We start from the raw sequence: 144,179 nt of genomic DNA, 5'->3' as shown, positions 1-144,179 counted from the left end.
TCATGACTCTGTATCACATTTTGGTGTTTCTCACAATATTTCAAACTTTCTCATTATTATTATATCTTATGGTGATCTCTGATCAATGATCTTTGATGTTATTATTGTAAACATTCTGTGGTGCCACAAAGAGTGCCCTAAAATTAGTTGCGTCTAAAATTAGACCAATTAATAACCCTATGATGGCTTCTAACTGTTTAGGTGAAGAGTTATTTTCTCTCACTTTAAATCAAAACTAGAGGTGATTAAGCTTGGTGAAGAAGATATGTTGAAAGCTGAGCTAGTCTAGAAGTTAGGCCTCTTGTGCCAAACTGTTAGCCAACTTGTGAATGCAAAGGAAAAGTTCTGAAGAAAAGAAAAGTGCTACTTCAGTGAACACACAAACGATAAGAAAGCAAAAGAGCCTTATTGCTGACATGGAGAAAGTTTTAGTGGTCTGGATAGATCAAACCAGCCACAACATTCACATAAGCCACAGCTTAACCCAGAGCAAGGCCCTAACTCTCCTCAATTCTATGAAGGTTGAGAGAGGTGAGGAAGCTGCAGAAGAAAAGTTGGAAGTTAGCAGAGGTTGGTTCATGAGGTTTATGGAAAGAAGCTGTCTCCATAACACAAAAGTGCAAGGTGAATTAGTAAGTGCTGATGGAGAAGCTGCAGCAAGTTACCCAGAAGATCTAGCTAAGATCATTGATAGAAGTGGCTACACTAAACAATAGATTTTCAATGTAGACAAACAGCCTTCTATTGGAAGAAGATGCCATCTAGGACTTTCACAGCTGGACAGGAGAAGTCAATGCCTGGTTTCAAAGCTTTAAAGTACAGGTTGACTATATTGTTAGGGGCTAATGCAGCTGGTGACTTTAAGTTGAAGTCCAATGCTCATTTATCATTCTGAAAATCCTAGGTCCCTTAAGAATTATACAAAATCTACTTTTTCTGTGCTCTGTAAACAACAAAGCCTGGATGACAGCATATTTGTTTACAGTGTGGTTTACTGAGTATTTTAAGTCCATGGTTGAGACCTACTGGCAAGAAAAAAAGATTCCTTTCAAAATATTGCTGCCCATTGACAATGCACACAGTAACTCAAGAGCTCCAGTGGAGATATATACAAGGAGATGAATATTATTTTCATGCTTGCTAACACAACATACATTCTGCAGCCAATGGATCAAGAGGTAATTTCTTTTTTTTTTTTTTTTTAGCTTTTAAACCAAAATTTATTCTCAAACTAATTTTTAGATGATATCCTAAAACCCTTCTTTCATTCCTTTTTTTTCTTTTTATTTTCTATGCTATCCCTCCCCCCTCCCCCCACCCCACCACAGTCCCCAGAGTGTGATATTCCCCTTCCTGTGTCCATGTGATCTCATTGTTCAATTCCCACCTATGAGTGAGAATATGCGGTGTTTGGTTTTTTGTTCTTGCGATAGTTTACTGAGAATGATGATTTCCAATTTCATCCATGTCCCTACAAAGGACATGAACTCATCACTTTTTATGGCTGCATAGTATTCCATGGTGTATATGTGCCACATTTTCTTAATCCAGTCTATCATTGTTGGACATTTGGGTGGGTTCCAAGTCTTTGCTATTGTGAATAATGCTGCAATAAACATATGTGTGCATGTGTCTTTATAGCAGCATGATTTATAGTCCTTTGGGTATATACCCAGTAATGGGATGGCTGGGTCAAATGGTATTTCTAGTTCTAGATCCCTGAGGAAATGCCACACTGACTTCCACAATGGTTGAACTAGTTTACAGTCCCACCAACAGTGTAAAAGTGTTCCTATTTCTCCACATCCTCTCCAGCACCTGTTGCTTCCTGACTTTTTAATGATTGCCATTCTAACTGGTGTGAGATGGTATCTCACAGTGGTTTTGATTTGCATTTCCCTGATGGCCAGTGATGATGAACATTTTTTCATGTGTTTTTTGGCTGCATAAATGTCTTCTTTTCAGAAGTGTCTGTTCATGTCCTTTGCCCACTTTTTGATGGGGTTGTTCGTTTTTTTCTTGTAAATTTGTTTGAGTTCATTGTAGATTCTGGATATTAGCCCTTTGTCAGATGAGTAGGTTGCGAAAATTTTCTCCCATTTTGTAGGTTGCCTGTTCACTCTGATGGTAGTTTCTTTTGCTGTGCAGAAGCTCTTTAGTTTAATTAGATCCCATTTGTCAATTTTGTCTTTTGTTGCCATTGCTTTTGGTGTTTTGGACATGAAGTCCTTGCCCGTGCCTATGTCCTGAATGGCGTTGCCTAGGTTTTCTTCTAGGGTTTTTATGGTTTTAGGTCTAACGTTTAAATCTTTAATCCATCTTGAATTGATTTTTGTATAAGGTGTAAGGAAGGGATCCAGTTTCAGCTTTCTACATATGGCTAGCCAGTTTTCCCAGCACCATTTATTAAATAGGGAATCCTTTCCCCATTGCTTGTTTTTCTCAGGTTTGTCAAAGATCAGATAGTTGTAGATATGCGGCGTTATTTCTGAGGGCTCTGTTCTGTTCCATTGATCTATATCTCTGTTTTGGTACCAGTACTATGCTGTTTTGGTTACTGTAGCCTTGTAGTAGAGTTTGAAGTCAGGTAGTGTGATGCCTCCAGCTTTGTTCTTTTGGCTTAGGATTGACTTGGTGATGCGGGCTCTTTTTTGGTTCCATATAAACTTTAAAGTAGTTTTTTCCAATTCTGTGAAGAAAGTCATTGGTAGCTTTATGGGGATGGCATTGAATCTGCAAATTACCTTGGGCAGTATGGCCATTTTCACGATATTGATTCTTCCTACCCATGAGCATGGAATGTTCTTCCATTTGTTTGTATCCTCTTTTATTTCCTTGAGCAGTGGTTTGTAGTTCTCCTTGAAGAGGTTCTTCACATCCCTTGTAAGTTGGATTCCTAGGTATTTTATTCTCTTTGAAGCAATTGTGAATGAGAGTTCACTCATGATTTGGCTCTCTGTTTGTCTGTTGTTGGTGTATAAGAATGCTTGTGATTTTTGTACATTGATTTTGTATCCTGAGACTTTGCTGAAGTTGCTTATCAGCTTAAGGAGATTTTGGGCTGAGACGATGGGGTTTTCTAGATATACAATCATGTCGTCTGCAAACAGGGACAATTTGACTTCCTCTTTTCCTAATTGAATACCCTTTATTTCCTTCTCCTGCCTAATTGCCCTGGCCAGAACTTCCAACACTATGTTGAATAGGAGTGGTGAGAGAGGGCATCCCTGTCTTGTGCCCGTTTTCAAAGGGAATGCTTCCAGTTTTTGCCCACTGAGTATGATGTTGGCTGTGGGTTTGTCATAGATAGCTCTTATTATTTTGAAATACGTCCCATCAATACCTAATTTATTGAGAGTTTTTAGCATGAAGGGTTGTTGAATTTTGTCAAAGGCCTTTTCTGCATCTATTGAGATAATCATGTGATTTTTGTCTTTGGCTCTGTTTATATGCTGGATTACATTTATTGATTTGCGTATATTGAACCAGCCTTGCATCCCAGGGATGAAGCCCACTTGATCATGGTGGATAAGCTTTTTGATGTGCTGCTGGATTCGGTTTGCCAGTATTTTATTGAGGATTTTTGCATCAATGTTCATCAAGGATATTGGTCTAAGGCAGAAATAAAGATGTTCTTTGAAACCAACGAGAACAAAGACACAACATACCAGAATCTCTGGGACGCATTCAAAGCAGTGTGTAGAGGGAAATTTATAGCACTAAATGCCCACAAGAGAAAGCAGGAAAGATCCAAAATTGACACCCTAACATCACAATTAAAAGAACTAGAAAAGCAAGAGCAAACACATTCAAAAGCTAGCAGAAGGCAAGAAATAACTAAAATCAGAGCAGAACTGAAGGAAATAGAGACACAAAAAACCCTTCAAAAAATCAGTGAAACCAGGAGCTGGTTTTTTGAAAGGATCAACAAAATTGATAGACCGCTAGCAAGACTAATAAAGAATAAAAGAGAGAAGAATCAAATAGACACAATAAAAAATGATAAAGGGGATATCACCACCGATCCCACAGAAATACAAACTACCATCAGAGAATACTACAAACACCTCTACGCAAATAAACTAGAAAATCTAGAAGAAATGGATAAATTCCTCAACACATACACTCTCCCAAGACTAAACCAGGAAGAAGTTGAATCTCTGAATAGACCAATAACAGGAGCTGAAATTGTGGCAATAATCAATAATTTACCAACCAAAAAGAGTCCAGGACCAGATGTATTCACAGCTGAATACTACCAGAGGTACAAAGAGGAACTGGTACCATTCCCTCTGAAACTATTCCAATCAATAGAAAAAGAGGGAATCCTCCCTAACTCATTTTATGAGGCCAGCATCATTCTGATACCAAAGCCGGGCAGAGACACAACCAAAAAAAGAGAATTCAAGAGGTAATTTCTACTTTTAAGTCTTATTATTTAAAAAATACATTGTGTAAGGCTATAGCAGACATCAACAGTGATTTCTCTGATGTATTTGGGCAAAGCCAAATGAAATCCTTTTGGAAAGGGTTCACTATTCTTTGTATTTTATTTATTCATTTTTCTTTCCAACTTTTATTTTATATTCAAGGGGTCAGTTTGCAGGTTTGTTGCATGTGCAAATTGTGTGTTGTGGAGGTTTGTTGTACAGATAATTTTGTTATCCAGATAATCAGCATAATACCTAATGTTCGATAGGTAGTTTTTCAATCCTCACCCTCCTCCCACCTTTCACCCTCAAGTAGGCCCTGGTGTCTATTGTTCCCTTCTTTGTTTTCATGTGTACTCAATGTTTAGTTCCCACTTATAAGTTTGAACATGTGGTATTGGTTTTCTGTCCCTGCATTAGTTCACTTACAATAATAGCCTCCAGATCCATCGATGTTGCTGCAAAGGACATGATCTTATTCTTTTTTTATGTCTGTGTAATATTCCGTGGTGTACATGTACCACATTTTCTTTAACCAATCCATTGTTCGTGGGCACCTAGGTTGATTCCAAGTCTTTGCTATTGTGATAACGCTGCTATGAACATACACATCTGTGTCTTTGTGGTAGAATGATTTATATTCCTTTGGTATATACCCAGTAACAGGATTTCTGGGTCAAATGGTAGTTCTGTTTTATTTTCTGTGAGAACCTCCAGACTGCTTTCCACACCGACTGAACTTATTTATATTCCAACCAGCAATGTATAATCATTCCCTTTTCTCTGCAACCTTATCAACCTCTGTTATTTTTGACTTTTTACTAGCAGCCATTCTGAGTGGTGTGAGATTGTATCTTATTGTGGTTTTGATTTACATTTCTCTTAACGATCAATGATATTGAACATTTTTTCATATGCTTGTTGGCTATGTGTATGTTTTCTTTTGAGAACTATCTGTTCATGTTCTTTGCCCATTTTTAAATGGGGTTGTTTTATGCTTGTTGATTTGCTTAAGTTCCTTATAGATTCTGGATATTAGACCTTTGTCAGATGCATAGTTTTCAAACATTTTCTCCCATTCTGTATGTTGTCTGTTTATTCTGCTGATAGTTTCTTTCAGTATGCAAAAGTTGTTTGTTTAATTAGGTCCCACACTTTAATTTTTGCTTTTGTGGCAATTGATTTTGGAGTCTTTGTCATAAAGTCTTTGCTAGGACCAATATCCAGAATGGTATTTCTTAGTTTTCTTCTAGGGTTTTTATAATTTTATGTTTACATTTAAATATTTAATAGATGTTGAGTTGATTTTTTGTATATGGTGAAAGGAACAGGTCCAGCTTCAATCTTCTGCATATGGCTGGCTAGTTATTGCAGCATGATTTATTGAATAGAGGGTCCTTTCCCCATTGCTTGTTATTACCAGCTTTGTCAAAGATCAGATGGTTGTAGGTGTATGGCTTTACTTCTGGGTTCTCTAACCTGTTCCATCAGTCTATGTGTCTGTTTTTGTACCAGTACCATACTGTAGCTTTGTGATATAGTTTGAAATTGTGTAATGTGATGTCTCCAGCTTTGTTCTTTTTGGTTAGGGTTGCTTGGCTATTCAGGCACTTTTTTGGCTCCATAGGAGTTTTGGTAATTTTTTCCTAATTCTGTGAAGAATGTCATTGGTAGTTTGATAGAAATCGCAATGAATCTGTAAATTGCTTTGGGTAGTATGGCTATTGTAACAATATTGATTCTCCCTGTCTATTAACATAGAATGTTTTTCCATTTGTTTATGTCATCTCTGATTTCTTTGAGCAGTGTTTTGTAATTCTCATTGTAGACATCTTTCACCTCCTTGGTTAGCTGCATTTTTAGGTATTTTGTTCTTTTTATAGCTATTGTGAATAAGCTTGTGCTCTTGATTTGGCTCCCAACTTGGATGTTTTTGGTGTAAAGAAATACTACTTGTTTTTGTACATTAATTTTGTATCCTGAACCTTGCTGTAGTTGTTTATCAGGCCTAGGAGCCTTTGGGTAGAGACTATGGGGATTTTTAGGTATAGAATCATATTGCTTGCAATATGATTTAGCTTCCTCTCTTCCTTTTTGGATGATGTCTTTTATTTCTTTCTCTTGCCTGATTGCTCTGGCTAGGACTTCCAGTACTACGTTAAATAGGAGTGGTAAGAGTGGTCATCCTTGTCTTGCTCCAGTTCTCAAGCAGAATGCTTCAAGCTTTTTCCCATTCAGTATGATGTTGACTGTGAATTTGTCATAGATGCCTTATATTAGTTTGAGGTATGTTCCTTTGATGCCTAGTTTGTAGAGGGGTTGTAACAAGATGGGATGTTGAATTTTATCAAAAGCCTTTTCTGCATCTATTGAGATGATCATGTGGTTTTTGTCTTTATTTATGTCTATATGATGAATCATGTTTATTGATTTGCATATATTGAACCAACCTTGCATTCCAGGGATAAAGCCTGCCTGATTGTGCTGGATTGGCTTTTGGATGTGATGCTGGATTTGGTTTGTCAGTATTTTGCTGAGGATTTTTGCATCTATGTTCATCAGGGATACCGGCCTGAAGCTTGCTTTTTTGATTGTGTCTCTGCCAGGTTTTGGTATTAAGATGATGTTGGCCTCATAGAATGAATTAGGGAGGATTCCCTCCTCCTTGATTTTCAGAATAGTTTCAGTAGGAGTGATACCAGCTCTTCTTTATACGTGTGGTAGAATTTGGCTGTAAATCCATCTGGTCTAGGGCTTTTTCTGGTTGGTAGGTTTGTTATTACTGATACAATTTCAGAGCTTATTACTGGTCTGTTGAGGATTTAATTTTTTTTTTTTTTTTGTGGATAGAGGTCTTCATAACAGTCTCAAAAGGTTTTTTTTCCCCCCATTTCTGTGGGGTCAATGGTAATGTAACTATTGCCATTTCTGATTGTGTTTATTTGGATTGTCTCTCTTTTTTCTTTATTAATTTAGCTAGTGGTCTATTAATCTTATTTATTCTCTCAAAAAACCGTTATTTATTGACATTTTGTATGTTTTTACTTATCTCCATTTCATTCAGTTCATCTCTCATTTTGGTTTTTTCTTTTCTTCTGGGAGCTTTGGGGTTGGTTTAGTCTTGTTTTTCTTGTTCCTCTAGGTATGATATTAGGTTGTTAATTTGAGATCTTTTTAACTTTTTGATATGGACAGTTAGTGCTATTAACTTCCCTCTTAAGACTGCTTTAACTATGTCTCAGAGATTCTGGTATGTTTTATTTTTGTGTTCATTAGAATTTATTTACTGATTTCTGCCTTAATTTCATTGTTTATCCAAAAGTCATTCAGTTAAGATTGTTTAATTTTCATTTAATTGTATGGTTTTGAGAGATCTTCTTGGCATTGATTTCTATTTTTATTGCACTGTAGTCTGAGTGTGGTCTGGCTGGTATATATATTTTTAATTTGTTGAGAATTGCTTTATTGCTGATTTTTTGGTCAATTTTAGAATATGTGCCATGTGCAGAACAGAATAATGTATATTCTGTTTTTGTCAGGTGAACTATTCTATAGATGTCTGTTAGGGTCATTTGGTCAAGTGTTGAGTCTAGGTCCTGAAATTATTTGTTAGTGTTCTGCCTTGATGATCTGTCCAATACATCAATGGGGTGTTGAAGTCTTCTGCTATTATTGTGTGGTTATCTGAGTTTCTTCATAAATCTCTAAGAATGTGTTTGATGAACCTGGGTGCTCCAGTGTTGGGTGCATATATATTTAGGATAGTTACGTCTTCTTGTTGAATTGAACTCTGTATCATTATATAATGCTCTTCTTTTTTTTTGATAGTTGTTGGTTTAAAGTGTGTTTTGTCTAAAATAAGAATAGCAACCCCTGCTTTTTCTTGTTTTCCATTTGATTGATACATCTTTCTCCATCCCTTTACTTTGATCCTATGTTTGTTCTTGCATGTGAGATTGGTCTTTCAAAGACAGCATACTGTTGGATTTTGTTTCTTTATTCAACTTGCCACTCTGTGCCTTTTAAGTGGGGGGTGTTTTGCCCATTTATATTCAAGGTTAATGTTGGTATTTGTGGATTTGATCCTGTCATCATGTTGTTGGTTGTTATGTAGATTTGATTGTGTAGTTGCTTTGTAGTGTCAGTGGTTTATGTACTTAAGTGTACATAAACTGGTAATGATCTTTTGTTTCCATAGTTCACACTCTCTTAAGGAACTCCTGAAAGTCAGGTATGGTAATAATGAATCCCATTAGCATTTGCTTGTCTGAAAAGGATTTCATCTCTTCTTTGCTTATGAATCTTACGGAGTTGGCTGGATATGAAATTCTTAGTTGGAATTTCTTTTCTTTAAGAGTGCTAAATATAGGCCCCCAATCTCTTCTGGCTTGTAGGGTTTCTGTTGAAAGGTCTGCTGTTAACCTGATGTGGTTCCATTTGTAGTGACCTGCCCTTTTACTCTAGCTGCCTTAAATAAATTTTTCTTTCTCTTTGGTCTTGGAGAATCTGATTACTGTGTGTATTGGGGATAGTCATCTTGTGTAGTATCTCACAGGGGTTTTCTGAGTTTCCTCAATTTGAATGTCAACCTGTCTAGCAAGGTTGGGGAAATTTTCATGGACTTTATCCTCAAATATATTTTCCAAGTTGCTTGCTCTCTCTCCCTCTCTTTCAGGGATGCCATGAGTCTTAGTTTTGGTCTCTTTACACAATCCCATATTTTCCAGGAGGTTTTGTTCATTTACTTAAATTTTCTTTATTTCTGTCTGACTGAGTTAATTTGAAGAAGTGGTCTTTGAGTTTTGAGTTTCTTTCCTCAGCTTGGGTCTGTTCTGCTGTTAATACTTCCAATTGTGTTATGAAATTCTTGTAGTAAGCTTTTAACCTCTATCAGCTCAGTTTGATTCTTTTTTTCAAATGGCTATTTCATCTTTATCTCTTGAATCATTTTACTGAATTCCTTGGAACGGGTTTCAACTTTCTCCTGAATCTCAATGATCTTTGTTGCCATCCAGGTTCTGAATTCTGTGTCTTTGATTTCAGTCATTTCATTCTGGTTAAGAACCATTGCTGGGCAGCTTGTGTAGTCGTTTGGAGATAAGGAGACATTCTGGCTTTTAGTGTTGCCAGAGTTCTTGCATTGGTTATTTCTGAGCTGTGTGGGCTGATATTCCTTTAAGTGTGCTGTAATTTGAATACAGTCAGTTGGCTTTGTTTCTGTATATTTTCAGAGGACCAAGGCTTTGTGTGGGGTCTTTATTTATGGTTGAATTCTTGTCTCTGGTTTCACAAGGGGGCATATTTGCTAAGTATTTTTGGGGTGGAAGTTGGGCTAAGAAGAGGAGCCACATGGTTGAGTAAGAGCTTATCTATTGGCCATTATGGTTATTGGCCATTAGCATTGGCTTTAAACACAATGGCCAATAGATAAGCTATTACTCAGCCTTGTGGCTCCTCTGTATTTCCTCATGTTTGCTGTCATGCTTCCTCTCAGTGCTCTGAGAGTGTGGGCTTCTCTCTCATTTGAGTGTTGGTCACAGATCTCATCTTGTCACTATTGGGCTGTGCACCACCACCCTGGGGTGAGCTCAGGCTTTTGTTCCCTCACCATCTTTGAGGCAACAGGGAAGGGACCTTGGCAGTGGTAATGACAAGGGGCCTTTCACTTGTCTTTTGTGGCTCTACACCAAAGAAATACAGAACCACTGCTAATTGGAATGATCTGCTGGGGGTGGGGTGGCTGTGTTGCTGGCCCAAACTGAGGGGCCCTGCCTGATGAAGAGCAGGGGGCACGGGAGAGCTCACAGGAAGACAGCCTGGCCTCTTCTTTGCAGAACAGTTTCAGCATGCTGGAGGTTCAAGTAAAGCACTCAGGCTGTTTGTTTCTTCCACAGCCTGGTGGTGGCAAAGACTGGGACTGCTGCAGTGGCAATGGCTGAGGGGCTGTCAATTGCCTCTGGGAACCACACTCCAGAAAATCACAGAGCTGCTGCCAATGGGAATGGGGGTTTAGCTGGGGATGGAGTGGCTGTGCTGCAGGCTGAGCTGGGGGGCCCTGCCTGGTGAAGAGCAGTGGGTGAGGGCTCACAAGGAAGACAGAATGGGCTCCTCTCCATATGTGGCATGCTGGAATGTCAAAAAAATGATCAGGATCTTCATTCCTTCCTTAGCTTGAAGGCACCAAAAGGATATTGATGTGGCAATGGCAGATAGCTGGTGGGTTGTCTTTGGGATTTCCTCCCCAGAGAAATGCAGAGCTGCCACTGACAGAAGTGATCAGGAGGGGCAAGGCAGCTGTCCTGCAGGCCCAGGTCGAGAGGCCCTGCCCAATGAAGAGTAGCAGGGACAGGGACCCAAATGGAAAAGTCTGGCCATTTTTCTGTAAGGCAGCTGGGGTGTGCTGGAAGCCCACGATAGTTCTTGGGCTCTTTGCTCCCTCCTCAGCTTGAAGGCAGAAGGTGTGGGGGGCCACAGCAGTGGCAAAAGCTGCAGGCCTGCCAATTACCTCTGGGAGCTCCATTCCAGAGAAATGCAGAGCTGAGACTGGCCAAAGTGCTCAGGCAGGACTCGGGTGGCTATTCTGGGGTCTCAGGCCAGTGGGCTTTGCCTGATGAGTATAGGAGAGGTGAAGCCTGCAGTCCATCTGTCCCTTGATGCCATGGATGGGGTCTCTATTCTGGGGGCATGTGAGGGATCCTGACCTCCTTTGTTGATGGTGTTATGCCAGCTGATGCCGGGATGCTCAGGAGTCTAAAGCTCTTAGAGTTGTGTGTGGATCTGAGCGGTAGCTCTGCCCAGACTCCATGCAGCTCTCCAGGTCAGTCTGGAGGTCCCTAGGGCAGGGAGTCAAGGGGGATCTCCTGTGCCTGGGATTGCAAGGGTCCTTGGCAGAAGTTTGGGTCCCTGGAGACTCTTGCTCACTCATCACTTCCCTGCGGTGGAGAGTTTCCCTTGGCTCCACACCAATCCTGGGTGGGTAGCTGTTCTGTCTCACTCCTCTCTGCTCTCTGTGGGTCATATTGCTTTCTTGATAAATCCCAATGTGCCCTTCTAGGTGATCCATTTGAAGAGCTAGTATTTACTTGCCACTCTATCTCCACTCTGTGAGAGCAGTACACACTAGCTGTTTCTAGTCAGCCCTCTTGGCACCTCCCATAATCCAGAATTCGCCATCCTTGATCCACTAAGGAGATTTGTAATTCACAGAAGGAGGTCAAAATACTAACATTAAGAAGAATTTGGAAGAGGTTGATTCCAACCCTCATGGATGACATGGAGGTGTTCAAAACTTTGGTGAAGGAACGAACTGCTTATGTGGTGAAAATAGCAAGAGAACTAGAAATAGAAGTAGAGCCTGAAGATGTGACCAAATTGCTGCAGTCTCATGATAGAACCTGAAGAAATGAGGAGTTGCTGCTTATGGATGAGCAAAGAAAGAGGTTTCTTGAAATGAAATCTACTCCTGGTGAAGGTGCTGTGAGCATTCTTGAAATGACAACAAAGAATTTAGAAGATGCCATAAACTTAGTTGATAAAGCAGTAGCAAGGTTTGAGAGGACTGGTTCTAATTTTGAAGCTTCTACTCTGGGTAAAATGCTATCAAATGACACTCCATGCAATAGAGAAATCTTTTGTGAAGAGTCAGTTCATGTGGAAAACTTCATTGTTGTCCTATTTCAAGAACTTGACATAGGTACTCCTACCTTCAGCAACCACCACCCTGATGAGTTGGCAGCCATCAACATCAAGGCAAGACTCTCTACCAGCAAAAAGATTATAAGACACTGAAGGCCTGGTGGTGCAGTCATAGGTCACTGTAGCCTGGACCTCTTGGGCTCAAGTGATCCTTCTGCCTAAGCCTCCCAAGTAGCTGGGACTGCAGACATATACTACCACACCTGGATAGTTTGTTTGTTTTCTTTAGAGATGGGGTCTTACTATGTTACTCAGGCTGGTCTTGAACTCCTGGCCTCAGTCTTTCAAGTAGCTGGGATTACAAATGGGAGCCACCACACTCAGCTTAAACATTACCTTTATATGCACTGGGAAACCAAAAAATGTGTGTCTTCCTTTATTGGGATATTCACTTTATTGCTGTGGTCTGGAGCCGAACCCACTATATCCCTGAGTTATGCCTTATATATATAACCTGTGAAGAAGTCCTTCTCAGATATTACAACATATATACAAAACATAAAGCTGGGTTTAAAAAATGGAGCTACAAAGGGTCATATTTCAGTCTAGTCATTCAGAAGATATTCAATTGAAAAAATAATTAATTTGTTATATTAGCCATGACACACTAACACATTCACAGAGATTTCATTCTAGAGGAGACAGAGAGTAAATAATAATTACAATCAATCAATCATATAGCATGTTAGAAGGTAATAAGTACTACGGAAAAAGAGGAAAGGGAGTATAGGCAAGGGTGAGTGAAGGTCCCTCATCTGTGCAAGGGTGCTGGAGAAGAACGTGGGGGACACTTTACATTGTAACTACAATGGTGAGAGTAGACCTCATTGAGAAGGTGAGACTAGACCAAAGACATGAAGTTGGTAAAGGAGTTAGCTAAGTAGATACCTGTGGGAAAACTTTCCAGGCTGAGAGAACCACAGTACAAATGCACTGAAGCAGGAGTCGGCCTGGTGTGTTTAAGGAAAGAATAACAGATGACTAGAGTGAGAGGAAGACAAGAAGGGAAATTAGATAAGTAACTGCAGGCTGATTATGTAGGCCATTGTAAAGTCTGGAAGTGGAAGTCATCTTATAGATTTACTAGAAGTTATTTCCCAGATGATAATAAACATCTGGTCAATTCAATTCAATTAACTTTCAACTGAAGAAAATTATTAGCAGGGCAAACTAGAGTATAATTGTAGACATAGAGACTTCTCTTATATTAGTTTCAGAACACTAAATGGTTTGGAAGAACGAAATCAACCAATAGATTGATTCTATGTGTGAGACAAAAACTTCTGAGTATAAATACTTAAAGAATCCACTTAAAGCTAACTAAAATTCATCTGATATCACCTTCTGCTATTTTATAAATGTTTGATTATTTTAAAGTCAAACTTTCATAATTTTGTTGAAATAGTTTCTTCTTAAATTTCTTTATTCTTTTAGCATATAGCTTTGAATCACAGAACTCACGCTGGTACTGTCTTTATCTGGATTTAATGTCATTGAAACTGGCAGATTCTGTGTGTGAGTCAGGGGTATCATAAATAAATGACCAAATTTCAGTTGAATGGATCAGCTACAGGCCTGCATGGCAGAATAGCCTGGAATGACTGCTTTGAGCAGATGTCCTGGCAAGTTGTAGGCACAGCAACACAATGACTGCCAGCGTAGTCCTGGCTTAGCAGTTCATTTTATATCCAAGCACCTTCAGCCTTTCAGCAGCAGCAAGGTTTACCCATATGTTTTCCATTCCGCACCCTAGATGTGGTTAAATTCTAAAATCACCTGCAGATGTGGTGTGATTCTGAGCTCAACTTCTCTTTCTTCTCTCCATGTTATATTTGGATTATGTTTACCATGCCAATTCTATCATAAGTTTCTTGACCACTTAAATCTTGGCCATATAACATGATGGAAAACTCACTCCAGAAACAGTCTAGAATCATTGCATTCAGAATTTTGTTCAAGCTGAACAAATAAATATTTGTCAAATAAATGACTAAGCTAATGTTATGGGAGTGTCCATAGCACTGGGAGTGTCTGCCCTTGCCCTCCCCAGCTACTTTTCATTTTAAGTTTTCGTAGATTCCTGAGTCTGTTCTGATATTAGATGGCAGTACATCAGCATTCTAGACCATGAGCCAAAGGGAACTGGAGCAGACTTGGTTTATAGGGTATCTGGAATGAGTTCTAGACACCCGCATGTTTGGTGAGATGAATCTTCTACTAATCCCACTACATCCATCCACTCTGTACAAATGGGCTTCTCTTTTGGTTTCTTATTCTCTGCTCCAGTTCCTTGTGTGACTGAAATGCTATTTCATTTGGCTGGTGCCCTGATGACTTGAATGGTGTATGGGAGGGCCAATTTCACTTAGCCCAAGGGATAGGATTAAGCTACTGTATAAGTCAGGGGTTTCCAGAGAAACATAACCAATAGGACACACACACACACACACACACACAATATCTATATTGGCAGGGGAGAGATATATTTATTTGAAGGAACTGGCTTATGCTATTGTGGGGCTGGAAATTCCAAAATTTGCAGTGCAAGCTGGGAGGCTGGAGTCCCAGGGAAAAACTGATGTTGCAGTTCAAGTTCAAAGGCCATCTACTGGCACAATTTCCTCTTCCTAGGGGTAGGTCAGTTTTCTGTTCTTTTCAGGCCTTCAACTACTTGGATGAGGGCCACCCACGTTATGGAGGGCAATCTGCTTACTCAAAGTCTGCTGATTTAAGCATAAGTCTCATCCAAAATATCCTTCACAGAAACATTCAGAATAATGTTTGAGCAACTATCTGGGCACTGTGGCAAATCATGTTGACATATAAAATTAACTATCACAGTGGTGGAGTCAGAGAGGACCTGTGCATTCTGGGCCTGAGTTAGCCAATGGATCAGTAACTGGTAAACAGGAATATATGTATATATATGCCATAATTATTTTCTTCTTGTTACTCTAAAAGCTTTGTGTAGTTTTTCCCAGTTCAGGTGTGCATAGGGCGTTCTGTCTGTCTGATAATTAAAGCATTCAGATGAAATGCTACATATCTCAGGGACAGTGACTAATAACAATGATTTAAGTTACAGGATCTCAAGCAAAGGCTGAAAGTCAGGGGATAAAGTCAGAGATGTTTTATTACTACCAACCATTCTCTCCCACCTTCTCTCATGGGATTCTCAATCCAGAACAAAAATGGTTAGGCTAAGTCCAGGCTCCTTATAATTTTATGTACCATCTCACTGCTGTTTTGTATTGCTTAGAATTCATCAATGCACTAAAAATGGTTGGGCAAAGCATTCTATCAGATTTGCCTGGTTGTTCAAAATGTCTACTGCATATCCACTAAAACAGATGCATGCATTCATTAAAAACATTTAATTGATGTCCCTGTCATTAAGTAATTGATTGCAGAAAGAGTGAGATTAGAACAAATATCCATGATGCAACATAAAGAGGGATAACTTAAAAAATAGAAAATTATTTCTTTAGTAGTTAAGAGAAATAGACAGCATTCCAGCTTGGAACAAAATAGGAAGAGGGACATTTGGGGAGGGTTTGATAGAGGAGACGGTGGTTGAATGGGCTTTAAAATAGGGGCAGGATTTGGATAAAGAGAGTGGAGGGAAGGGCATTTAGGAAAGGGGAAATAATGGGAGCACAGGTACTGAGGTAAAAAATTAAGCATGGAGTGTATTTGGAAGACAGCGGGTCAAAGTGTAGGTCAAGTGGGGAAAAAAAGTAGAAAACAGCACTAGACTGCGGAGGTCTTGCTAGTTTGACTACAGAGACTGGATTTTTTCTTGATGATTAACTGGAAACTACTGAAAGATTTTAAGCTTAGATTTATATTTTGGGAAGACTAATCCTACAATAGTGTGTAGTATTCTTTAAAGTTGGAAGAAAGAGAAGTAAAGCCTTGTCTTAAGATTCTTTCCAGTGGAACTGAAAAGAAGTAAATAGATGCAAGAAATTCTGTAGAGCTAGAATCAACTGGACTTGGGAACAAAGTATGAAATAATTTACATAGTAGAAAGAATATATAATGCTTAATTTTATGTGTCAACTTCAGCAATATTTTTGGATGAGATTAACATTTAAATTGGTGAACTTGGCCAGGTATGTTGGCTCATGCCTATAATTCCAGCACTTTGGGAGGCCAAAGTGGGAGGATTACCCGAGGTCAGGAGTTTGAGACCAGCGTGGCCAATATGGTGAAACCTCGTCTCTACAAAAAAATACAAAAATTAGCTGGGCATGGTGGTGCACACCTGTAGGCCCAGCTACTTGGGAGGCTGAGATGGGAGGATTGCTTGAAACCAGGCGACAGAAGCTGCAGTTAGCTGAGATGGCGCCACTGTACTCCAGCCTGGGCAACAGAGTGATACCCTGTCTCAGTAAATAAATAAATAAGTAAATAAGTAAATAAATAAATAAGTAAATAAGTAAATAAATAAATAAACAAACTTTGGTAAAGCAGGTTGCCCTCCATCATGTGGGTGGGCCTTATCCAATCAGCTGGGGGCCTGAATGGAACAAAAGGGCCAGCATCCCACAGCAAGGGGGATTCTCCAGAAGACTGACTTTCCATTGGAACTGGAACACGACCTGGGTGTCTACCTGCTGGTCATTGGACTGGAATTGCACCATTGGCTCTTCTCCAGCCTGCTGGGTCACACTTGCAGATTTTGGACTTGCTACATTCCAAAACTGCAGAAGCCAATTACTTATAACAAACTCCTCTCTCTCTATATATATATGTGTGTGTGTGTGTGTGTGTGTGTGTGTGTGTGTATGTATGTATGTATACCACTCACACACATCCTATTGGTTCTATTTCTCTGGAGAACCCTAACAGACAATCTTGAAGATCATTTTAAGGCCTATGTATGTCTTCTCTTTTTCTTTCCTCTCTTCGCTGCTCTCCAGTGTGTGGATGACATCTGAAACCCAGGGGAAGGGGGGGCCAAGTGACTTGTCTAATTTAATCAGCTAATTGGTGACTGAGTTGCTATGTTGAGATATTGATGGGGTGGGGAAAAACGGAGGCATCAGTGATGACTAATGCATCGATCTGCTCGATGCCTGGGAATTGCTGATGGAAATGTCAGGAGAATTAATCTATTTTGAGGTGAAGTTTTACCCCTGTCAATTGCATTTTAACCATCAACTGTGGCAGAGATATGCAGAAGGTATTAGATATACAAGTAAGGTGTTCTGAAAAGGGAGACATTTCTGTCTGATGATTATCCTGTTGAGAATAAAAATTTGATTATATGAAAGATCAAACTTCCACATGTGTTTTAAAGACACAATGTTCTGACAACACTTTTGTTCCCCCTGGTTAGTGATATTTGGCTCTGACTGGCATTTTCAGAAGATGAGATCCTTCTACTGCCAGAGAAGTGACTCAGAGAGCCAAGATTTTTTTTTGAACATTTAAAAACATTTGTGACAATACAGTGCTTTCAATTTTTAATTTAATATTTTTAAAAATTCTATAATAGAAGAAACAATATCATTCATGTTAGAGTTAGTTATCACTGGCTTTTAGAAAATGAGATGTGATGCTTCAGCTATGTCTAGACATGAAATATGTGGAGAATGACTTCGGGTTGAAAATGACTTTTTTTTCTGTCCCACTGGATAATTTGAGAGTATGTTTCTGTTTTAATTTATTCAGTCTATACTTTTTATTTTCCATTTCATATTATCTAGAGAGATACAGTTTCTGAGACAAGGGAAAGCAGAAACACACATAGTTATTCAACATACATTAACACCAACAAAATAATTGTGTTAAGTTTTATGGAAGATAGAAATATAAAAAGGACACAGCCTCTTTGTCAATTTGGCAGGCAGAACACTGTTAGTGCCATAAGGGAAGGAAAAAAATGCCATGGGAGCTTATTCATTCACTAACCAAATATTTATTGATTGTATGTTGCCCCGCAGGCACTATGATAGGAGATATGTGATGTCTAAGACCCAGTCACTGCTGTGAAAGATGAGAGAAATGCAAAAAGCAGAAAAAAAAGTGCTGTTAAAGTATGAAAATACACAGCTGTTTATTTTCTGGTCTCTCTCTTGACTAGTCATGATGATTTTTATTTGCTATTAACTTATTAAATAAAGTTAAAATGTTAAATTGTTAGCATGAATTTTATTGTTTATCTTTATATTGTGCAATGCCAATTTGAATGCAAACATCAGGACATTTCATTTGTGTGCAGAATCTCCAAAATTACACAATTTGTATTTCATTGCTTGTCCTGGGAGGGTGCCTCTAGCTGGTTGGAAGAGACAAACTCAAGCAAGATCAGGAAGATTGGAAGGAAGACGAGAGGATCTCCAAAGTATCCATTGGCTGAGGGGGCACTTGGGGTATAGGAATACTTGTGGGGCTAGTACAGACTCTTACAGGCACCCAAGGGCCCTGCTCTGTGATTTGGGGTACATTTGTGCTTGCTTGGGCCCAATGGCTACTGAGTTTCTCCTCCCACCAGCCAAGGAATCTTTCTGTTGCCCCCTCCCGGACAGAGGGCTTGGGTGGGAATTGAGTCAGGTGCCTTCCATTTCCCTGGGCCACCACCACACAGTAGATGGGTGCCCTCTAAATATCTTTAAACCTCTGTGCCAGGATGTGCTCAATGCCTGGATGAGGGTGAGTGAGAAAGTTGTCCCTCCCTCCCTAGACACTTCTCACTTGGAGTGAGAACGGCAGCCACCATGTCCCATCCTGAGCTGCCACAAGGTGTCTGTGCTGGATCACAAGCATATCCAGATTTGAGACCAGGGCCCTTCCCTGGTGAAGGGTGGCAGCAATCACTGGGCAGGGCATGTGAAAGAGGATGGGGGAAGACACAGGGGTTGGCACGTGGGTAAGGGTGCTTGAGAACCCATTACACAGAGGCCCTTCCCACAGAGACAGGTCTATGTTTGGGCAGGTAGTTCCAAGATCCCGGCACATGCTCCATTGTTCTACTGGATTTCATTTACAAAACACAAATTCAAAGATACAATAATTAAGAATTCCAAACCCCTGCATTTTGTGACCCTGAGGCAGGTGGATCACTTGAGCCCAGGAGTTAGAGATCAGCATGGGCAACAGGGTAAAACCCAGTCTCTCCAGAAAAAAAAAAAAAACAATTAGCTGGGCACCTGCCTGTAGTCCCAGCTACGTGAGGGGGTGAGGTCAGAGGATCACTTGAGCAAGAGAGTTCAAAGCTGCAGTGAGCCATGTTTACACCTCTGCACTCTGGCCTGAGTGATAGATTGAGATCCTGTGTCAAATAAAATAAAATAAGATAAAATAAAATAAAATAAATTTAAAAATTTCAGGGTGGCAGCTGCAGAACATTGACCCTAAGTGTGAAGTCTAAGTTCCATGCCTTGTGGGATTGCATTGGTTGCAAGCCCAAGGGGTCAGCTCTACTCTCAAGATCAGCTTTTTTGATGTTATTGTTTCCATTGTTTCCACAGCTGTGATGGCTGCATCTCTCAAAGAAAACTGTTTTCTCTTTGTGCTAAGTTAGCAGTACAGCTAGCCTATCAATATTTTCCCCTTCAGGCTCTCTTTACTTGAATTACAGTTCAAGAGCCTAATTTTTAATGGTTTTTAAAGAGGTAATTTTCTTTACTTTTCTAAGGAAGATCTCATCATCTTTTACGGTGGTCCCAGATTTGCTTTGGATGTAGACGATGGTATTTTGAAACCTCACTAAAGTGAAATTCATGTGAAAATTGCAGGCAAGTATTGACTGCATGCAGTCAAGGACTCAAGATGACTCTCGATAATCAGCTACAAAAGAAGATGCCATGATAGTTGCAGATATGCAGACAACCCTCTGTTTCCAGATAGAGTGTGTAGGGGAGTTTTGGCTGCTTATCATTTTCAATGAGGCAGTGTGGGCCAGAGGTTAAGGTCATGGGGCTTGGGAACTCAGCAGGTCTAGGAGTGAATTTTTCCTCTACTGTTATATGATTTAACCCCTTAATCTTTCTGTGCCTCATTTGCCTCATGTGCAAAATGGGGATTATGGTTTTGCCTTTTCTCATGGAGTTTTTATGAGAGTTAAGTAAATAATACATGTGACATAGTATTCAATAGATGTAAACTTTATACCTTTTAATGTGCAAGCATGAACAAAAAAGTGAAGGAGGGAAAGTCTGCTTCCACAGTATTGTCTCATTCTCAGCACCCTGCCCTAGGGGCGCCAGTGCCCTCAGGCATTTCTGTGATGCTGCGGCTGATTTATTCCCTTCCTTGCAACAAACTTTAGCTTGTTACTTTCACCCTTGCTGAACACTGTTTGTATTATGTCCCACTTGCTCAGGACCATTAAGAAAAGTTAGCTGATAGATTAAATTTGTTTCTTAGTTGGCTGGATCATGATTTCTATTTCAAACATTGAAGTGAGGTAAGTCAGAAGATAGAGTTCTAAAAGAGCAAACATGGACACAGGCAGGGCAGCATCACACACTGGGGCCTGTTGAGGGCTGGGGGCCTAGGGGAGGGATAGCATTAGGAGAAATACCTAATGTAGGTAACAGGTTGATGGGTGCAGCAAACCACCATGGTACATGTATACCTATGTAACAAAACTGTACCTTCTGCACGTGTACCCCAGAACTTAAAGTATAACAATAAAAAAAAAATAAATAAAGAGCAAATGGGTGTCTGGAAAATGATGAAGATAAAATAAAAGTAAAGTAAAAAGCAGGAAATGTTATCAAGAACTATCAGGTCACTCCAGATTTTAAGTTTCTTTGAGGGCACAAACTGGGGCTGCAACATTTCCGTATCATCAATATCCTTAGCACAATGTCTCACTCACTTTAAGAGCCCAGCAAATTTGCAGAATTTATAGTGAACAGTGTTCGGCATCCAGGGTCCTGGAGGGAGTGGTCAGGAACAGGGTCCCGGCTGAATGAGAGATGTGGAAATAGACAGGAAGTTTAAGAGGGTCTGTACTGTCTGCTGATTCCCTGAATGAAGCAGAAAGAGCTGATTACTTCATGGTTTGGGCTGTATCTCACTTTCACCATAGCTGTATAATCTTGGACAAGTAAGTTACGCTCTCTGAGCTGCAGTTTCCTTATCTCTCTTCTGTATAATGAGAATATAACCACCTGATAGCATTAATGTGTGCATTACAAGAGCCTCTCACAGTGCCAGGAACAGGGTAAGAAGCCAATAATTATTATCTTTCCGGTCAGCTTCCTCCTAACCTTTCCTTTCTTTCTACCTCCTAAAATTTCTATTTTGTCCTTGTCATGAAGAGTTAACCAAAAAGTGCCACTGTTGGTCAGGGATATTGTGAAAGAATGTTGATGCGCTATTGCAAAACCTTCTGCACTGAATGAAAAACAATAGAATCATCTGTCCTTCTGGCGGTAGAGTGAGCAGCAACAACCTTGTGCATAAAGGACAACACTTTATTACATTTTGTTAAACCCAGGGGCAGTATGAAGACCTAGTAAGAGTGTGGGTTTTGTGGTCAGATGGACGTGGTTTTGTCATATGTGCTAGTCATTCCAACCAGCTAAGTTACTTCTTTGTGCTAGGATTTCCAAATCTGTGATATACCTACTTCATTTGTTCACTTATTCATTCATGCATTCTTTCCTGAGCACCTACCATAGTATGTAAAGGTGCTGGAAACAGTGACGATTACAGGTTTGCAGTTAGTGTGGGGTACAGAAAGCACACAAACTTGTGGGGTGCTGAAGGCTGAGGAAGAGTCAGGCAGTGTGTGATTGTTAAAGACAGGAAACTGAGTGCATGAAGGCCGAGAGGTGAGATTGAGGAGTAGAGAATGTCAGTGTTGCTGAGGCATTTACCTCTGAGAGTTCTAGGAGTGATGAAAGAGAGTTAAGTGCTGAGGATGAAGCAGCTAGATAGATTAGGAAGGGTCCCGAATGCCACTTTAAAGAATTCAGTTTATTCTAACCATGACAATAGAGCTTCCTGAATAGTACTTTCTGATGAGACCAGACTCCACTGGGACCCACTGAACATTCTCTTCCTTCCAGAAGATTCACAGTCACATTAGTGTCTATTAATTTTCTATAATATTTTATTTAAGGTTTGTTTAAAAGCTTCCCTAAACCCAATTAATATTTAAAATATGTATTACCCTTTTATGAACTGAGGCACCAAAGAACCTGCTTGGGGTGAAATGATGAGAAATGGGAAGACATTTCAGGGTTCTAAGTTGGGAACCAACATAATACTTGCATTTTATAAAGATATAATAGCATCTACCTCTGTGGAGCTCCAAGTACTCTTCAGAGTACTTAGCTAATTTAATTCTCATAACAAGTCTGTGAGATAGGAAGTATTATTTTTACATCATGAAAATGAGCAAACCAATGCATATAGAACTTAATTTCCTAAGGTTACAGAACTGGATATAAGTGGAAGGGTTTAAATGTGAGTGAGCTTGGTCAGCCTGCTTTAGAGACTCTACTCAATAGAGGATTGCATGAGAACAATGGATTGGAGTCAAACAAGACGGCAGACAACTAGGAGGAGATTGTTCTATTTCAGGTGAGAGATGATGTCCACTTGGGCTTAATACATTTGTTTAGAGAATTAAATACTATAATATGCTTAAGGCACCTATTTTAATTTCTACTATATAGTGGGCAGTCAAAAATGATAGTTTTCCTATGCATATAGGGAAAATTGATATATGAAAGATGCATATTCCAGATTAGTGGAGAAGGCAGGGTGTATAAGGCTGCCATAACAAAGTACCACAAATTGGGTAGATTAAACAACAGGAATTCATTGTCTCGCAGTCTGGAGGCTAGAAGTCTGAAATTAAGGTGGTATAAGTTTGGTTCTTTCTGAGGGCCATGAGGGAAGGATCTGTTCCTCCTAACTTTGACTTGTAGGTGGCTACCTTCAGGTTTGCACTGTGTTCTCCTGTATGGGTATCTGTCTCTAAATTTCCCCTTCTTAGAAAGACATTAGTCCTATTATTTTAGGGCCCACTGTAGAGACCTCATTTTAACTTGATTATCTCTTTAAATACCCCATGTCCAAATAAAGTTATATTCTGAGATACTGAGCATTAGCACTTCAACATATAAATTTTTGGGGACAAAAATCAATTCATAATAGAAAAATTCTTTAATAATGGGACCACAAAAGTTGGTTATCATATGGAAAAAAAAATCTAGATTCTTACTTCACATCATATTAAAAATCATTATCTTAAGGACTCAAGATTTAAATGTGAATGACAGAAATGGTAAGGTATTTAGAAAATATATACTAGAATATACTTATAATCAAGTATCTGGAGGGACTTTTAAAATGCAACACAAAAATGCTGAAATGTAACATGAAAGATGGGGTTTAAAATATTTAAATGTGATTACTTTAAAATTGAGGACCGTAAAAAAAGAGAGCATTAAGAAAATGAAAAAGCAAGCTGTAATTTGGATAAATATGTTTGAAATACATAATTTATAATGGATTAGTATCCAGAACATGTAAGGAATCAATAAGAAGACAACCCAATGAAAATTGGACAAAAGAAAACAGACATTTCATAGAAGAAGAAACAGGAATGGACAGAGAAATGTAATTTATGCCTACTATGTGATATTTTGTAATCATCTGGTTGGTAAAAATTAAAAAGCTAGACAATTTCAAGCATTGTCATGAATGTGAATGAAGGGGAGCTCATATACACAGCTTGAGGGAATGTGAATTAATACAACATCTTAACATTATCTTGTAAAGTTGAACTCTATGACTCAGTAATTTCACTCTAAGTATATATTCTAAAGAAACTCTTCTTGTAGTATAGTCTGAAGTCAGGTAGCATGATGCCTCCAGCTATGTTCTTTTGGCTTAAGATTGACTTGGCAATGTGGGCTCTTTTTTGGTTCCCTGTGAATTTTAAAGTAGTGTTTTCCAATTCTGCGAAGAAAGTCATTGGTAGCTTGATGGGGATGGCATTGAATCTATAAATTACCATGGGCAGTATGGCCATTTTCACGATATTGACTCTTCCTACCCATGAGCATGTAATGTTCTTCCATTTGTTTGTATCCTCTTTTATTTCATTGAAGACGTCCTTCACATCCCTTGTAAGTTGGATTCATAGGTATTTTATTCTCTTTGAAGCAATTGTGAATGGGAGTTCACTCATGATTTGGCCCTCTGTTTGTCTGTTACTGGTGTATAAGAATGATTGTAATTTTTGCACATTGATTTTGTATCCTGAGACTTTGCTGAAGTTGCTTATCAGCTTAAGGAGATTTTGGGCTGAGACGATGGGGTTTTCTAGATATACAATCCTGTCATCTGCAAACAGGGACAATTTGACTTCCTCTTTTCCTAATTGAATACCCTTTATTTCCTTCCCCTGCCTGATTGCCCTGGCCAGAAATTCCAACACTATGTTGAATAGGACTGGTGAGAGAGGGCATCCCTGTCTTGTGCCAGTTTTCAAAGGGAATCCTTCCAGTTTTTGTCCATTCAGTATGATATTGGCTGTGGGTTTGTCATAGATAGCAAGGCTACAGTAACCAAAACAGCATGGTACTGGTACCAAAACAGAGATATAGATCAATGGAACAGAACAGAGTCCTCAGAAATAATGCCGCATATCTACAACCATCTGATCTTTGACAAACCTGACAAAAACCAGCAATGGGGAAAGGATTCCCTATTTAATAAATGGTGCTGGGAAAACTGGCTAGCCATGTGTAGAAAGCTGAAACTGGATCCCTTCCTTACACCTTATACAAAAATTCATTCAAGATGGATTAAAGACTTAAACGTTAGACCTAAAACCATAAAAACCCTAGAAGAAAACCTAGGCAATACCATTCAGGACATAGGCATGGGCAAGGACTTCATGTCTAAAACACCAAAAGCAATGGCAACAAAAGCCAAAATTGACAAATGGGATCTAATTAAACTAAAGAGCTTCTGCACAGAAAAAGAAACTACCATCAGAGTGAACAGGCAACCTACAGAATGGGAGAAGATTTTTGCAACCTACTCATCTGACAAAGGGCTAATATCCAGAATCTACAATGAACTCAAACAAATTTACAAGAAAAAACCAAACAACCCCATCAAAAAGTGGGCGAAGAATATGAACAGACACTTCTGAAAAGAAGACATTTATGCAGCCAAAAAACACATGAAAAAATGCTCATCATCACTGGCCATCAGAGAAATGCAAATCAAAACCACAATGAGATACCATCTCACACCAGTTAGAATGGCGATCATTAAAAAGTCAGGAAACGACAGGTGCTGGAGAGGATGTGGAGAAATAGGAACACTTTTACACTGTTGGTGGGACTGTAAACTAGTTCAACCATTGTGGAAGTCAGTGTGGTGATTCCTCAGGGATCTACAGCTAGAAATACCATTTGACCCAGCCATCCCATTACTGGGTATATACCCAAAGGATTATAAAACATGCTGCTATAAAGACACATGCACACGTATGTTTGTTGCGGCACTATTCACAATAGCAAAGACTGGGAACCAACCCAAATGTCCAACAATGATAGACTGGATTAAGAAAATGTGGCACATATACACCATGGAATACTATGCAGCCATAAAAAATGATGAGTTCATGTCCTTTGTAGGGACATGGACGAAGCTGGGAACCATCATTCTCAGCAAACTATCGCAAGGACAAAAAACCAAACACTGCATGTTCTCACTCATAGGTAGGAATTGAACAATGAGAACACATGGACACAGGAAGGGGAACATCACATGCTGGGGCCTGTTGTGTGGTGGGGGGAGGGGGGAGGGATAGCATTAGGAGATATACCTAATGCTAAATGACGAGTTAATGGGTGCAGCACACCAACATGGCACATGTATACATATGTAACAAACCTGCACATTGTGCACATGTACTCTAAAACTTAAAGTATAATAATAATGAAATTTAAAAAAAAAAGAAACTCTTCCACAAGGTGTTGGGTGCAAGACCATTCATAGTATAATATTTCATAAGAACAAAACCTGGGAAAATAACTTCATAGCTAGTAACAGAATACTATCTTAAAATTTGAATGTCCTAACATTGGGATATTACAGAACTTTGTAAATGAGTAAACCACTGCTGCATATATCAATATACATGCTTTAAAAAATCTTGCATAAAAAAGCAAGTTGCAGAAAATTTACAAACCAAAATAATTAATATATTGGCTCATCTGCATATTTGTATAACAAAACAATATAAAAATTCAAGAGAACTATGACACAATTCAGGATAGTGGTTATCTGGGGGAAAGATACAGAGAAATGAAATGGAGGGAGAGGCATATAGGCAGATGTAATACTGGTAATGTTCTAATATAGTCCTTGCTATGGATTGAATTGTGTCCATTCCAAAAAAGATTTGTTGAACTCCTAACACCTTGAATCTCAGAATGTGACCTTATTTGAAAATAGGGTAGCTCAGATAAAATTAGTTAAGGTCATGTCATATTGGAGTAGGGTAGACCCTACTCCCTAATCTAACATGACTGAGGTTTTTATGAGAAGACAGCTACATGAAGACAAAAACACAGGGAGAAGGGTATGTGAAAATAAAGGCAGAAATTATGATCATATTCCTCTGCAAGCCTAAGAATGTAAAAGATCTCCAGAAAATCACCAGAAGCTAGGCAAAGGCATGGAATAGATTTTCTCTCACAGTTCTCAGAAAGAGCCAATCCTGTCAACACCTTGATTTTGGACTTCTAGCCTCCAGACTCTAAAACAATACATTTTTGTTGTTTAAGCTACCTAGTTTATAGTACTTTGTTACAGCAGTCTTAGAAAAATGAATACAGTTCTTAAATAAAGTGGCAGGTTCATAATGTTTATTTTATAATTTATAACTAACAAATGTGTACATATATTATTTTTTATATTTCAAGTAGTTAAATAATAAAAATGAAAAGACAAAGTTATTATTTTTATCACTATGAAACAGTGGCATGTATTCACTATTAATCTGTTTTTTTTTTTTGACAAGGTCTCACTGTGTTGCCCAGGTTGGAGTGCAGTGGCACAATCATAGCTCACTGCAGCCTTGGCCTTCCAGGCTCAAGTAATCCTCCCATCTCAGCCTCCCAAGTAGCTGGGACTGTAGGCATATACCACTAAACCTGGATAATTTTTGTATTTTTTTTTATAGAGATGGGGTTTCACCATGTTGCCCAGGCTGGTCTGTAACTCCTACGCTGAAGCCATATGCCCACCTTGGCCTCCCAAAATACTGAGATTATAGGCATGAGCCACTGTGCCCAGCCTCCACGATTAATCTTGATAGCAAATTCCAATAAAGCTTTTCTAGGCAATTTTATTAAAACTATGAAATCAACTTCCAGAACTCCTCTTGATTTTTATGGAACTTTTATCTCAACCTCAGTGACACAGAGTCCCTGTTTCTCTGATTGTAATTATAGTGTGCCCATCTTCTGAGAGAAGTGTCTTGCCTGTAATCCTGAATGAAGGTGACTGGCAAGCACACACCTGTCATGGCATGTTATCTTCTTGTAGACAGGCTGACATCAGCTCTGCCTCTATTTAACACAAAAAGGACATCTAAAATCCCATCAAGATTTCCAGCATGCATGCTACAAAAGTAAGTGCTTTCTCCTAGCCTAGATGCCACACCAGAGCAGAGGCTAAGATGCCTTATTCATACAGCTGTGTTTCTGCCTCCTAGAAACGGAGTGCGGTGCAAAGTAGATGCTCAATGAATTTGCTGAAGAATGTATGAATGAGTGGTTCTATTAGTGTCCACTTCTTTGAAACAATACAAGCTGCACTACTTTTCAGAAGGGTTTATCAGGCATCTCCCACTCTCCACAACATTTTGGTCTGTTAGTTCCTTTCATCTGTGGTTTCCCCAGGTTTTCTTTTTTATATAAGCACTCAAGGGTTGTCTTTGGGTACTTTGAATAGGGATCAGATTTGGGGCCCATAAGACCAGACACACATGTTTGTCTGTGTATGTGAGTTTTTTTTTTCTTTTGAAGGTAGTTTGTTATTCTTCCTTTAGACTAGTAACATGCAGAGAAGAGATGGAGGTGCTGTAGACTCTTTTATTAATGCTCAGGTGAAATGTGTCTTGATTAAGGAATGGGTTCTAAAAAAGGAACACCAAGAGTATATATAAAGTACATATTGTTTTGAAATAGGATTTATCTAGTACTTTGAAAAGGAAATTAATATTGTTTTGAATATATTACATAATGAATGTTACAATTTGACATTGTATTTATGTGAATTTTTTTCTTGTTTTAAACACCCAGTAGCTAGAGCAGCTGATGTTAGTGAGATGCTCCAGTGAGAGCCTGAAAATTTTCAAAATCCTGAACTCTAATACTGGAAATACTGACTATAGCATTTATTAATTTAAGCAACATTTGATGAGTGGCCAGGCATTGTCCTAGGTGAGAATGAAGAGATGAACAAAACTTCTGCAGTAATTCATTTCACTGGAGACATAAATAAACCAACAATTGCAATGTCATGTCATTAAGTGCTATTAATCATTAAAGGAAAGAATAGGAGGTGGGGCCAAGATGGCCCACTAGAAACAGTGGCGATTGGAGGCTCCCACTGAAAAGAACCACAATAAGCATGTGAATCTTTCACCAGCAACCAAGGTATCCAGGTTCTCTCATCAGAACTGACTAGGTGGCTGGCATGATCCATGGAGAGTGAGGAAGAGCAGTGTGGTGCAGCAGCCCACCTGAGAGCCACATGGGGCAGGGGAGATTGCCCTCCCCAGCCAAGGGAGGTGGTTAGTGACTGTGCTACCCAGCTGGGGAAACTGTGCTTTTTCCATGGAACTGTGCAACCCATGGACTGGAAGATCCCACTTGCGAGCCAATGCCACCAGGGTCTAGGGCCCCAATCCCGGAGCCATGCAGATTCTCAACAGCCTCTCAGCTGGAATCCGCTTAGGCCTGCCAAGCTCCTGGGGGGAGGGGCAACCAGCACCAGAGCTGCAGCTGCCTGCTGTTTAAGCCATTTGAGCTCCTTGGGAGAGGGGCAGCAGCCAGCACTGGGACTCACAACTGCCTAACACACTAAGCTCCCTGGGTGGGGGAAGGGCAGCATCCATCTCTACAGCTCCAGACCACACTTTTCCCCTGCTGGAGCCAGTGAGGCTGGATGGCTTGGTCCCAAAAGGTGTCTCCACAGCCTTACACACCAGCTGTGACAGACTGCAGCCAGAGCACCTCTTCAGGCCTGACCCTGACTCATCCTTCCTTACTGGGTGGGGCTTCCTGCAGGAACTCCAAAAATTCCAACCAGAGGCTCGGGGATAGAACCCCAATCTCCCTTGGCCTGAGCCCCTAGGGGAAGGGGTGGCCACAGTCTGTGGACCAGCAAAATTACCCTTTCCTCCTGGTAGTTCTGAGGAATCCAGGCAGCCCAGATGAGTGGGTTTCCCCCTAGTTAAGTACACCCCCTCCACCAAGGGACAGTCAAAGTGCTTTGTTAAATGGGTCCTGTTCCCTGTGCCACCCAACTGGGTGAGACCCTCCAACAGGGGTTGTCAGAAACCCTATACAGGAGCGATCCTGCTGGCATCAGGTTGGTGCCTCTCAAGGTCAGAGATCCCAGAAGAAGGAGCAGGCACCCATCTTTGCTGTTCTCCAGCCTCCTTGAGTGACATCTCCAAGCACGGGAGTGAACCAGATGAATAGGGCTTGAAGTGAACCCCCAGCAAACCACAGCAGCCCTATAGAAGAGGGACCTGGCCATTGAAAGAAAAACAAACAAACAGCAACAACAGCATCATCAACAACAAAAAGTCTTCACAAAAACCCCATCCCAGGGTCAGCAGCCTCAAAGATTGAAACTAGACAAACTCACGAAGATGAGAAAGAATCAATGAAAAAACACTGAAAACCCAAAGGCCAGAGTGCCTCTTCTCCAAATGTTCACAATGTCTCTCCAGCAAGGGCACAAAACTGGACAGAGGATGAGATGGACGAATTGATAGAAGTAGACTTCAGAAGATGGGTAATTAAAAAAAACTATGCTGAGCTAACGGAGCTTGCTCTAACCCAATACAAAGAAGCTAAGAACCTTGATAAAAGGTTAGAGGAGTTGCTGACTAGAATAACCAGTTTAGAGTGGAACATAACCTGATGGGGCTGAAAAACACAGCACAAGAACTTTGTGAAGCATACACAAGTATCAATAGCCAAATCGAACAAGCGGAAGAAAGGATACCAAAGTCTGAAGACCACCTTGCTGAAATAAGGCATCCAGACAATATTAGAGAAAAAAGAATGAAAAGGAAATAACAAATCCTCTAAAAAATATGGGACATTGTATAAAGACCGAACCTACGATTGACTGGCATACCTGAAGGAGATGGGAAGAATGGAAACAAGCTGGAAAACACACATCAGGATATTATCCAGGAGAACTCCCCCAACCTAGGAAGACAGGCCAACATACAAATTTAGGAGATACAGAGAATATCACTAAGATACTCCATGAGCACATCAATCCCAAGACACATAATCATCAGATTCTCCAACATTGAAATGAAGGAAAAAATGTAAAGGGCAACTAGAGAGAAAGGCCAGGTCACTTATAAAGGGAAGCCCATCAGACTAACAGCAGACCTTTCAGCAGAAACTCTACAAGCCAGAAGAGATTGGGGGCCAATATTCAACAGTCTTAAAGAAAAGAATTTTCAACGCAGAATTTCACATTCAGCCAAACTAAGCTTTATAAGTGAAGGAGAAATAAAATCCTTTTCAGAAAAGCAAATGCTGATGGATTTCGTTACTGCCAGGCCTGCACTGCAAGAGCTCCTGAAGGAAGCACTAAATGTGTAAAGGAAAATCAAGTACCAGCCACTGCAAAACACACCAAAATATAAAGCCTAATGGCACTATGAAGAAACTGCCTCATCTAGTGTGGAAAATAACCAGCTAGCATGATGATGACAGGATCAAATTCACAATAATAACACTAACCTTAAATGTAAATGGGCTAAATGCCCCAATTAGAAGACACAGACTGGCAAATTGGATAAAGAGTCAAGACCCATCAGTGTGCTGTATTCAGGAGACCCATCTCATGTGCAAAGACACACATAAGCTCAAAATAAAGGGATGGAGGAAAATTTGTCAAGCAAATGGAAAGTCAAAAAAAAGCAGAGGTTGCAATTCTAGTCTCTGACAAAACAGACTTTAAGTCAACAAAGATCAAGAAAGAAGGGCATTATATAAAAGTAAAGGGAACAATGCAACAAGAAGAGCTAACTATTCTAAATACATATGCACTCAATACAAGAACACCCAGATTCATAAAACAAGTTCTTAGAGACCTACAAAGACATAGACTCTGATGCAATAATAGTGGGAGACTTTAACATCCCACGTTGAACTCAGCTCTGAACGAAGTGGACCTAATAGACATCTACAGAACTCTCCACCCCAAATCCACAGAATATACATTCTTCTCAGTGCCACATGGCACTTATTCTAAATTCAACCACAAAATTGGTAGTAAAACACTCCTCAGCAAATGCAAAAGAACTGAAATCATAACAAACAGTCTCTCAGACTACAGTGCAATCAAATTAGAACTCAGGATTAAGAGACTCGCTCAAAACCACACAATTACATGGAAATGGAACAACCTGCTCCTGAATAACTCCTGGGTAAATAATGAAATTAAGGCAGAAATCAAGAAGTTCTTTGAAACTAATTAAAATAAAGAGAAAACCTACCAGAATTTCTGGGACACAGCTAAAGCAGTGTTAAGAGGGAAATTTATAGCACTAAATGCCCACATCAGAAAGCTAAAAAGATCTCAAATCAATACCCTAACATCACAATTTAAAAAAGCTAGAGAGGCAAGAGCAAACTAATTCAAAAGCTAGCAGAAGACAAGAAACAACTAAGATCAGAGCAGAATTGAAGGAGATAGAGATAAAAAAGCTCCAAAAAACCAATGAATCCTGGAGCTGTTTTTTTTTTAATTAACAAAATACATAGACCACTAGCTAGACTAATACAGAAGAAAAAAGAGAATAATCAAATAGACACTACAAAAATGATAAAGGGAGTATCACCACTGACCCCACAGAAATAGAAACTACCATCAGAGAATACTATAAACACCTCTATGCAAATAAAATAGAAAATCTAGAAGAAATGGATAAGTTCCTGGATACATACACCCTCCCAAGACTAAACCATGAAGAAATTAAATCCCTCAATAGACCAATAATGAGCTCTGAAATTGAGCCTATATAATAAATAAAATAAAGGGTATTCAAATAGGAAGAGAGCCTACCAAGCAAAAAAAGCCCATGACCAGATGGATTCATAGCCAAATTCTACCAGAGGTACAAAGAAGAGCTGGTACCATTCCTTTTGAAACTATTCCAAATAATTGAAAAGGAGAGACTCCTCCCTAACCCATTTTATGAAGCCAGCATCATCTTGATACCAAAACTGGGCAGAGACACAACAAAAAAAGAAAACTTCAGGCCAATATCCCTGATAAACATTAATACAAAAAACCCCAATGAAATACTGGCAAACTGAATCCAGCCGCACATCAAAAAACTAATCTACCATGTTCAAGTCGGTCTCATCCCTGGGATGCAAGGCTGGTTCAACATATGCAAATCAATAAACGTAATCCATCACATAAACAGAACCAAAGACAAAAACCACATGATTATCCCAATAGATGCAAAAAAGGTCTTTGATAAAATTCAACATCCCTTGATGTTAAAAGCTCTCAATTAACTAGGTATTGATGGAACATATCTGAAAATAATAAGAGCTGTTTATGGCAAACCCACAGCCAATATCATATTGAATAGGCAAAAGCTAGAAGCATTCCCTTTGAAAACCAGCACAAGACAAGGATGCCCTCTCTCGTCACTCGTATTCCACATAGTATTGGAAGTTCTTGCCAGAGCAATTTGGCAAGAGAAAGAAATAAAGGGTATTCATATAGGAAGAGGGAAGTCACATTGTCCCTGTTTGCTGAGGACATGATTTTATATTTAGAAAATGCCACTGTCTCAGCCCAAAAGCTTCTTAAGCAGACAAGAAACTTCAGTAAAGTCTCAGGATACAAAATCAATATGCAAAATCAGAAGCTTTTTTTTTACACCAACAATAGCAAAGCAGAGAGCCAAATCATGAATGAACTCCCATTCATAATTACTACAAAAAGAATAAAATACCTAGGAATAGAGCTAACAAGGGATGTGAAGGACCTCTTCAAAGAGAAGTATAAACCACTGCTCAAAGAAATAAGAGAGGGCACAAACAAATGGAAAAACATTCCATGCTCACGGATAGGAAGAATCAATATCATGAAAATGGTCATACGGCCCAAAATAATTTATAGATTCAGTGCTATTCCCATCAAACTACCATTGACATTCTTCACAGAATTAGAAAAAACTACTTCAAATTTCATATGAAATCAAAGAAGACCCCATATAGCCAAGACAATTCTAAGCAAAAAGAACAAAGCTGGAGGCATCATGCTACCTGACTTCAAACTATGCTACAAGGCTACAGTAACCAAAACAGCATGGTATTGGTATCAAAACAGACATATATATCAATGGCACAGAACAGAGGCCTCAGAAATAACACCACACATCTACAACCATCTGATCTTCAACAAACCTGACAAAAACAAGCAATGGAGAAAGGATGTCCTATTTAATAAATGATGTTGGGAAAACTGGCTAGCCATATGCAAAAAACTGAAACTGGACCCCATTCCTTATACCTTATACAAAAATTAACTCAAGATGGATTAAAGACTTAAATGTAAAACCTAAAATAATAAAAACTCTAGAAAAAAACACAGGTAATACCATTCAGGACATAGGCATGGGCATAGACTTTATGACAAAACACAAAAAACAATGACAACAAAAGCCAAAATTGACAAATGGGATCTAATTAAACTAAAGAACTTCTGTACAGCAAAAGAAACTATCATCGGAGTGAACAGGCAACCTAGAGAATGGGAGAAAATTTTTGCAACCTACCTATCTGACAAAGGTCTAATATTCAGAATTTACAAGGAACTTAACACATTTACAAGAAAAAAACAAACATCCCCATCAAAAAGTGGGCAAAGGATATGAACAGACGCTTCTAAAAAGAAGACACAGACAACAAACATATGAAAAAAGCTCAATATCACTGATCATTAGAGAAATGCAAATAAAAACCACAATGAGATACCATCTCATGCCAGTTAGAATGGTGATTATTAAAATGTCAAGAAACAAGGTGGATGGCAAGACGGTCGAATAGGAACAGCTGTGATCTTCAGCTCCCAGTGAGATCAATGCAGAAGGGTGATTTCTGCATTTCCAACTGAGGTATCTGGCTCTTCTCATTGGGACTGGTTAGACAGTGGGTGCAGCCCATGGAGGGTGAGCAAAAGCAGGGTGGGGCGTTGCCTCACCGGAGAAGCACAAGGGGTCGGGGAACTCCCTCCCCTAGCCAAGGGAAGCTGTGAGGGACTGTGCTGTGAGGAACAGTGCATTCCAGCCCAGATACTATGCTTTTCACATGATCTTTGCAACCCGCAGACCAGGAGATTCCCTCTGGTGCCTATGTCACCAGGGCCCTGGATTTCAAGCACAAAACTGGGCAGCTATTTGGGTAGACATCTAGCTAGCTGCAGGAGTTTCTTTTCATACCTCTGTGGCACCTGGAACACCAGGGAGACAGAACTGTTTACTCCCCTGGAAAGGGGGATGGAGACAGGAAGCCAAGTGGTCTAGCTCAGCGGATCCCACCCCCATGGAACCCAGCAAACTAAGATCCACTGGCTTGAATTTCCTGATGCCAGCACAGCAGTCTGAAGTCTACCTGGGAGACTTGAACTTGGCTGGGGGAGGGGTGTCCACGGTTTTCCCCTCACAGTGTGAACAAAGCCTCCAGGAAGTTTGAACTGGGTGAGGAACCCGCCGCAGCTTGGCAAAGCCACTGTAGCCAGACTGCCTCTCTAGATTCCACCTCTCTGGGCAGGGCATCTCTGAAAGAAAGGCAGCAGCCCCAGTCAGGGGCTTATAGATCAAACTCTCATCTCCCTGGGACAGAGCACCTGGGGGAAGGGGTATCTGTGGGCTGCTTCTGCAGACTTAAACGTTCCTGCCTGCTGGCTCTGAAGGGAGAAGTGGATCTCCCAGCACAGCACTTGAGCTCTGCTTAGGAACAGACTGCATCCTCAGGTGGGTCCCTGACCCCATGCCTCCTGACTGGGAGGCAGCTCCTAGCAGGGGTTGACAGACACCTCATACAGGAGAGTTCCAGCTGGCATCTGGCAGGTGCCCCTCTGGGATGAAGCTTCCAGAGGAAGGAACAGGCAGCAATCTTTGCTGTTCTGCAGACTGTGCTGGTGATACAGGCAAACATGGTGTTGCCTCTAGCAAACCCCAGCAGACCTGCAGGAGAGGAGCCTGACTGTTAGATGGGAAACTAACAAACAGAAAGGAATAGAATAAACATCAACAAAAAGGATGTCCACACAGAAACTCCATCCAAAGCCAACCAACATCAAAGACCAAAGGTAGATAAATCCATGAAGATGAGGAAAAACCAGTGCAAAAAGGCTTAAAATCCCAAAAAAACAGAATGCCTCTTCTCCTCCAAAGGAACACAATTCCTTGCCAGCAAGGGAACAAAACTGGACAAAGAATGAGTTTGACGAATTGACAGAAGTAGGCTTCAGAAGATGGGTAATAACAAACACCACTGAGCTAAAGCTAACCCAATGCAAAGAAGCTAAGGACATTGAAAAAATGTTAGAGGAATTGCTAACTAGAATAACCAGTTTAGAGAAGAACATAAATGACCTGATGGAGCTGAAAAACACAGCATGAGAACTTCGTGAAGAATACACAAGTATCAATAGCTGAATTGATCAAGTGGAAAAAAGCATATCAGAGATTGAAGATCAACTTAATGAAATAAAGCATGAAGATAAGATTAGAAAAAAAAAGAATGAAAATAAATGAACAAAGCCTCCAAGAAATATGGGACTGTATGAAAAGACCAAACCTACATTTGATTGGTGTACCTGAAAGTGACGGGGAGAAAGGAACCAAGTTAGAAAACACTCTTCTGGATATTATCCAGGAGAACTTCCCCAACCTAGCAAGACAGGCCAACATTTAAATTCAGGAAATACAGAGAACACCACAAAGATACTCCTTGAGAAGAGCAACCCCAAGACACATAATCGTCAGATTCACCAAGGTTGAAAAGAAGGAAAAAATGTTAAGGGCAGCCAGAGAGAAAGGTCGGGTTACTCACAAAGGGAAGCCCATCAGACTAACAGTGGATCTCTCTGAAGAAACCCCCCAAGCAGAAGAGACTGGGGGACAATATTCAACATTCTTTTTTTTTTTTTCAACATTCTTAAAGAAAAGAATTTTCAACCCACAACTTCATATCCAGCAAACTAAGCTTCATAGGCGAAGGAGAAATAAAATCCTTTACAGACAGGAAATGCTGAGAGATTTTGTCACCACCAGGCCTGCCTTACAAGAGCTCCTGAAGGAAGCACTAAACGTGGAAAGGAACAACCAGTACCAACAACCGCAAAAACATGCTAAATTGTGAAGACCATTGACGCTATGAAGAAACTGCATTAACTAATGGGCAAAGTAACCAGCTAGCATCATAATGACAGGATCAAATTCACACATAACAATATTAGCCTTAAATGTAAATGCACTAAATGCCCCAATTAAAAGTCACAGACTGGCAAATTGGATAAAGGGTCAATACCCATTGGTGTGCTGTATTCAGGAGACACATCTTACATGCAAAGACATGCATAGGCTGAAAATAAAGGGATGGAGGAATATTTGCCAAGCAAATGGAAAGCAAAAAAAAAAAAAAAAAAGCAGGGATTGCAATCCTAGTCTTTGATAAAACAGACTTTAAACCAATAAAGATCAAAAAAGACAAAGAAGGGCATTACATAATGGTAAAGGGATCAATGCAACGAGGAACTAACTATCCTAAATATATATGCACCCAATAAAGGAGCACCCAGATTCATAAAGGGAGTTCTTAGAAACCTACAAAGAGACTTAGACTCTCACACAATAATAGTGGGAGACTTCAACGCCCCACTGTCAATATTAGATAGATCAATGAGACAGAAAATTAACAAGGATATTTAGGACTTGAAATCAGCATTGGACCAAGTGGACCTAATAGACATCTACAGAACTCTCCACCCCAAATCAACAGAATATACATTCTTCTCAGCACCACATCACACTTATTCTAAAATGGACCACACAATTGGAAGTAAAACACTCCTCAGCAAATGCAAAAGAAAGGAAATCATAACAAACAGTCTCTCAGACCACAGTGCAATGAAATTAGAACTCAGGATTAAGAAACTCATTCAAAACCACACAACTACATGGAAACTGAACAACCTGCTCCTGAACGACTACTGGGTAAATAATGAAATGAAGGCAGAAATAAGTAAGTTCTTTGAAACCAATGAGAACAAAGACACAATGTACCAGAATCTATGGGACACAGCCAAAGCAGTGTTTAGAGGAAAATTTATAGAAAGAATGCCCACAGGAGAAAGAAGAAAAGATCTAAAATTGACACCCTAACATCACAAGTAAAATAACTAGAGAAGCAAGAGCAAACAAATTCAAAAGCTAGAAAAGACAAGAAATAACTAAGATCAGAGCAGAACTGAAGGAGACAGAGACACGAAAGACTTTCAAAAAAATCAAAGAATCCAGGAGCTAGCCAGATTAATAAGAAAAGAGAGAAGAATCAAATAGGCACAATACAAAATGATAAAGGAGATATCACCACTGACCCCACAAAAATACAAACTACCATCAGAGAATACTATAAATACCTCTATGCGAATAAAATAGAAAATCTAGAAGAAATAGATAAATTCCTGGAAACATAAGCTCTCCCAAGACAAAACCATGAAGAAGTCGAATCCCTGAATAGATCAATAATGAGTTCTGAAATTGAGGCAGTAATTAATAGCCTACCAAGCAAAAAAAGCCCAGAGCAGACAGATTCACAGCTGAAGTCTACCAGAGGTACAAAGAAGAGCTGGTACCATTCCTTCTGAAACTACCCCAAACAATAGAAAAAGAGGGACTCTTCCCTAACTCATTTTATGAGGCCAGCATCATCCTGATACCAAAACCTGGCAGAGACACAACAACAACAAAAAAGAAAATTTCAGGCTAATATCCATGATAGATATCAATGTGAAAATCCTCAATAAAATGGCAAACTGAATCCAGCAGCACATCAAAAAGCTCATCCACCATGATCAAGTTAGCTTCATCCTTGGGATGCAAGACTGGTTCAACATATGCAAATCAATAAACGTAATCCATCACATAAACAGAACAATGACAAAAACCACATGATTATCTCAATAGATGCAGAAAAGGCCTTCGATAAAATTCAACACCCCTTCTTGCTAAAAGCTCTCAATAAACTAGGTATTGATGGAACGTATTTATGACAAATCCACAGCCAATTTCATACTGACTGGGCAAAAGCTGAAAGCATTCCCTTTGAAAGCCAACACAAGACAAGGATGCCCTCTCTCCCCACTCCTATTCAACATAGTATTGGAAGTTCTGGCCAGGGCAATCAGGTAAGAGAAAGAAATAAAGCTATTCAAATAGGAGGAGAGGATGTCCAATTGTCTGTATTTGTAGATGACATGAATGTATATGTAGAAAACCTCATCGTCTCAGCCCAAAATCTCCTTAAGCTGATAAGCAACTTCAGCAAAGTCTCTGGATACATCAGTGTGCAAAACTCGCAAGCATTCCTTTACACCAATAATAGACATACAGAGAGCCAAATCATGAGTGAACTCCCATTCACAATTGCTACAAAGAGAATAAAATACCTAGGAATACAGCTTACAAGGGATGTGAAGGACCTCTTCAAAGAGAACTACAAACCACTGCTCAAGGAAATAAGAGAGTATCTAAACAAATGGAAAACATTCCATGCTCATGAATGGAAGAATCAATATCATGAAAATGGTCATGCTGCCAAAGTAATATATAGATTCAATGCTATCCCCAGCAAGTTACCATTGACTTTCTTCACAGAATTAGAAAAAACGACTTTAAATTTCATACAGAACCAAAAAAGAGCCCATATAGCCAAGACAATCCTAAGGAAAAAGAGCAAAACTGGAGGGATTGCACTGCCTGACTTCAAACTACACTACAAGGCTATAGTAACCAAAACAGCATGGTACTGGTACCAAAAACATATATAGACCAGTGGAACAGAACAGAGGCCTCAGAAATAACTCCACACATCTACAACCATCTGATCTTTGACGAACCTGACAAAAACAAGCAATGGGGAAAGGATTCTCTATTTAATAAATGATGTTGGAAAAACTGGCTAGCCATGTGCAGAAAACTGAAACTGGATCCCTTCCTTACACCTTATACAAAAATTAACTCAAGATGGATTAAAGACTTAAATGTAAAAGCTAAAACCATAAAACACTGGTAGAAAACACAGGGAATACCATTCAGGACATAGGCATGGGCAAAGACTTCTTGACCTAAACACCAAAAGTAATGACGACAAAGGCCGAAATTGACAAAAGGACCTAATTAAACCAAAGAGCTTTTGCACAGCAAAAGAAACTATCATCAGAGTGAACAGGCAACCTACAGAATGGGAGACAATTTTTGCAATCTATCTATCTGACAAAGGGCTAATATCCAGAATCTACAAAGAACTGAAACAAATTTAAAAGAAAAAAACAAACAACCCCATGAAAAAGTGGATGAAGGATATGAGCAGACACTTCTCAGAAGAAGACATTTGTGTGGCCAACAAACATATGAAAAAAAGCTCAATGAGATACCATCTCATGCCAGTTAGAATGGCGATCATCAAAATGTCAGGAAACAACAGACGCTGGAGAGGATGTGGAGAAATAGGAACGTTTTTACACTGTTGGTAGGAGTGTAAATTAGTTCAACCATTGTGGAAGACAGTGTCGTGATTTCTCAAGAATCTAGACCCAGAAATACTACTTGACCCAACAATCCCATTACTGGGTCTATACCTAAAAGATAAATCATTCTACTCTAAAGACACACGCACAAGTATGTTTATTGCAGCACTGTTCACAACAGCAAAGACTTGGAACCAACCCAAATGCCCATTAATGATAGACTGGATAAAGAAAATGTGGCACATATACACCATGGAATACTATGCAGCCATAACAAAGGATGAGTTCATGTCCTTTGCAGGGACATGGATGAAGCTGGAAACCATCATTCTCAGCAAACTAACACAAGAACAGAAAACCAAACACCGCATGTTCTCACTCATAAGTGGGAGTTGAACAATGAGAACACATGGACACAGGGAGGGGAACATCACACACCAGGGCCTGTCAGGGCATGGAGGGCTTGGGAAAGGACAGCATTAGGAGAAATACCTAATGTAGATGATGGGTTGACCACCATGGCACATGTATACCTATGCACATGTATCCCAGAACTTAAAGTATAATAATTTAAAAAAAGTTAAAATAAAATATTGACTTTCAAAGAAAAAAAAGTCAAGAAACAATAGATGCTGGCGAGGCTGTGGAGAAATAGGAATGCTTTTACACTGTTGGTAGGAATGTAAATTAGTTCAACCATTATGGAAGACAGTATGGTGATTCCTCAAGGATCTAGAATCAGAAATATCATTTGATCCAGCAATCCCATTACTGGGTATATACCCAAAGGAATACAAGTCATTCTACTATGAAGACACATGCACACATACGTTTACTGCAGCACTATTTACAATAGCAAAGTCATAGAACCAACCCAAATGCCCATCAATAATAGACTGGATAAAGAAAATGTGGTACATATACACCACGGAATACTATACAGCCATAAAAAGGAATGAGATCATGTCCTTTGCAGGGACATGGATGAACCTGGATGCTATATCATCCTCAGCAAACTAGCACGGGAACAGAAAACCAAACACTGCATGTTTACACTTACAAATGGGAGTTCAGCAATGAGAACACATGGACACAGGGAGGGGAACAACATGCACCAGGGCCTGTTAAGGGGTGGGGGGCAGGGGGAGGGAACTTAGAGGACAGGTCAATAGGTGCAAAAATTTCATGTTTTTTAAAAAAGAAAAAAATTATATATGCACTCACATATTTTAAAAAATAAAGGAAAGAATAGTACTCTGTGTCATTCGTATTTTCAGTATAGCTTATCACATAATTGTCCTTTGGATACTGGCCATTCATGTATAATATTTCTCTAGTAACCAGGTTATCTAACCAAAATGTTTAATTCCCTCACCATAATTAAGTAACAGTTTAGTTTACCAGTTATGATCATATCATTTTAAAAAAATCTCAATATCTACCACAAGGGAAAACTGCAATCATTCCTTTCTACAGTTAATGGCTAATTTATTTTATCCCGCTTTTTCATTTTTTGATCCCTTCCAATTTCCAGGAATTTAGAGGTCCCTTCTGGTTTTAGAATGGAGAAATAGGGTTCGTTTCCTTGTGGTACTGATTTTTCACGTAGGTAGTGGCAACAATTTACTACAATAAAAAGAGCAAAAGTCAGTAATAGATTCACATAAGTGTTTAGCTAGAAAAATGAGACACAGCTAATGGGTGTTGTCGAAGCAATATTAGATAAAAGCAATTACAGAATAAAATGGTTCAAATCGTAATTCCTAATGAAAAATAGATTACTTCATCATAAATTTATCTCCACGAAATTTATTAGACGCATATCTCTTGGGGTATACGTATCACTAGAAATTCTCTCTCCAGTGGACTTCTAAAATCACTGAAATATTACTAATCCCTTATCTGCAGGTGTACTTCAAGAAGTCATCTCACCCCTTTTCCTTTTCATATTCCTTAGAAAGCTGGAAACAGTCCCAGTCCTCTGTGTGACAGTGAACCCTGAGGCTGCGAGTGTTTTCATTTACAACACTGGGCTTGAATACCTGTTTTTAATTCCCTGGAGATATTTGCCACAAAATTCTCCCTCAAGCACACAACCTCTTTCTACCTGGTTTCTTCATGCGTTTCGAGCTGGACTTGGAATGAATTGTCTGCAAGCTACCATCCGACAGCCTAACACACCATCTTAGCCTTTCCTCGGCTTTCCAGACTGCTGTCTTGCATCCCCAGAGATGGCTTGGGGATAAAAATGAGTTTAAAACCAAACTTTCTTTAGCTGGTCCAGCGGCTAAGGGCAGCTCTGATGCATCCGAGCACGGTGCCCTCTTCTCTCCCAGTACTGCTCTGTGCCCGTGGAAAAGGGGGCGGAGGCGAGAGAGAAGAGGAAGAGGCGGAGGTCACTCGCGCGCCCCATCCCTCCCAGGCGGCCAGCGCAGCTAGGTGCAGAGGGATCCCAGGAGCCGCGCGCGCCCGGCAGTTGCCGCGCTAAGGGAACGAGTGCGCGGAGGGGACGAGCGGCTGGACCACAGCCGGCGCCCGATCAGGATCTCCGCGCTGGGATCGGTGGAACTTGAGGCAGCGGCGGCGCGGGGCGCCATGGCACACCGAGCGGCTCCGTCTTCTGCTCCTCAGAGAGCCCGGCTGGCGGCCTGGGATGACAAGGTACCATCCCTCCAGAGGCTGATCCCAATGCATCGGCTTCGCTTATCTAGATCCAGATTTAACCAACTCACCCGCTGAGACACCCGGCCACAGCTTCTGCTGGCTGAGCCTGACACTGAGTTTGGACCAGATTCCCCAAGCTAGGGAGACGCACAGAGAAAGAAGGGTACTCGAGCTAACCCATCCCCATTCTGAGCTGCTCTGCGGGGGATTGGGTAGAAAGGGTCTCAGAAGAGGGAAATCGGCACAGATTCCGCTTCTCGCCGTTGCGGGGTTCCCTGCGGGCGGCACTTCGAGTTCCTCACCCGGGCACGTCCTCACTCCCCGTGCCCGGGATGAGGGAGAAAACAGCCCTTTGGCGTTTGAGCAATTGCAGAAAGTTTCAGCGAGTTCGTTAGTTTGGAGAGAATGTTGCGAGGCCAGGCCGAAGGGCGGCGGGGATAGTAACGGGCGAAAGTCGAACTGTGAGTAAGACCTGGGGGAGGCGACCGTCCTGGGGGTAGCCTAGGCAGTCCCACTCGGGCTGGGCGCAGGAAAGGCTGGCTCCGGAATTCCCAGCCTCCGGGAAAGCTAGCTGCTCGGGAAACGCCAATCGAATTAGCTCAGAGAAGAGTGGCCATGGCCTTGTGTATCCAGTGTCTGTGCCTCAGGCTTCAACCCCCTAGGGAAAGAGTGACAAGCAAATACTTCGCCTTGAATGTTGCTACTCTGAAGCTGTAACTGGACAGGATCTTGGCCGAGGTGCACAGTGAGCGTGGCCTGCCCCCTTCCTCATCGCGAATCAGAATTTCTACACAGGGGCAGCTAGACCAGAAAACCTTCCCAGAGACTCACCACTCTGCTTTTCATGGGTTCAACGTGTGTGTGGTTTGCTGTTATTTGATTTATGCTTAGAAACATATTCAGAAAATCTGCATTTAACATCAATGAACTTGTTGGTCCCTTTCCAAAGTTTGGAGATAGTTATGTCTGCCTGACAAGCAGGTCATTCAACTGAGGAATAATCTGCAGTTTGGGGCAAAGCCCACCAGAGGAAAGAGCAGACACTTTAAAAGGTCTCTCTCTCTTTTTTAATTGACTTACGATTTAAAAACCTTATTGGGTTTAAATCTAATCTTGGTAGCGATTTTGTAAAATTTGAAAATTTTAAGGTATCAGTGACATGTCAGGGGGACATTCAGGAGGAGGAGGAGGTGCTCATTTGCAGAGGGGCCACAGAAGTTAACCAAGGGGTCTCAATTTCGACAGCTTCTTCACCTTGAAAATGAAATGTGGAACCGCAGGCAGATATGAGCTGCTTTCAGTATGATGCAACCTTGCTTATGATAGGCCAGATAAAACCCATCCCACCACCGGGTGCTGGGGCACGTCAGTCATAAACGTCAGATGAGCAGTAATGCGGTGTTCATAATTCCTCTCCCTTTATCCTACAGATGTCTGGACTGCAATCCTGCACAGTTTTGAGAGGGAGATGACTTGAGTGGTTGGCTTTTATCTCCACAACAATGTCCATGAACAATTCCAAACAGCTAGTGTCTCCTGCGGCTGCGCTTCTTTCAAACACAACCTGCCAGACGGAAAACCGGCTTTCCGTATTTTTTTCAGTAATCTTCATGACAGTGGGAATCTTGTCAAACAGCCTGGCCATCGCCATTCTCATGAAGGCATATCAGAGATTTAGACAGAAGTCCAAGGCATCGTTCCTGCTTTTGGCCAGTGGCCTGGTAATCACTGACTTCTTTGGCCATCTCATCAATGGAGCCATAGCAGTATTTGTATATGCTTCTGATAAAGAATGGATCCGCTTTGACCAATCAAATGTCCTTTGCAGTATTTTTGGTATCTGCATGGTGTTTTCTGGTCTGTGCCCACTTCTTCTAGGCAGTGTGATGGCCATTGAGCGGTGTATTGGGGTCACAAAACCAATATTTCATTCTACGAAAATTACATCCAAACATGTGAAAATGATGTTAAGTGGTGTGTGCTTGTTTGCTGTTTTTATAGCTTTGCTGCCCATCCTTGGACATCGAGACTATAAAATTCAGGCTTCGAGGACCTGGTGTTTCTACAACACAGAAGACATCAAAGACTGGGAAGATAGATTTTATCTTCTACTTTTTTCTTTTCTGGGGCTCCTAGCCCTTGGTGTTTCATTGTTGTGCAATGCAATCACAGGAATTACACTTTTAAGAGTTAAATTTAAAAGTCAGCAGCACAGACAAGGCAGATCTCATCATTTGGAAATGGTGATCCAGCTCCTCGCGATAATGTGTGTCTCCTGTATTTGTTGGAGCCCATTTCTGGTAAGAGCCTGAAGTTTTGACTTCTGCTTTCTTGGGTTAATCCATGTTCAAGTCAAGGTTATCTGGAAGTTCAGTCTTTTAAATGCTGAGAATGATCCCTACTCAAAATTTATTTCAGCACTCAGCTCTGGCTTAGAATTACATGACATATGACACATATGGTTACTTTCCCACAAACCCTGAAGTGAAAGAAATGTGTTGCTAAACAATTCTAACCATAGTGTTAGCTTCCTGCAAAGCAGTGTAGTTCTAACAGAAGTTACATATTTTTAACATACTGAATATGATTATTTCTAAAATGTGAACAAAATGACCAACTATAAAACAACATTTGAACAGATTGCAGTAAGTCTTGATAGAAAGTCACATGAACTTTTAACCTGTAAACAGGGCATATTAGCTACTGGGTTCTCCAAAGCATGTAATGACCAGAACTGCAAAGGGTGGTGCTGAATTGAGATAGCTGGATAGTTCAGGTGTACTGCATGGATAGTTCAAGTGAAGAAATCAGTAATTCACTAACTCAGGAACAATGCCATTAGTCCAGGGAGAGGTATGTTTGGCAGGAAGGCCAGAGATTCCTCCCTTTTTGTTTCATTCATTTAACATTTTAATTTAACTAGCATCTATATGTGATAGCTTGATAGTTTCATTTGGAAATGAAAGCTAAAGTGAAGCTATTAGAAACAAACATAAATCATATCACTTTCCAGATAGAAGACAAAAATCATATTTATGATAGATAAGTATGACCTTAACTCCTTCTAATGTTTTGCTTTATAATGTAAGAAGTGACAACATGCCATGAAAGAAAACAAAAACAAAAACAAAAAAAACCCTTCTGTAGGGAGCAAGTGACAGCAAAGATTTTCTTTTTTCCCTCGTCTGTAACAATGGGGAAGTGGGAGGGCATCCAGAGATAGCAATCCAGGTAGGATGGAAGTAAGGCAAAGGTAGAGGTAAGACAAAGGTAGTGGTTGTACCTTACCTGGTAGAATGAAGGTGCGTGTTCCTAATGCATTTTTCCTAGGCTCCAAACAGGCTCATTGCCCAAGAATTGTTGCTAGTGCAGGTTTTTTTTTTGTTTGTTTGTTTGTTTGAGATGGAGTCTCGCTCTGTCACCCAGGCTGGAGTGCAGTGGTGCGATCTTGGCTTACTGCAACCTCCGCCTCCCGGGTTCAAGCAATTCTCCTGCCTCAGCCTCCTGAGTAGCTGGGATTACAGGCGTGTGCCACCAAACCCGGCTAATTTTTGTATTTTTAATAGAGGCGGATTTTCACCATGTTGGCCAGGCTAGTCTCAAACTCCTGACCTCGTAATCCTCCCGCCTCGACCTCCCAAAATGCTGGGATTACAGGCGTGAGCCGCCACGCCCGGCCCACTAGTGCAGTTTTAATTAACGATCCAGATGATTTTGATACACATAAAACTTTGTGATAGCTGCTACTGCAGACAGAGTCTATGATAGAGTTGAGTTTATTTTACAAAGGGAGTTCTACTTTTCTAATATTTTAAAAATTTCTATTCATATTATTGCCTCACAACCTGAATTTGGCTTCTTGAATTGTTAAGTCATTTAAATATTTTTTGTGTTGTTCCTGAGTTGGCCAGGTCATAAGAGCTCACCCAAGGGGAGAGTGGGTCTATCAATGGCAAGTCAACCTTTTTAGACCTAATAATTGTCAATTGAGGAGGCCTTGGGTGAACCCAGTAAGAGTCTGATCTGTGATTAAAGTATTGTTGTGTGAATTGAATAACAGAAACCATTTCTAACAACACTGGAACCACTTCATTGTTTATTTTTGAGGAGGTTAATGTATGTCACTCGACTAAAGAAATTTCCTGAGTTTAATGGTTTTTATTTTTCTGTAGTTAAGCTTTGAAGTAAAGTAGCTTTTAAAACTAAAAAGTGAGTCTGAGTGAGTTGAAATGAATTTGGGGGTGGTGAAAGACATACAAAGAAAGTGAGAAAAGAAGTGGCTAAAAATGTTTAAATAAACTTTTACAATGAAGGTTGTGTCTCTGAAGAATACCTCAAAACAGTGAAATAGTGAAGCATTAATAAATGAGAGACATAATCCGGACAACTGAGGTAATCACTTGTATTTTGTTTTTTGTTTATTCTGAGGCATCTTAAAAATTCTGTGTAGTTACTGGGTTTCTACTTTGAGGAATAGGAGTCATAGACTTACTCCTGCAAGATTATGGAAGGAAGCAAAATTTCAGACTCTTGGCATGGATATTTTGAATGTATGTTTTTCCCTAATTTCCATTCCTGGAATTTTGGTTTGGTTTGGAATAAATATTACAATTTAATTCCTATTTTAAACATATTTCCTATTGGAAACAAAGTTTCATTTTTACAGAACATTTTCCGAGGTCCACTTTCTCTTTAACTATGAATTATTGATACATCTGTGTCACCAATGTATCAATACTTTTAGCATGAAAATTATTTCTGTGTTAGATGGGCAGTAGATACACCACAGGTATTACTTTATGGGCTGATATTTTGAGTTGTTTTAAGCATTCTTTGCATTCCTGGCTTCTTTTATGGAGAGTTGAGTCTTCATGAAAATTTCTGACTGAAAGATTTTGTCAGAACTTTGGTGGTCTGTACACAAGTGCCTTGGGGATTAAGTTAGGGTCCTCAGACAGGTATAAACAACCTTATAAAAATACGGGCTTAAGAATCTCAAAATAACATCCAGTACTAATACTTCAGTTGAAAATTTTATCTTTTTCTCTCTCACATATCTAGGAGGATTTTAATAGATATTAATTACTGAGCCATTATTTTCCTGCCCACCTTGTATTTTAAAAGCTTCTGATTTTTAAAAATACCCCTGAAACCAAGCTTTTAGATTCCCATAGTTGTGCTGTAATAGTGACAGCTTCCAGGTCAATGCCCTATTTCATACCATGTGCCTTTTCTCTCTGATTAACTGTGAATTGTTGGATTTGTATTTGAATGAACATCTGCACACACTCTTTGGCCAGTGTTCACAGTCATTTTCAAGTCTCAAACTGGAACGAAGGTAGAGGTACATGCACTAAAAGGAGGAAAGGAGTAAGGTGGAGATGATGGTGTTTGTGCTTGACAGGAACTACTGCATCAAAACTTGTCAATAGTGGCATAATTTCCAAAATCACTGAAATGTATATATTGAAATTTATATTTAAGCTTTTGTCAAAGCTGGTACTTTATTAATTTGTTGAGTTTTAATCAATACAAAGGTAAAATGATCATAATGTTTGAATTCTCTCTCATGTTAATAGACTCTATTTTACTTTTTGAGTAGTTTTGGGTCTATAGAAAAATGAATAGAAAGTAGAGAGAATTTACAAATACTCCCTCCCCCTCCCCCACCCCATCAGCTTTACTATTAATATCTTGCTCTGTTGTGGCATATTTGTTAGAATCGATGAGCTGACACTGCTATATTATTATTAACTAAAGTTTGTAGTTTACATTAGGGCTATCTCTTTGTGTTGTACATTCTATGGGTTTTGAAAACATAGAATGACATGTGTCCACCATTACAGGATCATGCAGAATAAATGTTTTAAATTAAAACATTTAATGTGTTTTATTTTTCCAAAAGGGGAAAATGTGCTTTCCTCCTCCTAGTAATTGAAATGTAGAAATGTAGTACGAACATAACATTTGTTTAAAATATAACTTGTTAATTACTTAAATTTTTACAATATCTGGGTTTTGTAGTTTTAAACACAGTTAATTCATTCACATTCATTTAATTGTAATGCTAACTGAAAAATACAGGAAACTACAACCGACGCTTATTATCTTACAGTTCCATTTAGCAACAAGTTAATTCTAAACATCTTTGAAAGTGAAACAGCAATTATAAAATTGTCTTGCGTTCTTCCTAGATGAATCACTTTTCCTTAATAAATAAATATTGAACACATTCTCCTGATGTCTCTATTGTGAAGGAGAAAAAAGAGATTCACCAGCACTTTTGAGAAACATTTTCTCAATATTCTTTTGTTTCTACTTTTATATGGGTAATGATTCTTTTTAATGCTCCACTTCTAGAATATGCAAGCCTAAAAGGAATTAATTATTAGTGCTATGCGTAGTTCACCTATTTGGCAGAGCAATAAATACTTGTTGACTGGTTGACTGTAACTTAAGTAGTATGAATGTCAAAAGATTGGAAATGATTGACCAGTATATGGATTCTGAGTTTTGTAGGTTAACAGCCAAGCAAACTCTGAAACCAAATGGTAATTTTAATCTGTTCCCTAATCACCAACGGTAGACTTAGGACGCTATTAAACTTCAGCTGTCTTTTACTGGAAGGCCATATGTTTGTTTTACCTTCTCTTCAGGGATACAGAATAATTTTGAATGGGAAAGAGAAATATAAAGTACATAAAGAGCAAAGTGATTTCTTATGTAGGCGAGTTTACCCAAGAAATGTGTTCTCTTGCAAATGTAGAATTGGAGCTTGATTTTCCTAAGGTTACTCTTATGCTAATATTTCTAGTCAACATAGTTAAACATTGTTTGGTCACTAAGGTGTTTGTTAGATATAGATCAAAGAACTGGGTGGCTAATTGAACTTTGACTGAAATTACTAAAGGTATTGGCTTCATAATGACCAGGTCTTAAAGGGCTAATGACAAATGATGGAGTAACATGACATCATAGCACATTTTGACTATTAGTGAAGATTATTTTCTTTGAAAGGCTGACCCCCATCATCATATTTAAGAATGGTGTAATGGAAATCTATGTATGTGTCTTGAGCACTTGCCTCAATACCCAAACGATGGTGAATGGATGTATGTTTATATATTTCAAGTGAAGAGATAATGTGGAAAATTACACATGTACAATATAAATGTGTACATATATATATGTAGTGTGTATATATATTGTTTATATATTTAGGTACATACATAAAAGTGTAGATGTGTACATACATACCTGTGTGTGTATGTATATATACAAATACACACATAAATGTTAAATTATTTCCCAAATTTAAAAAATTAACCAATCGCCATTGGATCAAATAAGAGAGATTCTAGTGGGTGGCATAGCTATCAGATACTGTGTTCACTGCTTGGGTGATATTAGAAGCCTAAACTTCAGTATCGTGGAATATACCCATGCAACAAACCTGTACATGTATCCCCTGACTCTAAAAACAAACAAACAAACAAACAAAATGGACTGTTCTATAGTCTTATATTAGATCTTGGAATATAGGTCTTTCAGGTTCACTCTTGGATTTCTGCTGATTTCAGAGGCAATATTTTCATAAATCGTTTTAGCTAGTTTTCTTTGTGAAGCGGGAGTGTCCCTCTGTTTGGAACATGGAAGCAGCAGTGAGGTTGTCCGGATACAGGAGTGATGACAACTGGGTTCTACTCCTGTGAAGTTTGTAACTTAGACCTAAACAACTCAAAATTCATATCTAGCAGAAAAGACATATTTTAGAGATACATTAATGTAGTTTAATCATGGGAATTCAGGCGGCTTTCTCACATTGGGGAAGGCATGAAGTAAGTGCCATGGGGTGAATGACCAACCATAGCTAGAAGAGGAGTTGCCCTGGGAGATCAGGGAGCACATTCCTGTCCCCAAGCCTTGGTGTTCTCCTGCCTGGAACACTCTCCTCTTAACATCCACGTGACTCTCTCCCTCTTTCTTCTCTGTTCTCTCAAATATCCCCTCCTCTATCTGGGCTATCTTAAAAAGTTCCTGTTCTCTTTTCCTCTCTTCCTTTCCTCTGCTTTATCTCCCTCATAGGACCTAGCAGGGTGTGATAACATAATACATATTTCTCTGTCTATCTGGTTGTTGCTGGGCTTTTGCCCCTAGCACGTAAGCTCCTGAGGGAGGGGCCTTGCTGATTGTTCTGTGTTCAGCTCCTAGACCAGTGCCTGGCATATAGTTGGGGTCAGTAAGAGTCTGCCAAATGAATCTTATGTAAAGGAGGACCCAGTTGTTGACTACCTCATTTCCACTTTGGATTAGCTCTGCTGAGGAGGTCAGGACCTGGTTGATAGCCCCTGGGAATACCTGTAGTACTTTGAATTGTGATTTAAGCTGGAGAGGTCTGAGAGGGAGAAATTCTGTGTTCAGGAGTTCCCTAAGAATGTAAGTTGGAAGTAATGTCCTGGAGAATCTTGGACTTTCTGAAGTTTGAATCCAGAATGAGAATTTAGGAATTCTGTCAGCATCTAGAGGAATTTCATGGACATACTAGGCTTGGTATTTTATTTTATGATATTACAATGATTTGTTTATATGTTTTCTCTGTTATTCCAAATGGTGCTCGGTGGCTTTACTCTACATTATTAGTTTATGTTTTAATTTCAAATATAATGAGCCATTAATCGATGTTTATTGAATGAATAAAATAATGACTCAAGTATTGAATGGGAAGTATCAAAGGCAAAGGAAAATATTAGGTAACAGAAATGTGGATTAATTTATCCCCAGTCTTTAACACTGATGTTTTCTCTACAGCCACACATTTTTTTCATAATGTATTTTTTTTTTGGTATTTTATCTCTGAGAGAATCATGTCGGGGGACAAGAGGAGAACTTACTTTGAGTAAAGACCTCCAGATATTGCATGTTCCTTGTCATAAAATGAAAGCTCTATGGTAAATACGGAAATTTGTCTGAAGCAGGCTTGCTTACATCATGTCTTTACCAGCTGATTAAGTGAATGTATATACTTTAACCTGTACTGTTATCAGACTAAAAGATTAGGTAGGTTTTATATTCATGGAGGATTAATTCTCAAAAAAATCCGGCAGACCTTTTTAGCGGACACTGTGGTACTCCACCCAGATCTTCCTTTTCTCAAGGGAATTTCCTTTAGCTGAAAGTAGCTGCTTTGTCCAAGATTGTGTCCCTGTCTCTTGGGGTCAGTCTATGTGCAGTGACTGGTGGATGTGGGGATACAGGGAACTTGTTCCTTTGCCTTGTTGGGATATTTCCGAAGGTCCATTCATGCTTCAGGGCTTGCTGAGGCATCTGTTGAGGAGTTTCCTTGCAACTGCATTGCAGCTCCTCTCCTACCCAATCCTGCTTCCTTCTCCACTTCACACTCTGGAAAGCTTCCTGCGTGCAGATCTCTGCCCCAAAGTCTATTGCCTCCAGAGTCTACCTTAGGACAACCTTCCAGAAGTCTATTTGTTCATGTACTATCTGCATATAAAGTGCATTACACATTGGTTTACAGTGTTATTTGATAAATATATGAGCTATGTGCAGGCTATGTATATGGAATTGAGCTCATTTAAGTATAAAACTATCTCCCTCCATAAAAGTGTATGGTATAAAATTGGCAAATGTCAATCCATTTTTAAAAGACATTGCTAGGATGAGAATTTACTCAAGAATTTGTTGCTTTGGATGAGCACAGTGATCTGGAATACTTTGTTATTTTAAACTTATTTACTCTTAGAAAAACATGACCTTTTTTTTTTTTTAAGAAGAAAGACTTATAAAAATGCCCAAAGATATCGTAGACATCGAGACGACACTTACAAAACATTACTTGAATGACTTAAGTGTAAACGAATCAGAAACATGTGTATTAAATTTATACCCTCAAGGATATAAAAATCTTCTGGCTTAAAGGGTTTTGGGCTTTTCATTAAGCTCCAAAACATTTGAAGAACAATTCAAGATGTTGATGTGTCCCAAAGCTCTTTGGGTTGCCAGTTTTAGCTTTATTTGCTTAAGACTTATCTTTATAGGAAGTATATAAAATGTACTCCATTTATATTTGTTTTGGAAGGCATGTATAGCCACCCCAATTTAACCTGATACATCAGTGTCATTTATCTGTACTCAGAGAGGACTTCATCCAATAGGATAAATTTGTCTTGTGATACTTGTAAATATACTTTTCAGAGCTTGTGTAAACCTGTCTCCTGTCTGTCCTCTTTTCTGGGTGTAACACAGCTAATGCCATAGAAGAGTGAATACAATTGTGGTTTTACATAGGCAGGGAGGTGTTTTTTTCTCACTCCTCCTCAGCTATTGTATCCCAAATGAAATTCAGACTGTGGAACGCTGAAATGGAGTGTGGCCGTGGTGTGATGGTGAAGGAGACAGAGACAATTGGATTATGTAAAATGAATTATTTTAGCTTTTTGTGCATAGTCCCAAGTCAAGTATTCCTTTGAGAATAGTGTAGTTATTCAGAGTATAGGCGGGGAGCATGAATCTCAGCCTCACCACTTCTTAGCTATGACCTTAGAGTTACTCTAAGACAATTGTGCATACCCGTGATTATAATAATCGTAAACTCAGATGTACTATCAGATTAAATAATTTGATTTCCCTAAAGTCTCATCACAGAGTGATTGGCACATAGTAAATGTACAACAAAATCCAAAAATACTCGAAAAGTTTATTGGTATTAATGCTGCCCACCATCCCAATGAAAAATAATCATCTATGTTTAGTTCAGATATTTTCCATTTTCTCTTCCATTAAGAAGGATTGGTTGCAGTAGAAAGGAAGAGAGAAGAAGCTCATAGCTTCAGAAAACTTGAACATTTCCACTCCAAGTTTCAAATTATAGGTCCTTATTTCACTATCTCATCAAAAGTAAAGATGTTGCCTGCTAACCTCCTAAATATTCTGATAATTTGTGAGGTATTAATTATTAGATCAGAGTTGTGAGTGGTACCAGGGAGTAAAGGATAAAGATCTTTCCTCAAGGAACTTATAATTTAGTTGAAGCAAAAGATGTAAGTTATTAGCCTTTGAAGAAGCAATATAGTGTAGTGGTTTAAGAATCTGGGTTCAAGTCCTGTTTCTTTCACTTCCTGGCCATGTGTCTGTAGCCACTCTGTGCCTCTGTTTCCTCATAATTAAGTAGTAATAAAGCAAAATAAAGCAAGTAAAATAAAGTGAAATAAGTAGTAATAGTATCCACTTCATAGGGTGGTTGTGAGAATTAAATAATGTTTGTAAAGCACTTAAAATAGTGTTTGACATATAACAAGTACCATATGCTTCAGTTATTATACTATTCTCATTGTTGTTGCTGTTACTATTAAATAATAATGTTGCCCACTAATCATTTTGTCAATGAGACGATCAAAGACACTTTAAAATTATTAAATGAATAATGGGAATTATAAGAGGGATTTTTCACTTCTAATTGGTGATCCGTAAGTGGTTATTTGTTTATTGATTAGACCAACATTTATTGGGCATCTAACATATGTCAGGCACTGTTCTAGATACTAGAATAATAATCACTGTAATTTAACTGTTCATAATGTCTATGGCCTTAAACAACAGTACTTATAAGATAAAAAGAGAAGAGATATGCAGGAAACTGAAATATAACGATTCTATCTTTTGTTACAACAGAATAGCAGGTATTTTATTATGAATGTTTGTGGATGAGATTATTTGTGACAGCTTATGAAAAGGAAAAAATTTCTCTGGGCTATCATTTACAAAGAAACATTACTGGAAATAAATGTAATCGAAAGTCAATTAATGTAAGCTGTAAGAACCAATGAGAAAATAATGCATATAATTCCCAGAGATATGGAAGTGCGAAAATGAGAAGAGAAACTGTTTAGTATTTGGGCCAGGCTTTAACAGGATTAGAATACAGCAGGTTATAATAAGTTAATATTAAAATAAAATTTTTCAAGTAATAAAATATGAGTAGAAAAATTAAGTCAGATAATAAAAATTTAATAATTCAAATTAGTATTTTATACTATCTTTTGTTAAGGAAACTGACTCAGGATGTAGAAGAGAAATAAATTTTGGGTGAAATGAAGCATTACAAAAGCTCCTAACACTTTCTAAGAATTCAAGGAAGTTTTAGAAATAAAGAAAAACAATTAAATCATTAAATTGCTGTGAATATGAGTAATAGGAAGAAAACAAAAAAGTTCATTTATGTTTTCATTCACTCATGAATAATTTATTCATTGATTTATTCTTTCATCAGACTTTGCTGAGGAAACTGGTGGGTGTCTCTCCAGGTGGAGGGTAAAGGATAGAGACAGAGACATGACCTGGGAAAATATTCCTGTGACAAATTATAAGACTCATGCTTTCTATCTCCTTCATTTTGTCTGTGATCTTGCATTCTCTTCTCCAAACTCCACATGCTTCCTCTGCCTACTTTTTCCACTTTTACTATGGGGTAAATATAGCTATTTGTATTTTTCTGGCTTTACTTTGGAGCAGGTCAGGGAGGTAATGGCTTAGTAATACTGAAGGAACCTCTGATCACAAAGGTGAATTAGTAAGTAAATACACAGCAAGAACATTGTTGTAGCAGCAGTGGCATCAATATTGGTTGTTATTGTTATTACATATTCCTTTATTTTGCTTCTTGCATTTATGACCGTGGCTGTGGACCAGAAAATAGAAGGAAAAATAAAAGTCACATGAGTGAAGGAGAAACAGAACGCAAGGGTGAAAACAAGGCAATTAGGGCAGCAGAAAGCTGGTGGTATGAGGGTGAAGAGAGGCACTCTCATGTTTTGGGAACTCTGTTGGAAAGATGAGACCTCCTTTTATTTTCACAGACGTCTTCTCCTTTATTGAGGAATGTTAAATTTCATGTATTATATTCCCCAAGCTATTTGAAAAAAATATAATATTTTCTTTAGCTATAAAATTTCATTGTAAAAAGTTATAGCAAACTACATATTAAGTTTTTAAAAAAAATCTTCCAAATCCCACTATCCAGAGATAACTACTGTTAGTATTCTGGGTGCATCTATCCTTTTATCTAGCTAATGGGGAAAGTACATTATTTTAATTCTTTGATTAATAGACTAGTTAAACATTTTTTATTACAGTTGTTGGGCATTATCCCTTTTGTGAATGTACAGGTATTTGTATTTTTCTAAATGATTTGCAAGAACTCTTTGGATAGCAAAGAACAGATAATTCTGATATATAAAAATACTTATAAAATAAATTGTTATAAAAGCAGTTGTTTGTCCAGGTTTATTGTTTGCCTTTTAATTCAGTATTTGAGTTTACAAAAGTAGTGAATTAATAATTTCTTTTGTGGTTACTGATTGTTTCATGTTTAAAAAATGCTTTTCTCAGGCTGAGATGATATCAGTATTTACCTCTTTTTTTCTTCTAGCAATTTTCCCCATTCATCATTTGTATTTATGTTTTTAATACATTTACGACTTACTTTGGTTTGATTTACAAGTTAATGATCTGAATTTTCTATTGAATGGTTAGCCAGTTGTCCTCAAATTATTTATTGAATGCTCTTCCTGCAACCTGTTTTAAATTCCTACCTTTATTATATATAACATTCTAACATGTGCTTGGATATTTTTGGATCCTTTATCTTATCCTATTGATCTTTATGTACAATTAGTGTTAGCTTTATGTACAATTATCACCTTTATATTTTATTTAGACTTGGGTACAATTTATCAATTTTAGTATAGAGTGTTTCTTATCTCGATCACAATCTATCTTATTATCAAAGTCATGTTTTGAATAAAAATTTTGTAACTTTCCTCATAATAGTGAGGCAAATTAGTTGCATTAGTTTTATAGCACTTTTATTCTAACTTTTTTTTTTTTTTTTTTTTGAGATGGAGTGTTGCTCTTGTTGTCCAGGCTGGAGTGCAGTGACGTGACCTTGGCTCACTGCAACCTCCACTTCCCAGGTTCAAGTGATTCTCCTGTCTCAGCCTCCCGAGTAGCTTGGATTACAGGCATCCACCACCACACCTGGCTAATTATTGTATTTTTAGTAGAGATGAGGTTTCACCACGTTGGCCAGGCTGGTCTCAAACTCCTGACCTCAGGTGATCCACCCACCTCGGCCCCCCAAAGTGCTGGGATTACAGGCATGAGCCACCGCACCTGGCCTATTCTAACTTTTTAAAATTTTTGTTTCTACTGTAAATATAATCATTACTTTCTTTTACATATACAAGTATAAAAGAAAGCACTGATCTTGATACATTTGTTATTTATTGTGGGAAAATTTACATAATATAACATTTACCATTTTAACCATTTTAAAGTGTACAATTCCTGACACTTGGTACATTCACAATGTTGTGCAGCTGTCACCACTATCTTGTACAGAACACTTTTTTTATCCCCAAAAGAAAACCCTGTATCCATCAGGAGTCACTCCCCACACCCCAAAGTCCATGACAACCACTAATTTCTCTCTTTCTGGATTTGTTTATTATGGTTATTTTGCATAAACGGAATCTTACAATATGTCACCTTTTGTGTCTGGCTTCTTTCGGTTAGCATAAGGTTTTCAAGGTTCATCTACATCTACACTGAGCAAGGTCAGTACATCTTTCCTTTTTGTAGCTGAGTAAATTCATTTGTATCAATATACTGCATTTTGTTTATCTTTTCAGAAGTCAATTAACATTTGGGCTATTTCCATCTTTTGGCTATTGTGAATAATAATGCTACTATGAACATTTGTGTACAAGTTTTTGAACACCTGTTTACAATTCTTTTGGGTATATGACTAGGAGTGGAATTGTTGGTAATATAGTAATTCTGTTTAACTTCTTGAGAAACCACCAGACCTTTTCACAGCAGCTGCACCATTTTCCATTCCTAACAGCAACGTGCGAGTGTCCCAATTATTCCACAGTTTTTGCCAACACTTTTTATTTTCTCTTTTTATTTATATTTATATTTTATTATAATGGCTTTAGCGGATGTCATGGTAACTCATTGTAGTTTGAGTTACATTTTCTTAATGTTGAGCATCTTTTAATGTGCTTGTTGGCTATTTGTATATATTTTTGGAAAAAATCTTTTATTTTTATTTTTGTGTGTAAAAAAGTTATATTGGTGTGTAATTTCCCTGTTTTATTTTATTCTTTTACTTTTAATATTAGAATTATTCCAGTTTTAAAAACCAGTAGGGAAATTCTTATTTTTCCAGGTCTAGAATAATTTAAGTAATTTGGCTGTTAGTTGCTTTATGATGATTTGACATTATTTCAGCATTTTTTGACAGTTTTAGTTTTATTCCTAGTGATTGGTTTGTTTGATTTTTTTACCTTTTTCTATTTTAATAAGTAAATTCTCAGTAAAAATTTGCTACTAAATGTATACTGTCAAGGATACTGAGTACAGTCTAATAAAATGTAATAACCTAATAAATACAATAGCATATTTGAATAAGATATAATATCTTAATATTCTAAGAATATAAAGTTCTTTTTGGCTAATTCCAGCATTTCTGTATCCTGGAGTCAGTCTCTGTTGGTTCTATTTTCTTTTGAGAGCAAGTCACAGTTTCCTGTTTCTTTGTTTATTGAACATTATTGAATTGTATCTTGGGCATTGTGAATGTTATGTTAGGGAGACTCCGCATTCTATTTTATTCCTCTGAAGAGTGTTAATATTTCTATTTTAACAGGAAGTTGACTTGACCAGACTCAAACTGCAAACAGCAGCTCAAATACCAGTTAAATTATTTTATCCTTAGCTAGGTTACATGGAACCTACCCTAAACATGCATGATTCAAAGGTCAGCCCAAGATTTGGTCAGAATTTATATATAATATTTGGAGCTTCCCCTCTCTGGCTCTTTTGTTTCCAGGAGAACTCTGTCCTCTGATTCTTCAGGCTGGAAAGACTGTGGGTTTAGTATCAGAGTTTAGCTACTCTGCATGGCACAGACTGGGGTGTGTTTTCAGACTGGAAACTATGGAATAGGAAACTCATCATTTTTCCCAGAGAATAATTGATTATTCTCAAGAATTTGCCTGCTTTAGGCTATTCTCCAGTGTCTTCAGGTAGTGTGTTCGTTTTTGTTTTTGGCACAGAGTTTATAGCTGTTGAGTGAAGCTTGGTTCCATAGGAGCTTATTTGGCCATACTGGAATGAAATACCACATTTAGATTTTAGATTTGAATTGTTATTTTTTAGAAAAATTAATGCCTCTCCATTTTATAAAATTATTTTTGATATTTTTGGAAGTTCCATAGGGATATAGTCTATGTCTACTTTGCTAATCATTGTATTTGCAGAGCCTAATACAGGACATGTCACACAGTGAGTATTCAAGAAAATTTGTAAAATGTTGAATAAAATAAGTTTCATAACCATACTAAAAACAATTGAAAAATTATGTAGAATTTGATTGACATTTTGTTTTATTGGCTTGTTACTGCTGCAATTTCTTTTTGATCATATTGTCTCCATTCTAATGTTTGGTATTTTGATTGATTTCTAGACTGCTGAAGTATGAAATTAGACTCTTAATGTGAAGAATAAGGATGAGGCTTGTCTTCAAACTAGCATGTTTGAAAATGTACTTATCTTGGTCAATAGTTTTGCTGGTTATTGAGTTGTTATATCGAAATTATTTTCCCTTAAAGACCTTGCTGACTTTATTCTATTTTGTTTTCTTCATTTACTTCTATAAAGAAGGAGTTTGAAACCAATTTAATTCTTTTCCTTCCTGTGTAGTTACTTATAGGATGGTCTTTGGAATTTGTTTCAGTGTGGGAATACTTTTATTACATTTTGCTTATACTCAGGATACTTTTTTAACCTGATTTTTTTTAACCTCACAGAAATGTTCTATTTTCTTTTTTTCTGTTTGTGCTTCTGGATACTTTGTTTTTTCCTTATGAAATGCTTATTACAAATATATCAGAGCTGCTTGATTTATTATTCATAAAACTTATCTTTTCATGCATCATATGTATATTTTTATTCTTTTCTACAAAAATTGCCTAGACAGATTTGGTATTCTGTTTTTATTGCATTCTTTATGTTTTGAAATTTAATAATAGTGTTTTTCCTCTGGTATGTGGCTGGAAACTTCATGGTTTTGCTGAACAGCTTCTTTTCATGCGTATTACTGTAGTCCAAATTTACCTGAGGCACTGCTCTCTTTTGAATCATCATGCCCTTCATTAGGAGTGTGTAGCTGTCATGACCTCCTTTACTGCTCCAAGTACAGCCTAGGAATGAATGTCACTGTCCCCATAGCAAGTGCTAGCTCCCTGCTGTGCACCTCAGAGAAATTCATGTGGTTCAAACTCTCCCCTGACTTCTGTCTCTGATCCACTCTCAACAGTCCGGCCTGCCTTTTCCAGCATTGGTGGGTATATGTGGTGTTTCTAACTGAGTTGTTCCAATGGGATTTTGGGCAGTAAGAATGCAAAGTGTAAAGGTAAAATCACCTTCTTAACCCAGAGGGGTCATTGTTACTTTAAAATGTGTATTTATCATAATATTCTGTATAAATTATAACGGCAAGCCTTAAAGTGGAAAATTAATCTAGTATATAATTTTTGTCATTTCAGTCATTTTGGCTACAAGATACTGATATGAATGTTACAGTCAATTCTTTTTACTGAGGTGATTTTCAAAATTGAATTAGTGAGATGTTTGGGTATTTTGGTATAGTCTAAGGAACTTTTAGTGCGATTCTTATTAGTGGAATATAGACCATCATATTCGAACAGACCAAATAGATATTTTCTTTCATTCTGTCTCATGCTTGCAGTGCCTCTTGGTTGGACTCCGGAATTCTGACATTAAAAAAATTTTAATGTGGACAGTAACTTTACTACTTACATTCTCCCACCTGTATTCTGGTAGCTGTTTCAGTTCTGCTAAATCAGAAAGGAATCAGTGGATGGAAGGGTATAGCTAAATTTCGACTGTAGAAGGTAGGCCCATTCTGCCTAGCACCAGGAATATGATGCTGACAATGGTGGTCATCAACGCCTGTAATTGGCCTATCCCTCATCCAGACCAGTCTAGTTGTGGTTTGGAATTGCTCAACATCTGTGCATTAAGAAGAAACTTCTGAGAATATTTCTCCAACCTAGCATATCCTTTTTGTCTGCTTATATTAGAAATGCATCTTTTTGGGAAATGCTGGACTAGAATTGCATATAAAGAACAGTATGAGTGCTGTCTTGTTTCTTATTTCCTAGTATAAAAATTTATTTCCAAATTTCAACAAAAAGTAGCGACTGATATCTCTATCATTATGCTTGTATTCATTGTGGTGAAAAGATAGTTTCTGATACATCTTAATTTTTAAATGTTTCTATAATAGTGGCTTTTTTGTTACTGAAATCTAGCTTTCCTGGATAGCAGAGAAGATGGCAATCTATGTAGCAGTAATTTCCATTGCATGCTATTGACTTTCTGCTAGTTGCCCAATTTAGATGGTCTGTATAAACTAAATGGTCATAATATAAATGCTAGCCTGCTTATTCATATAGTTTTACATTTTTGTGGATTTCCACATCATTGATTTAGCAAGCCATTTTATGTTTGGTGGTAAAGGTGACTGAATGACCTATTTTACCTATATCAACACTCTCATCTTAAACACCTCCCTCAGGTATGAATTGACATTAGAATGTAACCACAGCATTGATGCCACCTTTCTCTTGGACTTCTTGGGTTGTTTTACATGGTTGCTAAAAATTCAAACTTAAATCAGTTCAACTCATCCAAAGATTACTGGCTAAATGGTGTAAAGAGATAAGCAGCAACCAATTAAAAATCATGCATCACAATGATGCCTCTGAAAGATGTCCTGTGCATTCAGGTACTAACCTAGTAAGTCCTGAGGGACTTCTCTGCTATCCCTCTCCTCTAGAAGGCCACAACTCTCTTAAAATACTAAGCATGGAGGATGAATGCATTAGTGCATTTTTGCATGACTAGAAAGGAATTATTGAGACTGGGTAGTTTATGAAGAAAAGAGGTTTAATTGGCTCATGGTTCTGCAGGTTGTAGAGAAAGCATGGCGCTGGCATCTTCTCAGCTTCTGTTGAGGTCCCAGGGAGCTTTGACTCATGGCAGGAGGTGAAGTGGGAACAGGCACATCATATGTCGAGAGAGAGAGAGTAAGAAAGAGGAAGGGAGGTGCACACTCTGTTAAACAAGCAGATCTCATGAGAACTCAGAGTGAGATCTCATTCGTTACCACAAAGAAGGCATGAAGCCATTCATGAGAGACCCACTCCCAGGATGAATTCACCTCCCACCAGGCCCCACATCCAACACTGGAGATTACATTCCAACATGAGATTTGGAGGGGACAAACACACAAACTATATCATTCCATCCCTGGCCCCCCCAAATCTCACATCCTACTCGTACTGCAAAATACAACAATCCCCTCACAGTAGTGCTCAAAAGTCTCAAGGCATTCTAGTGTCAACTCAAAAGTCCCAAAGTCTTTAATTTCACCTGAGACTCAAGTCAGATTCCTTCCACCTATGAGCCTGTGACAGCAAAGAAAAGATACAATGGTGGTACAAGCATTAGGTAAACATTCTCATTCCCAAAGGGGGAAATAGGCTAAAAGAAAGAGACAAAAGGCCGCACACAAGTCCAAAACCCAGGATGCCAGTCATTGAATTTTAAATCTTAAATAGTTCTTGACTCCATGTCCCACACTCAGGGCACACCAGTGTAAGAGGTAGGCTCCCAAGGGCTGAGGAAAATCCATCCCTTTGGCTTTGCAGGGTGCAGCCACCATGGCTGCTCCCATGGGTTGGAATTGAGTGCCTGTGGCTTTTTCAGGCTTATGGTGCAATCTGCAAGTGGCTGTACCATTCCAGGGTCTGGAGGATGGTGGCACCCTTCCCACAGCTCTACTAGGCAATGCCCCTCTGGGGACTCTGTATGGGGGCTCCAACCCAAAACTTTTCCTCTGTAGTACCCTAGTAGAGGCTTTCTGTAGGGGCCCTGCCCCTGCAGCAGTCTTCTGCCTGGGCACCCAGCCTTCCCCATATATCCCCTGAAATCCAGGGGGAAGTCACCAAACCTCCTTCACTTCTGCATTCTGTGCACCTATAGGTTTAATACCATGTGGAAAATGCCAAGGCTTATGGCTCGTGCCCTCAGGAGTGGTGGCAGGAGATTTACCTGAGGCCCTTTGAGCCATGGCTGGAGCTGAAACAGCCTGAACATGGGGAGTAGCATTGTGAGGCTGCACAGGGCAGTGAGGCCCTGGTCCTGGCTCCTGAAACCATTCTGTCCTCCTAGGCCTCTGGGCCTGTGAGGAGAGGGAGCTGCCTCAAAGACTTCTGAAATGGCTTTGAGGCTTTTCCCTCATTGTCTTGTGTATTAGCACATGGCTCCCTTTTAGTCATGCAAATCTCTATAGGAAGTGGTTGCTCCCAGCCCACATAAATTCCTCTCCTGAAAAATGCTTTTTTTCTCTATCATGTGGCTAGGCTGTGATTTTTTCAAATGTTTATCCTCTGCTTCCCTTTTAAATATAAGCTCCAACTTCAAGTCATTCCTTTGTCCCTGTATCTGATCATAGGCTGTTAGAAGCAGCCATGCCACATCTTGAACACTTTGCCGCTTGCTTCTTCTGCCAGATATCCCAGGTCATTACTCTTAAATTCAAACTTCCACAGATCCCTGGGACATGAATACAATACAGACAAGTTATTTGCTAGGGGGTAAAATGGGTGACCTTCACTCCAATTCCTAATAACTTCCTAATTTCCATCTGACACCTCTTCAACCTGGTCTTCACTGTCCACATTTCCATTAGGTTGTGATTTTCGTCACAACCATTTAATCAGTCTCTCACAAGTTTCTAACTTTTCCTCATCTTCCTGTGTTCTTTTGAGCCCTCCAAACTCTTCCAACCTCTGCCTGGTTCATAGTTCCAAAGCTGCTTCCACATCTTCAGGGATCTTTATATCAACACTCCGCTCATGGTATGAATTTTCAATGTTAGTTCATTTTTTATATTGCTATAAATAAATACCTGAGACTGGGTAATTTTTAAAGAAAATAGGTTGAAATGGCTCATGGTTCTGTAGGCTGTACAGGAAGTGTGATGCCAGCTGTGCTCAGTGTCTAGGGAGGCCTCAGAGAGCTTTTGCTTATGGTAGAAGGTGAAGCCAGAGCAGGCATGTCACAAGTGAGAGAGGGAGCAGGAAAGGTGAGGGGAGATGCTACACTTTTTAAAAGAATCAGATCTTGCATGAACTCAGAGCAAGAAATTACTCACTACCATCTTGCATGAACTCAGAGGGATAACTCACTCATTATTATAAGGAGGGCACCAAGCCATTCATGAGCGTTCTACCCCTATGACCTAAACACCTTTCTCCAGCCCCTACCCCCAACATTGGGTGATATGGTTCAGATGTTTGTTCCTTCCAAATCTCATGTTAAAATGTGATTCTCAGCATTAGAGGTGGGGCCTGGTGAGAGGTGATAGAATCATGGAGGCAGATTCCTTGCAAGTGGTTTAGCACCAACTCCTTGGTAAGTGAGTTCTCTCTCATGATATCTGGTTGTGATATCTGGCATGATATCTGGTTGTTTCAGAGAGTGGGACCTCCCCCTTCTCTCTCCTGCTTTTGCCATGTGAAATGCCTGCTCCGCCTTTCCCTTCCTTTGTAACCGTATGCTTCCTAATGTCCTCACCAGAAATGGATGCTGGCACCATGTTTCCTGTTCAGCCTGTAGAACCTTGAGCTGAAATAAACCACTTTTCTTTATAAATTTCCCAGGCTCAGCTATTTTTGATAGCAATGTGAGAAAGGACTAACACAGAAAATTTATACAGGAGTGGAGTGTTGCTATAAAGATCCCTGAAGATGTGGAAGTGGCTTTGGAACTGTAAAATGGAAAGAGGTTGGAAGAGTTTGGAGGGCTCAGAAGCACACAGGAAGATGATGGAAAGTTGGAAACTTCTTAGAGACTGATTACATGGTTGTGACCAAAATGCTGGTGGAAATACGGACAAAGAAGGACAAGCTGATGAGGTTTCAGATGGAAATGAGGAAGTTAATGGGAGCTGGTGTGAAAGTCATCCATGTTATGACCTAGCAAATAACTTGGCTGCATTGTGTTCATGACCCAGGCATCTGTGGAAATTTGAATTTAAGAGTGATGGCCTAGGGTATCTTGCAGAAGAAATCTCTAAGCAGCAAAGCATTTAAGAAATGGCATGGCTACTTCTAACAACTTATAATCAGATAGAGAAGCAAAGGAATGACTTAACGTTGGAACTTATATTTAAATGGGAAGCAGAGTGTAAAAGTTTGGAAAATTTGCAGTTTAATCTTCTGGTAGAGAAAGAATTCAAGCAGTCTGTGGAGCAATCACTTGCTAGAGATATTAGCGTGACTAAAAAGTAGCCATGTGCTAATATCCGAGACAATGGAAAAAAGGCCTGAAATCCATTTCAGAAGTCTTTGAGGCAGCCCCTCTCATCACAGGCCCAGAGACCTAGGAGGACCTCCACAGCCTTGCAATGCTCTTTCCCACATCCAGGGTGCCCTGACTCCATCTGTGGCTCAAAGGGCCTCAGGCAGATCTTGGCCACTGCCAAGTATGTAAGCCTATGGCCTTAGCATCTTCCATATGGTGTTAAGCCTGTAGGCACACAGAATGCAAAAGTGAAGGAGGTTTGGTGGCTTCTGCCTAGATTTTAGAGGATGTAAGGGGACGGCTGGATCCTCAGGCAGAAGCCTGCTGCAGGGGTGGAACCCCCACAGAGAGTCTCTTCTTGGGTATTGCAGAGGGAAAATTTTGGATTGGAGCTCCCACACAGAGTCCCCAGAGAGGCACTGCCTAGTGGAACTGTGGGGAGGGGGCCACCATCCTCTAGACCCCAGAATGGTTCAGCCACTGTTTGCTTGCACCCTGTGGCTGAAAATGCCACAGGCTCTCAACTCCAACCTGTGTGAGCAGCCATGGTGGCTGCATCTTGCAAAGCCACAGGGGTGGATCTTCCCCCTTGGGAGCTCACTCCTTGCATCAGTGTACTCTGGATGCAGGATGTGGAGTTAAGGGAGATTCATTCAGGAGCTTTAAGATTTAATGACTGGCTGCTGGGTTTAGGACTTGTGTGGGGCCTGTTGCCTCTTTATTTTGGCCTATTTCTCCCTTTTGGAATGGGAATGTAAACCCAATGTCTGTATACCCTTGTATCTTGGAACTAAATAACTTGTCTTTTATTTCATAATTTTATAGGTGAAAGAAACTCATCTCCAGATGAGACTTTGGACTTGGGACTTTCGAGTTAATGCTTTGGAGGACTATTGCGAAGGCTTGACTGTATTTTGAAATGTGAGAAGGACATAAGATTTGGGGCCCAGGGGTGGAATGATATAGTTTGGATATGTCTCCCCTCCAAATTTCATGTTGAAATGTGATTCCTAAAGTTGGAGGTGGGGCCTGGTGAAAGGTGATTGAATTATGGGGGTGAATCCTTTGTGAATGATTTAGCGCCAATGCCTTGGTGATAAGTGAGTTCTCACTCAGTTCATAAGATACCCGGTTGTTTAAAGAGTCTGGGACCTCCCCCTTCTCCTTCTTGCTCCCCTCCTCACCAGGTGATGCACCTGTGTCCCCTTAACCTGCTGCCGTGATTGTTAGTTTTCTTAGGCCTTTACCAGACACAGATGCCAGCGCCATGCTTCCTGTACAGCCTGCAAAACGGTGAGCCAACTAAACCTCTTTTCTTTATAAATTACGCAGTTTCAGGTAATTTTTTTTTATAGCAGTGTAAAAATGGACTAACACAATGGGGACCACATTGCGACATAAGATTTGGAGAGGACAAACATCTAAACTATATTGATAAAGTTTTCTCTTTTGGAATTAATCTCATTTTTCTGTGAATTAAAGCACACTGGAATGTGTGGGAAACAGTCAGGAGGCTTGTTTGTGGTGGGTAGAGGGAGAAAACTGGTTTTAGGTTTCCTTACTCAATGACTGGCCTATACCACCCAACATGAAGAGGGGAGGGGGATTAACGTGCTATCATGACTTTAAGAACAGGTAAATACCATTTATTAACTAATTATTTTATAATTAAAATCAGAAGACTCAAATATAAATACTGGTTAAGTAACTAACATTTTCCTTCCAAATTTTCTTAAAGTCCAATATTTTGTAAATGAAATGCCAAAATTACATGGCTTCACATGAAGTGTAGTCAAATGTACATGTGGCTGGTGGCTAAAAATCATCTCTCTAAAAAGAATATGTTACTATAGCACATTACACTGATTCAAATCTGAGTTTTTTTATTAGAGAAATTATAATTCTGGACATTCTTTGTCTTTATTTACACATGTAATATTCTCCAAGAAATCTGCTGTGATTATTCTACCTTGTATTTATCTCTCTGTAGATAAAATATAGCATCTAATTCTATATGACCATAGATTTTGTGCTGTTTGTTTTGTGATTAATCTAATTTCTCAAGTGGCTAGAAATCTCCTCAGTGACAGAGTGAATGTCATATGTTTCTACTCTGTTTCCTGTGCTGCCTCACATACTACTTGGAAAAGTTCAAGAAAAATGCAGCTCATCCTTTAGGATCATTTAGAATCCTTTCACCACAAATAAAATTGGTGAATGAAACAGCGTCCTTATAGCTGTGGTTATTAATTGCATTTGAATGTCACATAAGGATTTTTAAAATGTTATTTCTTGTAAAAAGAGTCAAGTTTTTTGAAACGTAACTATAAAACTGTAATTGTGATAATCGTTTTAAATTTAAAGTTCTTGCTTAAGAATTTTTCTGTAGTGTAAGAACCAATTAATTTTTTTAAAAAAACCACACGCATAACTCCTACTATATGCCAGACAAGACTCTAAGTGCTTTACAGATGTTAACTCACTGAATCCTCATGACATTTTGTAGAACATAGATTTCCTTAGATGTGGAAAATATTTATGACTATGTATGTTCAGAGGGTTTACCTAAGGGATGCAATCATATAACACAACATTATGAACAGTTGCACAACATTGCTGGCCATACATTATATTTGAAATTTTAGTTAAAATTAAAATGTCTTCAGATTTAAGTCAATATTCATGGAGAAGAGCTCTGACATGAAGAAAACACAAAGACATGAAGATGGTTGTGATATGTAGAGAAAAGTAAACCTTAAAAGTAGGATTATTTTTGTACTCTGTTGTTATGCCGACACAGGACTGATTGAGAGCAATCTTTAAACAAATTTGCTAAACAAGGCTGCCTTTAATAATGTTTTAAAAGTAATTTTTGCTTCTCTTCTCCTTTCCAGAGCATTGACAATGCCCTCAGTCTCATACCTTTTTCTATCTCCAACCTAAATAGGTCTTAATTTATCTAAGTAAATTTTAGAATTCAAAATTTAAAAAATGGACAGCTATGTTAGTTGGCAATGAGTACTAAAAATAACCTAGATTTGTACATAATTTTTTTTCCTTTGAGAAGTCGTTTTTCTCTCCTATTCTGTCATTGAAAGGTTAAAACCATATCCAGGGGAGAGAGAGGTCACTGCTGAGTGTTGTGAGGAACCAGTCGTCAGGCTTTGATTAAAATCAGAGGGTGCAAGAAGGAGCCAGTTCCAGAATGTTGATGGCAACAAAACAAACTTTTGTCTTGAAAATGTGTTCATCTCTCACTGAGCAGCCTGTTTATCCTAAGTGTCTTGCAAAATCTGATGTGTTTGCCATGAGAACACTACTGTTTGCAATCCTACCTAGGCATATTTGCAGCTGCAGGATACCATAGTTCTTGATTTTTAAGGAGCCAAAGATAAATGTCCTTAGTAAAAATTCGCTATATGAAGGCACTTCAAATATTACCATAAATACCATACCAAGGCACTTAAAATATACCATAAAATGTACCATAATGAGTTTAGAAATACTCATTCAATTATTCAATAAAATTTTTTATCAGTGCCTTCCATGTGTAAGATACTATTCTAGATGCTAGGGCTGTGGTGCTGGCTGTGTTGCTGAACGAGGCAATATCCCTTCTCTTATGGGTTACGGTCTTCTGAAGGTGGTGGTCGAAGTGGGGTAAGGACGGTTTGGAAAGGGGTAGATAATAAGTAAAAAATAAATTTACAGGATGATTTTAAAGATTGATAAGTGCTGTGATTGTGGGTGGGAATGGGGCTATTTTAGATTAGATATTCAAGGACATCCTCACCATGAGCTTAGTCCTGAGTGACAAAAAGGAGCCAGCCATGGGAAATTACTGGGGCAGGGTGGTTGAGCAGAGGGAAAATCCAGCACAAAAACCCAATAGCAGGGATGAGGTTCTTGTGATGAGGAACAAAGCAAAGGTCATTCACTGGAGCAAGGGGAGCATAGATGAAGGTGGTAGAATTTGAGGACACAGAAGAAGGTAGGAGTCAGATTGTGTAGGACTTTGGAAGCCATGGTGAGTTTCAATTAAAATTGTTTTGGAAGCCATTGGAAGGGTTTTTAACAAGGGAAAGGTGTGATCTAATGCATGATTTAAAAAGATCATTTTGGGTGCTTTGTAGAGAATGGATTATAATGGAACAGAATATAGCAGAAAGTTTTATTTCGGAAAATTTTTTTGTTAGAAATTTCATTTAATGCATGAGTAACAAGTGATTACTTTTCTGGAATTTATATTAGGAAGTAAGGCAAATAATAAATTACTATTATGCCAAGATTAGTTTGTAAATAACAAAGAAAATGCTTTCAACCTAGATGACAGATTGATAGGTGCAGCAAACCACCATGGCACATGTACACCTATGTAACAAACCTGCATATTCTGCACATGTATCCCAGAACTTAAAGTAGAATAAATTAAAAAAAGAAAATACGTTCAAAATAATTTTCCTTATGGCTTAAAACACAATTATGTTTTGTGGGAAAATTATAAAGGAAACATTTAGTTATGTCTTATCTATTATACCTGGTTAATAATCTCAATATAACTTCTCTGTTGGTTTAGCAAAGAACATTTTGATAGACATTCATTTGGCTGAGAATATAAAGTTATGTATCTACATTTTTCTTTTTTTGAGGTGGAGTTTTCTCTTTTTATTACTCTTTTATTATTTCTTTTTGGCTTTGGTTTTGCACAGCTTTATACACACAAAAAATTAGGCAACTCCATGTTTTAGTTACAAATTGTTCTATTTCTTGACCCTAGAGAATCAGTTTTGAAGTGCCCTAGTAATTACTTTAATACAAAAGAGAAAGGTTCCACCACTGCAGCATTTGTCATTACAGTATAAAAGACACACACACACACACACACACACACACACACACACACGCATTTATAGCAGAGCATGTATTGCATGTTAGATAGACCATGAACTAGGGATTTAGACACCCCTTATCTGGGGTTCAGTTAGGGTTTAATTCTGGAATTAAAAAAAAACATTTTTTCACGATTGATTTTAATATCACAGCTCCCATCATTTCAAATGTGTAAAACATGAGCAGAGATTATCATTTTATTTTGCAGAGCTTTTCCATAAGGCCTTAAAATATTTAAAAAATCGAGTACCCTGCAGAAGCAAATCTTTCTGGGAAGTAAAAGAGACAGAGCACCGTAGCTAACCTCAGTGAATTCTGACTTGTCTGAGTCAAGGTGCTTAACTACTCTTCAGCTTCTGTTACTGGGAAGAAAGGATCAGTATTCATTCCCAGTTGAATAGAATTCTTTGACTTGGGAAACTGTTTAGGTTTCCTAATTTGGCCCTGAAATTGCCTATCAAATATTTATAAGGCACTTACTATATGCAAAGATACCTTGATTTTTGTCTCTATCAATAAGCATCTTCATCAGTGGCTACTCCACAATATGTGACTACACTGAAACCATCTCTGAGAGTGAAAAGCTTATCTCCCAAGTCTATACTTGAACCTCTCCTCCTAATTAAATAAGTTCATATAGCCTATTGTAGTGTGCAGAAATTTCTCACTACCTGAGTTTGAACATAGTTGCCACGTGTCCTTTGGCAAATTATTAAGGATATTTGTGAGCTTCAGTAAAATATAGATATTAGATAATAGATAATAACCTCTGTAAAATATAGATAATATTTTTGACTCTATCACTGATTTAATAAGGTAACCTTAGTTTTCACATAATATCTGGTAAGCATCCAGTGAAAGGTGCTGTGTGATTGTTATTGTTACTGTTATGGCCATGATTCCATTTGGTACTCTAGTAAAATTCAGTAGTAACGTATGAAAACGTTCAATGAGTGCCTACCATGGGCCTTTGCACATGTGCTACAGGGAATACAAACATGACTAAAATGCGATACTAACCTCAAAGGAATTTGTAGTTTATTTGGGGAGGCATGAACAGAACCAGCTTTGTTACCAAAGAATCCTGTGAACAAGTGCCCATGGCCTTCCAAGGAACAGCTTTGCTAAGAAACTTCATTTATGTTTAATCTATGCCAAGCAACTAAAAGAGTTCTGGACCAAAGGGCTCCTGAGTTCATATACATTGTGGTGTCTGGTGGTCTCTGGGCTTAGTGGAGTAGGTTCTTACCTACCAATTATGAGAGTGGATTCTCTTCTAAAATTGCAACTCCTCTCTTTTGACTTAATTGTTGATTTATAAATTCCTTTTTTCTTTTTTCCGTGGGTTAAATTATCTCATCTTTTATTCACACTGATTTCTTTTCCATAAACTTGTAGTAAATGTCATTTCAGGTTTATACCACTTCCTTTCTTTTCATGCTATGCTTCGTAACATGAATGTGTTTAATAAGGTCAATTCTCCTCTAAGATGCCAACCAGACACTATTACCTTTTAGGATTTTGGGTTTGTGCCGTTCTGAGATAGGGGGTTTTGGATCTTGAGTCGTTCACTGGTTAAACAACCAGAGAAATCTGAAAGTTAGTTCAGCCCATCTTCTTTATGAAACAATTTACCCGAATACAAATATATACTTGTTGATCATATATTTTTATCTCCTCGTATTTCTTTAAAAAGTAGTGTTCTTTTAAGTGAGGCCATTTTTGTGGTTTTATTTGCGAAACCTCTTAAGAATACAATATCTTCCGTATAACCACAGAGAACGGGTTTGGCTTTGTGGCACTGGAAATAATACCACAAAACTTGGTAGCTTAATGGAAAAAACAAGATAATTTATATACTGGAAAGAGAACAGTGGAATTGTAGCTGCAGTTTTACAGCAGTGTAATAAAGAAATTTCCGGAGCTTTTGCTGACAATCTCCTAAGAGCAGAAGGACAGTCTTTGGTGGTCATTTTCAGATCTACTCTTGGGATGACTTAGACCTTTCTTTGTTATGTGAGTTATTAGTATAATTTGGTGACGATTTGCCGTTGGTTTGGGATCAATCATGGTTAAAGTATACAGAACATGTCTTTATTGCTTATCTTGAATGTGTTATAAAGTAAAAATAATTTGATCTAGTACGCTGTTTTTTATGTTAAAATTCACCTACCACTGTGGTGGACTTTGTCAAGTACTTGTTAGGTACGTAGGTATATATGCTTTAATTGCTGTTTTTTGTTACTTGGGGTGTGAGAATCAAGTTCCATGGGGGACTTTTAACCTTGTCATTTCATAATTTGAAGGCAAGTAATGGCAAGGCCCCCAGCATTCACATGCTTGCAACAACTCTGAGTTCATGCAGGGGGAGGAAATCTGAGCTACACTTTTTAATCCTGTCTGCTCAGGTAGGATAGTACAGCCACATGCGGGCTGCCTAGGCTGGCTCCTCTCTCTTAATTTCCCATCCCCCAGCTCTATAGACACTCCACTCCCTTCTGTACCAGCTGTGACTTTTGCTCACTGCAACCTTTTAAGTAAGCCATCTTGCCTTGTTGCTTTAATTATACTCCAAAGGAATTACATTCCTTTTCCCCCGACTATGGGAAAAACAATTATTAAGAGAAATTCTCCTTGGCAAAAGTGGGTAGCTAAAGTTTACCCTTTCCAGTGATTTCAAAAAGAGAAATATAATAATCACTTGACAATTATAATGTATGATGCTCTTGTTCATCTGGTACATATGTATATGGCTGAACTACTTGATTATTGCCTGTGCCATTCTGATTGATCGATAACAATGTTCTAAATATTTTGACTATGACCATTGATAGGACGTGTACTTACTAACAAAGTTATGTATGTTCATTGTATAAAATTTGAAAAATACAGAAATAATTGTTTTATTCTATTCTATAGTTGGTATTGTTAGTATAGGGAAGTGATTTTGATTTTTCTAAGTTGGTCATATATTCAGCAACAGGTTGAACTCATTGGTTTCAATCGTTTATTGAGCCTAATCATTTTTTTAGGTAACAAAAGTTTATCTCTTTTCTCCTGATTCTTATACTTCATTTTTTGTTTCTTGTAGCATTGTCAATACTATGTTAAACAGTAGTAGTAATAGTGGGCACTCTTGTCTTGTTCCAGATTCTAAAATGTATCTACACTTTCTCCAGTAAGTGTAATGGCTGTTGTAGGTTTTTGATCTACTGTATATAAATTTCACTGTTTCCTAACTTTAAATCACTCGTAAGTACTCTATTAGTTTTCTATTGCTGCATAACAGAGTCCTATAACTTGGCAGCATGAAACAGTGCTCATCTTATCTCACAGTTCTGTAGGTCAGATATCTGGGTGCATTCAACTGAGTTCTCTGCTCAGGGCCTCAACAAGTGTCTGAGATGAAGGTAGGAGCAGTGTTGGGCTGTTACCTACAGGCTTGGGGGAAGAATCATTTTCAGAGTTCATTGAGGCAGAATCCATTTCCTTGTGACTGTAGATCTGAGGTCCTTGTTTCCTGACTGGCCCTCAGGTCGGGGCTGTCCTCTGCTCCTAGAGGCAGCTTGCATTCCTTCTCCTGTGGCCCCTCTATGCACAAATCAGAAAATGTGCAATGAATCCTTCTCACACTGGGAATCTCTCTGGCTTATCTTGCTACCAGCTAGAGAAAGTTCTCTGCCTTTAAAGGGACTCATGTGATTAAATTAGGCCCACTTAGATAATCTCACTATCTTAAGGTCGGCCATGCCATATAATATAACATAATCATGGGAATCATATCTCATTATATTCACAGTTTCCAGGGACTAGGTTGGGCATATTAAAGGGGTCATTTTTGAAATTCTGCCTAACACAAGTACATACCCAGCTTGTTATGTACTGTTATATTTTTGTTCATATTCTTCTACTCCTTTCTCAAAGCATATACACATGTATTAGAGAGGCTCTATCGAGCTTGTCCAACCAGACTTATTTTGTTATTGTTGTTCTGTTTTGTTTTGTTTTAGGCTTTTAGCAGCCTGAAGCCATGGTTTTCAGTTTCTGTCTCTAGTGATAAGCAGAAAAGAGGGATGAGGAAGGGGCTTTACTGGCCCAACAAGAAACAGAAACTAAGAACGCATGACTGTATTCTCTCCCTTGGACACCCCTGCAAAATCTGTTTTTTCTAAAAAAACAGTTTGACTTTGTGAACCCAGTTTATCTTAACTATCTGTTTGGCTTTACTCAGGATAATTAACTTCCTTTTGTCTCCTTTTCCTTATCATTGAAATGGGAATATTAGTGGTACCTATCTCAGAAAGTACATAGGAATTATGCAATAAGTTTTAACTTCGTAATTATTATTATGTTAACCAAACTAAAACACTTTTACTTTGTAATCTTCTTTATTTTCTTAACTACATTATAATTATTTTCCCTTATATGCGAGCATTCCTGGGTGACATCATTTTAATGGCTGCAAAGTATTTCATTGTGTAGGTGTACTGTAATCTCTTTTTACAAATCCCTGCTTGTTGGAGATTGCTTACATATTTTTTCATTTTATAAACTAAACTGAGATGAACAACTTGTAGGTTGTTGTGCACTATTTTTATTTGATTCCTTAGAATAAATTCATAGACATGGAATTGATTCAAGGAGAACTGGCTTACTGGTATATTTTTCCAAATTGCCCAAATTGTCCTACAGAAAGATTGAATTAATTTGCACATTTCCTTCCTCTTAGTCCCAGAAATCTCATTTACTTTTAAAGACACTTTTTATATTATAGAATAATATCTTTAGAGAATGAGTCACAGGTAGTCAGTATGTTGGGACAGTGGAAGAAAAAGGAGAAATAATTCAGGTCGAAACTCATGAGGAAGTGGTCATGAAAAGAAGTCTGAGCTGAAGAATAAGTTTTGTGGGAAGGGAGAATGTGAAAAACACGTATAAATACCTTTGGACTAACCAGGAAATAGGGAGTCTGGCACAGGTAGGGTGGATAGGATCTACACGTAGCTCTCAGATATGACAAAGTTTTTGGTAAGGATTATTAACACTGCAACAGAATTTTATTTTAGCTAATTTTTAAATAATATTTTAAACTAGCACAATATTTTAAACTAGCTTATATAATAAAGAGATGCCACATTATTATGGTGAACCATATTCTGTGGTTTAAATGATAACTTGTAAATGAGTGATATTTTAAATGTTTGTTAGTTGGGGTCTGTCTGCATTTCACTGTTTAAAGAAGAGACTCAAAGGGTTTTTCACATACTCTGGTGATTCCTTAGTTTAAATGTTGAATGATACACTCCTAACTCTTGGGAACTATATGCCTAGCATGTCTGAAAGTAGCATCTAATCCAGCAAATATCTCAGTACTAGATTTCTGAAAATAAAAAAGTGAAATTTCAGTAACTCCTTTGGAACACAAAGGTCTAGTGCAACTTACATAATACAACAATGTGTGGTTTGCTTAATCTTAATGGTGCCTTTTGGGCAGCTGGTGGAGTCGCTACTATTGAGTATATTCATTAGCTCATTAGAAAAGAATGACATCACATGATGAGGACACTTGTTCAACGGTGTGAACCTGTCCCTGTATGCATCCTTCCTCTTTAAACCCCCATCCCTTCCACACCATACTCAACAACTGCACACACATAGGGCTTGATGAGTTGGTTGGCTTCATAATGCACTGGAGCAAGAGTAATCCATTTGGTATCAACAAAATGAGGAAGAGGATAAATACATGTTATCTAGAGGATTACTGGACTTTTATTAGTTCTTGAAGTGACTTCAGAACCAAATACCTAGATTCGATTTATAATAGATGCCTTATAAATGCTTATGGAATGAATATTTGCATAGGCCAACTGTTTAGTGATGTAAGTCAGCAAAAAATTTAAAAAGACATTAAGTTCTATTTCAATGACCAATAAAAGAGAGGCAAGACATTTGATTATATCCTGCATGCTTTCTTTCTCACTGGCAATACAACCTGATCAGAATTTATCTACCTTAGCTAGTGAACAATGTCCTAACTAAAGGAGCTTGGGAATCACAGTGTAATTTTAGATGTTACAGATCTTATGCAGTCCCAGCTCTGATACTAAATGGCTATTATCTTGGGTGAATCACCTTCCCTCTTGCTTTGGTTATTTTTTCTCCTGTGAAAAGAACAAATTAGACTACACAATTTTTAGATTCTTTCCAGTTCTAACCTTCTGTATCTTTCTATAATAAAATATTTTTCTTATACCAATCAGAGGGAAATGTGGAATAACTTCATCTAAAACTCTACACTTTGGACAAATGCAATATTTTTTTTTTTTTTTTTTTTTTACTGTTAATGTATTTGACCCAAGATAACCAACTTGGCTTAATCAAAAGTTCACATAAATCCTCCAACTGCTTCTTAGTGGTATGAAAATAGTACCCCATCCCCAATTCCAACATGCCAGATGAGTATCAGGATGCCTAAACTGAAGCAGCCCAAGACTATTATAATACTTCCAGCCTTACTTAACCTCTGTCATACTGCCATGCTCAAAGATGTAACAAGGACCCAGCAGGGCAATTCTGACACTAACTACATGGAGTTAGTTCAAATTTCATAGATATACAGCAGAGTCCCCCACAAGACTGCCCTAACTTCAGACACCATCTGCAAGCCTGGGAGATTCCCAGTCACCTGCACTTCTGACAAACTGGTTACAAATTCAGGTTTCCCACTATCCTCTTGAATTTGATGATTTACTAGAATGACTTGTAGAACTCAGGAAAGTACTATATTTACAATTTTATTATAGAGGATACAAATTAGGACCAGTCAAAAGAACAGACTCCTATGGTGAGGTCTGGGTGGGTCCCAAACACTGAGCTTCCATGTCCTTAGGATGTTTCACCTCCTACTATATTAATGGATATCATCAACCAGGGAAGATCATCTGAATTGTGGGTATCTAGGGTTTTTAATTAGGTTTTGGTATGTAGGCATAATTGATTGAATAATTGATCAAGTGATTGAACTCAGTCTCTAGAAGGTCAGGCTGATATCATGTGGTTCAAAGCCCTGACCCTCCAATCACAGGGTTGGTCTTTCAAGTATGGCCAGTCCCCATCCTGAAATTATTTAGGGTCCCACAGTGAGTCACCACATTAACAGAAATTGAGACTTGGTCCAAGGTGTCCACCAGAACTAATAAAGATACTCCTATCATTAAGGAAATTCCAAGGGCTTAGAGGCTCCCTTCCAGGAACCATGGACAATGACCAGTCAAACTCTTTATTACACAGTAAGACTTAAAAGTAGTATCAGAATATTTTGTTTGTTTTAAAATCTTAGAAACTGTTCCAATTGGAAGTAGTCTTCTGGAATTAGCGTATTCTTATATTACTAATTCTTCACATAATGATCGTACCAAGGAAACACAGTTGATTTTGGTTGATTGCTGAGACTGGTTTGTACTAGACTTACAGTATGCCTTTAAAAACAAAAACAAACAAGTGAAAAAAAGGTCCTGCCCAACATTGCAAGAATTATACACAATTTATGTTATTCACTGGGACTAAAAAATTATTGCCTCATCTTTATTTTAAAGTGGTCTCCTATTCAGCAATAGAAAATTGAAGATAATTAATGCTTTCTTTATGAGAGGCTGTGGAGTACGGGATTGCTGTGGCATCAAGTCAACACACTGAGAGCTGAGATTTGATGCATTTCTAGAGAGAGTGTTAAATGAGATCACTGGATCCTGCTAAGCATGTTCTAGTGCTCTTGCTTTTTGCTGTATGTTTGGTGTCATTCATCAGCAGGGAATGGCTGAAATGTGAGGTGTAAATTGACAGAGTAGAGAGAACCTATACAGTTTTAACACCATAGCCACAGACATCCAGGCATCCTAACATTTTGTCCTAGATCTTCCTGAACCTGGAGGGCAGGATGAGAACACTAGTGATTTTATTGGAATGAAGCCAAGACAAATAACCTTTTTTTGTGCTCTTTATAATATAGCTCTCAAGAATGAACAAATAAAAAGAATGGGGTCACCATATATATCATTGTTTAGCAAGTGACAAGTGAGACAGTGAGCAATCCTCAGTCAGTGGCATGACAAGGAAATACTCAAGACTGACACTGACCTGTATTGTGAATGAAGTGCCTTGGTGAAGCAAAGGTTTGGGCCCAATAGTGAGTCAAGGAGCCATTTCAAAGATGGGCTACAGTCACTCATTAAAAGGGATAGAACACAACTGTGCTGGTTGTAGAATTAACTGTGACTTGTCCATAAAATAGAGGGAGGATGCAATCTGTTTTATAGAAGGCATATCTTGCAGGGCCTTGTAGCTTTGTTAAGGATAGATGATAGTCAGCAGGCTGAAATTTTCTCTCTAGTGGACCACTTTGACACATTCTCAAGGTTTTATTTGTATATATTACCACAAGACATGGACTTCAGTTACTATGGCAGCAAATATAATACATACTACTAACTATGAATTTTTAGGTAAGATGAAATGCTTCTTAAAAGATTGTTGGTCAGAAATCTGGAGATTGGTACTTTTTCTCAGAAAGAAAATCAGCTCAACCTAATGGCTGTATACTGCATTGTAACATTTATTTTTATTTAAAAGTTGGATTTTTATGATTTAAAAAAGTAATATGAGTCTTCATTTAAAAGTTTAAATGGCATAAAGACAGCAAGTTTTCATATAGTAGTAAAATTGTATGAATTTTAGACAATGATTGATGGCCTCTCTTGACTGTATCTTAAACAAAAGTACTTACTGCAATTTTTTCATTATCAGTGTTATGCAAATATACCAGTAAACGACTGCCTTCTGAGATCTTAGGGAAGTAATGATTAATGAAGTATAAAAATGTAATTGTAATTATATCACCCAAATTATGCCAAAGAGATACATTAGTGACATACTTATGCTAAAAAGAGAGAGAGAAAAAAAGACTCCCTCTCTCCCCAAATCTTACAACACATTAAATCTGTCTTCTATTGCATGTTGAATATAACAGTATCAGGAACTTGATGAAAGTTGGTTATTCATTTATGATGATGATGAGGCTGCTGAAGCAGTTGGTATAGTTTTGTGCATTACAGAGAAGGTTGTATGCCAGTTAACAAATCGACAGCCACTATGTGCCCAGCACAGAGAGAAATGAGTCATGGTTTGTGACCTCCATGGATCCTAACATTTCTTCTCATTAATTAATTCCTTCACTTGGTATTTACTGAATGCCAGTATGTACCAAGTATTGAGCATGACACTGGGAATAAGGGTGTTCAGAAGACAAAATCCTTTCTTTGATGGAGTTGACGGTTTAATGGAGTCATGGCATATGCTTCCGAAACAGTTGAAGGATGAGTAATACACAGAAAATTGTCAGGAGAAAATTATGTGGGGTATAACCACTGCACTAGATTGTTTTGTAGAGGAGACAGATTGGTACTGAACTTTGTGGCTAATATTTCAGACCATGAGATAGGAAATGTATTCAAAAGGCTGAAAATTACATGGGAGAGAGTAAATATGATCAGAGATTTAACCCATAGGCTATTACCTGGAGAATGCTTGGGTATACATTGACTTATAACTAAGAAAGATGAATTTCAATTTTCTGCCTAGGTATGCTGAAGAAAAATTAAAAGTGTAACTCCAGAGAAGTAAGTTCAGAAAGTTAGCAAAAAAAAAAAAAAAAAAAAAAAAGCACAACACTCAAATTGTCTTATCCTTTTGACCAAATAACAAGATTGACTCAAGTGCCACCACTAAACTGAACTAATTTTAGTGAAATTGACTGGATCATCAGGAAGGGCTGATTTTTTGTGCTGACCAGAAGTATATATGGATTTTATCTTTAACTAGACTCATATTATGCTTTAGGGTTAAATAGACATTTATTATTAATTCTGGCTCAACTCTTTTCTGTGTGTTCCACGTGCCTTAATTTGTTGGCCTTCTAGTATCTTTGCATTTGGTCTGTAGGTTTAGATTGGCTTTTTCAAAGACTAATTTTCTCTAAAATGTATGGATATCTTTTATTTTTGAAAGGACACTCTTCTCATTTAAAACTCCCATCAAATAAAATAGATAGATGCCGAGGCACAGGGAACCAACACATATATTCCAGTAAAGAGATAGGTCCCAAAACAGTGAACCAACAAATGCATTTTAATACGTAGTTAGATATCCAGGCACAGTAAGCAACACATACAAATTTCAATAAATAAGTAGATGCCAAGACACAGAAGACCAACACATTTCAACAAGTAGATGGATGCTGAGACCGTGAACTAATACACACAGTTTCAATAAGCAGATAGAGGCTGAGGCACAGCGAACCAATGCACACATTTCAATAATGCATAGATGCCCATGCACAAAAGGCCTACACACATTTCGATAAGTAGATAGATGAGAAAAAAATTCTCATTAAATAATTAATTATTGTACCACAACTTTGAGAATGCTTTGGAAAATCTTTCCAAACTACTGTAGCAATAAACTAAATGGGCCAGTTGGAAATTTCTTGCTGGAAAAAACATAATGTGTTATAGGAGAGATGGTTTACTGAAACGCCTAACTGGTATGGTCTGTTTTTGCTATTAAAACAACGTTGCCAGTGGTCAAATAAAGTAGACTTTTATTCCTGAATCATTGTACCTCCAATATTACAACTAATTACCGGACTAGTTTTTTCTTTAATTCGTAGATGGGATGCTAATAATTACTTCAGTCATGATATTTTAGATAAACATTTTTTATTAGGATGAAAATGTCTTATGCATCTATTATTACCAATATTTGGAACATAACTAATATTTTCTTAGTGTAACTATGTGTTTGATGTAGGTAATCATATCTGGAATGAGCCAGAGGTTTGAAGTAAAATGCCTCAAATTCTTTTTGTGCCAAAGTAAGGCATATATACAAACATAAGATTTTATAGATGTGTTTTCTTCTTCTAAGACTTTTAATTTGCCTACTGATTTTTTAATTTCCACCACTGCCAAGGAATAGAAATAATAAAATAAGGATAACTCTTGGGTGAATACAGAAGTTTGGATTAAAAAAGTAAAAACAAAGTCCAAAAGGACATCTGAATATTAGTCTAAAGCAGGGGTCCCCAACCCCCAGGCCCAGGCCTTTTAGGAATTGGGCTGCACAGTAGGATGTGAGTGGCAGGTGAGCAAACATTACCACCTGAGCTCTGCCTCCTGTCAGATCAGTGGCGGCATTAGATTCTCATAGGGGCACAAACCCTACTGTGAACACGTGGGAGGGATTTAGATTGCACGCTCCTTATGAGAATCTAATGCGTGATGATCTGAGGTGGAACAGTTTCATCCCCAAACCATCTCCACCGCCAAGGAAAAATTGTCTTCCATGAAACTGGTCTCTGGTGCCAAAAAGGCTGGGGACTGCTGGTCTAAAGAATAAGAGAAAAAGAACTACTGAAATGAAAACCATGCCATTCATCATGGGACAGATAAGAAGAAGGAAGGTAAAAGGTACTGAGCATTGTTTTATTCCATCTATCACTATTAGTGAATCTATTAGTGATACTTTTTTATAATTACCTTTTCATTCTGGGACAGATAGCTGTCCTCTGCACATTCATTGTTTTGACAGCCATTCTTCTGAAGGACACCTTGGTTGTGTGGAGTTTAACTCATTTGATTTTCCTATTGGTTATATCTGTTGTTATGGGCACAGGAGATTTGGAGCAAAACATTTATTAGTACCAGTTCCTACCTTTTTAAAAAGATGCTAGTAAAAATATAATTTTAGAAATATTGGATGAGAGTGTGCTAGAATCAGCTTGAAAGACAACTAGACATAGGCAGATGGAACTAGAATCATAGAGAATTAAAAATGAGCTCTCCTAGTGCCATGGAGGCTAACACACAAATCCTTAGTCATCATCTCCAACTATTCAAATCTTGACTCCACCACGTTTTTGTTCGGCTTGACCTAGAGCAAGTTAACCTCTCTGTGCCTCAGCTTCATCTTAAAGTAGAGATAATACTGCTTCTCTCAGAGGTGTAGCAGGATTAAATGAGATAATAGATGTAAAATATTAAAACAGTGCCTGAAACATAGTAAGTACTCAATAAATGTTAGCGATTTTTTAATCATCTTATTCATAAATATAACATAGCACCACTGGGAATGGTGTAGTGGAAGACAGATTTGAAATCCAGGTAGACTTCGGCTGAAATTTTGCCTTTGCCACTTACCAGCAGTGTGAACTTGGGCAAGTTAATGTGTCTGTGACTTGGCTTTCTTTTTGGCAATAACAGAAAGATAGCAACCACCTCTGGGGGTTTTAGGAGGATGAAATGGATTAAAATATATAAAGTGATAACATGACTTTTTCCTTCCCTTTCCTCCTTCCTTGAAGACACATTGGGGTAAAGAAATTCCATGATCCCTGCTGTGCCTAAGCCACCCCAGTGGACCTGGTCTTCTTGCACCACCCCTGTGGCTGGAGGTTTGAGATACTGACAGGTATATTTGATGGCCAGAAGTAGGTGGGTCAAAGCTTCTTTAAAGTTGAATCGAACTAATTGATTAATCAGTGAGTTTGATTTAACAAGATTGAACTAACAACCTATTGTGCAGAGGATGCAGGGATGGCAGAGCTTCTTTAAACAAGAGCAAGTCCTCTAAGACAGAGACGTCTCTGTTGTAGCACCTTGAATCCCACCACCTCCATCCCAGTTCCCAAACCCTTCTGGGATCTGGCCCAGGTAGGAGTCTCTACATCCCTGCTTCCTTCTCTTCACCTGCCCCAGTGATCTTCAATTGTGGCCCTTCCTTAAGAACAGCGAAGGCTTATGGGGAGATGTAAGTTTTATCACCATAACAATTAAAAAAGTTAAGACTCACTTTAACTTTACTAGGATTTCTTATCTTGAGTAAATAGAAACTTTTGGGCAGACTAGAAGTTAAAGGTCATAGAGACTCTGAGGAATTCCTTGAAACAAAAGTTCATATAAGTTTTCTTTCCTTTTATTTAATTAATTAATTTATTTTTTTACCTTAAATCCAACTTGACTCTTTGGACCTGAGGTTGCCTGGCCTGCTTTCTGTTAACCCTCCTAACTCCTGTGCTTGTAATTGCCTGTTTCTTCTTGTCTTCCCCAACTCAACTGTAGGAGTCTCTTCCTAATGATGTTCTACAAAGTAGAGGAGTAGGATTTGAGAAAGTTAAAGACATAGTTCCTACACTCAAGACACAAGGGACTATTATACACATACTGACATTATCTCATTTCAATATGTTCTACATATTATACTGATATTATGTTTATCAATATTAAAGGAGTGGTGTCACACATAATGGCTGTATAGAATGAGACATTACTCAGCTACAGAGAGCTCAAGAAAGGTTTTCTGCAGAAGATGGGACAAGGGTAGGAGGATTTAGATACGTAATTTTTAGTGAGGGAAGGGCAGGGAACATGGCATGTTTTTGGCATTTGTGAAATATTTTGTAACTAGAGAAAACAAAATGCAATAAGAAAAACAAATAACTAGAGACTGGAAAACCACTTAGGAGTCTATAATATGATGTTTGCTTTTAAAGCGATAAGACACTCAACGAGAAATGACAGAAAAACAAGGTGTGGATGGAGAGGCAACATGAAAGTGGATCAAACAACTTATACATGGGTGCTGGCTCAGACGTGACATCTGAGGCTCCAGAACTGGAAGTTTATGCCATCAAGTAAATTCATTTATATATATATATATGTATATATGTGTATATATATGTGTGTATATATGTGCATATATTTGTGTGTGTATATATGTGTGTATATATACATACACACATATACCTTTTTGTTTTTTGTGACAGAGTCTCACTCTGTTACCCAGGCTGGAATGCAGTGGTGTGTGATCTCTGCTCACTGCAACCTCTGCCTCTCGGGTTCAAGTGATTCTCATGCCTCAGCCTCCTGAGTAGCCGGGACTACAGGCATGTGCCACCATGCCTGGCTAGTAAATTCATTAATATCGAGTCACAGATATGTCACTGTAACTCCGTGTATATATGTATATTTATATATCCATATTTTCTAAGTATTTGAATAATTTGAAACATAAGCAGGGAAAAGTGAAGGCTGTCTTACTCTACATATTCACTGAGTAAAAATATTAAATAAGAGGTTATTTCTTGTAATGTACTATGAACTTGGATCAATCCACAAGGGAATATACAAGGCTAATGTAGTCCTGGAGGCACAGATAGTAGTTTGTCAAAAAGGAAATGATGCTCCATTGAGCTTTGTAGTTATTGGACCATATATAGAGTTAGTTTATTTCTGTCCAGTGTATTTTCTTAAAGATTGAGAAACTAGAGTATAAGAGGTAGGGGTTTGCAAACCATTTTGTATGAAAAGCAGTTGAAGAACTATAAGACTAGTATTATTTTAAGATATGTGAAAGGCTGACATTTAGTAAATGGATTGATTATCCCATGATGCTCTAGAAAACTAAATTAAAATATGTTGAGTAAATTTTAGCTCCTGGTAACAGAAAACATTCTACAACTCATACAGCTCAAATGGAAAAGATTTTTTCCTGAGTAGTGCTGAGACTTTCTTCTCAGATACTTAATGACATCCCTAAGTAATTTCCACTTTGTATGGAAGTCTGGACTAGATAACATTTTCCTGTACCCTGTAAGATTTGTGATTCTGTCTTCTGATGAGAGGTGATGTAGACAGTCCTCTGTGTGCATAATAAATGGAGCCCATTGTTTCCTTCTGTTCTCAGAATCCCTTCAGTTACATTTCTGTTTTACTCACATTAACTTGGGTCTTGGCGGTAGTGCCATCTAGCACAATGCCTAGATACAGCAGACACTCAAAACTACTTGCTGCTGCATTGATTTACGTTTATGAATATGCAGAGGAATGGAAGCATAATTATCAAATTTACCATTGCTTTGAATAGTAAACAGCCACAGAGCCCTGACTCTGGCCAACAGATGTACAGACATGGGGGAGAGATGCGATAACATCCAGAATAAAACCTTAGCAAACATGGGCTCTATTATCTATGAGTAAAGTAGCCTGGCAGATTCATTAACTTTGGTGACGTTAACAGTTGATAGAATTGTTTTAGGTGGCCCAAATGAATGGAGATTCATCGTATTACCAGCCTATTTTATTCTTTGCAACCTGGCAATGAACATATACTATCCTTCCTCCATGCTTCTTTGACCTCATTCTTTCTCTTATCTTAGTGTCCAGTGTTTTACAGTTATCAGGTGAATTAATTTTTTCATAGAATATTCAAATACTTTGTCCTGTCTACTTCTCAGAATTCTAATCATCAACAAAGATATACAACTGTAATGTGCCAATGTTCACAGGAAGAGACTTTAGAAAATAACCCATATTCCTTTAGCTCAATGTACTGGGTAGCTCTTGGAAACTGTATGAAAGACTGTGTGTATGATGAGACTCTGTACGTAAGTGTCTGGAATACAAGTGCAGGTGGGCTAGACAGAGAATAATGTTCTCAACGCTTGTCAGGAGACTGTTGCCAGAGACCAGAGAAAATGGCTTCCGACTGCTTTTGTCGAACCAGCATGCAGACATCCTTGTTCTGACCCCAGCTCCCACATGTCTCTTGCCAGCCTTATCAGGGCTTCAGTTTTCCAGGAGATTCTGTGATAACTTCAGTGCTGCCCTACTCACATCCATAGAGATGTACACAAATAATCCACATTAGTTTTGATTCTTTAGTAAAATAGTATATTTCCACAAATTTCTTAGGGAAAAAACATAATTTATAAAAGCAATGCATGATCTATCTAAAAAATTAGTGAATTTGAGACAAACAAAATGAGGAAATCAAAAGTCTCTGTAGTTCTGCTCTCTAGAGTTAACCAACGAAAACAATGACATACACTCCAGGCTTTTTTCTATGCACAAAATTACATATTTGTTTTTTTTTCAAAAATGGAATCACACAATCAATACAGTTTGGCAATTTGCTTTTTAAAAGGTTAACACTGAATCACAAACATTAAAGTCTGCATGTATCTCAATTATGTGAAAGTGTTATAATTTATCTTCTGTTGGATACTTAGGTGGTCCTGAATTATCAATATTATGAATGTATTTGTTATTACTAATATACTAATGATAAACGATATTTCTTTTACAGAAATAGTCTCCCCACATTTATTGGTGGCTGAATGATTAGTGCTTCTCCCAAGTCAGGCTGTGGAATAACCTCTTTCCAAGGCTGGGGTTAGGGGTTAAAGGTGGGGAGAGAGTAATGATGAGTGCTTGGGCAGTGCCCTAGTGTTCTGGGGAGAAGCCTGGGCACTGGGCTCCCTCAGAAGAGGACTCTATGCCTTCCCACATCTGGTGACCACACTGCTGTTTGTAGAGGAGAGAGGAGAATCAGAGGAGTGTGCGCCATGTAACTCAAAACAAAAGGAGTTACACAAACAAAAGCTCAGGAGGGCATGGTGCATCGGGGAAAGATGAGGCCTTCACAGTGGCTGTGTCATAAGGAATTTGCAGGGGAGATGAGATAGATGAGATTATAGAAATAGACTTCAGATGCATCATCAAGGGGCTAGCTGAGGAGTTTGTACTTTGTTGTGTAGACAATGAAGGTTTTGATAAAGAACATTTATTCTTCAACCATTGGTATCATCAGGTCAAATTAAGATATACATTTCTTTCTAGTAATGGGTCTTGATTTTCTTTGTATTTGTGTTTTGGTCTTTGTTACATCATCTTTTAATGGTGGCACAATGGCCCAAGCTTCACTTTTCAGTTTTACCTTTTGTTTACCTATTTCTTATTTGTTTGTATATCCAAGATGTTTTCAAAGCCACCTTATTTGTTCCACAACTGTTTGTTTGGAAGTCAAAGCTGGGATCAGTGATTTGCTTAGTTCTAACATGTAGCTGGGACAATTTATAGAACTGATTCCATGAAATGATCTCTTCAAAATCATGGGTGGTCAGGAAATGGACACATGAAATCACAAAATACATTGTTACGGTTAAGTCACAACTGTAGTGTAGAGAGAAACTCCTTTCCTCAAAGTCCTTAGAAAACTCCATTGCATACTTTTTGGAATGTTTTAGCCAAGTTAAGGCTAAGGCTAAGAGATGTAGAAAGGGAAATAGAAAATTGAAGAGAGTGGTATCCTTGTAGTTAACAAGCAGAAAATCTCAAACTAAAATTTGTCATATACCATTTGCAAATTAATATCAGATGCTCTAAATTCATTTTGTAAAACTATTTGTTAGCTTATCTATAATTTATTTATTTAAAAATACTTCATTGAAATAAAACAAATGTTTGTTGGCTTTGCATTTACTATTCTTAGAAGTATGAGAAGGTCAGTTACTGATATCAGTGTTTGTTCTCCCTTAGGTGATTCTGTTTATGCATATTTGACTTACTATAGAAGTTATCATTTTTGTAGGTCTAATGTCAATTTGAATTAAAATGATTCAGTTGTCTCCATCAGTGTTTCTGCTATTGTTGATTTCTTTCTGTCAGTATTTTGCACAATAGCATCACTCTGTGGAAGGTGAAATGAATGTCATCTAGCATAGCTAATTTTTTAAAAATTATAGGATGGAAAAGGCTGCATCAACTAATTTCCCTGTTTTCTTCTTTTCTAGGTTACAATGGCCAACATTGGAATAAACGGAAATCATTCTCTGGAAACCTGTGAAACAACACTTTTTGCTCTCCGAATGGCAACATGGAATCAAATCTTAGATCCTTGGGTATACATTCTTCTACGGAAGGCTGTCCTTAAGAATCTCTATAAGCTTGCCAGTCGATGCTGTGGAGTGCATGTCATCAGCTTACATATTTGGGAGCTTAGTTCCATTAAAAATTCCTTAAAGGTTGCTGCTATTTCTGAGTCACCAGTTGCAGAGAAATCAGCAAGCACCTAGCTTAATAGAACAGTAAATCTGTGTGGGGCTAGAACAAAATTAAGACATGTTTGGCAATATTTCAGTTAGTTAAATACCTGTAGCCTAACTGGAAAATTCAGGCTTCATCATGTAGTTTGAAGATACTATTGTCAGATTCAGGTTTTGAAATTTGTCAAATAAACAGGATAATTGTACATTTTTCACTTGTTTTTGCCAATGGGAGGTAGACACAATGAAATAATGCCATGGGAGTCACACTGAAAGCAATTTTGAGCTTATCTGTCTTATTTATGCTTTGAGTGAATCATCTGTTGAGTTCTAATGCCTTTACTTGGCCTATTTGCCAGAGAACATCTTAATGCAGCCTGCATAGTGAAATGGTTATTTTGAGATCACCGCTCTGTAGCTAACCCTTATAAACTAGGCTCAGTAAAATAAAGCACTCTTATTTTTTGATCTGGCCTATTTTGCCCCTCATTGTGTAGCCTCAATTAACACATGCATGGTCATGACACCCAGAATTCATGATGGTTTGTTATAACAACCTCTGCATATTCCAGGTCTGGCAGACAGGTTGCCTGACCTTGCAATCCTATCTAGAATGGGCCCATTCTTGTCGTATTTGACAAATAGGACTGCCTACATTTATTATTATGAAGGTTGATTGTTGTTGGAAGTGTTTTTTCATGTCATAGATTAGCAATTTTCAAATAATCATTTTTTCTCTGAAAATTTTGTGTATGATTGCACAATAAATAATTTTTAGAGAAACAAAGGCTCTTTCTCAGCACATTGATGGGCAACTAGAATTACAGCAGTTTCAAAACTCTACCATGGATAATGCAAACAAACCGAAGCTACATGCCAGTGATAGGTGCAAAGAATATTGGCAAAAGGTGCTTTACCTTGAGCCATTATTTGTGTGAGAGAACAAAAGAAACAGAATCAATATATAAAATTCAAAGACTATCTCAGCTAGTGTGTTTGTTCTTTACACACGTATACACACAGACATCAGAAAATTCTGTTGAGAGCAGGTTCATTAAATTTGTAAGATGGCATATTCTAAAGCCTGTGCTACCAGTACTAAGAGGGGAAGACTGGCAATTTGCCAAGCACTTGGGGATTATTATAACAATTAACTAGGAGATCAAGAGATAATAATCTCTCCCCAAATTTTCCAATAATAATTGAGACTTTTTCTTTGCTTGTTTGTGTAATTCAACCAAAAGAATTTCAGGACTCATTCAAATTGTCCTAGGTCTATCAGAAATTAGGGTAGGTTGTCCTGCTTTATAATAGGAAAATGTATTTCTGTATAAGAGTTCTTTGCTTTCATTAACTTGGATTCATTTAAAAATTAATCTTCCCTGTTAGGCTGATTTCAGATTCTCTAGGAAATCTGTGTAATTCAATGAGACTTAAATTATTATGCTCTTAAATATCTGCTTTTGATTGGTAATTTACATTGGAAGTCATGTTAACTTTTAGTGATTTTTTTGTAAATTCCCATAAGTAAATCAAAAGGAATTAAGCAAATAGCCTCACTGAAGATTTAAAGGCAATAATTTTTCAGTAAGTTTAAAGAAGAGAAACACAAACATATTGGCACATGATATTCTTATTTTAAGGCCAGTAAATAATTAATAACACAAATTTAGTTTATTCTCATTTATAGAGCACATAGTAGATGCTCGATAAATACTTGCCAGGTTGAACTACAGACAAGAACCTCTTGGTGCAAAATGAACAGAGAATTGCAAAGTTTTGTGCAGTTTTAATTTAAACTGACAATTATAGGTTTTTGTAGTATATATGAGTGTATGTATGTATATACACGTATGGATATGTGTGATATATATTTCTATAGTGCATATGCTTTCAAAAAACTGCTGCAATTAGTGACTGTTATTACATTACATAAATGCTCTCATTTGTTTCAAGAAATCTTAAAGCCCAGAAGACCTTTCAGATGGTTTATTTGCTTTCAGCAGAGAATTTATTTCATACAGTTACTTAAGAGTGCTGATGTCTTGTGAACAGAGATATAAGGAACCATTCTCCATCCTTCCTCATCATGCTAGGTACAATGCTTCTATGAATATTTCCATGTATTTTGACTGGGGAGAGGCATGGAGAAGAAACTCTCATTCAGGGGCTCCAGGATCCTTCTCCTTGAGGCTTCTAAATAAATGGCAGAATTCTTGCTGTATTGCCATGATGTCTCCCTGGCCATGTGTACTGACTTCAGGAGATCTTGCAACATGGCCATGTGCAAGGCTTTAAGGAGTGAGAGAGATGTGTACATATCTTAGGAGGGTTATCTATGTTATCTGAGTATACGTTTGGGTAACTAAATTGGTCTTAAAAATGATGTTAACCCAAGAAGTAGACATCAAAAATTAAAAAAAAAAGGAATGTGGTTTCATTGTTTTAAGTTTTTCTTCTGAGTAAAACAAAATTATAGAAAACAAATGCAACAATGTGCACATCTGACTTAAGAGTTTTATTTCTGTTATTATATGTGTTGCATGTAGCTTGGCGATTTACTGTGTAATGAATAATAGACTGGAACATCTACCAATAACTTTCATATAAATGTTCAAAGTAGAAGTGTATTTTTTCAGGTTTCTGGAAATAAATAGTAAAATAAATGGTACAAATAGTTTCAATAAATTTACCAATTTGAGTGTTTTCAGCTCTATTTCAAAACTCATAACTAATCTGCAGAATTACTGAATTTCCTTTTGAACTGGGTAAGGCATTATCCAAGCAACTTCACATACTATTTAAACATGATTTCTTGGTAATTATATATTCTGGGCAAATAACCTAAACATGTCAGGATTTTTACAGGTGTTAGTGAATTTTTCTAAAAAGATGAGACAAAAGCAAAAATATCACGCATAGGTTTTTATGACTATGAATACAAAGATAGATAATGCTGATTCACAATTAGCTATGGGTACGTCCAAAACATCAGACCTTTTACTGATGGGTTAACTAGGTGAAAGAAATGGGCCCTTAATTTTTTTTTTCCCTAGAGGCAGAAAGTTGCTTCTAATGATCTATATAGCTAAAATGAAAAATACCTGAAAGTTAATACACACATATGTAGATATATTTGTGTTATGTGATAAATGTTTCTTGTTTGCACACTTTTGGACTTGAGAAATCGGCTTTTGTTTTGTGCCTACTCTGAGTTTAGAACCCAAATAAGAGCACTTGTTAAATATAGAGTGTACTTTTTGTTAAAACTATTGCTAGCTTCACCTGTATACCATCATTGTTCCAAATTAAATAACTGTTTTGGGTCAGAATATAAACGCTGGGAATATACATTTTATTACTTCTTAATCTGGGTGTCAAAGATTTTACCACCTGGTAAATAATGTTGGACTTCAACTTGTTACTGGCACATTTTAATAATAGAAGAAACATGTTTTTCTTTGTTATGTGAATAAATGTATGTTGTCCTCTTCATACTTGTTGGATTGTATAGAGATTAAATAGTGATATGTATATTTTGTTGTTTGCTTTGGTATGCAACTCATGTAATTTTAGTGCTTTGACTAGCTTAAAACTTCAAACAAGTAATTTTATAATAAAGTTGGACTAATGTTTTTCAAGAGTGATTATTTTTAGGAGGACCATATAAAACTTGAAACGCTTGAACCTAAACTCCCGTTTTATCTGCTACTGGGTGAGAAGAATTTCAACTTATTTTCCATTATTACCTTTTGCTCTCCCACCCTGCCCACTCTTCTGTGATATCTTCTCTCTTTCACCTGTGTCTCAACTTACCTAGGCAAGTCATAATTTAGATAGAAATCTGATTTCCCAAACCTCCAGGTTTAGATAGATCATTCAGAAAAGCCTCAATGTGTCTGTAATAAGAAACAATCTCCAAATTACAGCGCCATAAACTTCACAAAAGTTTGTATCTCCCACATGGTTCCTGTCCACTCTGAAGGGGAGCTCTGCTGCTGTAATCACTCAGAGAACTCAGGTGAAAAAACAGCCACCATTATATGTGGCTGTTTCTCAAACTACAGAGCATGGTGAATCACACACAGGCTGTTAGAATTTCCATCTGGAGGCAACATATATTTGCATACACTTCTCCAGCTAACATAAATAATGTGGCTTTACTAACTTCCCAGGGGGCAGCTAAGTGCAATACTATATGTTAGGAAAACGGAAACTAATTTGTAGACAGCACTAATGATTTCCACATTAGGTAAAAAAAAATTTTCATTCTTGTCTTCCTAATAGCATTTAAACAGAAACGATTTTTAAAAGTTGTTTTTAACATTTAGGAACATCATGGCATAGAAACATTTAGGACTCACTGTTTGTAAGTACTGACAAGCATGGTCTTGTAATCTGTAAAGATAAGGTAGAATAAATGAACTAAAAGGAATTTTAGATGGCTAAAAGGATTGTATAATAGAAAGAGGGAAATCTTGGTTCTTAAAAATTCAGGCAATTGAAACATTTCTGTATAATACTAAGCATTGTTGCAGTATTGTCTGAAATGGTTGCTTTTCTAATAAATGAAAATGACTAAAATGTATTTTGCCTTTGCACTTTTAATTTCCCTATAATAGCATATATTTACCTTGATATAAAGGTAATTTACTGAGTTCTATCAAATTATTGGAAAAGCTGAAGTACAATCGCACTGGAACAAGATAAAACTGTACACTTCTTTTCTTTTCTTTTTCTCCAAGTGGGAATAGTGCCTTCATTCTGAACTCAAACATGACAGTACATGAAGTAAGTCAGAAACTTGGTAAAATTAAGTCTTAGCAATCTTGAGATGTAGTTTCATATAAACCAAATGTTGTGTTCTGAGCTTCAACTGAAAGTTATTGCACAGGATTTTTGGCAGAGCTGTCTTTCTGCCCTGCATAAATATAAACTGAAAGCAATGTGATGAAGATATGATATGTGATTATGAGAAAGTCATTTGAAGGTTTTTATGCTATTAGTCTCATATTTGCTAAAGTATATTTTCAGTAAACAATCTAGATAGTTTATGAGAAAATCATGAACATTTCACTTTATATTTATCTCATAATAAAGAAGAGGCAGAATACTGAAATCTGAAGGAACTATATCTTAAATTTGAAGTGCACTTTAAATTTTAACAAGGATCGAAACTCAATCTTAGTGTTTCACATTTAACTTGAATTATTTTCAATGTCTGATTTGTAAAACCCCAAATTAACAAAATGCATTGTGTTGTTGTAGTGCTAAGCTCTACATTAAATGAGGTAATCTTGTACTAGTATATACTTACATAATTTTAGTTTTAGAAAGTGAGGCCATGCTAGACATACTGTTGTATTGAAAATTTTTATTTCAATAGTCCATGTCAGTACATAAAAGTATTCTTTTCAACAGCTAGATAGTTGTATTAGTCCCTTTTCATGCTGCTGATAAAGACATACCTGAGACTGAGAAGAAAAAAAGGTTTAATGAACTTACAGTTCTACACAGCTGTGGAGGCCTCACAATCATGGAGGAAGGCAAGGAGGAGCAAGTCACATCTTACATGGATGGCAACAGGCAAAGAAAGAGCTTGTGCAGGGAAACTCCAATTTTTAAAACCATCAGATCTGGGGAAACCCATTCACTCATGAGTGGCATGGAAAGACCTGCACCCATAATTCAATCACCTTCCCACTGGGTTCCTCCCAGAACACATGGGAACTGTGGGAGTTACAATTCAAGATGAGATTTGGGTGGGGACAGAGCCAAATCATATCAATAGTATTACATAATATGAATTTGTATCATAATTTAAATAACAATTTCATTTGTTTCCAGTTATTTCCTTTTTTCTTTTCTTTTTCCTTTTTTTTTTTTTTTTGAGATGGAGTCTTGCTCTGTCACCCAGGCTGGAGTGCAATGGCGTGCTCTCAGCTCACTGCAACCTCTATCTCCTGGGTTCAAGCAATTCTCCTGCCTCAGTAGCTAAGATTACAGGTGTCAGCCATCATGCCCAGCTAATTTTTTTGTATTTTTAGTAGAGACGAGGTTTCACCATGTTGGCCAGGCTGTTCTTGAACTCCTGACCTCAAGTGATCTGCCCACCTCAGCCTCCCAAATTGCTGGGATTATAGGCATGAGCCACTGTGCCCAGCTCCCTCTTTCAAATAATGCTATTTCAATATGTACGTTCTTATATTTCTATCTTAGCAATTTGCAGAATCACCAGATTAGACATGCTCATTTTCAATGTAGATATGTACTGCTAAAATATGTATTGTGTACTCCCATTCTCTTCTAAGAAACAATGTTTGCTTCTTGGTATTAACCACTGTGTATTTTAGCAATCTATTTTTACCAGTTTAATAGACTAAAATTAAATCATATTTAAACCATACTTTGTGTTACTTGTATATTCCATTGCTAATAAAGTTGAGGCATCTTTTCATACATTGGTAAGTCATTTATACCACTTCTGTGAATTTCCTGTTCTTGACTTTTTTCCATTTTCAATGTTTTTTTTTGACTTGCAGTAAGACTGTGTATATTAAGGATATTGACCTTTTATTTTTTATATATAATATTGTTTGGCTGTGTCCCCACCCAAATCTCATCTTGAATTCCCACATGTTGTGGGAGGGACCCAGTGGGAGGTAATTAAATCATGGGGGCAGGTCTTTCCCATGCTTTTCTCATGATGATGAATAAGTCTCAGGAGATCTGATGGATTTAGAAATGGGAACTTCCCTGCACAAGCTCTCCTTGCCTACTGTCATCCACGTAAGATGTGACTTGCTCCTCCTTGCCTTCCACCATGATTGTGAGGCCTCCCCAGCCATGTAGAACTGTAAGTCCAATAAATCTCTTTCTTTTGTAAATTGCCCAGTCTCGGGTATGTCTTTATCAGCAGCATGAAAATGAACTAATACAATATATGTTACAATTTTTTTTCCAGGCTGCCATTTTATTCTGCAGTGAGGGTATTTTGTTGGTTTGTTTTTTTACCATGTAAGAGTTTTACAAAATTTTACAAAGTTTTAAGTGAGACTTATCTTTTGTAGATTCTTTGATTTGTTTCCTGTTTAGAAAACATTTCTCTCCTCAGAAATTATAAATATATCCCCATTGTCATTTTCTACAATTAGAGTTTTGTTTTATCTTTAGTTTTTCTAGATTTTATGGAATTTTTTTTTTGTGTCTCATGTGAGTTAGAAATTTTGTTTTCCCATAAACGTATAGCCAATAGACACCCCAATAGTTTTTAAGCTACATACTTGAAATCTTACTTTAGGTAGTGTATTAGTCCATTCTCACATTGCTATAAAGAACTACTGGAGACTGGGTAATGTATAAAGAGGTTTAATTGGCTCACAGTTTCACAGGCCATATGGAAAGCATGACTGGGGAGGCCTCAGGAAACTTACAGTCATGGTGAAAGGGAAGCAGGCATGTCCTACATGGCTGGAGCAGGAGGAAGAAAAAGAAGGGGGAGTTGCTACACACTTTTAAATAACCAGATGTCATGAGAACTCACTATCATGAGAACAGCAAGGAGAAAATCTACCCTGAAGATCCAATCACCTCTCATCAAGCTCCTCCAACACTGGGGATTAAATTCAACATGAGATTTGGGCAGGGACTCAAATCCAAATCATATGAGGTAGGTTTCTGTGACAGTCACTATGGGACTGAACAAAGGAGGACGAACGCCACTTGTGACAGTTACTACTAGACTGAAAGAAAGAGGATGAATGCAGTAATGAAAACTTAAGACAAAAGAATCTGTTTTAAAGAAGGGGTCAAGGGGCTCCTTGCTTCTAGTGGGCAAAGGCCTTGAGCTTCCATGGCCCTCTGTATTTATTGGGTAGAAAGAGCAGGGAGGATGAGGTAATGGTTGGTCAGCTGCTTGGTTGATCACTCATTCACATTATTGCTAACAGGCTTCAGATGTGCCTAATCACAAGAAACACTTGCATCTGAGGCGTGACTGCCCTCAGCACTCCCTCTGGGTGGCAGACGCAGTTTGTCAGTTTGCCAACATTCTGCATTTATGAGAAGAGTTTGCTGTTTACTCGTAAAGCCTCCAGTGGTATACTGAGCTGATCACAACCCTCATTCTTTCGGCCTCCAACAGGTTTCCATTAGCCTTTTTGAAATATTGAATTTATCTCATCTGGCCTCTGTTATTTACTCAGATTGGGAAACACTAGTAAGACCATAAAATAATAAAAGTAATACTACCCTTAGTATTCAACATTGACCTTAAGACCTATCACAGGTTTTTCCAGTAAAGAACATAATTTTATGCAATACCATTTTCCCTTTTTGCCAGATGTCTGCTATGACCAACAGCATTGAGTTTCCAGATGGCTAAGTGGGGGTAGTTAGGAGCTGTATTGGGTTGCTAGGGATGCCATAACAAAGTAATGCAGACTAGGTGGATTAGAACAGAAATGTATTTCCTTACAGTTCTGGAGGCTAGAAGTCTAAGAACAAAGTGTGGGCAGGTTTGGTTTCTTTGGAGGCCTGTCTCTTTGTCTTGTAGATGATTATCTTCTCCCTGTGACTTTATATGGTCTTTCCTCTGTGTGTGTGTGTCTATGTCTCAATCTCCTCTTCTTACAAGAACACCAGTCACTTGATTAGGGTTTAGTCTAGTGGCGTTATTTAATAAGTATCTCTACAAAGATGCTACTTCCAAAAACAGTCACATTTGGAGGATTTGGGATTAGAACTTCAACGTATAAATTTTGGCTGGATGCAATTCAGTCTGCAACAAAAGTATAGTTAGTGTTGTTGAGATAAAGCTATGCTAACTGGTCCACACAGGTATTGAGCCTGTTAACTTGGGTTTATTGGCCCTACAGCTAATCTAGTCGCTCTGAAACATTAGCATGCAACTTTTTAGATGGAGGATTTACTAAATCAGATGGTGGGGTCCCACATCAGTGACTTAATTCAGTTGGTCTAGGGTGGGGCCAGATAATTTACATTTCTAACCAGGTCCCAGGCAATGCTAATCTGAGGAACAGACTTTGAGAACCACTGGCCAAATCAACTAGGCTAAGCAGCTATATGGCATGATATGAAATATATAATAACCATGAAGATTTTTTTGAGACAGATTCCACTCTGTTGCCCAGGCTGGAGTGCAGTGGCACAATCATGGCTCACTGCAGCTTCAACTTCCAGGCTCAAGCCATCTCCCACCTCAGTCTCCTGAGCAGCTGGGTACAGGTGCACACCACCATGACTAGGTAATTTTTAAAAAATTATTATTTATTTTTTGTAGAAACAGGATCTTACTGTATTACCCAAGATGGTTTCCTGGGCTTGAGCAATCCTCCCACCTTGGCCTCCCAAAATGCTGGGATTACAGGCATGAGCCACCTTGCCCAGCCTCATGGAGCTTTTTGATAATGCAAAGTTGCTCCACTCTTTTAGTACTGGCAATTTCATCAGTTTCCTAAATTGTATTTTTTACCTCAACACCAAACCATTTAGACCTGAAAAATGTAAAAGCTGTGCAGAAAGGGGCAAGAACATGAGATTATATCAATTGACAGTAAAAAATGTACATAAAAAAACAAAACACATAAGTGAGTCAAGGGTTAGCTGGTCTAAAATCTCTTATTGGTTTCAAAAGGATTATTGTCATCATGTAGACAGGCAAAATTCCCATAGTCATCTCTGGGAATATTGCTTATATTTTGTTATTCTAACTAAAGCTTTTCTTCTTTTTAAAAATTCCAGGTCATTTGGATTAATTTTACATTTTCATTCTTACACTTTCAATGTTTATAATCTTCTTTGATCCTTGTATTTTCCACTCTTGTTTTAGTCCAGTTGGTCTTAAGATAATTTCCTACTCTAGTAAAAGAAGTCTTTAATAAGTTGTTGGCTCTCCATGGGGATACTGGGTATTTATTTTCCAAATAAAATATAAAGCTAATCCTTTTCTTCTGGAACAAGTAAATTATTATAATGGATTTTATTCAAAATAATTAGAATGACAGTTGAGAATAAATGAATCAAAACCAAATAAAAATACTTGAACACAAAATGCCATTCTAAAGACATTAAAAATACAGAGTCTTTTATGCAATTCCAAATACATGGTATTTCAAAGGTAAGGAAAAACAGAAAAGCTAACTGCAGAAGCAAAAGTCCAGGCTATGCTTTTTCAAGACATTATTTCCATCCAGGAAATTTTCTCTCCTTCCTAAGAAGAATATGTCATTGGCTACTATGAAGTTTACAAAGAATATTAAACATACACACAGATTAAAATGTTTTAGTCATTTTAAATGTTATTGTTCTGAAATCTCCATGCTAAGTATCCTAATTCATAAATTGGAACTATTCAAGGAGTAGAAAATGGCAATAGTATACAGTTTTTTTGAAGACTGTGACATTTGTCATCACTTTATGATTTGGGTTTTATAAGATTAGTGATTTCCTCACAGAGCTACTCAGAAGAAAATATAAAACAGGAGCTAAAAAGTGTGAGAATTAAAGAAGCTAAAATTAGAAGTATTACATAGTTATTTGCTTTCCTAATTGTGGGTAAGCAGATATTAAAATTGTGCTTTAGTGAGGCTTTCAGAGATGTCTTAGGAAATAATGGCATTTTCCATGAGGTAAAATTCTCCAGAAAATCTAGCTATGGCTCCTGAGGCTCTTACCCTTTTTCTGATTTGTGGCACACTTCTTCCAGCCCTTATTAATCATACTAATCAGAAACTTGTGATACTCAGAAAAGGTTTTACAAGAACCCCATGTGCCAATGCCCAGAAGTACGACAGAGCTTAGAATTATGTGGTGGTGTGCTTTTGGGCTGTAATATAGTCCAACTGTAGAATCAACTGGCTTTTGCCTTCTATGTTCCCTAGTCATGTTGTTAGCTCATCGTCTGTGCCTGTGAAGGTAGATAGCTAGTCCTCTACTGATTTAAGCTGATTTATGGCTTATGTCCTACTAAATTGTAAACATATTTTGAATCAGCTGACCCTTAGCAGAATAGTCTACCATGGATTGTAATTCAATTCAGAATTAAGACAGCAATTCATTCTGACCTAATGAGGCAACATCAACCACTTAGCCCATGGACTGGAAGTGCTATCACTCCCTTGTACATGTGTTTAGGAACTTTCCAGATTCCTGGAGGAGGATAAGTATGGGGAAAGACAGGGGGAAGGATTTTAATGTCTGTAGTCTCAGAAGAAAAACTTGCAGATTTCAAGAATAGAAGATGATCTGCCATCATATTACAACATTGCCTTTGGAAATAATTTAACTCTCATTAAGTATTACCAGTAATTCTTTACAAGATTATAACCACCCCCTGAAATTCAACTTTCAATTGTAATTCTGAGTAAATTTTGCAAGTAGGTAAGAGTGTCATTATCAAACTTTAAAATATTAACACCATCTGAAAAAAAAGCCTGTGGTTAGACCTCCGCTTGACTAATGGCATATTTTTATTTATAGATACAAGCCCTTTGCTCTAATAATAAAGAGATGGTAGGTGGTTATTGAGTCCCAACATGTGAGCTTCTAACTTTGCTTCATTGCATTGGCCACTGCAGGCAAAGTATCATCATGCCTTAATTGATGTATAGCTGTCTGGGTGTTTTTTTTTTAACCCCTACCTTTTCATTCCCCTAAGGGTTACCACTGAGTTTTGAATTTTCTCCTAAAGTATAATTATGACTGCTGTACTTACCTGTTTTGAATTATTTTTATCCTTCATTGTTTACAGAATAAGATCCAAACTACTTAGCATGATAATCAAAGATCTTCATTATCTTGTCTTTAGTGGATCCTTTCTGGAGAATCTAATCAGCCTATAAATCACCCTCCCCTCTGTGAGATTTCTGAGTCTTTTTCTGTCATGATCAGAGGTGTTTACCAGTAACTACGTTTATACTCTGTGACTGCCTGGATTTGACCATGTTTACACCTGTTCATTAGCCATAAAAATAAGATTTTCTTGCCTGGAAGTTTTAGATTTGTAACCTTCACAATTATTTAATTTGATCCTTACTGTGGTATTATTATATCAGTGTATTATTATGTCATCTTAAATAGACAAAAACACTACAGCTTGAAGAAACTATTTGCTAAAATCCCAGAGAGAGGATTAAAACATCAGCCTCTTAAGATTCAGGCTACACTGCTGCCATGAAAAAAAACTTAAAATATGGTGTTATAATTAAAAAGCCTAATTTATAGGTTGGACACTGGTACCATTATTAAGAATTCCATTTGTCTAATGTTATTTAAAAGTAACTGGGAAGTCCTAGCCAGAGCAATCAGGCAAGAGTAAGAAACAAAAGGCATCCACATAGGAAAAGAAGAAGTCAAACTATCTTTCTTCATAGATAATATGATTTTATACCTACAAAACCCTAAAGACTCTACCAAAAGGCTCCTAGAACTGATAAATGACTTCAGTAAAGTTTTAGGATACAAAATCAGCGTAAAAAAACTTAGCATTTCTGCACATCAATAATGTTTAAGCTGAAAGCCAAATTAAGAACATAATCCCATTTACAATAGCCACACACACAAAATAAATCGCCTATGAATACATCTAGCTGAGGAGGTGAAATATCTCCACCTGGAGAAAACATGCTAAAAGAAATCAAAGATGACACAAAGAAATGAAAAAAAAACATGCCATGCTCATGGATTGGGCAAATCAATATCATTAAAAGGGCCCTAACTGACCAAAGCAATGTATAGATTCAACACTACCCCTATAAAACTACCAAAGTCTTTCTTCATAGAAATAGAAAATAACTATTCTAAAATACACATGGAACCAGACAAGAGCCCAAATAGCCAAGCAATCCTAAGCAAAAAGAAGAAAGCCATAGGCATCACAGTACCTGACTTCGAATTATATTGTAAGGCTACAGAAATAAAAACAAGATTGCACTGGTTAAAAAAATAAGAGACACATAGACAAATGGAAAAAATAGAAACTCAAGAAAAAAATAAAGCTGCATACCTATAGCCATCTGATGTTTAACAAAATCAACAAAAATAAGCAATGGGAAAAGGACACCCTATTCAATAAGTGGTGTTGGGTTAGCCGGCTAGCCAAAAGCAGAAGATTGAACCTGCATCCTTATCTTCCACCATATGCAAAAATTAACTCAACATGGATTAAATATTTAAATATAAGACCTCAATCTATAAGAATCCTAAAAAAAACCTAGGAAACACCATTCTGGACATCGGCCTTGGGAAAGAATTTATGACTAAGTCCTCTAACACAATTACAACAAAAACAAAAATTGACAAGTAGAAGCTAATTAAAGAGCTCTGCAAAGCAAAAGAAACTATCAGCAGAGTAAACAGACAACCTACAGAATGAGAGAAAATATTTGCAAACTATGCATCCAGCAAAGGTCTCATATCCAGAATCTATAAGGAACTTAAATCGACAAACAAGAACCAAATAAAACCATTAAAAAATTAGCAAAGAACACGAACAGACATTTCTCAAAAGAAAACATACAAGCAGCCAACAAACATGAAAAAATGTTCTATATCACTAATCATCAGAGAAATGCAAATCAAAACCACAATGAGATACCATTCATTGCACAGCAGTCAGAATAGGTGTTATTAGAAAGTCAAAAAACAACAGATGCTGGCAAGGGTGAAGAAAAAAGGAAATGCTTATGTTACCTGATGGAAGGTCTTGTCTACGAGTTGTCCAGGTTCTTGGTGTATTCAACAAAGAGTTGAACAAAATGCAAAAAGAAGGCAACAAAAGAATGAAGCAATGAAAAAGGAAGCATCAAAAGTGAGATTTATCTAAATGAAAGTACACTGCAAAGAGTGGGAGCAGGCTTGAGCAAGTAGTTCAAGAGCTCTGATTACAATGTTCTTTAGCGGTTTTACTAAGCTAAAAGAATTTGGTAACAAGCCTAAGTGCCCTTTAGAGGCCTCCAATTGGTTACACCCTATGAAGGATTGGCTGGTGACCAATCAGAGGCTAAGTAGAGACTAGGCCTGTGGTCAATCAGAGGCTGAAGTGGAAACTTCTGTCTTGTTATACAGGAGCAGGCTGTCTGCTGCCTAATCTTTCCTAGAACTAGATGCACCTGCGGTTCTTTTGCTTCTCCCTTAACCCTTGGTTATCCTAATTCTCTATTCTCCTACCTCACTTATATATACACTGTTGGTGGGAATGTAAATTTGTTCAGCCCCTGTGGAAAGCAGTTTGGAGATTTTTCAAAGAACTTAAAACAGAACTATCATTCAATCCAGTGATCCCAATACTGGGTATACATCCAAAAGAAAACAAATCATTCTACCAAAAGACACATACGTTCATTGCAGCACTATTCACAGTAGCAAATACATGGAATCAACCTAGGTACCCATCAACAATGGATTGGATCAAGAAAATGTGCTACATATACACCACAGAATACTACACAACCATAAAAAATAACAAAATTATGTCATTTGCAGCAACATGGATGCAGCTAGAGGCCATCATCCTAAGTAAATTAGCACAGAAACAGAAAACCAAATACAAAATGTTATTGCTTATAAGTCAGAGCTAAACATTGGGTACAAATGAATGTAAAGATAGGAGTAACAGAAACTAGAGACTATTAGAAGGTGGGGGGTAGGACGGGGGGCAAGGACTGAAAAGGTAACTGTTGGGTACTATGCACAGTACCTGGGTACCTGGGTGATGGGATCATTTGTAGGCTATACTTCAGCATCACACAATATAGCTAGGTAAATAAAGTGCACATGTACCCCCTGAATCTAAAATAAAAGTTGAAAAAAATAAAAGTGTATTTTATGTTTAGTATACTACCCCAAATACTACTCATCAAATTTTTTGTCTTTCCAGAAATATGCCTAGCCACTTTATCTCTGCATTTTAAACATATTAACTAAAAAAGTCAAGGTAAATGTATATGTAAAAATATTTATTTACAGTTCATAATTATCTTTAAGAAATTTTTGAGCAATAAAGTCACTTGACATTATTGATGCAAGTGTACTTCTATACCAATTGCAAGAGGCAGCTGGGAAAGGGAGAGATGGATACGTGTATGTAAAAGGAAGAGAGGTGGGAAATATATTTTTAAAAGTATACTCTATCCTAGGTATTGTACTAGGTATAATTTCTTAATCCTAAAAAAAAGAGACAAGTATTATTATCAGTATTTTACAATGAATCTGAGGAAAAGTGTCTTGTACATTTCTAAAAGGATTTATACTTTTTAATTTTTCCCAGAGCAGATAAGAGGCTTTTAGTGTGCTTCAGTCACTTGGAAATAGCGAAATAGTGGGAAAACACCAACTTACATGGTTTGGCTATGTCCCAACCCAAATCTCATCTTGAATTACACTCCCATAATTCCCACGAGTTGTAGGAGGAACCTGATGGGAGATAATTGAATCATGGGGACAGTTTCCCCCATAGTGTTCTCCTGGTAGAATAAGTCTCATGAGATCTGATGGTTTTATCAGGGTTTTCTGCTTTTGCATCCTCCTCATTCTCTCTTTGCCTGCTGCCATCCATGTAAGATGGGACTTGCTCCTCCTTGCCTTCTACCATGATTGTGAGGCTTCCCTAGCCACGTGGAACTGTAAGTCCAGTTAAATCTCTTCCTTTTGTAAATTGCCCAGTCTCGGGTATGTCTATATCAGCAGCATGAAAACGGACTAATACACCAACTCTATTTGCTTTAATTCAAAAAAGAAAAAAGGAATTTACTAGAATAGTGAAGGATACCCCAGATCCTGGGGAGGTGACAGTTGATGAACAGCTCCCAGGACAGCATCAGGCTGATAAAAGTGAGTGAAGCTCCAGCATGAGCGAGGGGCAGAGGCTCCCATTGTGACTCACCTTTCCACTAGGGATCCAAGCAACCCAGGCCAAGGGAGAGCACCTTGTTTCTCCAAAGCCCTGGGGGAAATGTTGGGAGAAGTTTGGAGATGCAGAGAGGGAAAGACACTGGGAAAAGCTGTAGGCATTTTCTCAGATCCAGGACTTAAACAGGATGCCAGTTTTCACCTGGGCTCATGCAAAGTAAGCCATTTTTTGGCAACCCAGCAGTGTGGCCAAGCAAGCATTCCAGTCAGGTCAGAGATTGGTGCACTTACTCTGGAGTGGGACAGGACCCCACAGCCAGAATTGAGTGACAAATGTGGAAAGCATCCCAGCAGTAGGCTGTCTACTGCTAGGATGGGCTGTCTTCCATCACAGGCCTGAAGTGGGAGGGGAGTTTCTGAGGCCATTTTTTTCTCCTAGATGGTGAGATCTGCAGCCAGGGTCAGCTTTGCATCCTGGAACCAGTCTGTGTGTGTCATTGCTAGGTGCCCCAGCCTACTTCCTGAGATCATGGTGCAGTAGCAATCTCTCTGTTTCACACCCAGGTGTATCTCCAGGTGCTTGGAGCACCCTCTCACCAGGATTAGCAGCCTGAGCTGCCCCTCTCTTCCTGTGCAGAAATCCTGGTGCAGTAGCACACTCTCTGTTCCACACATAGCAGGCCTCTGGTGCACCTGCCCTCCTGGAACAGGAAGTTGAGCTGCCATCCCCGACCCATGTAAAAAACTTGGTGTAGTGGCACTCCCTCCACTCTATACCCAGATATAACGTCAGGCATTTGGCACACCTGTTCCCATAGATTAGGATCTTGGGCTACCTCTCCCTTCCCATGCAAATACCTTGTGGCAGTGGTTTCTCTGCTTCTTCCATGGACATATCTCCCAGGATGAGGTGCACCTGCACCCCTAGAGTAGGTATCTGAGCCACGCTTCCCATCCCCTGCAAAGACATTGTTGCAGCACCAGTTTCCTCCTTGCCAGAGCAGATTTCCAGGCACTTGGCACGTGCACTAGCTTGGATTAGGAGCCTGGGCTACCCCTCTTTTTAGATGCAGAAATCTTGGTGCAGCAGCGTTTTCTCCTCTCAATGCCCAGACCTATCTCCAGGCATTTGGAGCACCCATTCTTTTAGATTAGAAGTTTAGGCTGCCCCCTCATCCCCATGCAGAGAACTTGGAGCTGAGGATGTTTCTCAACTCCATGCCTAGGCACACGTCTGGATGCTAGATGGCTGTGCACTGGATCCCTTGGAGCTGGTATTTGTGCCTGCCACTGGGGGACTTATAGGTGGGCCAACCTGGTCCAGCCCTGCCCAGCTTGGTCCCATTCTCCAGAGCTGAGCCGGGAGCCCAAGGCAACAGAGCTTTTTCTCAGTAAACAAGGAACCAGGTATATACCCATCGGTATTGGCTACACAGCCAGGTCTTACCCAGAAAAGCCACCAACTGGCCTGCAGGTTGAAGGGCGCAGCACAATAGGAAACCTGCTAACACAAGTGCACAACACTGGGGAATGAGATAGGCTCCCTGGGACCACTGCCACCTCAGTCTGCTAGGAGGCATTGAGCCTGCTCACATGCCCAGTACATCACTACTACAATCAACATTTGGGAAAGCCACCATGCAAGGCTATCTGCAACCAAGGAACTTTATGCAGACTCTTTGCCACGGAGAACACTCAGAACCAGAGATCTAACCCCCAGCGCAGTCTTCACCTAATGAATGGGAGTTACAGCCTGCCGAAGTCCATCTTGGGCCAGTGGAAATGTGGGCCAACACCAGCTGCTGAAGGTGGCACCGCCAAAGCTCAGGAACCGATGTGGAGAGGGGTTCATCTCTTGCCCTCTGCCTCTCTCCTGAGTGCACTGCTGATGACTTGGCAGTGGCTCTTCCCACTGGGGCCCACAGAGTCAAGGTTGAAAGAGACTGCTGGGGTTTCTAAGGCGGCTTTACCGCAACTAAAGGCAAACACACTCAGGGGAGGAAGCTTTTCATGCTTCTCCTTTGCCTCCGCCCCACCCCCTCTTCCTGCCCGCTCTTACTCTTAAGTGCCACCTACTGGATTGAAGCCTGAATTACACCATCAAACAAAAATACATTGCTGCAACAAGCAAAGCCTGAGAAAGCCACTGCACGAACCTATCTGCAGCCAAAGAACCTGCACAGAGCCTTGGCACCCTGAAAGCACCCAAAAATGAAGCCAATCCATACATAAAATACTCTACAGTCATATTCCCAAGGGAAAACAAGAATAGAAAATCAAAAGGCTTTATCCAGATGATAGCAAATTCAATAAAAAAGTGCCAGCTTTCTCAGATGAGAAAGAACCAGCACAAGAACTCCAGAAATACAAAAAGCCAGAATGTTTTGTCACCTCCAAAGAATCCATCTAGCTCCCAAGTAATGGATTCTAACAAGAATGAAATGTCTGAAATGACAAATATAGAATTCAGAATACGGGTGGCAAAGAAACTCAATGAGATCCAAGAGAAGTTGAAATCCACACAAAACCAGAAAAACAATCCAAGATTTGAAATAGAACACGACTATTTTCACAAAGAACTTCTGGAATTAAAAAATTCACTGGAGGAATTTCTAAATACAGTTGTAAGCCTTAAGAATAGACTAGACCAAACAGAAGAAAAAATTTCAGATTTCAAAGACTGTATCTTTGAATCAAACCAGTCAGACAAAAACAAAGTAAAAAGAATTTTAAAAAATGAACAAAGTTCTCAAGAAATATGGGATTACGTAAAATGACCAAATATATGACTTATTGGCATTCTTGAGAGAGAAGACAAAGCAAGCAACTTGGAAAACTTATTTGAGGATATAATCCTGGAAAAATTTTTCAATGTTGCTGGAGAGGTCAACATGCAGGTATAAGAAATCCAGAGAACTCCTACAAGATAATATGCAAGATGACTATTGCCAAGTCATATAGTCATCACATTATCCAAGGTCAAAGTGATAGAAAAAATATTAAAGACAGCTAAAGAAGAGGGTCATGTTGTCTGTAAAGGGAAACCCATAAGATTAACAGCAGACTTCTCAGCAGAAACCTTGAAAGCCAGAGAAGATTGGGGGGCCCACTTTTAGCACTCTTAAAGGAAATAAATGCCAGCCAAGAATTTCGTATATCTGGTCAAACTAAGCTTCATAAACAAAGGAGAAATAAAGTATTTCCCAGACAAATAATGGTTAAGGGAATTTTCACCCCCCAGACCAACCCTACAAGAGATGCTTAAGGCTTAAGGGAATTCTAATTATGGAAATAAAACAATGGTACTTGCCACCATAAAAGCACATGCAAACACATAGCCCAAGAACCTTATAAGTAACTACATCATTGAGACTACAAAGGAACTAGCTAACAGCACTGTGACAGGAATAAAATCTCACATATCAATATTAATCATAAGTGTAAATGACCTTAATGCCCCACTTAAAATACATGAAGTAAAAATTTTGGCTAAAAACTCATCCTTTTGCTGCCTTCAAGAGACCTACTTCACATGTAACAACACCCATAGACTCAAAGTAAAGGAATGGAGAAAGAGCTATCACACAAGTGGAAAACGAAAAAGAGCAGAGGTCAATATTCTTCTATCAGTTAAAATAGACTTTAAGCAAACAACAGTAAAAAAGGGATTAAGAAGGGAATTACATAATGATAAAAGGCTCAATTCAACAAGAAGATTTAAGTATTCATTTTTTTCCCCAACGAAAGCTGTTGAAGGAAGATTTAAGTATTCTAAATATATATGCATCCAATATTGGAGCACCCAGATTTATAAAACAATTACCTGTAGACCTAAGAAAAGATGTTGAAAGCCACACAATAATAGTGGGGGACATCAAAATTCCACTGATAGCAGTAGATAGATCACTGAGGCAGAAAACTAACAAAGAAATTCTGGACTTAAATTTGACACTTGACCAATTGGACCCAATAGTCATCTACAGAATACTCCACCCAACAACCACAGGATGTACATTCCTCTGATTTGCACGTGGAACACACTTTAAGATTAACCACGTGCTTGGTCATAAAGCAAATCTCAATAAATTCAAAATAATTAGAATCATACTAAGCATCTTCTTGGACCAGAGTAGAATAAAAATAGAAATCAATATCAAGAGAAACTCTCAAAACCAAACAAGTACATGGAAACTAAACAACTTACTCCTGAATGACTTTTGGAAAAGCAATGAAATTAAGGCAGAAATAAAAGAAATTCTTTGAAACAAACAAAAATAGAGACACAACATACCAAAACCTCTGGGATATGGCAAAAGTGTTGACATGAAAGTTTATAGCCCTAAATGCCTATATCAAACAGATAGAAACGTCTCAAATTAACAGCCTAATCCCACAGATTAAGGAACTAGAAAAAGAAGAACAAATGAAACCCAAAGCTACCAGAAGAAAAGAAATAACGTCAGAGAAGAGTTAAATGTAAGTGAGACCCACAAAACCATACAAAGGATGAATGAAATGAAAAGTTTGTGTTTTGAAAGGATAAACAAAACAGATAGACTGCTAGGTAGATTAACAAAGAAAAAAGAGAGAATAAACACAATGAGAAATAAGAAAAATAACATCACAACCAATCCCACAGAAATATAAAAGATGCTCAGAGACTGTGTGAACATCTCTAGGCAAACAGACTAGCATACCTAGAAGAAATGAATAAATTCCTGGAAACACAACCTCCCAGGATTGAACCAAGAAGAAATGGAAATCCTGAACAGAGAAATAACAAGTAATGAAATTGAATGATTAGAAAAAAAACCCTATCAATCAAAAAAGCCATTCAAATGGATTCACAGCTGAATCCTACCAGATGTACAAAGAACTGGTACCAATCCTATTGAAACTATTCCAAAATATTGAGGAGGCGGGACTCCTCCCTAATTCATTCTATGAAACGAGTATCATCCTGATACCAAAATCTGGCAAAGACATGACAAAAAAGAAAACTACAGGCCAATACCACCGATGAACACAGATGCAGAAATCCTCAATAAAATACTACCACACTGAATTTGGGAGCACATCCAAAAGTTAATTCATCATGATCAAGTGGGCCTTACTCTTGGGATGCAAGGTTGGTTATATATGCAAATCAATAAGTGTTATTCACCACACAGAATTAAAAACACAAGTCATATGATCATATCAATAGACACAGAAAAACCATTCAATAAGATCCAACACTCCTTCATGATAAAAAGCTCTCAACAGACTAGGCATTGAAGGAACATATCCCCAAATAGTAAGACCCATCTATGACAAATCCACAGTCAACATCACACTGAACAGACAAAAGCTGGAAACATTCTTCTTGAGAAATGGAACATGACAAAGATGCCTAGTCTCAACACTCATATTCAATATAATACTGCAAAACCCAGCCAGAATAATCAGGCAAGAGAAAGAAAAGGCATCCAGATAGGAAAAGAGAAAATCAAATTATCTCTGTTTGCTGACATTATTCTATACCTAGAAATCCTTAGAGATTCACCCAAAAGATTTCTAGACTTGATAAATGACTTCAGCCAAGTTTCAGGATACAAAATCAATGTACAAAATACAGGAACATTTCTATACACCCATAACATGCAAGCTGAGAGCCAAATCAATACTTCAATTCCATTTACAGTAGCCACAAAAAAGTACCTAGGAATACATCTAACCAAGGAGGTGAAGGATCTCGACACAAAGAACTACAAAACAATGGTGAAAGAAATCATACATGACATAAACAAATGGAAAAGCATTCCATGCTCATGGATTAGAAGAATCAATATGGTTAAAATGGCCATACTGTTCAAAGCAACGTACAAATTCAATGCTATTCCTATCAAATTACCAAAGTGATTTTTTCCCAGAATTAGAAACAAATGGTAAAATTCACATGGAACCAAAAAGAGCCCAAATATCCAAGCAATCCTAGTAAAAAGGACAAAGCTGGAGGCATCACATTACCTGATTTCAAACTATACTACAAGATAACAGTAACTAAAACAGCAGGGTACTGGTACAAAAATAGACACAGACCAATGGAACAGAATGGAGCTCACTGAAATAAAGCCACATACTTACAACCAGCTGATCTCTGACAAAGCCGACAACAAATAAATAATGAGGAAAGGATACCCTTTCAATAAATGGTGATGAGAAAACTGGCTAACATAATAAGCAGAAGAATAAAACTTGACCCTCTATGTATCACTAAATAAAAAATTAACTTGAGATGGATTACAAACTTAAATGTTAGACTGTTACATTCTAGATTTTATTCATCTGGAATGGAAATTATAGAAGAAAACTTAGGAAATACTATGCTAAACACTGGCATAGGCAAATAATTTATGATGAAAGCCCCAAAAGTAAATGCAACAAAAACAAACACTGACAAGTGGGACTTAAGTAAACTAAAGAGCCTCTGCACAGCAAAAAAAAAAAAAAAAAAAAAAAAAAAAAAAAAAAAAAATTATCAACAGAGTAAACAGACAACCTACAGAATGGGAGAAAATATTCACAAACTATGCATTTGACAAAGGTCTAATATCCAGCATCTATAAGGAGCTTAAATAAATCAACAAGAAAAAACCAAACAACCCCATTAAAAAGTGGGCAAAGGACATGAACAGACACTTCTCGAAAGAAAACATACAAGCAGCCAACAAACATGAAAAAGTGCTCTACATCACTAATCATCCAAGAGATAGAAATCAGAACCACAATGAGATACCATCCTGCACCAGTCAGAGGCTATTATTAAAAAGTTAAAAAAAAAAAAAAGAGATGCTGGAGAGGTTGTGGAAAACAGGGAATGTTTATACACTGTTGATGGAAATACAAATTGTCTCATCCCCTTTGGAAAGCAGTTTGGAGATTTCTCAAAGAGCTAAAAATAGAGCTACCATTTGACCCAGCAATCCCATTATGGAGTACATATCCCAAGGAAAAGAAATCATTTTAGCAAAAAGACACATGCACTCATACGTCTACTACAGCACTATTCACAATAGCAAAGGCATAGAATCAACCCAAGTGTCCATAAATAGTGGATTGGATAAAGAAAATGTGGTACATATACACCATGGAATACTATACAGCCATAAATAACAATGAAGTCATGTCCTTTGCAGCAACATGGAAGTAGCTGAAGGCTGTGATCCTAAGCAAACTAATATAGAAACAGAAATGCATATATCACAAATTCTCACTTATATGTGGGAGCTAAATTTTGGGTTCCCGTGGACATAAAGATAAAAACAGTAGTCACTGGGGACTCCAAAAGTTGGGAGGGAGGAAGAGAGGCAAGGGATGAAAAAATTCTTATTGAGTACTGCCTTCACTATCTGGGTGATGGGATCAATAGAAACCCAAACCTCAGCATCATGCAACATATCCTTGTAACAAACCTGCATGTGTACCTCCAAATCTAAAATAAAAACGGAAATTAAAAAAAGACAAATGGAAAAAAATAATGAAAGGCTTTGCACATTCATTACATCATAACTTTGCTATTAATGTTAATTTTGCAGAAAATTATGTTAGCAAAAAATAAAACAACAAACAATAACAACTAAGAAACTAAAACAAACAAATCAAAAAACCAGGAGAATTGTTCTGATAAAGTTTTGGTAGTCAGGATGTGAGAGACTCTAAGGTAGTCAAGTCTCTCCAGTGAGATCTGAATTTACCTGGAGTCTTGGGCAAATTTAGTGACTGTGAATTACTGAACTGTGGCATATAAATGTGATGGCCAAAGTTTGAAAATCCAGTTTTAAACTATCTGCACCACTTTCATGGGTGTAGATGGAAAAGGTTATTTACAGAAAAATCACGCAGAATTTATTAGTCCAGCATTTGAGGTTTCAGTTACAGAAATCACTCCGTCCTAGTTATTTGGTAACATTCTTATTCATTGGGAATGGCTATAGTGCAATACTCATGTTCTCTCTTTGACTCTGCTATTTTGTGCCTTCAGGATTCCTATATTCACACACTAGATTTTTAAACTGTAATATATGAAAAAAATAGCTCTTAATTGATGCTGTTTAAACATAATTTTCCTTGGTCAAAAACTTTTGAGAAATTCATTCTAATTTTTTTTTTCAGGGCATGTCAAAATCTACACTAGGCTAAAAACCTGTTTAACTTTGTTTAAAGACTTGACAATATATTAGCTACAGTAAAAAATGTTTTGCTTGACATATTAGGTTGACATAAAAGTAATTGCATTTTTTGCCATTAAAATTAATGGCAAAACTGCAATCGCTTTTGCACCAAACTATACTTACTGCAATTTCTTAACAAAGAATGAATTTTTTATTCTTTGGGAATGAAAGTCCTTGATAAGAAGTAAAACGTAGTCTCTTGCTGTTCTTAGTTATAGTTTGTGACTTTTTCTGAGTACTACTACCTTAGATACCAATTAAATCAGAATACTTCTAGAGCAGAAAGCGATAAAATACTAAAGGTTTTAGGAGTCATCAATGCTACTATGTATATTTGATCTTTGAGACAATAACTCAAGATAGCTTATTGACTTCTGAACAATCACATTCACCAAAAAGAAGAATTACCAAGAAGAATGAAATAAAGTCACTTAGGGGACTGAATGAAGTAATGCTTACATTGTTGCTTTATTTTCCAGTGTTTACTTGCTTTTTCCTTAAGAGAATTATATTTCTTGCTCTCACATTCTGAAGAAGTGCTTGATGTGGTTTCACCCTTGAATGTCTGAGACAGTAAGTAACCAAATAAGAAGGTGTTACCTGGAAGCTAGCTGAGAAGGAAAATGTTCTCAATATCTAATATAGATTTAAGAAATTTCTTCCAGCCAGCAGAAAATTTTTATCTAATACAAAATATGAACAACGTATCCATCTCTAATTCTTCTGCTTGCTTTTCCTACAGCAAATTATGTAAATCCAAGCATTGGTTAATAGTGAAAACATGTAATTAGCCCACAATATTAGGAAATCTGGTTCCCAGGATTAGTTACAACCAAGGGCAACCCAGTGGAAAGGCACAGTGTATTAAATATGTCTTTTACCAATTAAGTAGAAAATAGAGCAAACAAAATGGAAAAAGTAATTGGAGTATATGTCTCTCAGGCTAACTAGTTCATTTCTTTTATATGTCTGTTTGATTCCTTTTACATTCTTTTAGGATATGCATTCCTGGAAATATCAAAGATTAAGCTTTACAGACTATCAGACACGTGTGAGAATAACCACAAAAAAATCTTTTTTTTCAACGATAATATCATAGCTATGGTGCCTTTTTGTTGTCAATTACTTGGTGATACGGTTTGGCTGTGTCCCCACCCAAATCTCATCTTGAATTGTGGCTCCCATAATTCTCACATGTTGCAATAGGGACTCAGTGGGAGATAATTGAATCATGGGGGTGGTTTCTCCCTTACTGTTCTCATGGTAATGAATAAGTCTCACGAGATCTGATGGTTTTATCAGGGGTTCCCTTTTCTCTTGGCTCTCACTTTCTCTCTGGCCTGCCACCATGTAAGACGTGCCTTTTGCCTTCTGCCATGGTTGTGAGGCCCCCCTGCCCCAGCCACATGGAACTGTGAGTCCATTAAACCTCTTTTTCTTTATAACTTACCAACTCTCAGGTATGTCTTTATTAGCAGTGTGAAAATGGACTAATACACATGAAGAAGTAGAATGACTGATTTCAGCCTGTTGCACAATTTGAGGTTTTTGAATGATCAAAGTTTTCCAGAAATGACTGTTGCTCTTTCTGACTTCTGTTAACTCTTCCCTATGAGGCCGAAGCAAAAAGAGAAAGAAGGAAGGTGTACAATGGCATCACCACATCCATTGGTCAACTCACAGGACTGAAAATTTTCAATTTGAAGTGGGTCATTTTTCCAGTGACTCTTGAAGGGAAGAAAAGTTTTTCCTACCTAGTAGAAAATATCAATTCACTGTTAGATTAGAGTAGTTTAATTTTTTTCATGGTGTCTTTGGATGAGTAAAACTTTCAAATTTTGATGAAGTTGTTTTCTTTTTGTCATATCCAAGAAGTCTTTGTCTACTAAAAGGGAAGGATATTCTTTATGCTTTAAGAGCTTTTGGTTCTAGGTTTTATGTTCAGTCTATGAACTTTATTAATTTTTTTAATATGTAGTAGCTAAGGACCAAGGTTTGTTTACTTTCATATGACTATCTAGTTGTTTAAATGCCTTTTGTTAAAAACACTTTTCTTACCCTAATGAATTCTACTGGTATCTTGATGGAAAACCAACTGAATGCATATGTGTGCACTTATCCCTAGACTCTATTATTTTTTTCCATTGATGTATCCATCCTATGTCAATATCACACTTTTTGCATTACAGTAGCTTTACAACAAGTTTGGAATCAGGTAGTGTAAGTCCTTCAACATTTTTCTTCTTTTAGTTTTTTTTTTTTTTTTAGCAGTTTAGGTCTTCTACATTTTAATATAAATTTTAGAATCGGCTTATCAGTTTCTCAAAAAAAATCCTGCTATAATTTGATAGTGATTGTGTGGAGTCTAAGATCAATATGGAAGAATGGACATATTAACATTGCTAAATCTTAATGGAGATTTGTTTACAATCTTAACAATTTTAATAGCCTTCTAATCTCGGAATATGCTATATCTGTTTTATAGTTCTCCTTCGATTTCTGTCAGCAATATCTTGTATCTCTGCTCTTTTTCATCTGTCAGGTAGTCTGGAAAATGTAGTTTTCCTTTTGGTAGTTACACACTTTAACCATAGCAAATTAATCAGCAATTTGGATCTTCTAATCAAATAGATTCATTTAAGGAAACAAATTCTTTAATTCATAGGTGAAGAATGAGGAACAGGTTTCAATAGTCTCAAACTGGCTGAAATAGTAAATACACTTTCCTTTAGACCTGCTAGCTTTTGGAGGAATAAACCTAGAAGATTCTGTTTCAAAGAAACTGCAATAGACAAGTCAAGGTTGACTTAACTGTCTAAGTTAGTCAGCAAACAATTAGAACTATCAAACATGTGCTCCCTAAAACAAGAACCTAGATTCTAAGAAAAAGATAAATAACACAAATTAATTTCTGAGAGGGAGCTTGTCATAGAAGAGTAACAGATATTTAAACAAATAATGTTGCTATATTGTGATAAATGTGACCTTAGAAGAAACTACAAGGAGCTGAAGTAACATGGCAGAGAGAAAAGGGCTAACTTCCATTTGTAAAGTTCTTTAAAAATGGGAACAGAGATCTTGCATGAAAAAACCCAGCATAGTCCCTGGTACATATTAACAACAAATTAATGTAAATGACTGCCACTAACAGCTTTAGATTTTCATGCATAGTCTGTTTTTATCACCAATTCTGTGGTATTACTACTACTATGCTTCTACAAATGGAGGCCCAAGGAGGTCAAAATTATACTGAGCTTTTTGGTAAGAGGCAGAATTAATACTCAAATATTAAATTTTAATACATTATTAATTCTTATATACTTTTTACCAAAAATGTTTACAAACAGAGAGCAACCATTTATCAGTTCTGATTTTTCAGTTACCTAATAAATCAATACCTTTATTGCCTGTCACACTATTTTGAATAAATATTACAAAATTAATAATGGAAATAATTCAACAGTAAGAGCAGAACCAGTTGAAATAATAATGCTGTTTTTTTTTCTTTTTTTTTGAGAAAGAGTCCTGCTCTGTTGCCGAGGGGCGTGATCTCTGCTCACTGCAACGTCCACTTCCCAGGTTCAAGCGATTCTCTTGCCTCAGCCTCCCAAGTAGCTGGGACTGCAGGCTTGAGCCACCACACCTAGTTAATTTTTGTATTTTTAGTAGAGATGAGGTTTCACCATATCGGCCAGTCTGGTCTCGAACTCCTGACCTTGAGTGATCTGCCTGCCTCAGCCTCCCAAAATGCTGGGATTATAGGCATGAGCCACCATGCCCGGCCAATAATGCTGTCTTAATGCATCTTTCCCAAAACCTTAAAATATGTAAAAAACTTGGTTATTTTAGATTTTATGTGCCGTTTTGATAACAGGGTGAAATAAAATAGATTGTACTTTGAAATTTCTATACCAGTTTGGAGCTCTATAGATAACTTTCTCATATGAAGAATAATGCTAATAGGAGAAATCTGTATTATGGTGCTCTTGTGAAGATTTTATAACATTTATTTATTTCACAAATATTTTGAGTACTTACTATAGTTGTGTCTATCTTATCAATTGAATTTGTCTAAATAAATACAGTTTCAATTTATTAGGTCTTCAGGATTGAGAGTAAGTTCAATTTTACACTTTCCCTCTAACATATTCTTGTGCTCTTGTCTTCTGTCACCAAGTTTCCAGACTAAAACTTAGGTGGCAACTTCAAAAATAGAAGACAGAGAACACAGAACATAACTCAGTGTCCGAGGAAATAATGTTGTTGGACTGGTATTTTGTTCATGGAAAGTCTTCCCAAAAGCAGTGATGATATTTACTTCTGTGAAGATTTTCAAAAACATCACTGATTTTTTGGCAAAGCCCTGACTCGAAACAGAGTGACTTCTCTGAATTGGGAGGATCTTTTATTTACACGGTGCTGATCTGAGTAGCAATTTTTCTCATCCTGCTACTGGTTTGATCACTAGAGAGATTTTGTTTCCTTTGACTTCAAGATCTCGGGAAGCTCAAAAGAAGGAAATGAACCAATAAAACACCTAATTGGTTTTATTGTATGATGACGTGACCAATTACTGTCTTGTCTTCCTCTGTTTTCATTTTTGATAACATCCAGCAGCTTGTAAATGTGACAGATTACATGCTACTTTGTCGACATGTAAGCCTCCGGAAAGGCCTGTGGTACATCTCAACAGGATTGAGAAATTTCTATGTTACATTTTATCCTCAGTCTTGCCATTTATTTTAGTTAGTTAAAACAAAACATTCCCTTAGTGAAACGTTATCCTAACATGGTTGTTATATCAAGATTAATAGATACATTACATATACCATATCTACTGCAAAGAATAGAAAGAATCCAACTTTTTCTGCAGACACTTCATTCTTCAGGGATGTTTGTGCATTCCCTTTGTTAGCCACTTGAGAATAAAAGTCCCCCCGTCAAAAAAATGCAAAATGCAATTTGCCAGTCCTTTACAGCTTGAAACCGGAAAGAACATGTAGAAACACATCAAATTAGATATTTTATTAAATCATACTTAAAGGGAATTTCACATGTTGTGAAAATAGCTTTCGAAGTATTTATTTCATTTAAAATCTTAAGCTCTAAAGGCAAATATTAAACAACAAGTATAAAGATATTTTAAGTTAAGCTTTGTACTATAATATAATTTCACATCATTATAGACGGGAAAAATTTTGGAGACCAATGTAAAAAGTATATAAAAATGTAATTTTAGGAGTGACATGTTTTTTAGTGTTATCTGATTCATAGGATAAGCTGTCCCAGACAAGAGATTAATTCTGTGTGAATGGACTTTGTTTCAATTCAGATTGTGAATATTATAAAAGAGTTCATATAAATTTTAATAATGAAAGAAAAAAGCTAAGGTTTACTTGGTTTAAAATTTTTTTAAAAAAAATAGAAATGGCCTTTTATATGATTTTGATGTCTGTCTTAAGAGAAGAATAGCAATGAAGAAAAAATCTGCAGCATTGAGTTCTCAATTATGTTCAATTCTAACTTAAAATATTTTTCAGGTAAAATTGGATAATCTGTTATGAGAGTATTGGAAAATAAACGAATATAAATCTTATAACTGTTCATTTTATCTTTGCCTTTGTAAATAAAAATCTTAATATATCAGGCAAAAGTTTATTTTTATTTTAAAAATAATGCCATGTCTATCTGTATTATTAAAATTAGTCAAATAGTTACTAAACTTCAATAATTTATTTTTATTATATATGTTTAAGTTATACAACATGATGTTTATACATGTATAAATGATTCCTGCAGTCAAACAAAAGAACATGTCTGTCACCACAGTTTCCATTTTTTGTGTGGTAAAGGGACCTAAAATCACTTTCTTAGCAAATTTTCATTATGCAACAAAATATTATTGCCTATATCATGCTGTATATTAGCTCTCTAGACTTATTCATTCTTCATCACTGCTACTTTGTACTGTTTTACCTACATTTCTTTATGTAACTACCCTACCCTGCCCCTAGTAACTAATTCATGGTGTCACAAATGGCAGGGTCTCCTTCTGTTTTAGAGCTGAATAATATTCCACGTGTCTAACGCATACACATATACATACCACAATTTCTTTCTCCATTCATCTGTTGAGGGACAGTTGGGTTGTTTACATGTCTCAGGTACTGTGAATAATGCTGCACTGAGCACAGCAGTTCAGATATCTCCACAAAGGGAGATACCCCTTTGGGTATATACTTAGAAGAGAGATTTCTGGGTCATGTGGTAGTTCTATTTCCAATTTTTTTTTTTGAGGAGACTTCATACCGTTTTTCTTTTATTATTATTTTTTATTATACTTTAAGTTCTATGGTACATGTGCACAACGTGCAGGTTTGTTACATATGTATACATGTGCCATGCTGGTGTGCTGCACCCATTAACTCATCATTTACATTAGGTATATCTCCTAATGCTTTCCCTCCCCCATTCCTCCACCCCACAACAGGCCCTGGTGTGTGATGTTCCCCTTCCTGTGTCCAAGTGTTCTCATTGTTCAGTTCCCACCTATGAGTGAGAACATGTGGTGTTTGGTTTTTTGTTCTTGCGATAGTTTGCTGAGAATGATGGTTTCCAGCTTCATTCGTGTGCCTACAAAGGACATGAACTCATCCTTTTTTATGGCTGCATAGTATTCCATGGTGTATATGTGCCACATTTTCTTAATCCAGTCTATCATTGATGGACATTTGGGTTGGTTCCAAGTCTTTGCTATTGTGAATAGTGCCTCAATAAACATACGTGTGCATGTGCCTTTATAGCAGCATGATTTATAATCCTTTGGGTATATACCCAGTAATGGGATGGCTGGGTCAAATGGTATTTCTAGTTCTAGATACTTGAGGAATCGCCACACTGTCTTCCACAATGGTTGAACTAGTTTACAGTCCCACCAGCGTGTAAAAGTGTTCCTATTTCTCCACATCCTCTCCAGCACCTGTTGTTTCCTGACTTTTTAATGATCAGCATTCTAAGCGGTGTGAGATGGTATCTCATTGTGGTTTTGATTTGCATTTCTCTGATGGCCAGTGATGATGAGCATTTTTTCACGTGTCTGTTGGCTGCATAAATGTCTTCTTTTGAGAAGTGTCTGTTCATATCCTTCGCCCACTTTTTGATGGGGTTGTTTGTTTTTTTCTTGTAAATTTGTTTGAGTTCTTTGTAGGTTCTGGATATTAGCCCTTTGTCAGATGAGTAGATTGCAAACATTTTCTCCCATTCTGTAGGTTGCCTGTTCACTCTGATGGCAGTTTCTTTTGCTGTGCAGAAGCTCCTTAGTTTAATTAGATCCCATTTGTCAATTTTGGCTTTTGTTGCCATTGCTTTTGGTGTTTTAGACATAAAGTCCTTGCCCATGCCTATGTCCTGAATGGTAATGCCTAGGTTTTCTTCTAGGGTTTTTATGGTTTTAGGTCTAACATGTAAGTCTTTAATCCATCTTGAATTAATTTTTGTATAAGGTGTAAGGAAGGGATCCAGTTTCAGCTTTCTACATATGGCTAGCCAGTTTTCCTGACTGTTTTTCATCTAGTTGTACCAATTTACATCCCACCAACAGTGCACAAGGGTTCACTTTTTTCAATATGCTTGCCGATAGTTGTTATCACTTATCTTTTTGATAACAGCTATTCTAACAGGTATGAAGTATGTTTTGATTTGTGTTTCCCTGATTATTAGTGATGTTGAACAGCTTTTCATATACCTGTTGGCTATTTGTATGTCTTCTTTGGAAAATATTCTAGTGCTTTCCTATTTTTAAATTAGGCTATGTACTTTTTTTTTTTTTTTTGCTATTGAGTTGAGCTCCTTCTAAATTTTGGCTATTAACCCTTTATTAGATATATGATTTTCCAATATTTTCTCCCAATCAATATGCTACTTTTTCATTTTCTTGGTTGTTTCCTTTCCTGTGAAAAATCTTTTGAGTTTAAGGTAGTTTCACTTATTTATTTTGTATTTTGTTACTTGAGCTTTTGGTGTTGTATTAAAAAATTGCCATGGCTTATGTCAATAACCTTTTCCCTATGTTTTCTTCTAGGAGTTTTATGATTTCAGGCCTTATGTTTAGGACTTTAATCCATTCTGAGTTGATTTATTATATGGTGAAAGAAAAGGGTCCAATTTTATTCTTTCATATATGGATATAAGGTTTTCCCAACGTCAGTTATGGAAGAGGGTGCCCTTTCCCTGTTAGGTCTTCTTGGTGTCCTTGTCAAAGGTTTGTTGACTATATATGTCTGGGTTTATTTCCAGGCTATTTTGTTTGCTCTGAAGATGTTTTATATGTTCATGGAAAATGCTTAAATAATTCTGGAATATGTATATTTAAAAATATTCCTAGAATTGAATTTCATAACCTTTTAAAAGTAATTTATTCCAATGTTTAAATTCCTTTAGTGTCAATAATTGCTTCCTTATAACTAATGGAAATTGATTATGTGTGTATTAAGTTGTTTATCAGTCTCTATACATTAACTCTGCAGCTAAAAATAGAGAATGTCTCCAGGAAGTCGAAACTGAAATATTCAATTAACTAGTCAACATTTCCACTTGAATGTCTAGCATTTTAATTATGTCCAGGCCTTAAGTAATTGTTCCCCCTATGTCCCACAAACCTGCCAATCTCAGATTTCTGTATCTCAGTTAATGATTCCTTCAGATTTTTAGTTATTCAGGTTAAATAATCTTTGATCTGTATCCTCCATTAAGTCCATCAGAAAATCCTGTTGGCCTTTCAAAATATATCCTATTCTAACCCAGTACCCAGATATTGGTTTCTCCATGCTATTCTTGAAACAAAGTAACCAAGGACCCTTAGAGAAATGGTTGTTTCTAGGGCTGGGACAGGGTAAACATAAGATAAGCCTGCAGTATCTTGTAGTTACAGAAATTAGGGAGGTGCTAAAAAACAAAAACTAGGATATGTCAAAGGAACTCAGGAGCTCAGTAACAAATAAAAAATGTAGTTTTGGATTATAACCCAATGTATAAAATAAATATCTATGCATCCATACTGAAATAAATACATGATTAAATAAATAATGGAGAAGAGACAAATTTTTCTTACATAATTCAAAATAATACATGGATAATAATATATGGAGATATTTCCCATTCCATAAGAGCTGAGAGTGAAGATGAGGGTTGTTTCAGCGCATTTATGGTCTTCACTGCCTTTATAATTTTATGAACATCTAAGGATGGATTATTTATATTTTCAGCTTCCCCCATTTTGATGCAATGCTGGATATGCTTTAGCAATCTGACTTGCCTTCATTTTACTTTAACTTACTCAGGTATGGCAGTGACCCATTTATCTTTTCTACAATCTAAAATGTTGAGATTTTAGCACACATTTCTCCCCAAATTATCCTGTACTGTACCTATCTAACCAGAAATCATTTGTTTCTAGAGAAAATATAATAATTTTGGGGGGGCATTTTCAATATCATCGAGAAATGTGTATAGCAGTGCTGTGGACTGAATGTTTATGTCCACCTAAAATTCACACGTTGAAATCTTAATTCTCAATGTGATAGTATTTGGAAGTGGAGCCTTTGGGAGCTATTGAGGTTGGTATAAAAGTTATTGCGGTTTTTGCCATTAAAAGTAACGACAAAAACCACAGTTACTTTTGCACCAACCCAATAACTATTAGATGGGGTCATGATAGTTATATCGTCATGATAGGATTAGTGTTCCATACAAAAAGACAAGAGAAAGGTTGTTTCCTCTGTCAGCTCTCTGCCATGTGAGGCTACAACAAGAAGAAAGCCATTTGCAAATCAGAAAGTGGGCCCTCATCAGACACAAATCTACTGGCCCCTTAATCATGGACTTCCTAGCCTTTAGAATTGTGAAAAATAAATGTTTGTTGCACAAGCCACCTTTTCTATGGTAATTTGTTATAGCAATACAGACTGACTGAAACAGGCATTTATGAAAATAAGGAATTAGTACAGGTCTAAGATTGTGAAGGAAAGGTGGGTGATTCCCTGGGGAAGCAAGTGAAATGGAGAACTGAGAGTTTCTTGACAATTTAGGCCAAGAAAACCACTTCTATTTCAATTATATGAATAGTTCAACTGAAAGTTCCTTATTGAGGAGGAAAGATAATAATCTAGATAGTTTCCTCCTAAATTCTCCATAATTTATTCCTATAGTATAATCTAAGTAGAGTGTTTCCATTCTTGGATAAGTTAAGGAAGGCCAAGTCTAGAAAGAATTGATAACCAATTACCTGGCGAATTGGGTCATACAGTCAACCTAGAAGAAATAGTCATATTTCTTATATCATCAAATAAAATGATAGTTCAACTGGATATCTGGATAACTGGATTTCTATACGTTTACATTTTATTAACAAAAAAATGCAGAAAAATCCCAGACTATTCAGTTAAAATATATAACAGAAAGTCTCTATAGCAAATTATGGTGCATTATTAAAAAGATAGCTGGTTTCATCAAAGATTCCAGGGGATAATTTAAATGTCTAGTTGGAAGTAAAGCTTATAGTTTTTAAAAATTTAATTAAACAAAAATGTGGATATATGTGTTGGCATAAAGATTGAAAATTGCAGTCTAATGGATAAATATAGATGTATAAAATAAAGATGAATGCTGCTGTATTGAATTGGAGGTAAGAACTAGATGGCAGGGATGTAGATATCTGTTTATTAAATTTGATTTACTTTAATATCATTGCTAATTTCCTTAAAAGGAGCAAAATCACATGGATTACATTTCTGAATGACAGTAAATTGGAGAAAATCTCTATTTCAATAATGCCTGAAAAATCACAGAGTTAGAAATCTGCAGAGAATAGTGAAAATATACTTACAAGTAGAAAATAGGAAATGCAAAAATAAATCTGTTTTTATTTTTAGATGACATGAATGTCTATGTAAAAAACCTTAAAATTCTACAAAAATCTTAGAATTTATGAGTTTAGCAATGTCACAAAATACAAGGTCTACACACAAAAATCAATTGTATTCCCATAGCCCACAATGCACAATTAGAGTTTGAAATAAAAACATACCATTACAGTGGCACCAACAAAAATGAAATCCTTATGTAGAAATCTAACAAAATATGGACAATGTCTGTATGCTAAAACTACAAAAATTAATGAAAGAAAATATAAGAACTCAAAATTAATTTGGAGACAAGATTGTGTTCATGGGTTTGAAGACTCAGGTAGTTAAGATGTCATTTCTTTCCAATTTGATCTGTAGATTCTACATAATTATGATCAAAATTCTAGCAAGTTATTTTACACATATTAACTAGCTGATTCTTAAATTATATGCAATTATATGACTTGGAAACAGCAGAATGATTTTGAAGCAGAACAAAGTTGAAGCACGCACATTATCTTATTTCAGGACTTACTTAATATAAAGCTACAGTAATGAACATTACTACAGTAATGAGACCAGCTTCCTGGGTGTCTGATCTGTCCAGTCACACAGGGCCATGTGCTCAGAAGCACTCCATACTTGGTGTAATGCTTTACTGTCACAGTCTTGGGATTCTTAAACATTTTTGAACACAGAGCATTACATTTTTATTTTGAATTGGGCCCCACAAATAATCTAGGTGGTATTGCACAAAATAGACTAATACAAATATAATTAAATGATTTCTGACAAAGATATGAAGACAAACCTTCATACATTAGGTAAAGGATTGTGTTGGAAAAATTGGACCTCTACGTACAAGAAAATGATCTTTGACAACATACCTCAGACCCTATATAAAATTTAACTCAAAATGGATGATAGACCTAAATGTGTAATGCAAACCTATAGGATTTCTAGAAGAAAGCATAGAAGAAAATTGATGAGATCTTTGCTTGGGCAATTAGTTTTAGATACAATACCAAAAACATGGCTCATAAAAGAAAAAAAAAGCTAAATTGGACTTTTCAAAATTAAAGAGGACTGATAAGAAAATAAAAGGACAAGCCACAGATTTGGAGAAAATATTTATAAATCACAGATCTGGTTAAAGACTTGTGTCCAGGATATACATAAGGAACTCTTCAAACTGAACATTAAGAAAACAAACAACCCAATTTTAAAATGGTGGTGTATACACCTAGCATTCAATTCTGTTTTCAAGTATAGATCTTATTTCTTCTTTTTGATAAAACTTATCAGGCAAATGCTGCAGTCCAGCTCACTGTTTGTCCTACTTTATCGCAGTTTGTAAACTTTAGTTTTTTCTTCAATATATTTGCTTTCCACCTCTATCACTTTTGCTCAATGCATTTAAATAATATTTATTTCTTCCTGTTGCAAGAACAACATGAGTATATTAGTTTGCTAGGGGTGACATAAGAAAATACCACAGACTGGGTGACTTAAACAGAAATGTATTTTCTCACGATTCTGAAGACTAGAAGCACAAGATCATGGTGCTGGTAGGGTTGATTTTTTCTGAGGGCTCTCTCTTTGGCTAGCAGGAGGCAGCCTTCTGTGTCTTCACACGGTCTTCCCTCTGTGTTTGTCTGTGTTCAAATTTCTTCTTTTTATAAGGACACCAATCATGTTGGATTAGGGCCCACCATAATGACCTAATTTTAACTTAATTACCTCTTTCCAAATGCAGTCAGATTCTGGAACCTCTTTCCAAATGCAGTCACATTCTGAGATACTGTGAGTTAAGACGTCAGCACAAGAATGGCGGGGCACAGTTCAGACTATAACAATAAGCTTTTTAAGTCTTGAGACGGCACTTAGGAAATGATGGTGGCATTTTCCTCCATCCAGGTTTCCTCACAGTCATGTCAAAATATAGATCATAACATCATATCTGTAAAACATGGGCCCTGGGAAGAGACAGTGGCAGAAACAGTGCAATACATTCCTTAAATTCATTTCATTTTGTCCTAGGCGTGAAGAATACTACATGCTAAAACCTACTCCTGATACTACTAGTAATAGTACTCCTAAAACCTCATGCATGATTCTGTATGTCCTTTCCTAAATGCTGGAGGATGTCATTGCCCAGGGCAATCCCAGAAGCCATGTGCTGAAGATGGTGGAGCCCTCTTCAGCTTGGGTCTCTAAATGACTGTATGAAGCAGAGGGCCGCCCTCCCTCTACCCACCGGCCAGTTTGTGTCGTACTGTTTCGTGAGCTAAGAATACAATTCTCTTGGTTTAACCATTGAGATATAGGGAGAGGTTTCTGTAGCAGTCATCTGCCAGGACTACTCAGATTAACTGAAGATTTTGATGAACAAATTGACAATGAATGAAACAACTTCAAGTCATTATCAAGGGAATAAATTACTTCAAGTGTATACAACATTTAGATGATTTTACGAATTTTGAGTCCACATTTTTAAAACAGAAAAGTTTCTGTAAAATCGGGCCCTGATATTAAAAAATGACTTGGCAGCATAGGTTCTCATGGGGGACGACAGCGTGCACTATTATTATTTACATTTTAGAGATGAGGAGACTGAGGCATGGAGAGCCTCATACAACTTTGCACTGCTGGTAAGAAGCTAGTGCAGCTGCAGAGGCTGGGCCTGCAAACCCCACACTGCACACTGCTTCTTATTGCTACAAGGCACTGTTAGACACTTCGTGAATTCTTGGATCTATTGACAAATCAACAACTGCACTCTTGTGGTTATTAAGACACCCAGGCATCCTTGAAAGAAGAACAAGTGATAATAACTTGAATTTTGTGTGATTAATCATTTTGTGCAAGCCATTCTAGCTTGAAATTGCTTTTCAATGATTCATTATCCATGAAGAACTGTGGTATATAGTTTGTTTCCACAGTTAAAGAAACTCTCCTCCAGATTCATCTGGAGAAGCTGGGTCTTCTTTTCCTGCAAATTGCTTCAGTGCTGCTAGCTCAGCATCACTTTCTATCCTTACTGCACATTCAAAACAAATGGGAATTTTAGAATTGTCATACAAAGACTGATTAGCAAAACTTAGTAATTCAAATGCAGTGCAAAGTCCCAGAGATATGTCAATCACAAACATCTTTAAGTTGTATTCAAACCTTGAAGATTTATCTCTTACTAATTTTAATAAAATAATGAATCTAATATAATTCAGATAGAAACAACCCTCAGTAGCAAAGTACTCTGCCAACTTTCATTTATTCATCAAATATTTATTGCCCACTCATTCTGTGGTAGGCACTGTTCTGGGTACTTGGAATATATTCTTGGCAAAAGAAAGAGTCCAGATCTTACGGAACAAACTGCAAATGTTTTCCAGTGAATAATGCATTATAATGTCCCTGGAAGAATGTGGATTCCACTGGCCTTACATTTTTTTTGCAAGAATGCCATGCACGGGGTATACACATGTAATGGCATGTCTAGGGAACATTACATTAGTGTGGGCCAACTTGGTTCCAACCAGCAACACTCCTGGTAACCTGCATGTTGTCTTTAGGAAGATAAATCACCTCTAAGGCACAAAATATATTTTCCTTCTGGGGAGTGGAAGTATCAAAGGTCTGTGCCTTCCTTGGAGATAATCAGAAAGTTAAACTCTTCAGAAAGTTGGGTAAAATGTGGGTAAAAATGAGAACACTGGGAGGTTGTTCTGCTGCCAACCAAACCTAGAAATAGATCTACTGGTTTCTAAGATCTGGACTGTATCAGAGGCAGTCTTTTATCTAGGAGGGAAAATGGAGTAAGCTTGTGTGTTTCTCCAGATGGAAAAATCAAGCAGTCTAACTGGCTTCTCCGGGACTCAAAAGACAGATAGGGGCCAGGGACAACCCAAGGCTCATATGCCTGCACCAATTGATTTCTGTGGCTCTGGGATAGCAGGGACCTTGAAGGGCAGTATATGCCTGAAGGCCTTCGACATCAAGATTCAATCTTGGGCCCAACATAGGTCCTTTTACCTCCCTCTGAGGATCATGTACTGGCTCACACTTCTTCAAAGGACCATGCCCGCCCATGCCAGAGCTGTCAAAGAAAACGTGAATTTGCAAGAGGAGCCAGAATAACAGCTGATAATAGATACCAGAGGAGGGAAATAAGAGGAGCTTTGTGTTTAGATTGTATGTGTCCCTTGGGTTCTTTTAAAAAGCAGAGGAGGAAGGGGTAGGAGATATAGCTCAAAAAGCTATTGCTGAACTACCTATCAATCCATAAAAGGGAATTGAGCTGCTTTTATTTTATTTTGGGAACAATTTTAAAACAAATGTAACATCTAGGAATCTCCAAAATTTGGGGATATTTAGATCGGTTAATATTTAAAAAGTAGAGAGAAAAATTAGCATTTGTTGAATCACTTCCGTATGTTGAGTATTGTACTAAATAATTTTATCTCCATAAATTTTTATCAAATTGATAATTCTTGAGTGCCAATGTTTAATTTATTTTATATTTGCCCTGATTCATTTTAAGACCCTGGGCCAGTATTTATCTGTTCATCCATCCATCCATCCATCTTCCTGTCTATCTACATATGTATTTTTGATGTGGGTATTTGTGTGTGCATATCATAAATAACTAGAACTGTAGCTTTCTACTTGCTCAGTAGAATTCTCGTAGTCCAAATCTTGCAGAAGATGTTCATAGGGCCAAAAATATGTTAAAATGTTTTTCTAATTAATAAATAGTTATAGAAGGCTTTACTTTGCTAATATTATTTAAACTCTAAAACAATCCTGAGAGTTAAGCCTTCCTAAAAAGCTAGGAAGTAATTTCGGTGACTTTCAATCCTACCCTGTATGGTTACAGTCATTACTGCCAGGTAAGGACTTATGAAAGAGGTGACATTAAATCTTAATTCTTTTAAAAAGGATAACTACATTCACTAACAAGTTCCTCTTGAGGTGCCTTCTGTATCTTTTGACCTTTGCTCACCATGTTGAGCTGCACTGATTTTCTTTCTGTTTCTCAAATAAGCCAGTCTTGTTACCTCAAAGGCTCAATTATCTTCTGGGACTGTCTTTTCCTCAGATACTTAAATAGTAGTTGGCCCAGTGTTTTCAATCAGATGTCCAATTAAATGCCCTCTTCTCAGAGAGACCTTCCTTGAACACTGTCTTGATCCATTCAGGCTGCTATAACAGATTATCATAGACAGAGTGGGTAATAAACAACAGAAATTTGTTTCCCACAGTTCTAGAAGTTAGGAAATTCAAGATTTGATGTCTGGTGAGGGATTGGTTCGTGGTTCATAGACGGCTGTCTTCTTTCTGTGTCCTCACGTGGTTGAGGGGTGAGGGAGCTCTCTGGGGCTTTTTTATAAGGGCACTAATTCCATTCATGAGGGCTCTTCCTTCATGACTAATCATCTCCCAAAAACCCCATCCCAAAATATCATCACACTGGGGATTAGTTTCCAACATGTGAATTTTGGGGAGGCATAAAAGTTCAGTATATAGCAATCACTCTGACTAGAATGATGTATCCTCCCCAATCTCATGGCCCTACTCACAAAACACAGTAGGTGTTCTGTAAATGTTTATTTGTTAGCTCATTCAAAAAGATTGTGCTTGATATCATTTGAAAGCTAACATAAGCAACTTAGAAATACTCCATTCTGTAGCATTCAATGACTTCACTGATTCTGATTTTTCAACTAATCTCTGTTGGGTAATCTCTCCAGAACAGTCACTGTGTGTGTATGCATGTGTGTACATGCACACACATTTTCTGGTGTGAGTTGAGGAGTATGGTAAGTGGTAGAGTGAGAGAAAAGAATAAAATAGGTTATAATAAGATAAAATGCAAGGAAACTGATTTTCAGTACTGCTTCAGAAGTACCAAAGGAATATGTGGAATTATTATTGACTAGAAGTTATGTAGCAGTTTGTTTTACTACCTGACATTCTTAAAACTTGTTAATCTGTATGATTTAGGGCACTTGACCATTGGAAAACCAAAGTAAATATTTTGGGGATAGGTTTACTTAGCTTTTGTATGTTTCATAAATAATATTGTGATAAATGCCATTCAAATTTTATATTCTGGTAAAATAAAATATGTTAAACAGAGTCTTATCCTAAAAGCTCTTATAAATAATATTTATCTTAATGCTAGAGTGATGTATATAAGTAGTTCCATTAAACTGGCCTAGATGTTATTTTATAAATACCTATTAAAAACTAATGACTATCATGAAATATTAGTACAGTATCTAGATACTTTTGAGTGATCAAGTCTTTTTCATATATTTGAGAAGAAACTAAACTTTAAAACCTACCTCTGGAGAAATATTTTGTTCTACTGAAAATTATAGAAAGGTAATATAATAGCCCTCAATTATAACAGCTATTATTAATAGCTATGTACTTTGTGCTAAGGTACTTTAGTAAGCAATTTGCACCCATCATTTTTAATTTTCCTGTAACATTGATTCTTGGTGGAAAATAGAATTTCACTCAAATGGTTCTACTAAACAGACTTTATTGATGGGGACAGGGTTAAGGAAACCAACAAATGATACTGAGCTCCCAGAGCCTAGCAACAGTTGCAAACCACTATGATTTGAGAGTGCTTGAAAAGGGAAATCTCACCAGAATCCAGTGAAAGTGGGAGCGCTACTGGAGGGTGTGCCTGACAAGAGCTGAGGTCCTAGACATATTCAGCCACTGTCTGAACTTCATGGTATAAAAGCAGCGGTTTTGCGGGGAGGAGTAAAGGAGTGAAATAACCCAGTTTCTCTCTTTTCCTACCTTCTGATCTTCTATTGGTGCCTCAAAATAGGCTACACTAGCAAGGGACTCTATGGATGCAGTCCATCGGTGTCAGCTTACTGAGAAATAGATTAGGGCAGAGAAAGTGGAAACTGATCGGTCATCTCAAGGAATAAAAACTATGTTATAAACATGAAGACACTGGGCTCAGAGAAGTTAAGGAGTCTACCATAGATGGATTATAAATGGTAAGGTTAGGATCTGACCACATACCTCTATTCTTTCTATGATATCATTAGGATTAATTAACTCTGGATGAGGAAGAATAGACTTGCATGCAACAAGATGGACAATGGTGGATAGATTGAAAGAGGTGGTGAAGCTGAATTTTAGAAAAGAGACCAGGTAAATAAAAGATTGAGAAAAAGTCAGATCAGTGGTATCCACTATGGCTCACTGAAAGAATGGTAAATGTTAATAATAAGCAACTAACATTATGCAATAAATAAGATGTTAAGTGAATGGGGAGAGGCTGAAGATGGCCTTTACTCAGCAGACTTCAAGATAGTCTTTCATAAACTGTTTGTCTGTGTTCAGTACAATCTGTCCTCCTCTTTTCCATATCTATAAGTCCCTTCTCTGGCAGTGAGAAAATGGGTCTACCTATCCATAATGTATCTGCTTATGTACTCAGTCTCCACTCTGTAACTCAACTCTTGGTCAAGCCAGGTGGAAACTTGGCTTAGGACTCCTTGCTGTGCCTTACCTCCTGTTGAATAGGCTGGCTGAGCCATAGTAGGATTGAAGGAAGGAGATGGAAAGAGAAAGTTCAAGAATGCTTAGCTTGGGATATGCTATTCTCCTGCTCCTTGCGAGTGGCAGTGCCATCAAAAAACTTTGTCCGGAACCAAAAACCCTGCTTCACCCTCACCCTGCCCCATGTGGAAAGGCTTAATCCACAATAATTTGATAGTGAGTGAAGGGAATGTTTCCAATTAGCTGGGAATGTTTCCAATTAGCTAGGAATGGTCCCCTGAAATCTTTCAGGTATTGTACCAACTTCTCCTCCCCTTAATTATCTCAGACTTTTTAGCTGAAAATCTTTTAGTAACCAGCATTGCTGTTGCTGACTGAAACGAAATTTAGCTTTCAAGGCTGACTATTAATGTGTGTTTGCAAAGCTCAAGTATCAATTGGGATTTAATACTATAACTATTTAGGTATTAATTTAGGTTTAATACTGTAACAGAAAAAATCTCTCAAAGTAATAATGGCTCATAAAAGATGAAAATTATTTTACTTTCATATAAAAGAAAGCTGGAAATACATAAACTCATGTTAGTACTGCAGCACCACGGTATTAGACAGCCAAATTCTCTTCCTTCTATTTTACCATCCAAGAGTGTGGTTTCCTTCCTCTGGGACATCGCATGATCCATAACAGCTGGTAGAACTTCGGTCATCATGTCATCTGCAGAAGAAGGAATGGCATAAACGAAAATAATTGGCTTCAACTAACTGTGGCGACTGTTGTCAAGTAAATTTCCTCAAGTTCTGCAAAACTTCTACTGATATTCATTGACCAGAATTTAGTCATAGTTTCCCCACAGCTGCAAGGAATGTTGGGCAGTATGCTTTTTTATTTCAGGTGACAATGTGCTTAGCTAAGAATCTATTGCAGAGGAAGAACGGTTAGGACAGGACTTTTCTAGTTTCTGCAAAAACTAATACTGGTCAAGCAATGTTGGAGAGCTTGGAAGCCACTGAACGAGAATAAAGGACACTCAGTAGGTGAGAATATTAAATAAGGAGAATACAGTCATGTGTTGCACAATGATGTTTCAGCTAAAAATAGACCACATATATGACAGTGGTCCCATAAAAATGTAATGGAGCTGCCCTTTCCTGTTGTACCATATTAAAATCTTTTATACCATATTTTTACTGTACATTTTCTATATTTAGATACACAAATACCATTGTGTCACAATTGCTTACTGTGTGCAGCACAGTAGCATGCTACACAGGTTTGTAGCCTAGGAGCAATAGGCTACACCACATAGCTCAGGTGTGTAGCAGGCTATACCATCTAGGTTTGTGTAAGTATGCTCCATGATGTTTGCACAATGATGAAATCGCCTAAAGATGCATTTCTTAGAATGTATCTCTGTTGCTAAGCAGCTCATCACTGTAATACAAACTCCTAATTTGATAGACAACTCTATTAAATTTTGAAGTCTGTTCTTGGTGTCAACATGTATTAAAAAATACATACGCTCTCCTCTTCAGTGGTCATGAGTTTATATGTAAATGGTCTTCCAGGAACTGACTGAGAAAGTAGCCTTCTCTCAAGAACAATAATACTCAGAGTAACAACTACAAATGTCTATTGTGTACCTATTAAGTAATAATCCAATTTACTATTAAAATAATAGTTACAAATTAGTTTTAGTAAGTGCTGCCCCATTGATTTTGGAGTGATTTAATTCATTCTTAATCAGTCTGATAGCATATTACCCTATTGTACTTAGACTATAACTAATCACAGGTTTCACATTTCATTTAATATTGAGCTTTAACAGCAGAAGAGAAAAAAAGAAAATAAGGTAATCATAGATCAGAATAAGGAGACCTATTTTAAATGTTTTAATACAATGATGTTAAAAACTGTGTATGGGATTTGGCAATGAGCACTCTTAAAGGGTTGAAGTGCTGGTATGTTCTTACTGAAAGCTGAATGGGATAGACATCATGATAAGGATATTCTTTTAGAGGGTCTGCTCACTCTGTCTTCCTTGGTATTCCATATGTCTCTCAGTTGAGTTATATAGAGGTTTATAGGTAGATTGAAGAAGCAGTTCATGGATATAAAAAAGTAAAGGTACAGTGGTCCCCCTCACTTTTGGGGTGGATACATTCCAAGACCCTCAGCATATTCTGTAATTTTCTCTCTGTCTGTTTCACTCTTTCTCTCTGTCTGTTTCACTGTTTTCCTAAGATCCTTTCCAAAATAAACTGTCTGCTTTTAAGCCCTGCCTCAGGCTGTGATTTAAAGGAAACCAAACTAAGACATATATTTACAAGAAATGTTCTGCTTTTCTAAGTGTTATTAGACAATAACAATATCAAAATATCAACAATAGCACAAAAACAATGTTATTTGTCCCTTCTTACTCAGCCTTAGTTTTGGAATAAAACAAGGAGTAGAGGAGCTTAAATTGGAGAGATTAATTCCTACCTAAATGAGGTAGTACAACCTAACCGTAGTCAATTGCTAATTTGTGGGAACAGGCCAGATCTTCTAATTTTTCAAAAGAAGCTTGAAATAGTGACAATTAAAGTTTTGAAAATTAAAAATAATCAGAATACAGTACTTTGCTTTCAGCCTAGATTCAGCCTTTGGATTACCAGTTATGATATAAAAGTACGATGTCATTAGCTGGCTTTGCTGTATGATAGCCAAATCACTTAATTACAAAGTAGCTAGGAATAAATCTAACAAAAATGTGCAGGATCTAAATGAAAAACAAATCAAAACTCCAAAACTGCAGCCAAAACTTTATTGAGGAAGATAAAATAATATTTAAAAATTATAAAGATGTGAATTGTTCCTAAATTAATTGTTAAAATTAGCACAATACTAATGAAAATTACATTGGTATATATTGGGGAACCTCAAAAATTATTCTAAAGTTAATCTGGAAAACAGGTAAACAAAAATAGCCAAAGTTTTCGAAGAAAAGTAGAAGGGGACATTTGCCACAGCAGACAGTAAATTTATTACAAAGTACCGTAATTAAAACCTTGTGGAACTGAGGCAGGAGAATAGGGCTTGGAGGCAGGGAACCTAAGACCAATTCACACTGACTTCCTCAAACTAAATCAAAAGGAAAACCCAACTTTCCACTCCCAAGTAACAAAAGGATCAGAGCCTACTACTCCCTTAGCAAACCCCTCTTTTATGCCATGTGGATGAAAATGGAAAGTACCTCTGACTGGCTCCCTCCCACCACCAATCAGACTGATCACAGGCCTAGTCTTCATTTGCATAGGGGTATAACTTTGTAGCTTCACTTCAGCCTCTGATCGGTCCCCTCCCAAAACCAATCTGATATTTGCATAGGGGTATAATTTTGTAACTTCACTTCAGCCTCTGATTGGTCACCTTCTGCAACCACTTAGACTGGTTGCTCGTCACTACTTCATTTACACAGGGTGTAACCAAGTAACCAATGAGAAACCTCTAGTGGATATTTAAACCCCAGAAAATTCTGTAACCAGTGCTTTTGAGCCACTTGCTCAAGCCTGCTCCCACTCTGTGGAGTGTACTTTCATTTCAACAAATCTATGCTTTTGTTGCTTCATTATTTAGTTGCTTTGCTTGTCCGTTTTGTCCAATTCTTTATTTAAAATGCCAAGAACCTGGAAAACTCATAATCAAGATTCTCCACTGGTAACAGAACCACAATGAGATACCACTTCACACAAACTAGGTTGAAAATAATAATAATAGTAATAATAATAAAAAAAACAAGAAAATAACAAGTGGTAGTGAGGATGTGAAGAAATTAGAGCCTTTGTACATTGCTGGTGAGAATGTAAAAATAACAGTGTAAAACTGAATCTACTTTGGGAAACTGTTTGGAAGTTCCTCAAAAGGTTAAACATATAATTAGCATATGATCCTGCAATTTCATCTTTAGGTATATACCAAAGGAATTGAAGCAGGTATTCAGACAAAAACGTGTACACAAATGCTTATAACAGCGCTATTCACAGTCACCATAAGGTAGAAGCAACTCAAATGTTCATCAACTGATGAATGGATTAACAAATGTGGCATATCCATACAATGGAATACTATTCAGACATAAAAAGAAATAAAGCACAGATACATGCTACAACATGGACAAACTTCAGAAACATGCTAAATGAATGAAGCCATACACACAAAGTCATATATTGTTGAATCTGATTTATGTGACATATCCATAGATTAGTAGTTTTCAGTGGCTGGGAGGTGTGAGGAATGATTGCCTAATGGATACAAGGTTTCCCTCTGGGGTGATGAAAACTAGGTTGGTGTGATGGTTGGACTACATTGCTAATGCATTAAATGCCACTGAACTGTATCCTTTAAACAGTTAGTTTTACGTTATATAAAGTTAGTCTCAAAGTTAAAAAAAAAAAAGGCCCTGTATGTGGTGCAGGAATAACCAGGTAGAAGAATGGAATATAATCAAATTTCCAGAAATGTATCATATATACATATAAATACTATTTGTTGGATTTAGTGCATCAAGCCTGTGAGGAAAATGATGGATATTTAAATAAATATATTGAGAACAATTTCATATGAAAAATAAAAATTAGTTTTTTACTTACCAAAATGAATTATAGAAGGATAAGATTATATATAAGAAAACTAACAAAAAGAACCAACAGAAAATACAGTAAAAAATATAATGGAATACCTGCACCTGGGCAGAATAAAAAATGGGAAGAATTAGCAAAAGATAAGACTGATGGATTTGATGACATAAAAATAATTTTCAAGTATTTCCAAGCAATTTTAAAATTTTATTCACTTTTGTCCCCCAAGAATGGGGGAGTATCTCAGTACTGTCATCATACATTTTATCATGCCTCTCTTGTATTTTAAAATACTCAGTGGTTTTATTTTGTCTACAGGAGAAATTCTACATTCCTTTGAATGTCATGAAAGTAATTTTATAATAAGATTACCCTTACCTCACAGGCACCCCCTCTTCCCACTCTGCCTCCTGTTCATGTTCACTATGGCAGTTCTGTTGTATAGGGCCAGGTGGCAAATACAACCTAATAATGAAAGTTACAAAGGAAATTTAATTCTTTTAAAACTGTGGGAGTCAGAATAAAATATAGAGACAAATCTCTAAATTTAACTTTCATTTTGGGAGGCAAGAATTAAAATTCAGGGCATACGCAGAATGGGTGTTCTTTGATATGTCTGAAGAACAAAGAAAAGGTTGGGAATCTTATTAGAAAGAGAAATGTTACATATTGTTTTGAAAGAAAGCTCATTAGCAGTAGAGAAGCTCTTGGGAGCTGGCAAGCTGTGATTGGTGAGTGGTGATGGTAGGCAAAACTAGTAAGTGTCGTGGCAGGTTGTTTCGGCAGCTACTAGGTAAAACTGGTCTTAGGATTAGAGTAGACCATTTCAGCAGCTGGGCTTGTGGAAAATTTAATTCCGGGAGCAGATGGTATGCACCCTGAGTGCTAGTTTTTTCCCTGGCCCTTCTACTCTGATTTAATTGGGTCTGAAAAAAATGACCCAATTTTTATAATCAACTTTCACAGAACTTATGTAAAAAATTTGGAAATATTCACATAAATCTATCAGTCACTCTGCATTAATGACAGCTAGACAGGTTTGATTATTACATAAGATTCAGGACCCCAAATGACAATGAAGGTACAATATAGCAACAGCATTAAAGTAAGGACAAGCATCACTGCTAAAAGTGCTTCACAGGCCAGGCGAGGTGGCTCACACCTATAATCCCAGCACTTTGGGAGGCCAAGGTGGGCAGATCACTCGAGGTCAAGAGTTCAAGATCAGCCTGGCTAACATGGTGAAACCCTAACTCTACTAAAAATACAAAAATTATCTGGGCGTGGTGGTGTATGACTGTAATTCCAGCTACTCAGGAGGTAGAGGCAGGAGAATTGCTTGAACTCCGGTGGTGGAGGTTGCAGTGAGCCGAGATTGGGCCACTGCACTCCAGCCTGGGTGACAGAGTAAAATGCCTCATTGCAAGGCATGCAAGTATGTCTTTACAAATATGTAAATATTTGTTAATAAATATAAGTATTATATTTGAAAATGAGCTAAGATTTCTGTCTAATGATTAGCCCTTCATCTGTAGGAGGAGATTTGACCAGGATGTGGGGGAACAGTGAGGAAGGCTGAGAACAATTCAAGTTTCTTTCAGTTGACAAACATCAGTCTACCCAGGCTTCAGGAGAACAGTTAGAAAACAAAACTGTATGTATCTATCTAAAAAAATTTGGGAATGAAAAAATACTATTATTCCAAAACCTCAGAGGCAGAGTCTACCTCTGGAAATTAGATATACCATCAAAAATATAGAAAACACTGGCATTCTGGAAATGATGAATTAATATAAAGTACAATGAAAGAGGAGGCTGAGATAAAAAGCTGAATAAAATAAACAAAAAAATTGGAAATGAAATAGATTAAAAGCCACATTAGGGATAATAAGCAGCAAAACTTATATTGGGGACAATTTTATTAGAAATAATGGAGGTCAGATTTGATAAAATCTCCTAGAGTGTAAAGGAAAATGAATTAAGAGATTAAAATGATGAAATAGTTAGTAAGAGAAATAGAAAAAAGAAAATAGAACTCCCACTGAAGAATTAATTGCAATCCTTAGGAAGTACTTTATAAAATAACAAAATGTCCCTATGTAGTAAAATAAAAGGCCTCATTAAAAGGACTTATTATTTTCTAAGTAAAATTAACTTAAAAATCCATAGAAAGATACTCTGAATTTTTAAAATTATATGTGAAAAAGAAATAAGCTTGTATGATAAAAGAAATGTGTTAAGCATCCAAACAGAGAGAAAGAAAGGAATAAGAAGGAAACCAGCTTATTTACCTAAAAAGAGTACACATTTATGCTGGGGTAAGTTTTTTTTTTCTCCCTCTGAGGTGAAATTGCTAGGAGACCTTGGGCCAACATTTACAGAATTTTGAAGGGGAAGGATATACTCAGATACACCATAGTACAGAGAATATTCTCCCAAAACAGGCTTCTTGGGAACGAAATACTTCAAGACATGCACAAGTTAATAGAGAAATAAATTAAGGTTTATGACCCAAGAATGAGGAATTTGCAGTACTAAAGGAATGGGATAAGCATAGAAAACATTTCAATAAAAATAAGATAGAAGCAATTATTTTCTGTTATTTAATTTTATTTATCCTTATTTTTTTTGAGACAGGGTCTTGCCCTGTCACCCAGGTTAGAGTGCAGTGGTGCACTCACAGCTCGCTGCACCCTCGACATCCTGGTCTCAAGTGATCCTCAAACTTCAACCTCCTGAGTAGCTGCAACAACAGGTGTGGGCCACCACGCCTGGCTATTTTTATTTTTTATTTTTGTAGCAGTGGGGTCTCACCATATTGCCTGGGCTGGTCCCGAATTTCTTGGCTCAAGTAAATTTCAAAAGTAGTTTTTAAATGAAAACACATGTAATATTGGAAATAATAATTTGATGGTAATAACATATTGAACTGCTTAGATTATATTTACAACCGTAGAGGAGAGAAAACAAAAACTAAGTAAATTTTCATTTTACAAGGAGTGGGGTGAGGCAAATTCATCCTTTGATAATCAGAGAGATTATAATCTTTTTGTTTTTTAATCTTAATGTAATTAGCAGCATTTAAAAGCAGGATATAGCTCTCCTAAATCACTGAGTAGATAGTGCTAAGAATATATAGTCTGTAATAAAATGCAAAAAAGTTGGGAGTATTTTTTTAAAAAAAGGAAATTCGAAATAAGTGGAGTTACATCAGTTAAAAAAAATAAACACAAATGGGTTAATCCTCCCTAATGCATAACAATAATCTCATATTGATTTAAAAAGGATATTTCCACAATACGCTTCTTATAAAAGGCATATCTAATAAACTGACACAATCAGCTGTGTCACTATAGGTTGGTGCAAATGTAATTGCGGTTTGGTTTTTGCCATTAAAAGTAATTGCAGAAACTGCAATTATGTTTGCACCAAGCTATAGTCACACAGCTAATTAAAATAAAGGAACAATAAAAGATTATAAGGCAAGTAGAAAAAATCAAAGGAAGCAGTATTAGATTTCAAAGAAAGGATAATTCAAGGCAAATAATTAAGCAGGAAAATACCATATCAACAAGTATGGTTTACAATGACAGTATTAGTCATGAGTTATTTTAGTAGAATATATAAACTTGAAATATTTTTTGTAAAAATATGTTAGAAGTATACAGACAACTAGAGAGAAACAATATTTGTAGAACATTATAAAGCATTCAACTAATGAAACAAATTATATCTAAAGGACAGCTATTTCAATTAAGAAATTAATAATTTAATAATTTATATACATTTAAAAAATAAATTATTAAGTAAGCTCACCTAAATAACTATTGGATATAAAATAAAATCCAAACTCAATTTGACACTATTTAGAGAAAACTAATATGAGGCTATGCTGTATGAAAACATGAAATGTATCCAAAGAGCTACTCAAGAACAAATTCAAGGCCTTAAATATATAAATGGTTCAAACAGATAAAATTTTAAATGATTGATTTCATCATTTAACCACTGGAATTTGAAAATGAACAACAACAAAAAATCTTGAAAGTACTATGGACTAATGGAAAAATTCTGCAGGAAAGATAAAAGTAATCTCATTTCAAAAGCTCAGAGGAAGAGCATAATGACAAAAGCTATACACTTAGGAACCTGACGATAATTGATTGTTTGGTTTCCTAACACACATGAAGAATGACTTTTATGTCAAAAGAGTATAGAGCAAATAAAAAATTAAAAAAATTAAAAACCTAGAAAATAGATGAAACAAGAAAATTGATAAATTTAAAAATTGATTGTTTTAGGGAAACCCAACAATCTAAAACATAATTGGGATAAAAAGATGAAAATTAATAAAATAAATAATGAGAACTCAAATGCACTAACACATGTCTAAATTTGTTTTTAATTAAGAACATACTGCACACGACTCCATCCTAACAATATTACAAACTGGGCAAAATTGATTATTTTTCTTTATGTCAATATCTCCTATCTCACCATACATTGTATAAATAGAATTTAACTAGTCTTTTATAATGGCACAGACTGAATTAGACTTCAGAATCTAGACTCTATTACTATTTTACTGTCAAAACATTGTTTGAAGTATGATTTAGTTGTTTTTTTTCTCCATTTCCTTTCCTTAATAATAATTTTATATTCTACCTATCTATCTGATTATCTATCAGCTATCTTTAACCTCTTCTTTCAAAGAATGTTATACACACAAGCCTGCCAATATTTGTAAAGCTCTTTTAAGGTTCCTGGAAGTGGTTCACTAGCTCTTAAGGTAGAAATAACTTGGAGTTTCATTGTAAACACTCAAGTGTACACCTATTTTTGTAAGGTATCAAACCATCAGCATAAATGTATCTGGCCTTATAGTTTTCCTAAAATGTATTATGCCTCAGCCATCTTAGCTGGGTATCTGGGTTAAAATTTAGCTCCTCAGTGAGACACCCAAGCTTCATTTGAGCTCAGCTTTCCAAAGGCCATAAATTAGGAAAGGCAAATAATAACTTCTTAATATTTCCAATGAAGTTATCAGGTACAAAAGTATAGCAACGGAATAGGGCATAGGAAATGAGTAGGCTCTTTGTATATTAATAGAAATAACATCTGTTGGCTCCCAATCCCTGCACTCTGTGTTCCTCAAAACAGGTGCTTAATTTTCCTGCACTAATCATCATGTGTAAATTGTAACACAATATCATCTCCATGAGAAATACTATCCTTCCTTCCTTTTAACAAATATTTGCTAACGCCTTTCAATATCTCCTAATTTTAGAAGCTACATACTAAAACTACACATTAATCGTTAAACTCATGGCAACAAAGTGGCCAATATTACTTTCATAAGAGTAGAAAACAATGGAAATTTGAAGCCTATATGGGGTATTATTAATTTAATAACACCTGGCAGCTTTATGCATAAATTAATTTTTCCTTGTTCTTTTATAAAACTAAAAATCATTGATTAAAACAATATGAATACATCTTTCTTTGATTTGTTTTGGCTTAGGCATATCATTTAGGCTCTTTGGAACCATTTTCTCTCATATATAAAGTGAGAACAACATTATTTACCTCCTGGATTGCTCAATGTTTTAATAAATCATAATGATACATAATATATAAATATATGACCATTATTTCCATTGGTGAATTCTGTACTGCTTTTTGTGGTTGTCTGACTATTAGTGAAGGGTAAGATCAGAATTGTTACAATAGGGGAACTCTCGGTCTGGGTGTAGGGAAGAGTCTATTCAAAGATGCACATGTATAAAAATATGGTGTGTTAGAAATATCGTATCATTGGAGCTTAGGGTGGAATGTAGTTAAAGATTAGTCTGAAGATTCTTGGAGAACCTGGGCCTTACTGAATTTGTATCATTCTGAAAGCATCACCAAACTATTTTAGAAAGGAAAATCATGTAAGATTTGCGTTTTAGAAAGATGCCATCCCTCTCACAGCAGTGAGTAGAATGTACTGGAGGGACTGTTACCCTTGCCTAGTTGAGGGCAATGGCCTGATCCACTGATGAGTCCACTGATGATCCCAACAGGGGCAATGTCAGTCAGTATAGAGAGGGAAGGACAGAACAGAGAGCTAATGCTTAGGAGACAGATTACCAGGACTTGGTGATAATTATATTTAGGGTGCAAGGTAGAGAGAGGAATAAAATTTAATTCCAATGCCATTGATTTAGGTACACTAGGTGGAAGCCTATACTACTCAAGCTAGAGAACAGAGGAAGGTCAGGTTTAGGGAAGAAAATGGTGAGTTTTAAGTGCCTTATATCATTGGAGATAAAGTTCATATTTCCAGTTGTCAGCTAAACACAACAGTCTGGAGTTTAGTTGGGAGGACTGTACAAGTGTAACATAGCAGCTTTGAACATATAGGCTTCATATGGCTTCAGTTAAGCCATGGAAATGAATGGGGTTTCTTAAGTCCAAGGAACATGCCTTCGGGACGTTGCTAGTACTAGTTAGGCAGAAGATAAAATACTGATGTCAATGATTCATTTTAAAATAATGGAGGTGTATAATTTTTCAGAGGTAGCACACAGACATTAGGTGTCAGATGAATGCTGGATCTTATTTAATGAAGATGTTTCATTCTAGGAGTGTCAACTGGGAATTGTACTCTGCTGCATAAAGTAAACTAAATTATCAGTGATTAACTTAAAAAAGTCCTAAAATAGAATCAAACATTTATGAAATCATGAGAGAAAGACCTCTAAATTTAAGATAAATAATGAAATGGAAACTATTCCGAGAGTTAGTGAATTGGGCTACTTTCACCAAGGTTAATTACTTTATATAGAAGGAAAAAAAGTAATATTTCTATTTTGAGAAACAATAGTAAGACTTGTGGAGTATAAAAAACTAATTTCTAGATACTTTGAAATTTGCAGCAAGGTATCAAGTATAGTCAAGTGAATATTATATGATAAAAAAATTGAGAATCTGGAGAGTGTCAGTGCCAATAAAATGGAATTATAAAGGATCTTTAGCTTTCATAAATTGATCTTTTTTTGGGAAAAGAATAAACATTTTTACACAATGTTGTGTATATAACCTATATGCAAAACTGAATTTTTCTGAATAAGTTCTATGGCAGACTATACTTCATCAATCCTAGCTATAGGATTGTATGATAAGTCAGAAATAATATTAGTGACTAGGATTTAAGGAATTTACAGAGAAAGACCACAAAAGATACTTAGATGTAATGTTTTTACTGCACATATAAAATGCCAGAGATTTTTGAAGATACCAAAAACTAGATTTTTGACTGATATTTCAAAGCTATTGGCTAATATGTGGTCTGAAAGTACTATAATCCAATGGTTATAATGATATTGTTCCTCCCTTTTCTTTGTCAGTATGTGTGATCTTATTCCAGTGTGTCTGAGCATGCATATTTTACATCCAAATGGGTTCAATCCTACCTGGATGCAAACATTAAAAAAAATCTGTTGCATAATGAAAAACTCTCTGGAGATTTAAATACTTATGCCTATCATCACACTGATCAGATTCTATAATTTAAAAATATTTGTGTAAATGTATTTTCAAGATCTGTGTCTTGCATTAGATGGAAGCTCTGTGATGACAGGGACTATATATATATATATATTTTTTTTTTCCAGCACTCTCTCTTTGATGCTTAGCTCAGTCATAACAAAGCACGTAAGAGATGGTCCATAAAAATTTGTAAATTAATAATAATGAAAAAATAGTTTTGAATTTTCTCTGTTCATCCCTGCCACTCATTATCATCTGTTACTTCTTTATTTCTTGACTTTCAAGGATAAAGTTTAGATATACTGAGCTATAATGCCAGATAGCAAGAACTATATGAATAAAACAAAGAGGTGCTATAAAATGTGATTTTCTAGGAACAGAGTAAGAAGTCATGCTTGATCAATATTATTCTCTTAATATTATATTTAATTTTTTGGAAAGTTTTGAAGAGATTTGAAAGCTAAAACTTCGATGATTTACTGCAGTGAACATGCAAGATGGGATTTATATTTGTTGATTGGAAGTAAATGGCACTGTATGGAACTAAAGAGTCTAATGCAAGTCCTACTGGCCCTAAAGAATTATTTTCAACACGCCTGGTGTTTTCTACAACACACTATTTATCACTAAATTGAAAATCAGACTTCAACTAATAGGAGAAACTTTTATTTATATACATATGTCTTATAATTCTATATCTTTCCATTTTGGAACACTTATAGGGAACATTGTTTTCTGATCTGGTAGAATCTGAATGCTTTTCTTTAATTTCAAGAACTAAATGATTTCATTACGATTTTAAAGGAAGAAAAGAGAATTTTATTTATAATTCTTCTAAGGTTTGTTATTTAGTAGTGTTTACGTCCTCCCCAAATTTATATGTTGAAATTCTCACCACTAAAATGATATTAGGAGGTGGGACCTTTGGGAGTTAACTAGGCTATGGAAGCAGAGTCCTCATGAATGGGATCAATCCCCCTATAAACGAGGCCCAAGAGAGATCCCTGGCCCCTTCCACCATGTGAGATTAGAGTGAGAACACATCTGTCTGTGAGGACGTGGGCCCTCACCACACGCAGAATCCACCAGCGCCTTGATCCTAGACTTCCCAGCCTCTAGAACCATGAGAAATAAATTTCTGTTGTTTATAGGCCACCCAGTCTATGGTATTTTGTTATAGCAGCCTGAGAGGACTGAAGGGACAAAGACCAACCTAAATGTAAACATGGCAACGTATTTCTCTGAAATCTGTCTCTGTCTTGTCTCTGTCTTTCTTTCTCTCTGTCTCTCTCTCTTCTCCTCTTCTCATTATTTCACATTCTGACTACAATTAAAATGTAATTTTTTTTTTTTTTTTTTTTTTTTTTGAGACAGTGTCTTGCTCTGT

General features: G+C 37.4%; 1 protein-coding gene across 1 annotated transcript; it reads left to right on the top strand.

Moving 5' to 3' along the window:
• Nucleotides 1-42,138: 42,138 nt before the first annotated feature.
• On the top strand, nucleotides 42,139-91,760 carry PTGFR (prostaglandin F receptor). Its single transcript, XM_004026020.5, has 3 exons — nucleotides 42,139-42,824; nucleotides 44,258-45,127; nucleotides 87,874-91,760. Exons 2-3 carry the CDS (start codon nucleotides 44,330-44,332, stop codon nucleotides 88,153-88,155), a joined length of 1,080 nt encoding a protein of 359 aa, XP_004026069.1. The 5' UTR covers nucleotides 42,139-42,824; nucleotides 44,258-44,329; the 3' UTR covers nucleotides 88,156-91,760.
• The last annotated feature ends 52,419 nt before the right edge of the window (nucleotides 91,761-144,179 follow it).

Source organism: Gorilla gorilla, chromosome 1, assembly GCF_029281585.2.
Source record: "Gorilla gorilla gorilla isolate KB3781 chromosome 1, NHGRI_mGorGor1-v2.1_pri, whole genome shotgun sequence".
Taxonomy (NCBI): Eukaryota; Metazoa; Chordata; class Mammalia; order Primates; family Hominidae; genus Gorilla; species Gorilla gorilla.
Note: the sequence above shows the minus strand (reverse complement) of the source record. Positions and strands in the feature narration are given on the sequence as shown.

Coding starts and splice junctions, on each gene's coding strand:
- PTGFR (XM_004026020.5), top strand. CDS start 44,330: ATGTCCATGAACAATTCCAAACAGCTAGTGTCTCCTGCGGCTGCGCTT. Junction 45,128..87,873: donor TTTGTTGGAGCCCATTTCTG/GTAAGAGCCTGA, acceptor CTTCTTTTCTAG/GTTACAATGGCCAACATTGG.